This window comes from Dipodomys ordii, unplaced genomic scaffold, assembly GCF_000151885.1.
Source record: "Dipodomys ordii isolate 6190 unplaced genomic scaffold, Dord_2.0 Scaffold49, whole genome shotgun sequence".
In the NCBI taxonomy this organism is placed as follows: Eukaryota; Metazoa; Chordata; class Mammalia; order Rodentia; family Heteromyidae; genus Dipodomys; species Dipodomys ordii.
The window spans coordinates 11,477,212-11,621,390 of NW_012267265.1; the positions used below are offsets into that span (position 1 = coordinate 11,477,212).

General features: G+C 40.7%; 4 protein-coding genes across 9 annotated transcripts in view; 2 read left to right on the plus strand and 2 right to left on the minus strand.

Moving 5' to 3' along the window:
- Positions 1-25,085: 25,085 nt before the first annotated feature.
- Positions 25,086-64,513, minus strand: Helq (helicase, POLQ-like). 3 transcript variants are annotated; one of them, XM_013020228.1, is made up of 18 exons: positions 64,236-64,513; positions 62,484-63,186; positions 57,972-58,150; positions 57,007-57,207; positions 55,310-55,382; positions 54,632-54,729; positions 51,850-51,948; positions 48,770-48,915; positions 46,741-46,980; positions 45,228-45,369; positions 44,732-44,836; positions 40,671-40,893; positions 38,469-38,626; positions 37,249-37,347; positions 32,554-32,727; positions 30,013-30,126; positions 28,518-28,652; positions 25,095-25,297 (listed from the first exon to the last, which is right to left on the minus strand). In XM_013020228.1, the coding sequence occupies exons 1-18, from the start codon at positions 64,434-64,436 to the stop codon at positions 25,193-25,195; spliced, it is 3,195 nt and encodes a 1,064-aa protein (XP_012875682.1). In that variant the 5' UTR covers positions 64,437-64,513; the 3' UTR covers positions 25,095-25,192. The 3 variants fall into 3 exon arrangements, with proteins under 3 accessions (XP_012875683.1, XP_012875685.1, XP_012875682.1); XM_013020229.1 differs by lacking the exon at positions 64,236-64,513 and having other exon boundaries at positions 25,086-25,297; positions 54,619-54,729; positions 62,484-63,189; XM_013020231.1 differs by lacking the exons at positions 54,632-54,729; positions 64,236-64,513 and having other exon boundaries at positions 25,086-25,297; positions 62,484-63,189.
- A 121-nt stretch (positions 64,514-64,634) lies between these two features.
- Mrps18c (mitochondrial ribosomal protein S18C) lies at positions 64,635-69,979 on the plus strand. Of its 2 annotated transcripts, XM_013020232.1 has the most exons (6): positions 64,635-64,866; positions 65,483-65,538; positions 67,700-67,783; positions 68,763-68,820; positions 69,719-69,778; positions 69,863-69,979. In XM_013020232.1, the coding sequence occupies exons 1-6, from the start codon at positions 64,767-64,769 to the stop codon at positions 69,931-69,933; spliced, it is 429 nt and encodes a 142-aa protein (XP_012875686.1). In that variant the 5' UTR covers positions 64,635-64,766; the 3' UTR covers positions 69,934-69,979. The 2 variants fall into 2 exon arrangements, with proteins under 2 accessions (XP_012875686.1, XP_012875687.1); XM_013020233.1 differs by lacking the exon at positions 67,700-67,783.
- Positions 69,980-71,044: 1,065 nt separating this feature from the next.
- Fam175a (family with sequence similarity 175, member A) lies at positions 71,045-95,966 on the minus strand. 2 transcript variants are annotated; one of them, XM_013020252.1, is made up of 9 exons: positions 95,845-95,966; positions 93,911-94,001; positions 89,583-89,619; positions 84,677-84,743; positions 82,093-82,286; positions 78,462-78,581; positions 78,028-78,073; positions 72,777-72,888; positions 71,045-71,686 (listed from the first exon to the last, which is right to left on the minus strand). In XM_013020252.1, exons 1-9 carry the CDS (start codon positions 95,929-95,931, stop codon positions 71,256-71,258), a joined length of 1,185 nt encoding a protein of 394 aa, XP_012875706.1. In that variant the 5' UTR covers positions 95,932-95,966; the 3' UTR covers positions 71,045-71,255. The 2 variants fall into 2 exon arrangements, with proteins under 2 accessions (XP_012875706.1, XP_012875705.1); XM_013020251.1 differs by having other exon boundaries at positions 77,989-78,073.
- Positions 95,967-121,450: 25,484 nt separating this feature from the next.
- Agpat9 (1-acylglycerol-3-phosphate O-acyltransferase 9) overlaps positions 121,451-144,179 on the plus strand; it is a 64,343-nt gene continuing 41,614 nt past the window's right edge. The window contains exons 1-3 of one of the 2 annotated variants that reach the window (XM_013020066.1): positions 121,451-121,526; positions 121,803-122,082; positions 132,399-132,465. In XM_013020066.1, the coding sequence (XP_012875520.1) occupies positions 121,942-122,082; positions 132,399-132,465 (208 nt within the window). In that variant the 5' untranslated portion in view covers positions 121,451-121,526; positions 121,803-121,941. Of the gene's footprint in view, positions 121,527-121,652; positions 122,083-132,398; positions 132,466-144,179 lie in introns of those variants that run through there. The other variant, XM_013020065.1, reaches the window with a different exon arrangement.

The window sequence follows — 144,179 nt, forward strand, 5'->3', positions numbered from 1 at the left end:
CTGATTTCTCATTTTCTTATTTTTTTCCTTAGAAAACATTTCTATTTACAATATAGTTAATATGTAGATAATGTACATATGTATAGATTTCTGGAGTGTTTGTTATTCAATGTATATATACTCCTTCAACTTACATGAAGAAATACTCTGCTGATCTCAAAGTATCTATTGATATCAAAATATCTATTGATATTTTGTTGCTAAGTCAACAGTGAAATTGGAGGCTGTGAAAACTATTGCAAATACTATGTTCATGAAATAAAGATGAAAGGTATCATTAAAAAAAGAAATTCATGCAAAGGGTGTGTGTGTGTGTGTGTGTGTGTTTGTGTGTGTGTGTGTGTGTGTGTGAATGCTTAGTACTAAGGCTGATTTCTAACCTCAATCCTCAGATCCCAAGATCTTGAGTAACTAGGATTGCAGATATGAACCATAGGCACTTGATTCATACAAAGGTTTTGTAAAACAACAGACTGATTCCTGAAAGTTTCCAGAAAAAAATAATCTTTGCTTTTCTTTGTCTAAAAAAGTAAGGTTTTCATAATGTAGAAATTTCTTAAGTGTGGGGGTGGGGAGCTGAACTTTTAGGCATCTATGATTACTGATAGTTTTGTAAATAATTTTACATTTTTTTAGGTTATTGGATTATGATTCACTAAAGTCAACTTAAGTTTTCATTATTTGGTGATTGAACAATACTCTAGAAGCTGAGTGTGGTACTGAAAGCCTGTAATCTCACTTTGGAGACTGAGGCAGGAAGAGCAAGAGTCAGAGGCAATTCTGGGCTACATAATGAAATGCTGTCTTTAAAAATAGAGAAAAAAGCCAAGCACCAATGGCTCACCCCTGTAATCCTAGCTACTCAGGAGACTGAGATCTGAGGATCACAGTTCAAAGCTGGCCCGGTCAGGAACATCCATCAGACTTTTATCTCCCATTAACCACCAGAAAACTGGAAGTGGTGCTGTGGTTCAAGTGGTAGAGTGCTTACCTTGAGCTGAAGAGCTGAGGGACAGCACCCAAGACCAGAGTTTAAGGCCCACGACCAACAACAACAACAAAAATTAGAGAGAGAGAGAGAGAGAGAAGCAAAAAGGAAGAAAAAAGAAAAAGGGACAAAGAAAAAGAAAAACAAGCAAAACTCAGTGCTCTGAAAGAAAGACAAAAGAAAAGAAAAAGAAAAGCTAATATCTACCAAGTGCTGCTCTCAAAAGGTGCTCACAAAATCAAAGTTTTCTTCGGGACGGTGCCAACCCAAGTAACTGGAAGCAGCAAGCAGGAATAGTTCTTGTGCTTTGGAGTTCTACTGGGGAAGTAGAAGGTAGTTTTATGTATTTGATTAAATTATTGAATGACTATTTGGCACTGCTGGAGACTGGTCTCAGAGCCACCTGCTTGCTAGGCCGGTACTCTACTGTTAGGAAAATGGAGGAGATAGGAAGGAAACAGGACGGACTTGATCTTCCACAGGCCAGGACTGTTTATTGAGATAGCACAGCCTTCCCATGGGCTTGGAGACTTTGCAAAGAGGTAGGATGGGAGTTGGGTTTTATGAGATCTGAGCAAGGAGGCAGAAGTTAATGAAAAAGCTTTAGGTCTAGAGAAGTTGGGCTAACAATGAAATATTTACAACCAGGCTTAGGTCCGGCAGGCAGTCTCCATGTATCTGTGGTGGCTTGTCTGATGTCTGTATGCACTTGGGAAAACAGGGTGGGGGTCAATCCTTTTTATTCCCATGGAAAAAATGGACCAAGAGTGGGAGAGGCAAATCCTTCATCTACCACTTGACCCATAGCCCCATCCCTTTTTGTATTAATTTTTCTGGTAGAATTTTGCATTGTATCTGAGGCTTACCTCAAAGTATTATCCTCTTACCCCTGTTTTCCCCAAGCTAGGATTATAGTCATGAACTATCATACCCAGCCTAAAAGGATTTTTTCAAAAACATATTTTTTAAGTTTCTTAGAAAATTTTTCTTTAAAATGTTTAATACTTAATAATGAAAATACTTCAAAAAATTTTTTGAAATGCAGCTGAGCACTGGTGTTTCACACCTATAATCCTACCTGCTCAGGATGCTGTAAACTAAGGATAACGATTAAAAGTCTCCCAGGAAGACAAATGCAAAAGGCTTATCACGGATTAATTATGAAATGCTGGAAGCAGGTATTATTTTTCATACTCCTGTGGAAAAAAGGTGATCTATCCTCCCTCCACATGGATGTTTGTCAGGCTCATAGTGGTTTAATTAAGAGTATAACTAAAATGACATGTGTGACCATGGATGCTAGTCCATAAAGAATTATGCAGCTGTCATCTGATTCTCTGAGACTTGCTTTTCCAAAATTTCTCTCACAATGTCCAATCTGGGAACTTGCAACCATAGATTAGGTCTCTCAAGCTGTCTTGAAGAGTGACATGTATGTATTAACTGTCTGTCTAGCTATCTTCTTGCTTTTTATTTTAAAACAAATATATACTTTGATATATTTTGTATATATCAAAGTATATATATATATATACTTTGATATATATATATACTTTGATATATTTACTGATATATCAGTAAAATAATATTAAAAGTTGTATAATTAGTCATTTTCTTCATTTTATTGCAAAAATTATAAACATATAAAAAAATTAAAAGAACAAATTCTGTAACAGACACCCATATAACCACCACTTATGTTTTATACTATTTTCTGTTTGTTCATTCACTCAAATATCTTTTTATCCATTCATCAATCCATTAATCAATTCATCAGTTCCATCAATCCATATCTTTATATCCATTCATCAAACAGTGGAATTGTTTTTGTGCCAGTCCTGGAGCTGGAACTCAGGGCAAGACTGAGCACCATCCCGACTAGCACTCTCCCATTATAGCCACAGCTCCGTTTCTGGCATTTTGTTAGTTAATTGGAGATAAGAGTCCCACGATTTTCCTGCCCATATTGGCTTCAGCGATCCACAGATCTCAGCTCCTCAGTAGCTAGGATTACAGGCAGGAGCCACCAGCTCCTGCCTCCATTTTTCTAAAGACACAACTCTCTCGCCTTACATTTACCCTTCTAAAATGAAAACACCAACTTTCTTTCTTTCTTTCTCTCTTTCTTTCTTTCCTTCTTTTTCTTTCTTTCTTTTTCTTTCTCTCTCTCTTTCTTTCTTTCTTTTCTCTCTCTCCCTCCCTCCCTCCTTTCTGTCTGTCTGTCTGTCTGTCTTTCTTTTTCATTGGTCATGGAGCTTGAACTCTGGGCCTGGGCACTGTCCCTCAACTCTGGGCCTGGGCACTGTCCCTCAGCTCTTCAGCTCAAGGCTAGCACTCTATCACTTGAGCCACAGTGCCACTTCTGGTTTTCTGGTGGTTAATTGAAGATAAGAGTCTCACGGACTTTCCTGCAGGGGCTGGCTTTGAACCGAGATCCTCAGATATCAGCCTCCTGTGTAGTTAGGATTTCGGGCGTGAGCTACCGGTACCTGGCCTATGTTTCTTCTTGTTTGTTTTAGTTATTCACAAGATGTGCTACCATCACTACTTTCTCAGTCCACATTTTTTCATCACAGCACAAAGAAACCCCAGACTCATTAAACAATCATTCTCCATTGCCATCCACTTCTGCTTATTCTGGATCTTTTACACAAAAGGAATCCTAGACTATGTAGCCTTTGGTGTCAGGTTCTTTAACTCAGCACAAGGGTTTTAAGGTTCATCTGTATTGCAGTATAAATGGCTACTTCAGTAGTCATTATAGCTTCCTAATATGTCCCTTGTATTTGTCCATTAATTAGTTGATGGGTGCTTGTGCTGTTTCTTCTTTGGGGCTATTAAGTATAATGCTCATGTAAATGTTCATAGACATGTTTTTGTATGGAACATATATTCCATTCTTTTGAGCATAGACCTGGAGAGAAACTGGGGAGTTGTGGGAAAACTCTGTGTTTAACACATTGAGGAATTTCCAAAGTGTTTCAAAGAGTGTCTGTACCATATATTAGATTTTCATCAGTAATATGTGAGGGTTCAACTTTCTCCACATCTTTACCAACACTTGTTATCGTGTGACTATTTCAATGTGGCCATTGGAAACGAGGCAGCTTCCTTCTGTTCTTGTAGGTTCTGTGAGCCTACACACACAGACAAAGCTTTGTGGGAGTTTTTCTTCAAAAATAAGGCACTCCTAGAGAAAGCTGTCCCTGAAGGGGTAGGCCTTTTATCCCATTGGTGGGGTATACTTGGAGTTCATAATTATCCAGTGGCCATGGATATGACATTTTTCTGAAATGTATTCCTATGTAACACACAGAGCAGCAGCCTGTTTATCCTTAGAGATATCATGGCACACAACCTGGGTCATTATGGTACGTAGTTGATCTGGACCCTTTGACAAGAGAAGGAAAGGCATGCTCCATACATGTGTGCACATGTGCATGCACACATATGCTTGCATGTACACACACACATATATACACACAAACACACTCCTGAACTCAGGGCCTCATATTTTCCTTAGACTTTTCCCTAAGGCTGGTGCTCTACTACTTTAACCACATTTCTACTTTTGTTTCTTTTGCTGGTTAATTGGAGATGATAGTCTCATGGATGCCCTGATTGGCTTCAAACTACTTCTCTGATCTCAGCCTCCTGACTAGCTGGGATTAGAGCATGAGTCAAAGCACCCAGCAAAGGGAGTGTACTTCTAATGGGTAATAAGTTATGGATTAAAGCCTGAGAATTAATTTCACCACTTGTCCCCATGGTGGTCTCTGGCTGTCTGAGCTGGACCTAAGAATTAAACTACTAGAAGATGGAGCAACAGGGAAAAGCATACATAACATTTTCTTTTATATATGGGAGTCCTCCAGATGAGACATGTACCCAAAGAAGTAATGAGTCCCCAAAGTGTATCTACCTTTTGACACAACCAAGATGGATCAAGTGAAGGGGGCTGAGCTGGGAGCAGCCTTTGGTGATAGAAGGTTCATTTTTTCCTTGCACAAGGACAATATCTTCTTGTGACCTGTTTCTGGGTAGGAAAAAGAGGGCAGGTCCTTATTGCCTCTGTTTCTTCTCAAGTGCCTTAGGATGAAAATACTGTATATGTAAGAGCTGTATTTTTGAGGGTGTCATGTCTTGAACCCCTTTATCTCCTAGTATTGGTAAATGAAAGCTCATTGTGCTTTCAATTTGCATTTTTCTCATGCTCAACATTTTCATAGACCTATCATCTTCTATGAAGAAGTATCTATTTAAATCCTTTGGCCACTAGCTTGATTTTTGAAACATTTCATTATAAACAGTACACGTCAGTATTCTCTACCCTTTAGGACTTCAATATTTATATATTATTATCTGGCATTTGTGATTCATTTTTTGTAGGCAAAATTTATACACAGTGAAATGCACAAATCTTTTTTTATTTATTTCTTATTTTTTTTGGGTCCGGTCGTGGGACTTGAACTCTGGGCCTGGATGCTGTCCCTCAGCTCTTCAGCTCAAGGCTAGCACTCTACCACTTGAGCCACAGTGCCACTTCCGGCTTTTTTCTTTTTGCTTATGTGGGTGGTGCTGAGGAATCAAACTCAGGGCCTTAGGCATGCAAGGCAAGCGCTCTACCACTGAGCCACCTTCCCAGCCCCTGAAATGCACAAATCTTAAATACAACAATACCGAAACCTAAACATCATTCCAGAAATTTCCTTCAAGTATTTTCTTAGTAAATCCCTGACTCCTACCTCTGAGGCAATCATTCCTGAATTTATCATCAAGAATTACTTTATCTGGCTTTAGAACTTAAAGAAAAACAATATATAATGCATACTATACATAATACATACTCTTCAACATAATGTTTTTGAAATTCAGTCAGGATGTGTGTGTGTATTGGAGCTCAATTTTTTTTTCCAAAGTAGTTTCTATTGTATGAACATACACTAGCTTGCAGATCCATTTTCCTATTACTGAGCATTTGACGCTGCTGCCTGTTTGGGCTGTTAGGAAGGAAGTTTCTAAGAACAAGCTTATCTGGGTCTTTTTATAGCCTTATGTTTTTATGGGGCAAATAAATGGTCAGGAGTGGGATTGCTGGATCACGGGGCTGATATGAAACTGGGAACACATTTTTTTAAAGTGGTTGTAGTTGTACCATACATGCGTTTGTGTGTGTGTGTGTGTGTGTGTGTGTGTGTGCATCATGACTTGTGCTTAAACTCAGGGCCTGGGTACTTGGTTTAAACTCAAGACCTTGTGCTTGCTAGGTAGATGCTCTACTGTTTTGAGACATGCTTCCAGTCCTGCTTTTTCTGGTTATATTTGAGATAGGTTCTTGTTTTTTTGCCCAGGGCAGCCTGGACCATGATCCTCCTATTTATGTTTTTACACAGCTGAAATTAAGCCACACACCTGAGTACCAGCTATTGTTGGTCTTGAATCACACACTCCCAATCTCAATCTCCTAAGTATCTTTTTTTCCGTTTCTTTCTTTTTCTTTCTTTCTTATTTTCCTTCTTTCTTTCTTTTTCTTTTTTTCCTTTTTTCCTTTTTTTTTTTTTTGCTTTTCATGGGGATTGAACTCAAGGCCTGGACACTGTCTCTGAGCTCCTGTGGCTCAAAGCTCAAAGTTCTCTACCACTTGAGCCACAGTGCCGCTTCAGGCTTTTTTCTGTGTATGTGGTACTGAGGAATCAAACCCAGGGCTTCCTTCATGCATGCTAGGCAAGCACTCTACCATTGAGCCACATTCCCAGACAAATTATAAGAGTGAGTCACTGGTGACAACCCTCTGTTATTTTTTAATGGGATCTGAGGTAGTCATGCATTATGTCAAATTTAATTCAACAAGAAATCATGTTTATTAAAATGTCAGAACCATTTCCTCTTCACTTAAGAACTCCAAAATATAGGAAACTATGTTATCCGTGAACATGTAATCTATTCTCGAATTCCTTATGCACCACTTTTTTGTAAGTTATAAATAAAAATATGCAAAAACTAAAAATCTACAAAATACACTAAAGTTCAGCTTTATATATATATAATTTATTTTATTTTTATTGATTTTATTTTATTTTATTTTATTTGGTGCTGGTTATAGGGCTCAAACACTGGGCCTGGGCACTGTCTCTTAGCTTTTCTACTCAAGGCACTCTACTACTTTAGCCACAACTCTACTTCCAGCTTTTTGTAGTTAATTGAAAATAAGAGTCTCTGGATTGTCCTATTCAAGTTGGCTTTGAATTGCAATCCTCAGATCTCAGCTTGCTGAATAGCTAGGATTAGAGATGTGAGTCACCTGTACCTTACAAATAATTTATTTTAAACACTGTCCAGGCATGCCTTGGAAATATTGTAGTTCAGTGTCAGATGTACTGATTGCAATAAAAGTCACACATTTTTTTTGTTTTTCCAGTATTTATAAAAGTTATGGTTGGCCAGGTGCTGGTGGCTCACACCTGTAATCCTAGCTTCACTAGGCTGAGATCTGAGGATCAAGGTTTAAAGCCAGCCCAGGCAAGAAAACCTTGTGACTCTGATTTCCAACAAACTACCAAAAAAGAAGCCAGAAGTGGAGCTGTGGCTCAGTGGTAGAATGCTAGCTTTAAGCAAAAAAGCTTGGGGACAGTGCCCAGGCTAGAAGAAAGGCTAATGATCACCTGAACCTTCAGCAAGTCATCATTTTTAAAAATATTTTCCTGTGGGAGGACACTGTCCCTCAGCTCTTCAGCTCAAGGATAGTGCTCTACCACTTGAGCCTCAGTGCCACTTCAGCTTTTTCTGCTTATGTGGTGCTGAGGAATCAAACCCAGGGCCTCATGCATGGGGGGCAAGCACTCTACCACTGAACCACCTTCCCAGCCAGTGAAGGATTTTTATATGCTTATTTGGCCTCTGAAATATGTTTCTTTACAAAATGACTCCAAAGTTTTTTCATTGGATGGTACTTTAACATCTGTAAAGACTGCATGCCCTTAAAGATGGTAAAACAAAATTTTCAAAAGAATGTAGTTTGTCTCATGCTCATGCTAATAATCCTATCTACTAAGGAGGATGTGATCTGAGGATTGAAATTTAATGCTAGGCTGGGCAGACAAAATCTGAGGAACTCTTGTCTCCAACTAACAAGCAAAAAGCAGAAGTGGACAGGTGAGGTATTGCCCAAGTGATGGGTACCAGCCTTGAGTTAAAAAACAGCTAAGCAAGAGGTAAGGCCTCCCCCACCCCTAGCCTTCTGTAAATACAGATACATAAACATCTGAAGAGCAAAGGAATGTAAATGCATTCCTTGCATTTTGGACCAGTCTCCCTTGCATTTTGGACCAGTCTAGTGGGTGTCAGAGTTGTGCAAGATGCTTTGAGAATTAGATCCTGATGGACTCCCACTTAGAGGTGTGGGCACTGGGGACCAGGGTTATATGATGGCTTTTCTGGGCCCAGGGAAATTTTGTCTTTGTGGGGAAAAAAAGTGTCAGAGACTATATCTTACCACTGAATTGATATTCAGATGAATATAACCTAAGCTATATTTGGTATTATGTGCTCATTGTATTAAAATTTTCTTCTGATTATAAAAGAAATTAAAATTAAAACCTATTTATTAGCACTCAAAGGATAAGTCAGCCCTAGAAGTGACACCAAGGTACACCATTAAGAACTATTGTAATTCAGAAGTATTGTAATTAAAGAAGGGAATGCAATCTGGGTCAGGGTTGTGAGGAAAGCTGTCCTCAAGGTCTGAAGTTGGGGACTGATGTTCTGGCTGGAACCTGACACATCTATGAAACAGCCCCAAAGAGTAGGGTGCAAGGTACTCTTTTCCCTGGTGGGCAAAGTCTCCCTACCTCAGAAAAGAATAAATACAGAATAGTTAAAAGAATCATACCTGTATCGGAATGAACTCCAGGAAATGGAACCAGGAGGGGTTTTTTTTCTTTGTTGTTTCTGATTTTGTTTTTTTTCCCATCTTGTTTGTTAATTTATTTGTCTTGGGAGGGTTAGAAGGGGCACAGAAATGGAGAGACAATGGGTGAACAAATGCAGCAGTGGTACTCACTAGACATCATGTTGAAAATGAACTATACAACTTGTGGGTGAAGATGGGAGGGAAAAACTGGAAAAAAGTAAGGGAAGAGGTAACATTGTGCAAAAAGAAATGCACTCTTTACCTGACTTATGTAACTCTACATCACCTTTATAATAACAGTAAAAAACAAAAATTTAAAAAAGCACACCTGTACATAAATATTTTGGAGCTAAAGGAACTGTATATAGTTGATATGAAACCATTATAAAGAATTTGGCCCATAGCACACTATTTTAGCTTTGTAATTTCCAATTATGTGTGTAATTGAGCAATTTATTTCGTTTATAATTTTACATTCAAGTGCTTTAAGTTGTGTTTATTAGATTTTTTTCCTGTGCTGGTACCCGGGGCTTGAACTCAGGGCCTCACACTCTCATTTGGCTTTCTTGCTCATGGCTGGCAGTCTATCGCTTGAACCACACCTTGGCATATTGCTGGTTAACTGGAGATGAATTCTCCCAGACAATTTTGCCCAGATCCTACAGGTCTGATCTCAACCTCCTGAGTAGCCAAGATTACAGGCATGAGCACCAGTAGGTTATTCAAATTACTAAATTACTACTATATTCAAATTACAACTATTACTTTATTTAAATTACTATATAAAGTAATATGTTACTATAGTATATATCATTTTATGTATTAATTGTATTGATTTATTAGATATACTTTATTATTAAAATATATTTTCTTCATTAATATATAATTAATATTATGTAAGTTACTTAAAACACTTAAATTATTTAAATGGCTATAGTTGAAATATATATATATATATATTTTTTTTTTTTGGTCCGGTCGTGGGGCCTGAACTCTGGGCCTGGCCGCTGTCCCTCAGCTCTTCAGCTCAAGGCTAGTGCTCTACCACTTGAGCCACAGCACCACTCCTGACTTTTTTCTTTTTGCTTATGGGGTGCTGAGGAATCGAACCCAGGGCCTCAGGCATGCAAGGCAAGCGCTCTACCACTGAGCCACCTTCCCAGCCCCTACTTGAAATATTTAAAGTAATTTATGGTGAATTAAATTGTAAGTTTTTAAATTGCCTAGAATTACAAGTCAAATTACATGCCTTAAAAAGACTTATGTCTTAAGAAATTATTAGATTTGTTAAAGAATTTGAATGCTTCTTATTACTATTATTTTTTGATATTGACTTGAAGAACCGAAGGCCTCAAGTTTGCTAGCTTGCTCTGTGTGCTTGCTCACAGATGACACTCGACCACTCCAGCCACAACCTCCAGCCCAGCTTTTCACTGGTTAAGTGGAGATAGTCTTGAAGACTTCATCTGTTTTGGCTAGCCTTGAACAGTCATCTGCCAGATCACAGCTCGTGGGTGTGAGCTACTTTTACCTTGTTTCAATGCTAGTTTTTAAAGGCAAGAAAGCACAAAAGCCACCTGTGAAGATGTAGAAAAGCCTTTTTTGCTGACTATGTCGGACAGAGGAAGGCATTTGCCTCAAAAGAGCAGAGAGCACAGGTATGTGAAATAGAAATAGGATCCAAGTAAGAGGAAGAACCGGTTCCTCTTACCAAAACTTCTTATTTGCCTTTTTTTCTTTGATCGCCATTGTAAGTTCAAACATAACTTGAGCTATGACTACGTCTGTGAATTCATATGACACAGAAGCCCTAGATCCTGACACTACCATGTTAAGAGCTTGTACCATCAATTTGCTATTATCATATTCTCTAAGCACACTTTAAAACTCACCACCAGCCCTGGATATCTCAGATATGAATTCCTCCTCTTTGCATTATTCATCTGGCTATTTGTTCTACCCAGATTCTTCTGTGGCCTTCCTGGGTGTAAATCAGAACTTTTGGAAGTAGCCTAGTGATTTTTCCATCATTAGGCCCCTATATACTGTTATTTCCCAGAATGAGAATTCCTTAAGTGGTACCCTGGCAGCTCAAATAAAGGAACACACCTTTCAAAGTGTTCATTTTTTTTGCGGGGGGGAGGTCTGGTCGTGGGGCCTGAACTCTGGTCCTGGGCGCTGTCCTTCAGCTCTTCAGCTCAAGGCTAGCGCTCTACCACTTGAGCCACAGCGCCACTCCTGGCTTTTTTCTTTTTGCTTATGTGGTGCTGAGGAATCAAACCCAGGGTCTCATGCATGCAAGGCAAGCGCTCTACCACTGAGCCACCTTCCCAGCCCCAGGGTGTCATTTCTTAAATGTGAAGTTAATGCTATTTTTCATGTTCCATGAATGTGTTTGCCTACACTGCCTCCAAGAACTATTCCATGACCCATTCAGATTTAGTTCTGTGCAGTCAGTTTGTACTGTATGATGGGCATTGTTTCCTGGCCACCACCAATTGACTGAGAAAGGAAATCTAACTTAAGTTTTGTATTTTAATTTTTTGGTGGTCATGGGGCTTGAACTCAGGGGAGCTTTTGTGCTCAAAGCTAGTGCTCTGCCACTTTGAGCCACAGTTCCACTTCTGCTTTGGGGTGATTAGTTGGAGATAAGAGTCTCATGCACTTTTGTGCCCAGGCTGGCTTCAAATGGCGATCCTCAGATCTCAGCTACCTGAGTAGCTAGGATTTCAGGTATGAGCCACCAGCGCACAGCTTGCTCATTTAAGTTTGATCACTGCTTCTGGGAAATGGGACTTAGCCTGAAGAAGGTTGGTTGCTGGTATAGAAACACCAGGTACTCTTAAGGAGAGTGTGAGGCTGATGGACTGGTGTACTGCAACTGGCTGGTGAACCCTCCAGCCAAGCAGGGAAGGTAGAGTAGCCATGCCCAGCAAAGCAAAGGCAGAAAAGGACTAAGAGGGGGCTGGGAAGGTGGCTCAGTGGTAGAGCGCTTGCCTTGCATGCCAGAGGCCCTGGGTTTGATTCCTCAGCACCACATAAGCAAAAAGAAAAAAAAAGCCAGAAGTGGCACTGTGGCTCAAGTAGTAGAGTGCTAGCCTTGAGTTGAAGAGCTGAGGGACAGTGCCCGGGCCCAGAGTTCAGGCCCCACGACCAGACCCAAAAAAAAAAAAAAAAAGAGAAAAGGGCTAAGAAGCATGGCAGACACAGCAGCTGCTTTCTGGCAGTTCCTGCTTCAGGCTTTGTCCCTGTGACATGGGTATAACTCTGACCTTGGAATCCGATATGTATACTGAGTTTACAAAGAAACCTCTGTTTCATCCAACCACAAGGCCTGTCTCTTGCTTGTAAACCAATCGACTTCGATTCAGTCAAAGCCATTTACAAAATATTACTCATAGAATCTTTCATTAAAAAAAACACCTTTTTAAGATAAAAAATGCAATGGTAATTTTAAATGAATCATATCCAAACAGTTTGACTGGCTTTTACTGTATTAGCTATGTCCAGCTCCATATATATCTGTTGTTTATAATCCTCCAGGCCTACAGCCCTTTGTTATTTATATAATAGCCTGAATGGACTAACACAGTGAATGAACTGTAAGTTGCTTCCCTCTTCTTTCTTTGCTGATGGATGACAGGACCAGTAGGTGAGGACAGGCTATATCCCTTGGAGTCTGAGTTAACAGAAAGTGCTGAATTGAGGAAGATTTACCTGGCCTTTAGGCTGGGCTTTGCCAACACTTACAGAGCTCTCCTATCTTGCTTGCAGAAGCTTGTTTCTAAACAAATGTCTCAGTGTATTTTCATGAGTCTGTAACGGGACATGGGGAAACTCAGAAAGAAGCTCACAGAAGATCACAGAGCAATCAGCCATGGGAAAAGGCTACCACCTCCCAAGTTTTGAAGCAGAGGGAAAATTTTTGTAACATTAATTAAGCAGCTACAAAATTGCTGAGGGCTCTTGAACAGAGGCCTGTAAGCTCAGCCTCTAATGGTTCTCTAGATGTGTGGCCAATTTGTCCCCCAGGGAATCTCCCTGGGGTAATGGACATAAAGACACATGTTCTTAACCTTGATCCAACACCATAAACACCATGATACCTCAGTGGAAATTCCTCTACAGCATCTTCAAAATTTAAAAAAAAAAAAGAAAAAAGAAAACCCCAGTGGATCTAGGGGACATCTCAAGAAAGGTAGTCCTCTTGACCTTCACAACAACCACCACCACCTCAACACTTACAGATACCATGGACCACCTAAAGCCATTCATATCACTTAGTTTATAAAATCCCAGGACTGAAGACATGGCTCAAGTGGCAAGGTGCCTGCCTAGAAAGTGCTAGTCTTTGAGTTCAAATCCCAGCACTGCCGATGATGATGATGATGATGATGATGATGATGATGATGATGATGATAGAAGTGCGGGTATGGCTCAACAGGTAGAGCACAAGCCTTGAGCAAAAAAAAAGTCAAATAAACTGGGCACTGTTGGCTCACACCTGTAATCCTAGCTACTCAGGAGGCTGAGATCTGAGGAGCACAGTTCTAAGCCAGCCCAGACAGGAAAGTCCGTAAGACCCTTATCTCCAAAAGCAACTCAGGAAAAGTTGGAAGGGGTGCTGTGGCTCAAGCGGTAGAGCACTAACCTTGAGCACATAGAGGTTCAGGGACAGCTTCCAGGCCCTGAGTTCAAGCCCCAAGACTGTCAAAAAAAAAGCTAAGTAAGGGCAAAAGCTTCTGAATTCAAGCCCGGTACAGCCCATACACAAACACAAAACATTCCTATCAGATGCTGTCATTATCCCCATGTTATAGGCAAGGAAACTAAAATGAGGAGAGATTTAAGTACAAGGTCTCAAGGGTGAAAAGTAGCATAAGAATCCTTCATCCATCTCCTGAGTATCAAGCCATTGCATGTCTAGAACCCAACTGCAAGGAATTCTGGGAAGCAGTGTGTTTGTTTGTTTGTTTGTTGTGGTAGCTGTGTAGTTGGCTGCTCAGCATCTCCATCCATAACTCGAAGGCCCAGGCTCAACAGGAAAATGATGTCACAGTGCCTCGAGATCAGCCAAAGCATCTAATCTGCTTGTCATCTTCCACCCTAAGATTAGCTCACCACCAAACCCTATCAAAGCAATACAGATGACATTTAGATTAGTAGCTAATACACATTTCTGTTTGAATGAAGTTGAAATCGGTGTTCATTTTATAAATAAAAATGTTACAAACTTGGCATGGAGGCACATACCTATAACTCTATCACTAGAAGGCTGAGGCTAGAAGAGCAAGAGTTCAAGGCCAGCTGGGTACCAGTGGCTCATGCCCGTAATCCTAGATACTCAGGAAGCTAAGCTCTGAGGATCAAACTAGAAAGCCAGCCTGGGCAGGAAAGTCTGTGAGACGCCTATCTCCAGTTAAACAGCCAAATATAATAACAACAACAACAACAAGTGAAACTGTGTTTCAAGTGGTAGAATGCTAGCCTTGAGGAAAAAAAGTGCCCAGACCCTGAGTTCAAGCCCTGAGACTGGCATTAAAAGCAAAAATAAAAAAATTCAAGGGCAGGGCTGGGAAGGTGGCTCAGTGGTAGAGTGCTTGCCTTGCATGCTCGAGGCCCTGGGTTCGATTCTTTAGCACCACATATGCAAAAAGAAAAAAAAAGCCGGAAGTGGCGCTGTGGCTCAAGTGGTAGAGCGCTAGCCTTGAGCTTAAGAGCTGAGGGACAGCGCCCAGGCCCAGAGTTCAGGCCCCACTACCGGACCCCCCCCAAAAAAATTCAAGGGCAGGGCTAGAGACATGGTTCAAATGGTAGAGAGCCTGCCAGAAAGCACTAATTCCTGAGTTCAATCCCTAGTATTACCTATCATTTAAAAGAAGGAGTTAAAGGTGAGCCTTGCCTACAAAGAGACAAGAAGAAAAACAACAATAATAACAAATAGAAAAATAGAAAAAAAAACTGTTCTTGAATAGTAATTACAAATTCAATGGACTCAACTGTCACCTTTGGTGACAAGATTTCCCTGTGGTTTGAATACTTTCATTTATTCATTGCATTCTCTGCTGCGTCTTTTCTATAGCTGCCATACTTGTGGGCTTAACCTAGGAACTCTTCACACACGTAGAGGCTAGAAATCCAAGATGGACCAGTCAGGCGGGATCGTTTCTCCAAGGCCTCTACCTGTGTCCTCATGTGGCCTTTTCTCATCGCTCTTTAAAAACAAAAAAACAAAACACCAGTCATACTGCATTGGCACTCCATCTAATGACTTCATTTTACATTGATTATGCTTTTAAAGACTCTCATCTCCAAATATAATAGGAGGCTTTGGGCTTCCACATACGATATTTTAAAGGCAGGGCACCCAACTAAACAGCTTTTGTTTCATTTTCAACTCTAGTTTAGTTTTTAATTACTCCTACATCATCTTTTAATTGTGCCTTTTTCTCTTCACTTGACATGTGATGATTGACATTGTGACTTACCTGTTGTTTTATGCTTGACTTTTCTACAGGTTGAGCTGTTGGCAGAGAAGCCTGCATCACCTTTGGTTTGTGTTTTCAGGCCTCCTGCAGGTGCTTATAGTGATCATTTGTGATCTGTGCTCTTCCTTGCTTTGGTCTCTCTGAGGGCCACACTCCACTTTTTCTAATATTTAAAATATGTAAAGCAGAATACAGAAAGGTAGATAGGTTTCATGCAAATTTGTTAACATCATATTTGCATCCACCAAATTTAGGATTTAGTTTTTTATTCTTGTTTTTGTATAAGGCAACAGAAACACACTGATGACTTCGACAATCTTAACATGAACTCCAGGAATGTTACCACCAGCATGACCACTGTGACCAAATCCAACCACCATGGTTTGCGTAGCTACATTGAGTAGCTTTCACTGCCTGAACAGATCTTTGTGGTACTTTCATATTTGGCATTGACCCTTACATTTCTCAGCATAAATCAAGAGTGCTCACAAATGCCTCCTCAGGGCTCAGGTTTAAGAGCTATATACAAATGTGTTCCTTGTTTGTACCACCCCAGGACCGTTGGATTCTACAGAGCTTTGTCCTGGCCATGAGACCTTGACTTTGTACATTTTGCCAGCACTGCAGGCCTGAGCTAAAAAGTGAGTCAGGACAGGGCTAAGGTGTTGATAATTATTAAAAATTCTCAAGAGCAACAACAGTTTAGTGTCTAGATGTGATCTTAGTGGGTACAGCAGGTTATAATTTATGACTGCTCAGATTGAAAAATACCCTTTATCGTATGCTAGAGGGTGCTGGAAAGACACTTGAGGATGAAGGGACTTCTAATTCCAGTTCTTCGATTAACCATCCACCCAAGGTGGAGCCAAGCTGTAAGGCTCCTTGAGGTGGCGGTGTGCAGGCCTGGAGCTGCCTGGCCTTTGCTGGTCCTTGTTCTGTTGCTGAGCATTGATTGATGTCATGGCTGCTCCTGTGCTGGAGAATAGCAAGGGACTTGGCTGTGCTTTCTTTTACCTGCCTCTGGTGATCCCACACCTGACTAATGGTGGTGGGACAGAGGCTGGTCCTCCCCTCTGCAGGGGGCAAACACCATTGAAGCTTATGTTCTAGAACAGCTCCCTTGGGTCAGCCTGAGGATAAGCTTCCACTGAGACCCATCCAGTTGCCCTCCCTGCGTCTCTGGAGAGCTGGGCCTAGGCCCCTTTTCCAGCAGGCCAGGGCACAATTCTGCCAGGTTCTGCTCCTGCCTCACCTGATCCCATGGCAGAGCTGAATCGAAGAGGTTCCCCCAAGACAGGAGCATCTCAGAGGAAAGTGGAGAAGACACAGCTGGCAAAGAGGGCTTTGCTTCTTGTCCCAATACCATCAGTCTCAGTTCCCTCCTCTGTGGGGAGGAGCAGAGTTAGATGGAGATAGGCAGAGACATCAGCACCCTCTGTGTCAAAAGGAAAGAGAAGAGGGGGTGGGGAAGAACCTAACCAATGCCATCAAATTAGTTTGCGGAGCATGTCTGCTGCACTGAAAGGATATACCACACTCTGTGGAGTTTAAAACAACAGAAACTTAGTCTCACAATCCCAGAGACTAGAAGTCTGAAATCAGAGAGACCATCTATATTTTGTAGACACATCACCCCAGTGAGGTGCTGGGCAAGGAACCCAGGGCCTCCTGCATGCTAGGCAAGTGGTGCCCAGCCCCATCTCTGACTGTTAAAAGGGTAACTGTGATGCTGGATGTGAGGCCTACTCTCTCCAGTGTCTAGCTTAACTGCCTGTATCTGCAATGATGGATTTCCAGATAGATTGACTAAGGACAAAAAGGTTTAATAAAGACAATTGGGATTTTAGGGGAATAAAAGGGAAACAAAAAAGGTGGAGATGTTTGTGACACAGGTATGACTGTCTTTCTGTCATCTTCCTAGTCATGACTCTCTCTGAAAGGAAATTGATGGAGATCTTCAACTCGTCTTTCTAGTAGACTTTCTCCAAAGAGATATATGGCAACTTCATTTCTTAAGTTTCCACTTTTTATCCAGTAAGAGAAGCTCCCAGAGATGATGCTTTCTGCATATGTAGAATCTCAAAGGGTTTTTATTTAAAATAATCCGTGAGCTGGGAATATGACTTAGTGGTAGAGTACTTGCTTAGCATGCATGAAGCCCTGAGTTCAATTCCTCAGTACTACATAAACAGAAAAAGTGGGAGGTGGTACTGTGGCTCAAGTGGTAGAGTGCTAGCATTGAGTACAGAGAGGCTCAGGGACAGAGTCCAGGCCCTGAGTTCAAGCCCCAAGATTGGCAAATAAACAATCGATATACTGGCTCTTCATCTCCCAGGGTTGGGTGGGGGGAGATCCTCATAGGCTAAACCTGAGTGCCTGGTGGGCAATGGAGTCTGAAAAATGCCAATGTCCAAACTTGGCCATGTAATTTAGAGAAGACAGGAACAGAGAATGGTCCTAAGAATGAGCAGGCAAACAAGCAGCCCATCCCTTTACCTTATTTATTTATTATTTATTGTGTCACTACTGGGGCTTGAACTCAAGGCCTGGACACTGATCCTTAGCTATTTTTTTTATTTTCCCACTCAAGTCTGATGCTCTGTCACTTGAGCCACAACTCCACTTCTGGCTTTTTGGTGGTTAGTTGAAAATAGGTCTTATGGACTTTCAGTGGACTAGCTTTAATTTGTGATCCTCAGATCTCAGCCTCCTGATTACAGATGTGAGCCACTGGTGCCCAACTATTCTCTTTTTTTTCCGTGGTCAACCATGACACATGCTATGTAAGAACATAGCATTCCATTGTAAGGGGAGCAATGCCTACTCCTCAAATGTCAAGTCCAACAGTTCACTCCTGTTTAACTTGCTGACTTAAAGGTATTGTCTAAGTAGCGTGAAGAGCTTTTTATCTGAGACTTCCACCAACAGTCACATATGTGAAACTAGTGATCTAATTGGTCAGTGGAATATGGAGTGGAGCTCATCTCCTTCTCAGCCACTTGAGTTACCTGTGGAACAATTTCATTGCAATTACCTACAGAACAGCCAGGGCCTCAAGGCCCCAACCTTCTGATTCAGGAAAGACCTCCAAGTTCACAATGGAAAAATGGCAATCTAGAATGGGTTTTTGTGGTTTTAACTTTCTCAGTGCTCTGTGTCAGACATTGAATTCCAATCAACCATTATTTATGAATGAAACCACCAGCCATTAAAAATCTGTAAGCTGCCAGTTACATAATGGGAATAAGTAATGGGAAAGACTCTTCCTCATTGTTGAATTGACAAGAAGGGTTAACAGGTTAGAATCTTCTCCTGTCTCAGAGACAGACAACAACAACAGCACATAAGTCTGAGGGGAGCCAGGCTCCCCTGAAGTACAAGCTTCCCACTTAGCAGAAGGGCAGCGGTAGCAGCTGTTGAGCCTGCTTTTTTGCCTGTGGCAGTATTCACTTGGGGATCAGTCTATTTTTCTTTCTGTGTGGACTCGTGCCCTCTTTTCTTGTTTTTCTCAAGGACGTCTGAAAGATCACGTTTCTCTAGCCTAACATCTTGGCAAAGGAGGGCATTTTGGGCAGCAGGACCATTAATGATAGTAGGTGTTAGTATAAATCTTGGCAGCCAGGGCTCAAGGGAAGGCAGTGACCTGATTACTGACAGCTGTTAGAGCCTCGTTTCTCTGTGTTTTAGCTTCCCCAGCAGAATGACACAGACACCATCATTAACATTTAATTTAGATTTAGTATGTCTGCACAGGCCTGGACAACTAAAGCACAGGCTGTTGCCTATGAAAGTTCAACTCCTCTGGAGGTCATTCTGAACAGCACCTGCTCAGGCCCAGGTGAGGGCCCAAGGAAGCTTTTCAAGGTTACTGGAGTTCTAAAGTCGTGCCTCTGCTGCAGGAGCCCAAAAAACATACCTAAGAGCTCTGCCAAGAGCTAGGACAAGTTTTGCAAACTGATCTTCCTACTCAGGTCTCCTGTGATATTGGGGAAAAAATTTAAAAATATGACCCAAAGAAAGTAGATTAACATCCTCTTTTCCAAATATTTTTTCCATGATCATAAAAAGAACTCACGGGCTGGGAAGGTGGCTCGGTGGTAGAGTGCTTGCCTTGCATGCATGAGGCCCTGGGTTTGATTCCTCAGCACCCCATAAGCAGAAAAAGCTGGAAGTGGTGCTGTGGTTCAAGTGGTAGAGTGCTAGCCTTGAGCTGAAGAGCTGAGGGACAGCACCCAGGCCCAGAGTTCAGGCCCCACAACTGCCAAAAAATAAAATAAATAAAAATAAAATAATAAAAAAAGAACTCACAATCACAGTAACCCCAGGAGATGAAGAGGTAGATGAAGAGGCTGTGTGAAGTCCCATATGTTTTCTCACCTTTCCTTGTCAGACTGGTTTCACCTCCAAAGTCAATTTTAAGTAATGTGTTTGACTTTGGCTTGGAGCTAAATAAACCCATGAGTCAACAGAGCTCATTTAAACTTGTGAAGTTAGCCCCTCAGGAGGGAGAAAAGAACAAACTTCTTAGCAGTTCTTTGTACTGTTTCGATTAGGATTAGCTTTATATTGCTGAATTTGTTAGGGTTTTCATTCTGCACTTACATGTATCCAAAAAAAACTATTCATCCTCCCGTCCCCCCTGCCCCCAAATACTAGATAAATGCTCTAAAAATTAGCAGTTGCCTTCATCTTTCTAACATGATCAGAAAAATGACTATGCTGTTCTTCCTGTTTGGGGAGCATTCCAATTTAGAGAATTTATGCATTAAAATATACCAAAATTAAGTTAGCCTAAAGGCCAGGACCTAGATTTATAATGGATTGAAGGAAATAAAATATCAATCTGAATTGGTAAGTCAGCTAAATGGAGCATTTAGAACAAATATTGGAGGATGGCAAAGACTCTCTTCTTGACCGGACAGACTCAGTCTTTGGCCTATAAAAACAAGAAATTTATTGGGTCCTAGTCGTGCACGCCCTGTAATCCTGGTAACTCAGGAGACTGAGATCTGAGAATCATGGTTCAAAGCCAGCTGGGGAGTCTGTGAGACTTTTATTACCAATTAACTACCAGAAAAATCCAGAAGTGGAGCTACGGCTCAAGTGGTAAAGCACTAGTCTTGAGCAAACTAACTCAGGGACAGCACCTAGGCCCTGGGTTTAAGTCCCAGGCCTGGCACAAACCCTTGTCACAAATGATTTTGCTCACTTCCACATAACTCCAGCTAAAAGACTTGAATGACACTAATATGACTCTAAGAACCCAACCCTCAGGATTACTCCAAATTCTCTTTCAGAGTCTTCCTGAGAAAGCTTGGTGCTACTAGATTTCCAGTCAAACTTAGTGACAGGTCTCTGACCTTTCCCCAGCCATAAAAGAGTGCGCAAAAGCCTGCAATTGTAGATCCTTGCTCTTCCCCTTTGAGATGTGGATCTTCTACCACACAGAACTGTCAAAGACCTGAGAGACTTTTGGGATGCAAACAATCACGGAAATGACATCTGTTCTCAGCCTGGACACCTTTCTCTAACTCACCTCCTGTCATTAAGTGCGGGAAGTTTGCATCTCCTCCAGATAAGCACAATTAACAAATTTAGTCTTTCCACTTGTTCCTCATCCAGCTGCCCCAGCAAAAATGGAACCTGAGCTCAGTTTATACCAGACCTCTTCCCTTCACAGGGTTAAGCTGGACGCCGGTGGCTCACGCCTGTAATCCTTGCTACTCAGGAGGCTGAGTTCTGAGGATCATGGTTTAAAGCCAGCCCGGGTAGGAAAGTCCATGAGACTTTTATCTCCAATTAATTATCAGAAAACTGGAAGTGGTGCTGTGGCTCAAGTGGTAGAGCACTTGCCTTGAGCTGAAGAGCTGTGGGACAGTGCCCAGGCCCAGGGTTCAAGCCCCAAGACCAACCCTTCCCCACCCCTCCAAAAAAAAAAAAGCTCAGGGTTTTTACAGAACAAACTATTTTTCATGCTTTACACTGGCATTGAACTTTACCTTGGGCAAAGAAGAGATGCATTTTCTGTTTGTCTCAGCATAAATGGACCACAGAGCGACTGGGGACAAGATTGGGAGCTTAAATTTCATATGACGGTGTCCATGTTACCATCACATCAGTACACCCATGTCACACATGCCTTTCCTTGATCACAGGGGACACCAGATGAGAAAGCAGAGATGGCTCCATGCAAACTGTGCCTTTGTGGCTTCTTGTTGCTCTAAGAATTCCAGTGTACTGTGTCTCATGGTTGCCATTGTATTCTTTGCTGAAAGAGCACCCATGCCCATCTCCTGCAAATGTTTTATCATCCTTAACATGCCTGATTCTCTTGTCCTTCAACATCTACCTCTCACAGTTCCCCTCAGACTCTTCTGCTTCTCTCACATGGTGCCCAGAGCACTCATATTTCATTCTTCATGTCACATTTATCAGTGGCTCATAGTTCCTTTATTTGTACTTTACTGTTCCTACAGGAAATAAGGATATTTCACTTTATTTACCACCAGTACCTGGCATCAGGCTAAAAATATTGAAATGAGTCAGTAAAATGCACCTAAATATTTTCACTGTTTCCAAATAGCTTTGACAAATTTCTACAAAATGATGTTGAACACCTTATTTCTAGGGCAGACAATAACTCCTAGGAATTTATACATAGTCAAGGTAGTGTTATGACATTTGGCACAGAATGAATAGTCAATTGCCTGCGAATTTGTTCCTAATTTTGTCTGATTTTAACATCATATATTACCACAAAAGGAAAGCATTTAGCATATAGCATTATATCTATTTTACACGTAAGTTGCTGTGAGCCTAGTTTCATAACTTTATTGTAAGAATGTATTTGCTGCCATTTTAAAGAGTGAAGGCTTGAGAAAATGTCCAGTTGTTGGTGGTAGTTGCATCTTTCTTCTTGTTTTAATTAATGAGGAACTTCCTGTCATTGACAGGATAGAAGAAAAAACATCTCATTAGATATAAGTTCAATTTAAAATATTGTGAACAAGCAGGGCTTTGGTGGTTTATGCCTATAATCCTAGCTACTTAGGAGAATGAGAACTGAGGATTGGGGTTTGAAGCTAGGAAACTCAGTGTGACTCTTATCTCCAATTAACCATCAAAAAGCCTGAAATGGACCTGTGGCTCAAGTGGTAGAGTGTTAGCTTGAAGCAAAAAAAGTACAGGAATAGCATCCAGGCTCTGAGTTCATGCCCAAGATTGACACATAAACAAAACAAAAATATTGCAAATAGAAATAGTAGGTATGGAAGCCTGGCGCTGGTGGCTCACGCCTGTAATCCTAGCTACTCAGGAGGCTGAGATCTGAGGATCAAGGTTCAAAGCTAGTCTGGGCAGGAAAGTCCATGAAACTCTTATCTCCAATAAGCCACTAGAAAACCAGAAGTGGTGCTATGACTCAAGTGGTAGAACAGTCGCCTTGAGCTGAAGAGCTGAGGGACAGCGCCCTGGCCTAGAGTTCAAGCCCCACGACCAACCAAAAAAAAAAAGAAAGAAAGAAAAAGAAAGAAAGAAATAGTAGGTATGGAGCGATGGAGGAGCTATGGTGGCCTGGCTGTCCCAAGGGCCATGATTGAGAGGCTGCTGCCCATGAACTGGGAGCTGATCCAGCCGTGAGGGGCTGTCCCATGTGGATCAACATCTTGTGCACCGTGCACGGCTGCAGTAAGAACCTGCTCAGCAGTCCTGTGCTCAACAAGCACCTGACCTGGTCAAGAACCACTGTCTGAAGGATGCCAGGGATGCCATAGTCAATTCATAGTCAATTGAATACTGTACCAAAATTCTATTGCTGTCTAGTTGAAGGATGTTCTCATTTTTCTCTTGTACAGTAGCACTTTACAAAGATGCATGCTGAGCAGAAGCGTCAAGTGCAACAAGTGCAGCAAAGCCTATGATACTGAGTGGGAAGACACTGGCAAGACCTTCCTGTGCGACCCCACACCAGCAGAACAGCGCGGCTGTCTCACATCTACCGAGTTGGCCATGAAATCACTGCAGAACACAGGAATCCACCTACTTAAAAAAGGAAACTGGAAAACTATTGGCAAAGTCAGAAATTGAATCATTAAATAACCAGCTTCTCGGCCAGATGCTCAAGAACTCAGGACTTCAGAAGCAAAACTTATCACCTCTTTTGAGGACTCCTGCGGCACTAATGCCAGAAAGCAGAGTATCTCAGCACCTCTGAGAAATCCTTAGAAGTTGCTTTTACCAAAGACAAAGTAGCTGCTACAAATGGAGCATGTGCAGTGGCACCCAAGATTCTACTGAAACATTAGGATGTCATATTTGATGTGTATAAAGACAATCCAGAATGGGGCACAATAATGGCATATAATGCTAGGAAGAAAAGTGAAGTTAGATGACAGGAATACTTAGGAAGGGAAAACGTGGGCACATCATCTATCAAGACAGTAGTATATGAGTAACTGCATGGACTTTAGGCTTGGACTGCATGGATCTGAATCCCTGTTCTTTTCCCACTCTATGGCCTGGGCAAGTTACTCCTGCTGTTTCAGCTTTCTCACCTGTAACTTATTGTGAGGATAATACTAGTACTTGGCTTACTTGGTAGTTGAAGGGATTAAACTAGTTAAGTCACAGAAACTATCCAGACTAGTACCTGGCACATAGAAAGTGCTATAGTTGTTGCTAGTCATGGGGCTGGAACTCTGGCCTGGGCACTGGCCCTGCACTCTTCAGCTCAAGGCGAGCACTCTACCACTTGAGCCACAGCGCTACTTCCGGTTTTCTGGTGGTTAATTGGAGATAAAGAGTCTCACTGAGTTTCTTGCCCGGGCTGGCTCTGAACTGCGATCCTCTGATCTCAGCCTCCTGAGTAGCTAGGATTATAGGCGTGAACCACTGGCATCTGGTGTGTAGATGCCTGTAATATTTAAGTTTAAAATGCTAAGTCACAAAGAACCTTGACTGTGGGCTTACTTGAAAAGTCTATGCTAGAATTATAATTCTGATTGGGACAGGTAATATTAAGTTGCTAATCTGGTAGCATTCATTCTTCACAGAGGTTTCTGTTTGTGGAATGCAGTCTAGTAGATGCTATGTGGCATCAAAGATAATGAACAAAAAGAAGCTGGGGGAAGGGGCAGAGGGGAAGGCATAAATAAAGACCCACAATGAGGGCCGGGAAGATGGCTCAGTGGTAGAACACTAGCCTTGAGCTGAAGAGCTGAGGGACAGTGCCCAGGCCCAGAGTTCAGGCCCCATGACTGGACCAAAAAAAAAAAAAAAGACTCACAATGCTTGAAGAAAGGAAAAAGCACCTGTATTAGGATGAATATAAGATAATTTCATAGACAGTATTCAAACATTTTTACTTGACACTAGAAATGCATGGTTCATTTTCACATTTTCATTTACTGGCAATCACATAAGGCAGTTTTAGGATATGGAAGTCTGGAAATGGCAGGGAAAGTTTGGGGATTTCAAATAGTCCAGTTTGATGAAGGGAATGGGTAAGAGCGGGCTGGGAGTGCAGCTCAGAGGTGGAGTGTGTGCTTAGCCTGCATAGATTAAGAGAATAATGAGAGGTACAGTAACGATGGAGCTATGCTGAGGAAGAATTTTCACAGGGAGATAATGTTGAAGAAGACAGATTATTAGTGAGAAGGTTATGGTAATTACGAGCGAGACAGATTTAAATATAACCACAATACTCAACATATAATTAAGATATATTTGTCATTTATAAATTTTAAGGATTCTTTAATAAAATATGTATATAATAAATAATTTAGATTTGAAAATGTGCATCACAGAACTTCATTCCTCTTCAATAGAAGGGGCCACAACAGGGAAATCAGAGGGCAGCCTCAGTAATTCTTCTACTTCTTCTTGCAAAGCCTCAGCTTTTTCATGCAACAGCATCTGCAATAAAACATCACGTCATGAGGCCCCAAATGTACCACTGTCTACTAGAAACCTGAATCCATATACATCCATAATCTAGATATTAAAACTAAAATAATGAGACTGAATAAAAATGACTATTTAAGAACAAGTGATTAGCATTAATGTGGCTGAGGCATTTAGTTAAAACCATTTCAGCTGATCACTGTATAAGTATACCAAACTTAAAGGAGCTTTAACACATCCAAAGATTTGTTTTACTGAAGACCTGGCCACTTAAAAATTAATTTTTAATCTATAAAATCTCATACAATTTGGCAAAATCTTAATTAGCTCCTAAAAGTGTTATCATTTTATTATCCCTCCAAATTTAGTATGCTTTTAAAACTCATCGGTATTTCAAAGAAAAGTTTTATCAAATTACTAAAGTTAACATGGTTAACCTCTTTCTCATTCCCTTCCATTTTCTTTCTTTTTCTGTTGCTTTAAGACAAAATCTTACTATGTCGGGCAGCTTGGCCTCAAATTTACAACCCTCCTATTTCAGTTTGCTGGAGTTGTAAATATGTGCCACCACACTCAGAAACATAGTTAATTTCAACAGCAATATACAGGAAAATAGTATTTCTAAATATAGCACATAGCTGGCATAAGGGCACATGTTTGTAACCCCAAGACTTGGGAAGCACAGGCATTCTTGAGTTGAGACCCTGTCTAAAAACAAACAACAAAAACAAAATATGGCCCTGAATAAGGATGTTCCCTCTTTTGTTCTAAGTATCAGGAACAAAATGTTGGCATTAGTTGTATATATAAGGGTGAAATAATTGTACTTCTTTTGTTATAAAATTTTGGAGCTGGGAAGGTGGCTCAGTGGTGGAGCACTAACCTTGCATGCATGAGGCCCTGGGTTCAATTCCTCAGCACCACATAAGCAAAAAGAAAAAAGCCGGAAGTGGCGCTGTGGCTCAAGTGGTAGAGTGCTAGCCTTGAGCTAAAGAGCTGAAGGACAGTGCCCAGGTCCAGAGTTCAGGCCCCATGACTGGACCCCCCAAAAAAAACTATGTTTAGCTAGGTGCTGGTGGCTCACACCCATAATCCTAGCTACTCAGGATACTGAGGACTGTGGTTTGAAGGAACTTCCATTCGATTCTTATCTCCAATAAACTACTCATAAACAGCTAGAAATGGCACTGTGACTCAAGTGGTACAGCGCTATCATAGAGCACAGAGAGGCTTAGGGACAGCAGCCAGGCTCTGAGTTCAAGCCCCAGAATTGGCAGAAAATAAATTAATTTATACTTAAAAGTTCAGCAAAATCAGGTGAAACAAAACCACTCTACCAATTAGATAGAGCACATTACAGAGTGTTATATAAGAGAAATTAAAATGTAGTTAAAGAGCTGGGCATGGTAGTTCAGATCTATGATCCCTGCACATGAGAGGTTGAGACAGGAGGATGGGCACATTTGAGGCCTGCCTGGGATACACAGTGAGACTCTATGTCAAAATCAAAAGAAAACAAAACCAAAACAAAAAAGTAATTAGGTAAGCTTTTGAAAATCTGATACAATGGTGACCACGTAAAACAAATCTCCCAATACATCCAATGAAAACCACACAGATCAGCAGTAAGTAAATGAATGACACAAAACCTATGGTCATAGAAAGGCCATAATGCAGCTATTCCAACAGAAAGCCCCATGTAATAGCCCGTTACCAGCTGTCAGCCCGGTGATCGACACTCAGCCACATTCTGCCGCTGGAGAATTACAGTCTCCGGCAACAGTTAGCCGTGATTATATGAAACCCCAAATGAGAGAATCACGTAGCTGAACACTTTTGAATTGTCTAATCAACAACAATACAAGCAAAATAAAATGACTGTTTAAGCCACTAAGTTTTAAAGCAAAATTCTGTTATGCCATCGTATGTACCAGGAAGTATTAGGACTGGAGTCATCAATATGAGTCCACCATAATTTATACATAAGTATAAACAAATATAGTAGGGGAGTTGGAGGAGGGGAAAGAGAAACAGGCTCTTTTGGAGGGGTGGGAACCCATGAGAGGGCGTTGTGATAACAAGGGTAAGAGAATGAATATGGTCAGAATAGATGGTCTCCATCCATGAAAGCAACAATAACATTGCTTGAAATTGTATTAGGAAGGGAAGAGGTGGTAACAGAGTTAATAGGGGATTGCTGGAGTACAGTATATATATGCATGGCACAATGAAATACCCTTTTGTAGCAAATCTATGATGATTTTAAAAAAGCAAATATAAGCCGGGCGTCGGTGGCTCATGCCTGTAATTCTAGCTACTGAGGAGGATGAGATCTGAGGATCGCGGTTCAAAACCAGCCCGGGCAAGGAAAGTCCGTGAGACTCTCAAAACCAGCCCGGGCAAGCAAAGTCCGTGAGACTCTTATCTCTAATAAACCACCAGAAAACTGGAAGTGGCACTGTGGCTCAAGAGGTAGAGCACTCGCCTTGAGCTGAGGGACAGCGCTTAAGCTCAGAGTTCAAGCCCCATGACTGACAGAAAAAAAAAAAACACCCCAAAATCAAATATATAGTTGAGATCAAGATGGCAATAAGCCTAAATTGTCATGTAATGGCTTTACCCACATGGAGCAGAAGGGCAACAAGAACCTGGATTGCCTCTAGCAAAGGGTAAGAGGAGAGTGAGGGAGAAGTCTATCAACTTTATTTAGTATTAGAGAAGCACTTAGAGGCAGTAAGGGCTGTTTACAAACACTGGAATAATTACAATAAAAAAGAGCAGATTGGGCTGCAGAGAGTAGTACTCTGATTCAATGCCGGAAATTTAAGAGAAAAAATTTAGCTTGAACATATTGAGATGAATTCTGTAGGAGGAAAAACATCCAAAAATAGAGGAGCTTGATTTCTGAGGCTATAATTCCCTTGTGAGTGAACATGTTTATGAGTAGGAACAAATAATGAGGATGCTGAGAAAGGACTTCTGTAAAGAGGCTGTGGGGAAGCTGAGCCCAATGGCTTCCAGGGGTCTCTGGATTTCAGTGAACCCTGAAAACCAGCTATATTTTTAAGGTGGTCTTTCTCTTAGCAAGTCTTGCATTATACCCAAAATTCTGAGCACATGTATTTTTGTGTCTGTAACTGTACGCAGCACTCGATACTTTGTTTTGATGCCTAAGGTATATGGAGGTATGCTATAAAGTATTTTAAAGTTAGACAATGATTTACATGCTTACCTTTGCTGATGAAACAATTTGCTTAGCCTGGCGCCTTGATAAGTGATCAATGGTCTTTATTAATACTTCTGGATTTGCATTAGCTAAGTGCATTAGAGTTTTGTAACCTGCATTGTACAGCTGTTTTGCCCGACCCTGAAAAGTGTTACAAAAATCAGCAGAATCAGAAATGAGATAGTGCAAAAAAAAAAATCCACATGCGAGAGACAAGAATAAACTAATAAACTGTGAAGAAATAACTTCTCAGAATCCTGAAGAGGTTTTTAACGTGCATTTGGGTATCTCAAATCTGACTTTGAAGTAGATTTTATGCAGCTAAAACCTGTTGATATGTGCTAAACTCAGGAATGAGAAAGATATTAAGGCACTTAGGTGAATAGCACTGACCTAAGCAAAATGCTCTAGTTCAGCCAAGGGCTGGTGGCTCACATCTATAATCCTAGCTACTCAGGAGGTTGAGATCTGAGGATTGCAGTTTGAAGCCAACCCCGGCAGGAAACTCTGTGAGACTCTTATCTCCAATAAATTACTCAGAAAAGCCCGAAGTGGTGCTGTGGCTCAAGTGGTAGAGTGTTAGCCTTGAGCAAAAGAAGCTAAGGGACAGTATCCAGGCCCTAACTAAGTTCAAGCCCAAGGACTGGCCAAAAAAAAAAAAAAGTTCTAGTCCAATATCTTAAATGTTTCAAGGACCAAGTGTGTGTGTGTGTGTGTGTGTGTGTGTGTGTGTGTGTGTGTAAGGGACAGTATCCAGGCCCTAACTAAGTTCAAGCCCAAGGACTGGCCAAAAAAAAAAAAAAGTTCTAGTCCAATATCTTAAATGTTTCAAGGAGAGAGAGAGAGAGAGAGAGTGTGTGTGTGTGTGTGTGTGTGTGTGTGTGTGCGTGCGTGCATGCATGTGTGTGTACCCAAGCAGAACTAAGAAATGAAGTGGATAAAGTGGATGGTTAACGGAAATCAGTGTGTGTGTGTGCGTGTGTGCGTGCATGCGTGAGTGCGTGCGTGCGTGCGTGCGTGTGTGTGTGTGTGTATCCAAGCAGAACTAAGAAATGAAGTGGATAATGTGGATGGTTAACGGAAATCAGAGAGCGACCAACTGAGAACTCTTTCTTCAGACTGTCTTAAGAGAATGCTTCTACAACAAGACCAAATGGCCAGAAGTAGTTTGTCACTGGAGCAGAGGAGGGAAGAGAAGCTTAGTACAAGTGGCAAGTGATAGCGCATATTCTTGAGGAAACTCTCCTTCTCTTACTGTTATTATTACTATTATTTTCCACAACCGAGTCTTTTCATCAGGTCTGCTTCTCAATTAGCAGAAGATTTCTGGGAGGCCGTGGCAGCAATTTATCTTAAAAATGAAACCAAACCAAACAAAAACTTCCATAACAAATAAGTAATTGCTATTATTTGCTCTATAGTAAGACTTTGAAGAACAGCAAAACTTGTTTTTTTCTGGTAGTCAAAACAACCTCAATTGACAAATGGAGATGCTACTGACCTCTAAGATTCCAGTCACTTCCATAAGAGGGATTAGCTCTGCCTTTACACAATATGTCAGTTTCTTGGTAAGTTCTACCAAAAGGGCTTTATAAACCCAGAACTCTTCAAGTTCCTGCAAAACACAAAAAAATATATAAACTCTAACTTCTGTAAGTTATTTCAGTTTACTTTGTGTGGGAAGGGCATATTTAAATCTTTGTATCTATTTCCTCAACTTGAGTTATGCCAGAAATGAAAGATGATTCTGATCAAAATTAGTATGAGGAAAAATGTTGGAGACTCTTCTGAGAAACTTAATGAAATAATTTTAGATGGAGGGAAAAAAATTAAACATTGGAAAATAAGTCTGGGCACTGGTGGCTCACCCCTGTAATCTTAGCTAGGTTGGGATCTGAGGATCACAGTTCAAAGCAAGCCTGGACAGGGAAGTCTGTGAGACTCTTACATCCAATTAACCACCAAAAAGCCAGGAGTGAAGCTGATGTGCCAGAGTGCTAGTTTTGAGCACAAAAGCTCAGAGTCAGTGCCCAGGCCCCGAGTTCAAGCCACAAGACTGGTAAGTATGTACATACGTGTACACACACACACACACACACACACACACACACACACACACACACACACAGAGGAAATAAGAGCTCTATTCATTTTTATCAAAACCTCAGGCACTACATATAATTTTTTTCCCAAGTAACTAAAACCAGTGCCTATCTCTGGGTATTTATTCAGAAAAAATGTTAAATATGGAAAAATTGGAATGCAACATAATGTTCAATATGGCATTATTTAAATGAATAGAAATACTGGAAATCATGAGTCAATAATTATCAAACATGAGTGAGTATATGCATGGAATCATATAGATTTGTCTTCTTAAATACATGTCTGAAAATTTCTGTTATAGTAGTTTTGTTTTGGGTTTTTTTGGTCGGTCATGAGGTTTGAACTCTGGGCCTGGGCACTGTCCCTGTGCTCTTTAGCTCAAGGCAAGAGCTCTACCACTGAGCCACAAAGCACTTCCGGTTTTCTAGTGGTTTATTTTCTAGTGGTTTATTGGAGATAAGAGTCTCCCGGACTTTCCTGCCTGGGCTGGCTTTGAACTGAGATCCTCAGATCTCAGCTTCCTGAGTAGCTAGGATTACATGCATGAGCCACCAGTGCCCAGCAGTAGTTTTTTTTTTTTAATGTTGTTCTTCACCTTTGGTTATCACTGGAAATACATGATACATGGGACACATCAGCTGGACACACTGCAACCAGTTAGAAGGCAGTTAATGCAGCCGGGTGCTGGTGGCTCACGCCTGTAATCCTAGCTACTCAGGAGGCTGAGATCTGAGCATCATGGTTTAAAGCCAGTCTGGGCAGGAAAGTCCATGAGACTCTTATCTCCAATAAACCATTACAAAAGTGGAAGTGATGCTGTGGCTCAAGCATTAGAGCACTTGCCTTGACCTGAAGAGTGCAGGGACAGCGCCCAAGCCCAGAGTTCAAGCTCCACAACCGACCAAAAAAAAAGAAAAGAAAGCAGTTAATGCAATAAAGTAAATGAAAGAAAAGACCATCTTTGACTGGATTTACCAAACCAATCAACCCTGGAACTGCCTTAGTTCTGGTTTTTCTGTGGAGTTTTTTCTATTATTTGCAGTTAAAATCATTTTCACCAATATAATCAACCTACTATTTTATATCACTTACATACTTTCTTAAAAGAGAAAGTACTTGGGCTGGGAAGGTGGCTCAGTGGTAGAGCGCTTGCCTTGCATGCCTGCAGCCCTGGGTTCAATTCCTCAGCACCACATAAGCAAAAAAGAAAAAAGCCAGAAGTGGCGCTGTGGCTCAAGTGGTAGAGTGCTAGCCTTGAGCTGAAGAGCTGAAGGACGGTGCCCAGGCCCAGAGTTCAGGCCCCATGACTGGACCAAAAAAAAAAAGAAAAAGAAAAAGTACTTTAAAGGAGTAAAAGTGTATCAGCAGTTGTTAGCTGATACTTCTTAGGATCAGCCATCAGAATTAGAGTTATTTTTCTATGTCTACATATAGATTGTTTTCCAAGGCTAATGTCCTCACAATCCTACATCAAACAAAGGAAAAGAAAGAATATCAAGAAGAGAGCGAGAGCGCGAGCGAGCGAGAGAGAGAGGGCAAGAGAGAGAGAGAGCAAGAGAGAGTGAGAGAGAGAGAAAAACATGGTACTGAACCCATTAAGCAACTGTTGGAAATGGTAACTTACCACCCAAACACCAGACATATTTATCACTCATAAGAAAAATACTGACATAGAAATTACCATTATGGAAAAAGGCTGTTTTCAACAGTTCATTCTAGATACCAAAACTGTTAATGGTGACCCTAATGTAGGGAAAACTATACATTTTCTACTAGTTATTACATATTTTAGTTGATTCAGTAATTTTTCCTAAAAACAAGGATGGATTTTGAAATAAATCTTGACTGTTTTGAAATAATGTAAGTTAACTATGAAAAAATACTTACCTACTAACAGTTAAAACAAAAAGGACCAGCATGCATTCATCTGAATTACCTCACAGAAGTGTAACACACAGGAGGAGAAGGAGGCAGCTCCAATAAGCAGGCTTTGTATGTATCCTCTGGGCATATTAAATTTTTCAGACACACTCCAAATGTTAGTGTCCTTGAGCAAGGTATAAAGAACAAACGATAGGTAGAGTCTGTTGACAATATCCTTGTCCACCTTCTAGAAAGACATAATCAAATAAGTAATTTTAGATGGAATGACAGTAAAGTTGTACTACAGGTTAGTGAGGCAAGAATAACCTCATAGAAACAGAACTGATTAAACATATATTTTAGATTACACTGACTCTCAGTTTTTCAACTATAAGAAAGAGACGTGTCAAACTGTTTCCAATTTTTGAATTTAAACCAAACTTCCTTCTACTGGGAATACAGTAGTAGAATTATACTATCCTAAAAACAAAAAAACAAAAAGCAAAAACATTCATGTCCTAAACATGGTACCCACATCTGTGACCTTGCTTGGGTATAGGACCTTTGCAGATACAGTTAATTGAGGATCTCTAAATGAAGTCACCTAGGAAACATGGAAACAGAGGCTCATTCCTCAGAGACTCCTGAAGAAATTAATGCTGCTGGCAAAGTGATTTCAATCTGTGGTCTCTTGAACTAAGTTGTTTGTTTAATGGTGTGTGTGTGTGTGTGTATCTGTGAATGACTGTGATTATGTTAGACAAATGTACGTACATAAATACATTAAAAACCCTTTCTCTATTATAAAATACTGTGCTACAATTTCTACATGGTTTTGAAAAATAATATTTCCGGAGCTGGGAAGGTGGCTCAGTGGTAGAGCGCTTGCCTTGCATGCCTGAGGCCCTGGGTTCGATTCCTCTGCACCACATAAGCAAAAAGAAAAAAGCCGGAAGTGGTGCTGTGGCTCAAGTGGTAGAGCACTAGCCTTGAGCTGAAGAGCTGAGGGACAGTGCCCAGGCCCAGAGTTCAGGCCCCACGACCGGGCCCCCCCCCCAAAAAAAAAAGAAAAAGAAAAATAATATTTCCAAAGGTAAGATAGTAAAAGGGATAGAAAAATACTTCCTGTGGTTGACAGCTTCTGTTCTGGGTACCTACTTTTGCCAGTGGTATATCTAGTGACTATATTTTTGCATAAAGTACCTCATTGCTAGTATCAAGCTAACTTTGAAACTAATTCATGCTTAAAATCAAAAGAAAAAGAGGATGAACTTCAGAGAAAGAAAAGAAAAATGTAGAATTAGCTAGGTGTGGTAGTGGTGCATACCAACAATCACAATGCTTGAGAGGCTGAGGTAGGAGGATTAAAATTTTGAGGCTAGCTTAAGCTGGTCTTCTGGGGAAAAAAAATTACATTCCCCCTCATGACTGAAATGAGAAGTTACTGGACAAGTAACATCTTCATAACCATCATGACCTTGGTCAACTTCACGTACAGTACCTGGCACCCCTTCTCCCCTTACAGTGCCCCCCTCAGCAGGAAGTAGCTCCAGACAAACAAACTCTGCCCATACCCCCTCCCCCGGCCTGGTACCCCGGTTTTTATTAAACAACAGATCGAGGAATGTAAGTATTATGCCCACCTTTGGTCCTCAGCTCCACCCAGACCTGAGCTCCTCCCTTCCTGCCACACAGCTGGCCCCTCCCTCTCTCCACCCAGACCCACCTGAACCCCATCTACTTCACTTCCTATCCCTCAGACCCTGCTGCTACCTAGATAGTGGAGGCTTCAGTGTGCTCCCTCTCCAGGGGAAATATGGCTCCTCTAATAAATCCTGAAATAATCTTTCTCCTATGCTGCCTGCCTCTGTGTGGTCCCCGGGCATGGATGTGAAGGATCCTTTCATTGATCCTTTCAAAAGTAACAGGATGAAAGATTTTGGAATTACAGATTTTACATTCTACATGTTCATTACGGGTATTTTTTTTTAAAGCATTAAGCTAGGTCAGTGCTGGTGGCTCACGCCTGTAAGCCTAGCCACATAGGAGGCTGAGATTTGAGGATGACAGTAAGAAGCCACCCTGAACAGGAAAGTCATGAGACTCTTATCTCCAATTAACCACAAGAAAAGTGGAAGTATAGCTGTGGCTCAAAGTAGTCAAGTAGCTAATCTTGAGCAACAAAGCTCAGAGAAGTGCCCAGGCCCTGAGTTCAAGCCCCATAACCAAAAGATAAAATAAAATGAAAAGCATTAAGCTAAAAAACTATGGTAGTTGAATATCAAGTAGAAAAAGATAGCTTTTTAATTTCTCAATTTTAATGTACCTTTACTAGTAACTATAAATTGAGTTAATGTAGGTTTTGCTTAGAATGTATTTCTGAAGCCAAGAAAAATGATTTAATTACAGAGCAAAATGCTTTATGCTGATTTTAAAGTCGTTTGCAAGAAATATGTAAAAAAGAATATGGAGAAATCAATTAGATTTTATGTATCATGCTCTTTAGAATTTCTAGGGTCTATGGGTTTTGCCCAAATGTAGAGTACTTGCTTAGAATGCTAAACTAGTAACAAATTCACTTTAAATGAGATAAATTCATATTCTTCAAATACTCAATTACTCAACAAGTATTTATTGACTATATTAGATAAAATATAACACAACTGAGCCAGGTGTGGTGGTGCACAGCTGTAATTCAGGTGTGACAAGGATGATTGTGAGTTTAAGGCCAGTGTGAGCTATATAACAGGACCCATCTCAAAAATAAAAAAAAGAGGGGCTGGGAAGGTGGCTCAGTGGTAGAGCACTTGCCTCACATGCTCAAGGCCCTGGGTTCAATTCCTCAACACCACATAAGAAAAAAACCCGGAAGTGGCACTGTGGCTCAAGTGGTAGAGTGCTAGCCTTGAGCTGAAGAGCTGAGGGACAGCACCCAGGCCTAGAGTTCAGGCCCCACGACCAGACCCCCCCACCAAAAAAAGGAAAATAAATAAATAAAGAACAAAAATAAATAATTCTTTTAATTAACAAATTGGAACTGGAGGCATGGCTCAAGTCTTGGAGCACAAGCAAGGAGCAAAAATAAGATCAAGCAAGAAACACAAGGCCCGGAGGTCAGGTTTCAGCATGGGACACACACATATACACACTTGTGGTAGCCAAAGAAACACAGGAGGTAGCCAAATAAATATTTTTAAAAAGTAACAAATTAAATGTAACAAATTAAATTCTGGGTCAAAACTTAAAAAAGATAGTAGTGAATAGAAGTATTACTTGGTAATAGTTCCAAATCATGATTTTAGATTTGAGAGTTTGACATAAAAGGTATATATGTTAAAAAGTATTTTTGTTCAACATTTTGAAAGCTTGTAATCTCAGTACTTGAGAGGCTGAAACAGGAGGATCCCAAGTGTGAAGCCAGCCAGGATTACATAGTGAGACCCTGTCACAAAACAAAACCCAACACAAAATTGAAAATCTAAACAACAAAGCCATTTCTAAGGTAAAAGACTCAATCTAAAAAGTGAAAAAACGAATGCTTAAATATTACATGTTTTTTAATTTTGATATAGCAATGGTTGGAATAGCTGCATTATTCAATGTACATGAAAGTAAATGCCATCTTTTATCTTTGAAAATGAGATCAGCATTGCCTGCATACGTTAACGATCTAAGTAGAAGTTGGGTGGGTGGCTCACGCCTGTAATTCTAGCTATTCAGTAGGCTAAGATCGGAGGATTGCAGTTCAAAGGCAGCCTAGGCAGAAAAGTCTGTGAGACTTTTATCTCCAATTAACCACCAGAAAACCAGAAGTAGAGCTGTGACTCTTAAGTGGTAGAGTGCTAGCCTTGAGGAAAAAAAAAAAAAAGGTCAGGGACAATGCCCAAGTGCTGAGTTCAAGCAAACACGCAAACACACACACACACACACACACACACACAGACACAGACACAGACACACACACAGACACACACACACACACACACACACACACACAAAACCAGGAGTATTAGCTTATAAATGCTAATCTTCTACAATGCTTCCCGTACTGCAAGGACATGCTAAGAGATTCTGAGGACAATAAACAAAAATCCAGATCTTTCCTACTTTGGAATTGCTGATATCAAATATGACATCTATCATGAAGTTTTTGGAAAATATATTTGCTGCTTTAGGGACTGGGAATGTTGCCTAACAGTACAGAGCTTGCCTAACATGCTCAAGGTCATGGTTAAATCCCTTCTTTGGAAAAAATTCATTAATAAATTAAAATTAAGAAAACATTTTAGAATTATATATTTAAAAAATAATTTTATAAATATTTTCTACTTTTTATAAGATAAGCATACAACCTAAGGAGAGATTAATACAGTTGATCACTTTTTATGATAGTATTATATACATATGAAAAAATATTTCAGAGACACAAAGATACAACAATTCCAACAAAAATGCCATCATATCATCCAGAAATATTGTTTTTAAAAAGTCACCCATTTCTGGTGTTTAGATATTATTGAGTTTTTCTATGTAGTCCAAGCTGACATGAATTTGTGATCTTACTGTCTGCCTCAGCCTACTGGATGCTGGGATTACAAGCTTGTACTACAATGTTCAGTATATATTCGTTTCAATAGCAAAATGAGAATAGTGCTAATTAAAAGAAAAAGAATGTGAAGCAAAAAGATCAACATAACAATGGAGATGACATAATATTTTTTTAATGAACTTAAGTTTATCATTTAAGAGGAAAAAAAGACTATAGTACCTTCCTGATGGCTTGACCTGCTGCTTTCTTCCCAATAAAGCTTTCAGAAACCCCAAGAAGAGAAGTTACATTTTGTTCTGCAGGTGTGAGTTGATTAAACTAAAGAGTAAACACATGAAAAAAAAAAGATGTAATAAAAAAAGGTGTCATTTAAGTCAAATCCAGTATTTACACTGAGGTCACATTTTCATTAAAGGATTCATTAAGGGATATACAAATGACATAAATTAACAAATACTGTAAATATTCTACATCAATAGAATTACAGTCATATACAGCAAATTGATGCTTCATGCTTTAGCTAACATTTATTACATATATCATAGTGGTCTCCATAGGACTGTTCACATAATGATGAAATTGCCTAGAAATAAACTTCTTAGAACACATCTCCATCATTAGGTGACGCATGCACTAGTTTCCATGGTCTATGTGATTATGTTTAATATTGCAGATAGCTGGGAAGAGGGAAACATTGTGACAGTATTATACAACACCACTTTAAAGACGTAACAATGACTTTAAACTATGACATTACAAAAGAAGTTACATTTTCTTTGACTAAAAAATGTATGCACCAAAGGTGTAGCAGAGTGGTAGTGCACATGCTTAGCTTGCTACATGGAAAGCCCTGGATTTAATTACCATCACTAAGGGTAGTAGGGATACTGTTTCTCTCTGATACCAATTCAATCAGTCAGTCACAGTAAAGTCATAATACACTGCACTTCACCACTTGGCTCTGCTAATAAGGTAGGGCCAGTTTCCCCTTGCTACTGGCTATAAAATAAATATTGCTTTGCAGATATAATCATTATCAGATTTGATACATCATCATGCTTTGCTCTGATAGAGATTTCACATAATTAAACCCAATCATCAGCAACATTTGCATCATTTGCTTTATGCATTATAAGGCCTTATCAAATCTTAATAAAACTGTCTTTGGGATAATCTCTCTGTCTGTCTCTCTGCAATATTTAACAGAGAAATAATACTTAAGTTCAATAAATAAAAATGTTGTCGTTACTATTTTATATATACATACATGAAAACATCAACATGTAACCTGTTATTTTGTACAATTAACATATACTAATAGAAAAGAAAAAAGGCAATTCTAAATATATTTTAATAGACCAAAAAGAAAATCATTTGACAAAAATCATTTTCATGATTAATAAACTAAGTAGCCTAATGGAAACATCTTATAGTCTCACCTGCCTGAAGTATATCATCCAATTTGGGTCACACTGAGAAACCAGATCATAGGGAGTTGTTAGGTAGATTAGATGAAGAAGGCTTTCAAGCACAAGTCCTTCAAGACCTTTCTTCAAATCTCTGTAGAGAATGTCACAATAAGCCAAATCTATAGTTCCTAAAGATACAAACATTACATTTTTTCATTATTACTAGAGGGGGCAAGAAGTGATTTTAAATAAAGTCTTGTTTATTTAATTTTTGTTTATTTGCAGTATTGAGGTTCAATGCTAGAAAGATGTTCTGTTTCTGAGCTGAATCCTCAATCGTTTATTAAATCTTATCTTTTGTTGTTTGCCAATGTTGGAGATTGGATGCAAGGCCTCATACATGCCACACAAATTTATTACTGAGTTTCCCAGCCCTAAATTAAGTTTTGCTTAAAAGTTATCTAAATATAGTAAAAAGTCCTTAATATCTGGTCCAACTATTTTTAAAAATCTACCCAAGAAAAATGTTTCAGTATTTACCCAAAATACAGAAATCAAGATTTTCATGCATCCTTGTTTATCATCAGAAACAATGAAAACATCCATCAATAGATGGTTGGTTAAATAATCTATGTTATATCCAACTATGGATGTCTAAACTATTAAAGGTAAGATGTGATAATTTTAAAATAGTTGATCTGTTAAAGTGCTCATGACATTTTATAAATAGGAATGTTTGCCAACAAAAAATATACCATTAAGAAACTTATGTGCTGAAAGGACAAAAGATGAACAAATGCAGCAGGGCTAATCACTGAATACTATGTTGAAAATGAACTATATAACTTGTTGGTGGGGAGGGGAGGGAAAAACTGGGAGGGAAGAGGTGACACTGAAAAAGAAATATACTCATTACATGACTTACTTAACTGAAATTCCTCTGTATATTACCTTTATAATAAAAAAAATTAAAGATTTCCAAAAACCTGTATCTATGTATACAAACATATGTACACACAAAGTCATCTCAGCTGATGACTCGAAGGACATTTTGTCCTGTGTTGACATCTACCATGGCTAATGACACCACCATGGGATGATATCTATCTCATGGGACCACCATTGTGCACATGGTTGGCTGTTGACAAGAACATCATTATGCAGTATGTGACTGTATGGGGCAGGCCACACATCCAGCTGTTACCACCCCGTGTAGCTCCTGATAGAGGAAATAGGACAGGAGTTAAAAGAATTCCTAATTTGGCTGGGAATGTGGCATAGTGGTAAAGTGCTTGCCTCACATGCATGAAGCCCTGGGTTCGAATCCTCAATACCACATAAACAGAAAAAGCTGGAAGTGGCACTGTAGCTCAAGTGGTAGAGTGCTAGCCTTGAGCAAAAGACGTTCAGGAACAATGCCCAGGCACAGAGTTCCAGCCCCATAACCAACCAAAAAAGAAAAAAAAAGCTGGAAGTAGAGGTTTGTCCTAACTGGCAGAGTTCCAGCCTTGAAAAAGCTAAGCAAGGGCTGGGAATGTGGCTTAGTGGTAGAGTGCTTGGTTAGCATGCATGAAGCCCTGGGTTGGATTCCTCAGTACCACATAAACAGAAAAAGCTGGAAGTGACACTGTGGCTCAAGCAATAAGAGTGCTAGAGCAAAAGAACCTCAAGGACAGTGATCAGGCCCTGAGTTCAAACCCCAGGACTGGCAAAAAAAAAAAAAAAGAAAGAAAAAAGAAAAAGAGAAAAAGAAGTTCAAAGCTCCAGTACAGGCACAAAAAAGAAAAGAATGTCTTTATTCAAGCACAGAATAATGTTATTATATTAAGCCCAAAAGAAAATTCCAGAATATAAAAGATTATTTGTTTACAAGCAAAAACTTAAAACTGTATATATACATGTATTATGAACTGAAATGAAATGCATGGGAAGGTAGGGAAAGACATTCTACAAACTGTTATATTGGGTAAAATATTAAAATCTGTGTGGTTGCTGGGGAGGTAAATCAAAGGAGGAATAATGAACTTTTGTCTATATATACTTGTACAGTATTTTAATTACTTTATAATTAAAATTAATATTCAATTCATAATTTTCAATTTAAGCTGACATAGCTTATCAGTTTATGATATTAGTGCTATTAATATGGACACAAATACAAAGAGAATATTTAATTTCTATTTTTCCAATGAATTTTCTTAGATTAATAATGAGGCTTAAGGAAACTCTTACCCTTAAAAGAAGCTCTTCCCAATTTTGTAATATGAAAATTACATTGTAACTCTTCTTCAGAATTACAAACAGTCTCTCTTTGTAGAAGTCCTTTCTCTGTTAGGTATCTAAGTGATTCAATAGTTACTTCCCAGAGACTTTTGTCTTTCAATAAAATCTTTTGCTGAACACCAAACAATGTGCCATTCATAAACTGATATATATCACTGAGATTTGTTGCAATCTGAAACAATGGTGGACATCATTAGGACATTTTCCTTAATCCCAGGCATTACTATATTCATTAATCAAAGAAGCCTATTTATTCCTATATATTCCATAGCATTATTCCTGTTTTATAAACAATGAATTGGAGGTAAAGAGAAGCAAACTCCTCATGGTCTCCTTGCAACCACTGCCCAGCCTTCCCATATCCTGTAATTAAATTTATAATTTATTTAAAGCTATTTAAATTAACAATTAGTATAAAATCTATACAACTGTGTAAGTTAACAGGAAAAGCAACTTTAAGGGAAAATGTAGTTCTCATATTCATGCTTTTTATGAAAACATATGTATTTTTTAATTTAAAAACTGTTTTTTTTTTCTTTTTTTGGATTTGTTGTTGGTTGAGAGTCTTGAACTCAGGGCTTGGCCACTGTTCCTGAGCCTTGAACTACAGCACCATTTCCAGTTTTTGAGTGGTTTATTGGAGATAGGAGTCTCTCAGGGACTTTTCTGCCCAGGTTGGCTTCAAACCATGATCCTCAGATCTGTTTTCTGAGTAGCTAGGATTACAGGTGTGAGCCACTGGTGCCCAGCTTAAAACAAAACAAAACAAAAAACTTTTTAACAACTTTTTAGCCAAGTGCCAGTGGTTCACACCTGTAATCCTAGCTACTCAGGAGACTGAGATCTGAGGATCTCGGTTCAAAGCCAGCCCAGGCAGGAAAAGTCCATGAGACTTTTATCTCCAATAAACTACTCAGAAAACTGGAAGTGGCACTGTGGCTCAAGTGGTAGAGCACTAGCCTTGAGCTGAAGGGCTGAGGGACAGTGCCTAGGCCCAGAGTTCAAGCCCTACAACTGACAAAAAAAAAACAAAAAACAAAAACAACCCCTGCCCACAACTTTTTTTTTTTTTTTTGGGTCCAGTCATGGGGCCTGAACTCTGGGCCTGGGCGCTGTCCCTCAGCTCTTCAGCTCAAGGCGAGCGCTCTACCACTTGAGCCACAGCCCCACTTCCGGCTTTTTTCTTTTTGCTTATGTGGTGCTGAGGAATTGAACCCAGGGCCTCATGCATGCAAGGCAAGCGCTCTACCACTGAGCCACCTTCCCAGCCCCCCCCACAACTTTTTAAAATCACATTATTGAAAATTCAACTGAAAGAATTCACCAAAATATGATCTGTCAATACTTGCCAGAAATGTTACCTAAAAATAAATAATACTTATCTTTTTATCTCATTGTCATTCCCTTTTGCTCTCCACCTAATATTCACTATTACAATGTCTATCAGCGATCATAAATAAGTAACACTTACATATTCTGCTTGGTATTAAGGTGTTGAATTAACTATGAATGACAACAATCTTTTATTAGTCAATTTCAATAATATCAGCACGTTGTACTAAAATAAAGTCATCTATCTTGTCAGTCCTGGGGCTTGAACTCAGGGCCTGGGCACTGTCCCTGAGCTTCTTTTGCTCAAGGCTAGCACTCTACCACTTGAGACACAGCTTCTAGCCTTTTTCTATTTATGTGGTACTGAGGAATTGAACCCAGGGCTTCATGTGTGCCAGGCAAGCACTCTACCACTAAGCTACATTCCCAGCCTGGTCAATCAATATTTCTCTTACAATTCTGATGATACTTCCACTGGAAAATTTTAGTGATTATTTCACATTAGACTAATATAAGGGATAAGAAAAATATTATAGGGCAACAAAATTTTCATTTCTCTTTCCTTTTAGTAACAATCATTCTCAATACATTATCAAGCTGAAATAAATATCATATTTAGTCTATGGATTATTAGCATACTTTGTTCTCATCATGCTTCCTACCTGACTGATTACAGTTAACACTATAGGAGCCAGGTAGGCCAGTCCAGGTGAGGACTTTGACTTTTTTCATCTATCTGCCTTCACATTAGCCTTCCCTTCCTCCTTGAGATTTAAACATATTAGTCCAGCATTTGCCTCTTTGGCCTCCACCTTTTCTCAAAACTGAATTCTACCAATGTCCCAAGTTTACCCAGTTTACCCAATGTAGCAAGTTTACCCAGGCACCATTCCAAAATCCTATTATTCATTCAAGTATTTATTGAGTGCTGAATACATGCCAAGCAGTGTGAAACACTGGGATTTAGTCATCAGTGAAAAGAAATGAGGGCCTGTAATTTTTTTCCTTTTTCAATGTTAGGTTGATTTAGAATTCTCTGTGCAGCTATAGTTTCTCTACAAGAGTTTCCTAAATTCTAAATATATGGTACATGACAATTAGAAGTCATGGCAAGAGAACATCATAGCTGGTGAAGCTAGCATAAAAACTACAAGAGAAAACAGTTTATTAATCCAAATACTGGCATCAGGATGGAGTGTGTTAGCTGGGTGCTGGTGGTTCATGCCTGTAATTCTAGCTACTCACACGACTGAGATGCGAGGATCGGGGTTCAAAGCCAGCCCAAGCAAGAAAGTCTGTGAGACTCTTATCTCCAATAAACCACTCAGAAAACTGGAAGTGGTGCTGGGGCTCAAGTGGTAGAGCACTAGCCTTGAGCTGAAGAGCTCAGGAACAGTGCCTAAGCCCAGAGTTCAAGTCCCACAACCGACCAAAAAAAAATCTCTTGAGATTTTTATTCTTGGGATTGTGCTGACTGTACAGATCTATTTGAGAAAAAGGAACATAGACAAAGCTAAATCACTCCAGTTCATGAATATATCTCCATGTACTTATGCCTTGCTGAGTTTTTCTCAGTAGTGTTTTATGGTTTTCATTGTATAGACCTAGCACATATCTTCTGTTTATTCCTATTTCTTGGTGCTTTTGTAAGTGAAAATGTTTTTCTCATTATTTATAGTATCTGGAAATATAGCTGAGTTTTGTACTTTAGATCTCTATAACATTGCTAACTACATTCTAGTTGTTTTTTAGTGTCAGAAAAGCAAATAAGATGGTTTACTTTTTTCTTTCCAATCTACTTTCCTGTGCTGCCTATAACTTGAAACAGTCTGGTGAGGTCAGGCATTTTGCTTTTCCTGATCTCAGGGCTAAAATACTTGATTTTTCAGTTAAGTACAATGTTACCTCAGGTTTTCAAATAAACACTCTTTATTAGGTTGGAAAAGTTATTTCTTAATCCTAAATTTTCTTGTTTTTAATTATGAGTGCATGCTGAATTCTAACAATATGATTAAAGAACTTTTTTCCTCCTGTTTTTGGTTTTTAATGCTAGGGCTTTAACTCAGGGCTGCATGCATGTTGGCAAGAGCTGTACACTGAGCTACATCATAAACCCTTGTGTTTTTGAGTTAGGGTCTTACAGTGTAGCTAAAGTTAGTCTTAAACTCTCTATGTAACCCGTACTGGGCTTGAACAGGGGATTCTCCTGCTTCTGCCTCCTGAATGCTGAGATTATAGGCATGTTGCATGATGCTTGGCTTGAGTTTTTAATGTTGAACCAATTTTACATTACTCAAAAAATCTTGATTATAGCACATTACTCATTTACTGTCTTGGTGGCTTGCTCATACTACAGTATTTTGTATCGATGTACATCAACAATTTTGGTTAGTAGTTTTCTTCTGGGTTTTTTTTGAGGGGGAGGGTCTGGTTTTAGTATCACAGTAATGCTGGTCTCATAAAAAGGGATAAGCAGTATTTCTTCTTCTTCTATATTGTGGAAGAGTATGCGTCCAACTGGTATTATTTCTTGCTTAAATGCATGCTGGAATTCATCAGGGAAGTTGTTTGGGCATAAAGTTTCTTTGCAACAAAGTTCTTAACTAATTGCATAATTTTTAAGCTCTATTAATTTAGATATTAGTAGTAAAGTTTTTTTTTTAAATCTTTAAAAATACCTTCAAACCAATCAAAGAGAGAAACAAACTTTGGATTCCTTTGTTGAATTCTTGAACAAGATGACTATAACAGTTTTCTAATGGCTTGCTTATTAGTTCCAAGACCTATAAAAGTTAAAGCAACATTACATGTTATTATTAAAATAAACAGGTTTTTTATTATTTTAAAATATTTTTAAAAATTTAATTTATTTATTTATTATTAAAATAAACAGGTTTTATACTTTAAATAAATCTTGGGGGGGGTCAAAAAATAAAACTAAAATTTGGACAAAATTGCAATAATTTTAAAACTAAAAACAGACAAGTAGGACAAATATTGTTCTCATTGTCTGAAATATATTCAAATACTCTCTCCAAATCACAATCATATAGGAGGGAACCGTCTTCTCAAGGAACATTAATAATTAGCTCTTAAGAGATACTCTCATATAAATGCCAGATGTAAAACCAAGAAACATAAACAATCAACCAGATGGTAAACAAATCATATTACCTGCTGCTTGTCTTTTTCTTGCATTATAAGGATACTTTCCCCAATAGTATCTATTCCAGCACGACCAGCTCTGCCAATCATCTGTTTATATTGATTCCTCTTTAAAAATTCCTTAGCAACATAGGGAGCTCGTAAAATAACTCTATAGAATTGACAAAATTAATTAAAAGTAATAGTCAATCTATAGTAACAGGACCTTCTTTTAAATTCTTAATTTCATTATATATCTGTAATACTAAGTTTAATGACATGTTAACTGAAAATAGTAAAACCTTCTAGAAATCCAAAAAGGAGAAACTGACAACTACTTACAATGAGAGATTAATATAGTTCTCTCAACTTGGCAAAGCATTAAAAAGTTAAAATAAAAACAGAAAGAACATAATTAACTGCAATCCCATTAAAACATAAATCTTTCATACCCAGAAAAATAAACATCTTTTAAATCACATTATTTAAAATCACTCATTAGAAGAAAAAAAAACTCATACTCATAAATTGTAAAGAGTAGAAATCAATTAAGAATTCAAAGATTCAGGGCTGGGAAGGTGGCTCAGTGGTACAGCGCTTGCCTTGCATACATGAGGCCCTGGGTTTGATTCCTCAGCACCACATAAGCAAAAAGAAAAAAGCCGGAAGTGGCGCTGTGGCTCAAGCTAGCCTTGAGCTGAAGAGCTGAGGGACAGTGCCCAGGCCCAGAGTTCAGGCCCCACAACTGGACCCCCTCCAAAAAAAAAAAAAGAATTCAAAGATTCAGTATCTGCCACAGAAAAATGTTGCAACAGTTAAATGGCTTCATAAATCACAGATCCCTCTCCTTTTATTTCCGGTGTTGGGGATCAAACCCAGGGCACCAGGAATGCTAGGTAAGCACTCTACCAACTACTCTACATCCCCAGCCCAGCTTTATGCATAACTTCTTCAAGATTTCAAAATGTTCTATTTTCATTGGTAACCCTATGTTGAGTCACAAAAACTGTTAAGTTTAGCTCGGTGCCGGTGGCTCATGCCTGTAATCTTAGATACTCAGGAGTCTGAGATCTGAAGATCAAGGTTCAAAGCCAGCCCAGGCAGGAAGGTCTGTGAGACTCTTATCCCCAATTAACCACAAGAAAACTGGGAGTGGTACTGTGGCTCAAGTGATGGCACGCTTGCCTTGAGCTGAAGAACTCAAGGACAGCACCCAGGTCCAGAGTTCAAGATCCATGATAGACAAAAACAAAAAAAACAAACAAAACTGTGTGAACTTTGCCAATTCTTCCTACATAACTGGGATAAAAAATCAGACAAGAAAGAAGAAACAAACAACCTCAAACCAAAAGCAGATAGGGAGAGCAAGAAAGAAGAAATTCGAATACCAGGAAATAGTGTTAGTTTTTAGTAAAATATTAAAGGAAATAAACTGTCAACTTGCAAATACTATGAAAACATTTTATAAATTCTCACCGACTACACAAACAAAAACTTCTCTCAAGCTAGGAGGTGAAATGTTCTGAACCCTACCAACATTTACCTTCGAGCTGGTAGGTTGACTCCTGCTGCCAGAGTGGATGTGCAGGTAAAAAGGCAGAGAACCCCTGTGGAGTAGGCCTCCTCCAAGAGCTTTCTTTCCTCATTTGTTAAGCCACTGTGGTGGTAGGCAACTCCATATGGGATAGTGTGCTTTAAGACTGGACACAGGTTGCCATTGCTGGCATTCCTCAAGTTCTTAATCACATCACATTTTTCTTTCTCCCTGTGTTTCAGATGTGCCCTAAAAAAAAAATCCCTAAAATAAGAACCCTTGATTTTATAGCAACAACGAACATACCATTTTTCATTTTAGTAGGATTCTATTAAAAAATCTCTTCCTGGGGGTTATAGGTGGCTCATGCCTGTTATCCTAACTACTCAAAAGCCTGAGATCTGAGGATCACAGTTCCAAAACAGCCGGGGCAGGAAAGTCCACGAGACTCCTATCTCCAATTAATGTCCAAAAAGCCAGAAATGGTGCTGTGACTCAAAGTGATAGAGCCCTAAACTTGAGGGACTGCACAGCACCCAAGCCCTAGTTTTGCCCCAGACAGGCATCAAAAAAAGAAAAGGAAAAGAGAAAGAAAAAGAAGTCTTCCTTTCATGTGTATAAATATATCAAACGTTCTTGGAATTTGGATCTTGACTTCCTTAACTATTATGCATTCTCTCTCAATGTTTGTATGTATCACAGAACCCTTTAAGACATCATTAATGCTAAGGAGAAATATAAACACATACTTTGCATGCAATTTCATGTTTGTGGGGTTCAGCCCTATACGTTCCATAAATCTACAGATGCCAAGTTTAGATTGTTGGTATAAGATGTACCTTTATAGAACATGGTTTCTTTGATTTTAAGGCATACATTTTTTCTGTGAAGATGGGAATATGTATTAAATCTTACCATCTATATGGTAAAATGTGTCTAAAATAGCACTTTGGAAATCTTAGTAATAGATAATATACAATTATGTAATATTGTGTCTTAATGCCTTAAATTATTCTTAAAAAGTGATTTATAGAGAAAACTTTAATGATAGTTTAAACTTTCTTTAAATTTCTATAATTAATATCATCATTGCAAAGGCAAATAATTACCAAAATGAGCCAATTCCTTCCTTTTGTATTAGTCCATGAATCAAATTCTATTTCAGGTCAATCCCAATTAGAGAATTGGGATAGATGGATGACTAGATTAAAACCCAAGTTAATAATCTCTGACTGTTAACATGGCCCAAGATAAGAAGCAAAAAAAAAAAATCTAGAAAAATAAAAACAAACATAGGACATGTGTAGAAAAACTAGAATTGTGAATACTTAAATTTACTTTATCGTTAGCCCCAGGAGGGACAGAGCTAACATTAGAATATCATTAATGAGGGAAACACTAGAAGAGTGAGGAAAGAAGTGACACTGCCCACAAAGAAATGCACTCTTTGCCTGAATTATATAACTGTAACTCCTTCTCTATATCACCTTTATAATAATAAATATTAAATTAACAATAATTTCTTTAATTCTAAACTTCAAAACCAGTGCATTTCTTAATTACTTTGGAAATTAAATTCAAAGTAAGAAGTTGCCCAGGAAAATGAAGACAATAATATTTAATTAAAGAGAAAGTTAAGCTGAAGATATGATTTGTTTCTACAGTGATTAGTCCTTTGACTTGCTAAGTCAGTAGATCTAGATCTTGGCTGTTTTATAGGGCTCACTCTAGATTCTAATTTGTTTAAGATGCAACCTAGACATGATGATTTTTTAAATCTCTGAAGTGATTAACTGGTCAGCCAAGGTTTCAACTCACTAATCTAAAGTCACGGATTCTATCAGTTATCATTCTAAATGCAACTTAGGATATCTGTTTCATATGTGAATTTTTTCCTTCAAGGACAGTTCCTTCAAAATCTAGAATAATACAATGTTCTTTAAGAAGTAATGAGTGCTCTTTCAACAAACAGAATACACAATCTGTAATCTATGATAGAAATAAAGTATAACCGAATATATTAAAAAGATTAACATACTTGCTTAAAAATTTGCATAACATTTCTGCTACATTTTCACAATTCTTCTTACTGGGACAAAAAACTAAGCAGGAATAATTGGGAATAACTTCTGACACCAATGCTACCAAGTGATCAGGATCCATCTTTTTGAGGGTATCAGAATACTGCAAAACAGCAATAAGTTCCAAGTAGTTAGTATCCTTGAGAGATCATCAACTTACTATGTATGTGATTTGAAAAATAAGTCACACATCCAATCAGACACTGGTGACTCAAGAGATCTGAGGACTGAAGTTTAAAGCCAGGCTGTGCAGACAAATCTGAGAGACTCTTATCTCTAATCATCAGAAAAAAGCCAGAACTGGAGCTCAAGTGGTGAAGTGCTAGCATGAGCTAAAAAGTCAAGTGAGAACTCAAACCCTGAGTTCAAGTCCCAATACTGGTGTGAGCCCAGTACTCCATCTCTTACACACTTACACACACGCACATACATGCACCATCTAAAACTCTCAACTTTTTTTTTTTTTTGCCAGTTCTAGGGCTTGAACTCAGGGCCTGTGCACTATCCCTGAGCTTCTTTTGCTCAAGGCTAGCACTCTACCACTTTCGCCACAGTGCCACTTCTGATTTGTTTATGTGGTGCTGCAGAATTGAACACAGGGCTTCATGCATGCTAGGCAAGCACTCTACCACTAAGCCACATTCCCAGCCTTCAATTTCCTTTATTAATCTGCATATTTAAAAAATTAAACCTGGCAAGGTGCTGGTGACTCATACTATAATCCTAGATATTCAGGAGGCTGAGATCTAAGGATTGTGATTCAAAGCTAGCCCTGGCAGGAAAGTTTGTGAAACTCTTATCTCCAACTAACCAACAGAAAACCAGAAGTGACACTGTGGCGAAAGTGGTTGAGCACTAGACTAGAGCCAAAGAGGTTAGGCCTGGAGTTCAAGCTCAAAACTGACAAAAAAAAAAGGCCTGTACTAACATCAAAATTAAATTGTGTTTTCTGCTTAGGCTATTAGTGAGGGATCTTTAGGTTTATTTAAATGACAGGAATTAAGTAGTAAATTAAAGTAGTGAAAAAAGTTACTGTTATTAGTAACTCTACTACATATCCATTTTCAACAAAGCAGATAAAAAAGTTCACAGAGAAAAACAAATATGTGTCCTAATAATAAATCTTAATATGGAGTGTATAAAGATATATTCTTTACTATTATAAATACCTTCCAAAACCAGATTCACCATATTATAAGATTTACTTTCAGAAAGAAATTAGCATCAAATTATGGTAATTTGAGTAATATACAGGTATGAAAAAATTCAAAAGAAAATGAAAAAAGGTAAGTTATTTAAAATTTCCTTTAGTCACTTTTATTTTACTGAAAATGAATTGAGATATAGACTTAGAACTGGACATATTTGGCTCAAGTCTATTACCCTGGAGTTGAAAGCATAGCTCAGTTGAAAGAGAACCAGACAATAAGTGAAAGTGTGAGGTATTGGATTCGAGTCCAGTCTTAGACATTAAAAATAAAAAGTCTATTATTCTAGCTACTTGGGAGGTAGAGACTGGGGGTCTGGGTTCAAGGCCAGCCCAGGCATACAAGTTCTTGAGCATCCATTTCAAACAATGGGTTAGTGCAGTAGTACATGCCTATCATCCCCTATATAGGAAGCAGGATAGCTGGGAATATAGGGCATGCCTGTCATCCAGCTGACAAAGGGAAGCACAAACTGAAGAATTACTGTTGAGCCTGGCCCAAGCATAATAAAGACCCAGTCTAGAAAATAACCAACAAAAAAGGGGTAGTGCTGCGCTTCCTGTGGTACTTAGCAAGCACCACACCTGTGCTCAAACCCCATTACTGATCCACCAGTCCCTTTCTCCCTTTTAATATTCTCCATGTAAATGGTAAAATATTAACACTGTAGACAGCAACACTTTTATACACCAATATATCAAGTACATGGACTATATATTTTTCTTGTTGCTGCTAAATAATAATCATAGTAGAGGTTTTTAGAGTCCCAAGGCAAAAAATAAGTAGTAGTTTTGTTAATAAGGTATTTAACAAATAATTTAGTAAATATGTATTTCCTTACAATTCAGTAGCCCTTTAAAATAAAAATACTTAATTCTTTTTTTTTTTTTTGTCAGTCATGGGGCTTGAACTGTGGGCCTAGGCGCTGTCCCTGCTCTCTTCAGCTCAAGGCTAGTGCTTTAGCACTTGAGCCACAGCGCCATTTCCAGTTTTCTGGTGGTTATCTGGAGATAAGAGTTTCATGAACTTTCCTGCCCAGGCTGGCTTTGAACTGTGATGCTCAGATCTCAGCCTCCTGAGTAGCTAGGATTAAAGGTGTGAACCACCAGCACCTGGCAAAAAAAACAAAAAATTTAATTCTTAAACCTAGGAGTTCACTAACAGGATGTATGCATGAGTTGGCAGTATCTTTCAAACCTTGAAAGAAGACTGGACACAGCTACTAACAGCCACTTAGTATTTGCATACTGCAATTATAGAAAGCCCAACTTCATAGACACCTGATATGAAAGAAAGAAATACATGTGTTCTGATGTTAAAATTGGAGATAAACGCTGGGATTGTGGCTCACTGTTGAGTGCCAGCTGCATATGAACAAAGACTTGGACTCAATCCCTAGCACTGCAAACAAAACAAAACAAAACAAGCCAAGTACCGATGGCTCACACCAGTAAATCCTAGCTACTCAGGAGGATGAGATCTAACCATCACCCTTCAAAGCCAGCCTAGGCAGGAAAGTCCATGAGACTCTTATCTCCAATAAACCACTAGAAAAACCAGAACTGGCACTGTGGCTCAAGCTGTCGAGCACTTACCTTGAGCTGAAGAGCTGAGGGACAGGGCCCACACAAGAGTTCAAGCCCCATGGACTGACAAAACAAAACAAAACAAAACAAACAAAAAACCCCTGAAAACTAGTTACAATGAATCTGCTGTTTGTATTGTATTGACCAACATACATTAAGCATCAGCCATTTTTCTCAAAGGTTAATACTATCTCCAGTCCCACCAAAGTAAGGAAACTTGGGATTTAAGGCTTTTCAACATACCTTATAATTAAGGAGACGTGAAAAAGTCATAACATTCTCAGCTTTGCTGTCAACCTCATATATTGTATCATTGATTTTCAGATATTCTTTTAATTCAACCTTGAATTAAAAGGAAATAATCAACACAAAGGAATTCTACTTTGCAGGATCTGAAAGTTGGTAAAATATATTTTAACAAAGGACAAAACTATACAAAGATTTTAGCCTAAGAAATCTAAAATAATGCTTCAACTTAGAAGTTCTGGCTTTGTCATTCATTTTCCTCTTTTTGCCTCTAAATCCAAGTAAGAATTAATATCCTTGAAAAATACTTCTGAGTTGAAATAGGCATATATCTGAAAGGAAATAAGAAGTGTGAGTTGTAGTATTCACTTTCATCTTTTGTTAATGATTTGTGTTATTTCTCAAGATCTAAAACTTTCTGTGCTAGTTATCAGTTTCTTATTTTAAACACTAACATGCTATTTTCAATTTAAGGGAACAAAACCACAGATAATTTTGTTTTTAAAAGTTTATTAGCTAAGTGAGGTGACACATACCTATAATCCCATCACTCAGGAAGCTCAAGCAGAATTACAATTTGAGGTTAGCCATGCTACACAAATTTGAAACCCTGTTTCAAAAGAAATTTTTTAAGTGTCTAAAGAGGCACATTAGGTTCGAAAATGTTTCTTAGTATTTCTTAATTTTCTTCATGTTATTGAAAAAAATGTAAAACCATCCAATGTCAAAATAAAAATTGGTAATTCTTAAAAATTATTTTCTGGAACTCTATTTAGAAACAGAACTGCATATTAGTATTGTAGCATACAATAGGTACAAGCTACCTTTGAATAGCTAAATTTTGTTTACTTGCTTCGGGGACTATGTTATTGGGAGTTTAAATTAAATCTATGGAAAGCCTTAACTTACTAAAAAGCTATTATTACTACCAAAGCATAGGTATTTGAAAATATTTTAAAAATAAATTTTTTGTTTGGGGGCTGAGAATGTGGCTTAGTGGTAGAGTGCTTGCCTAGCATGCATGAAGCCCTGGGTTCAATTCTGTAGCACCACATAAACAAAAAGAGCTAGAAGTGGCACTGTGGCTCAAGTGGTAGAGTGCTAGTCTTGAGCAAAAGAACTCAGGGACAGTGCTCAGGCCCTGAGTTCAAGCCGCAGGACTGGCAAAACAAAACCAAAACAAATTTGTTTGGGTTAGTTTGCTGCAGACAAAATTGTTTTGCAGTCCAAGCTGACCTCATACTCGCAATCCTCCTACTTCTGCCTCCTGAGTGATGGAATTACAGGCCTGCAGCTAACAGATTTTTTTAATGAGCCAAACATGTCTCACTAAAATTGAGCCAAATGGAAAATATACTTTAAAAAATAAGAAACAGAAAAAAAAATGGTCTAGAACAATTCATTCAACAGATGTTCACTGAGGGTCCACAAGCCAGTCATTGCTTCAAGTGCTATAAAATCATTCATAAGCCAATATGCTGGTCTCCACAGAACTTACATTCTCTATACACAAATTTAATTATTAGAATGTAGTTATGGTGAGTGAAATTATACCTCTTAACTAATCCATTGAACTTTTTGCGTGGTACTAGGGTTTGAACTCAGATCCTCATGCTAACTTGTTAGGCCATGCCTCCAGCCCTATTTTTCACTAGTTATTTTTTAGATAGTGCTTTGCTTCCTATTTAGGTGCATGATCTGCCTACTTTTGGCTTTCTTTCATTGCTGGGATGACAGGTGTGGACCACTGCAATCAGGTTCTCTCCATGGAGATTTTTTTGTCTAGAACTTTTCTGTCTAGCTAGCCTGGAATACCCATCCTCCCAGTTTCAATCTCCTATACATCTTGAGATGACATGCATGAGCCAACAGACCCTGCTATGGATAGAGAAGGATTTTCATGAACTTTTTGTCCAGAGTTGGCTTCAAACCACAATCTTCCCATTCTCAGGCTCTCAAGGAACTGGATTATAGGCATTAGTCATGGGTACCCAGCTTATTCCCTAGAATTTTTTGTTTGTGCCAGTCATAGGGCTTGAACTCAGGGCCTAAGGGCTGTCCCTGAGCTTTTTGCTCAAGGTGAGCCCTCTACCACTTGAGCTACAGCTCTATTCTGGCTTTTTTGTGTGATTGATTAGAGACAGAAGTCTCATGGACTTTCCTTCCCAGGCTGGCTTTGAACCTCAATCCTCAGATCTCAGCCTCCTGAGAAGCTAGGATTACAGGTTATGAGCACATGGTTTCTATATATATATATATTTTAATTAAAAAATTTTTTTTCTGTCAGTTGTGCAGCCTGAACTCTGGGCCTGGGCACTGTCTCTCAGCTCTTCAGTTCAAGGCTAGCACTCTACCACTTGAGCCACAGGGCCACTTCCAGCTTTTTCTGCTTATGTGGTACAGAGGACTCGAACCCAGGGCCGCATGTATGCAAGGCAAGCACTCTACCACTGAGCCACCTTCCTAGCCTCTTCTATAAGATTTTAAATATACTATGTCCACTATTTTTTGTTTTTTTGCCAGTCATGGGGCCTGAACTCTGGGCCTTGGTGCTGTCCCTCAGCTCTTCAGCTCAAGGCTAGCACTCTACCACTTGAGCCACAGTGCCACTTCCAGCTTTTTTTTTCTGCTTATGTGGTGCTTAGGAATCGAACCCAGGGCCTCCTGCATGCAAAGCAAGCACTCTACCACTGAGCCACCTTCCCAGCCCTATGTCCACTATTTTTATTTCTCAGATAATACATAGCAAATCAGTACAATGCAAACCTTGGGTACATACTGGTCTAAAGTGACTGCTGAAATATTCTGCTTGAAGGAATTTTTTTAAGTCTTCAACGTTGTTTAATGTTGCACTCATACCAATAATCTGAGTTGTTTCTAAAAAAATTCAGAGAATTAAATGTTTCATTTATATTAAAGGTAATTTTAGCAACATTTTATTTTCTAAATTCTTCTCAAGTGATGGGAGAAAGGTACGCAGGAAGAGATTAAAAAAACACCATGGAGATGATATTTACAATAGTACATACACATTTAAAGTGGGATTGTAAAACAGTTCCTTCAAGTGATTACCTAAATATACTATTTCTTTAAGACAGTGGTGATGGTGACAATGGAAACAGTAAGTTACTAGGCATGCCCTCTGGGCATGGCAAAATACTTCACCTTCACACCTGTTCTCTCTCACATACTCTTCAAAGGATCTCATCAGGTTAAACAAGGGGACTAAGCAAACACTGCCAGTAAGTGGGAGGAAGTAATAGAGGGCTCTTTCAAATGCTAATTTAATTTATCCTCAGAGTTCTACTCATTCATTGATTCTGCCAACAAAACAAAAAAATGCACTTACTTTAGAAACTAAAGCAGGAACTCTAAGTCTTTTGCTCTAAGTCACATAATCCAGTGAGAGAAGTCTTTCATGGTTAGATCTCTTAATTATGAATCAGCAAATACTTACTGCTAGTATAGAGGATTTTTGCCAGGGTCATTTCCAGGATGGCACCACGGCTCCCTTCGCCAATCATGTGCAACTTTGAGATTAAAATAAAACAAAGAAAGAAAACCCAATAAGGTAAACAAGTACATCTTCATAAAATGCTCATAAAACAAATAAACAAACAAACATATGTGGGCTGGATAGGTGGCTCAGTGGTTGTTTAGCATGCATGAAGCACTGGGTTCGATTCCTTAGTCCCACATAAACAGAACAAGCCAGAAGCAGTGCTGTGGCTCAAGTGGTATAGTACTAGCCTTGAGCAAAGAAACTCAGGGACAGTGCCTGGGCCCTGAGTTCAAGCACCAGGTATGGAAAAAAAATATTTTTTAAATCAAAACCCCAAAAAGCAGTCGGGCACCGATGGCTCACATCTGTAATCCTAGCTACTCAGGAGGCTGAGATCTGAGGATCACAGTTCAATGCCAGCCGGGCAGGAAAGTCTGTGAAACTCTTATCTCCAGTTAACCACCAGAAAATTGGATGTGGTGCTGTGGCTTAAGCGGTAGAGTGCATGCCTTGAGCTGAAGAGTGCAGGGACAGCGCCCAAGCCCAGAGTTCAAGCCCCATGACTGACAAAAAACAAACAAACATAAAAAAAAAACCAAGAAAAAACAAAAACATTTGTAAGAAATATTTAATACTTGCTTTATCATTCTTTAACATTTTGGGTATAATGACTACAGTAAATACACATTAAAATACCATTTGGTATTTTAAATTAATGAGTTTGGGGGAGGGCAATACACTGACACACCTGGAATTCAAAATAAAATTATAAATTGTCTATAAACATAGTCACACTTCAAGAAACACCTGACACTGGAAATGTCAATTTGTATATGGACAATTTCCAAAAGTGGAATATTTCTGTGGGGACCCCATTCTAATAACAGTGCTCAGAAAGGACATGATATCCTCCTTGTAAGCATTTCCCATCCTCAGGTCAGTGACAAGCAGTACCTGGCTTGCAAAACATCCATCTTGTAAGATTGGCCCCAATTAACAAGCTGTGGGCCGTAAATTCCTGCAAACTTTGGGTTGTAAATCCCTGATTAACAGAGCTCAGAGAACCAAGGTTAGGAGCCAGGTGGATACATCCAATTAGTAACAAGCACATGCAGCTCCCCTTGCCACTGAAGTTACTGACCCCCGCCTTCTGCCCACGGAAACTGTGCGCCAAAACCGACCAGAAGGACTGGCCAGTTTAAACAACTGCCCAGAGACGGGTTACAACCTAGTTGGTCACCTGCCAGTTATCCGACAGGACTATGCAGTTTTGTATGAGTATTACAACCCTATTGGTCACTTGCATGTGTCCACCTTGTCCCTCGTGGTCAATCTGCTATAAAAAATAGGGTCAGACAATAGCCCGGGGGCCGTCTCTGCCCAGGTGACTGGCGAGTCCGTTTCCTGATGCTAGGCGCGAAAATAAAGCTTGCTTCATTTTCGCTTTGTGTCAGTCTCACTCTTTTGATTACCGACCCGATGTTGGGGTGCTGTCTTAATTGGGGTACCCTATTATTTCTACTTGTATTGTCTTCTGTATATTAAAATGAATTATTCTTGATGAGGTACTAAGCAAGTCCACAAAATAATCACAATAATAAATAACACATTAGTATAAGAAAATACTGATAAAAGTAGAAGTGGTAACTGACCTCATCTACAACAACCAGGCCCAAATTACCAATCCTTCCAGTTTCAATCAAGGAGTTCACCAGGCTATGACTTTTCTCAATGGTGGCAATATACAGGGATTTTTTTTCCCTTCTTTTTGTTGGAGGAAATCTTCCTTTGCTTCCAGCATATTCTTCAACAAAGAAACCAAGTTCTATACCAAAACTTGACAAACTTGAAATCTCGAATATTAAAATAAGCAAAATAAAAAATACAAGTAAATAAGCACATCAATTATTAAGTGCTTTCAGCAATTTAAGAAAATAGCTAGCCGGGTGCTAGTGGCTCACACCTGTTACTCTAGTTACTCAGGAGGCTCAGGATCAGGGTTTGAAGCCAGCCCAGGCAAGAAAGGCTGTGAGATTTGTATCTTCAATTAACCATCAGCAAAACAGAAAGTAACATTATGATTCAAAGTGGTAGAGTGCTAGTCTTGAGCAAAACAGCTCAGGATTAGTACCCAAGATCTCAGTTTAAGCCCCATGACCAACAACAAAAAATAGCTAAAGCAGTATCTAAAAGCAATCAATGAGCACAGTTATGAAATTAAATATTTATACCTAAGAAATACAGTGAAAATAAGGTGCTCATCTTTGCAAAATAAATGCAAACTTTAATTCACCTAATAAACATGAAAATAAATTGCCTTCTATGATGTTACAAAAATATCAGAACTCATTCATTTGACAAAACATTTGGTTAGTTTTGCTTTAAAATTCAATAGTAATATTAACTAAATATATTAACAATATATTTAAGAGTTCAACCTACCAATTTAGAGAAAATACAAGTAGTATTTGATGATATATTTGGTAAGTGCCCTAAGCTTCTGTATATACTAAAAATAATTCTTCATCATAAAGATACTTCTGTTTAGCTAGTACACTTACGCTTTTAGATCTTGTCACAATAATGAGTAAAAAAGATTTATATTAGAAAAACATACCTTTTCTTGGACAATTGCCACATATGGAAGGATCATTAAGACATCTTTCCTCCGACAAAGTAGTTCTTGTAGCATTAAAATCTCAGCTACAAGAGTTTTTCCACCACTAGTTGGCAAAGAATATATTAAATTTTTTCTTTCTTGCACAGAACTCAGTGTTAAGCAAGTATGTTGCCATTCTGTGGAATTAAAAAAAAAGACAATGAACATTCTTTTCTCTCTTCATATTCTTGTGTATTGGGGTGTGTGTGCCAGTCCTGAGGTTTAACTTTGGGGCCAGAGTGCTGTCCCTGAGCTTTTTTTGCTCAAGGTTAGTACTCTATCATTTTAGCCATAGCTCCACTCTCAGCTTTCTCATAGTTAATTGGAGATAATAGTCTCTCGGACTTCCTGCTCCTGCTGGCTTCAAACTGTGAACCTCAGATTGCATCTTCCTAAGAGGCTAGGATTACAGACATGAGCCACTAGCACCCAGCTGTCTTCATATTTTAATTTCAAGTGTTTTCCCAGAAGCACAGACATTAAATCCCTCCTGTGAGGCAATCTTCTGAAGGTAAAGATCATTAAAATGAATATTAAGTGCCCCAAATTCAAACTATCCAACATCTACAGCCAGTGAGAGTCTACTAGTCGTTTATCCATGGGGTGAGCAGCTAAGCCCCCCTTATCATCAGTTTAAGACTTAGGCAGGGACAGAGTTGGCTACAGTCTGAGGAACAAGGGACCATCATCCAGGACATGTGAGAACCAAATGAACAATGTTAAGGACCCATGTGAATATTCCAAGGTCTTCCTCTTAAATTCTACAATCCTATGTAAGCTGACCTTCCTCATTCATCCAAAGCTATCTTACAAAGGAATAGAAGGTAGAAGAAATGAAAGTCCATAGGGTTTTGCATAAACTAATACTAACTTCAATTAGCTCTCTTGCAGACCTGAATTTTGAATGGTTGAATACCATTTCAGACTAAGACTAAAGCATAAAAGGAGTATTAACTTATATATGCAGGTTACCACCACTTAGCAAGGTAGTATTGATGAAAATGGGTAATATCTAAGACATGGTGTGGGAATTAGTAGAATACTCTGAGGGAGTGAGCTAAGGGACAACACCCAAGCCCAGAGTTCAAGTCCCATGACTGACAAAAAAAAAGGCTCATAAATGTGTTGAATTATGTGAAGTCACTTATGCCTAAGTATTTGAAAATAATTATGCATCAAAGAGTTGGGCTTGAACATTAAAAAATGAAAATAACTGAATGACATTTATGAATGACTTCACTGTGTTTGTTTTATTTTTGTTGGAAGTGGGGCTTCAACTCTGGGTCTGGGTGTTTGTCCTTCAGCTATTCAGCTCAAGGCTAGTGCTCTAGCACTTGAGACACAGCGCCATTCCGGTTTTCTGGGCTGGCTGTGAACTGCGACCCTCAGATCTCAGCCTCCTGAGTAGTTAGAATTACAGGAGTGAGGGCTGGGAAGGTGACTCAGTGGTAGAGTGCTTGCCTTACATGCCTGAGGCCCTGAGTTCGACTCATCAGCACCACATAAGCAAAAAGAAAAAAGCCGGAAGTGGCACTGTGGCTCAAGTGGTAGAGTGCTTGCCTTGAGCTGAAGAGCTGAGGGACAGCGCCCAGGCCCAGAGTTCAGGCCCCATGACCGGACCCACAAAAAAAAAAAAAATTACAGGAGTGAGCCACCTGTACCCAGCTTATTGTGTTGTTTTTTTTTAAACATGATTCCCAGATATCTATTATATCTACATACTTTTTCTATAAAAATATCTTTAAAATACTTGGCTAGGGGTGTACCCAAGTAAAGTTGTGTTTAACATACACAAGTCCCTGGATTCAATCTCAGCACTGAAAATAAACATCCATTAGTTACCAAACTGCAGATGTTCATGTCTAAACTCATATTCACATTTTACCCAATTCAGATACTTTAAACCTAAAATTACCAAAGTGATTTATAGGAATATGATTTCTTCATTTATTAAAGAATCTAACCATGGGATTATTTAGGATGAGGTGAAGGGGAGAGGAAAAAAGAAGGTAATTTTGAAGTACATTGTTACTATGAATGTAAACAGCATAAAAGAATCTAAATGAAAGTTAAAGGTCAAGTGGGGGTTGAGGTAGGGTAAAGAGAAAACAATAGAGATTATTCTGAGCAAAACATTGTTAGATGTTATGCATACCTAATACCATGGTGAAACCACTTGCTGCAATTAATACACATTAATAAAAAAAGGGCTGGGAAGGTGGCTCAGTGGTAGAGTGCTTGCCTTGCATGCTCTGGGTTCTATAAGTGGTAAAGTGTTCACCCTGAGCTTAAGAGCTGAGGGACAGCACCCAAGCCCAGAATTCTGGCCCAATGATGACGACAACAAAGAAGGAGGAGGACAGGAAAGTAAAACAGGTTCCTGTTCGGAGACAGGTCCAAGCAGGAGGTGGCTAAGCCAACAAGAGGTTGAATGAGTATGAATATACTCAAAGGAGTTTGCTTACATGTATAAAAATAGAACAATGAAACCCACTGATGTTTTAAGAAAGAGGAAGAGGTACAGTACAAGGGGTGAGGTTAAGTGGGAGTGTAAAGATGCATGGAAATGTCACAATAAGCCTCCTTCCTACTAGTACAACTGATATATGTTATTAAAAACAACAACAGCACTGCTTTAGAACAATGATGCTTTAAATTTAAATTCACTTATGCTTTAAATTTTTCATGTTATTAAGACAGATTTATATAAAATAAAAATTTTCAAAGTGCATTTTAGCCAGGCATTGGTGGCTCAAGGTCTCCTAGTTACTTTGGAGACTGAGGTCTGAGGATCACTGTTTGGAACAAGCAGGAGCAGGACGTCCATGAGACTCTTACCTCCCACCAACCACCAGAAAGCTAGAAGCAGAGCTGTGGCTCAAGTGGCAGAGGCCTAGCCTTGAGACAGAAAGCTTAGAGATAGGACCCAGGCCCTGATTTCAAGTCCAGGTGCGCACACACTCATATGTACACACACACACACACACACACACACACACACACACACAAACTGTTCTTCACTGAAATTTTTACGTAGAACCAATGTAATTGACAGTCATTACCACTACTTACTTTGACATTTTAAAGAGTTTAATTTGCAAGATTAATTTGCAAAATTGGCTCTCTCTCTCTCTTTTTGTTTTTATAGATGCATTACTGTTTAAGCAACAAGGCCAGAATTCATAAGGAGGCTGACAGATTCCAACAGTTGAAAAACTACCACAGGTCCAACGCACAGTGCCAGTTACACCTTGTTAGCACCTTATTCTCAGGGAATTCACTTTGGCAAGAAATGAAAATTAAACAAAGAACAAGGTACTAGGAGAAAAATAAAGGTAAAAAAATTACTATTTACTTGAAGTGCAACAGACTGTTACCTCTTAAACCATGAACCTCTGCTTGTAGTCTGGTAGTAGACTTTGTTTCCTAAAGTCCTAGTTCTTCAACCTCTCTTCTCCCTAAGTTGAGAACCAGCTAGTTCATAAGATCTTAAACGGAGTTCCAGAAATACTTATGAAGTAAATGCTTGATGGGCTGATCTCCCAGAAGAGCACTTCTTTAAAGTGACATTGAAATATATGCAAGGATCCAGTTTTGAAAAACGCTTATTTTGGGGCTGGGAAGGTGGCTCAGTGGTAGAGTGCTTGCCTTGCATGCATGCATGGGTTTGATTCCTCAGTACCACATAAGCAAAAAGAAAAAAGCTGGAAGTGGCGCTGTGGCTTAAGTGGTAGACCGCTAGCCTTGAGCTGAAGAGCTGAGGGACAGTGCCCAGACCCAGAGTTCAGGCCCCACAATCGGACCCAAAGGAAAAAAAAAAAAAGAAAGAAAAGAAAAACATTTCTCTGCACTTCAATAGTAACTTCAGCTGTCTTTAGAAATGGTAAAGTTTAATGGTACTGTTGACTTCTTTCACTCAAGACATTCCAACATTCAATGGAGTAAAACTAAATTTTGGCAGAGAAGACAGAGCCAAATGAAAACTGTGAAACAGCTACCTCAGAGGAAAATGAACATAAGCAGGTATGTCAAGATGTGTAATAAAGGTGTGGTCATGGCAGCAGATAAACTACCGAGAAGTCAGGAAAGAAGTAACCTTGGATTTACACACCCTATTTATTACATCTTTGCTTTTTCCTAGTCATTACATTTTAAGAGGGAGCACAGAACTCAGAATTGGGGTGTGCTGAATTATTATTTATGAAAATAAAGAGAGCAAGAGTAACTGGTTTGAGGATGACTAGGAAAGAGGTTCAGTAGTGGCAGAACAGGGAATAGAAGTGTGAGAAGACACCTGCCACTTCGATTTTTCAAGATGAGATATATGACTGGAAACAGCTGCTTCTGTTGATGGAAGATTTTTGTTTGGCAATCCTGGGGTTTAACCTCAGGGCCTTGTGCTTGGTGGTCTACCACGTGAGTCACACCTCCAACCCCCAAGTTTTGTTTTCATTCCAACAAAAGCATTACCATATAATTTTTCAATTCCTCTGAACTGAACATAAAGGTCTCTCACTTTGCTGGGTAATGAATAAAAAGGACCAAGATCATATGATGATGATTCAATTGTTTTCGTAGCAACATTAATTTCTTCAGATAGGAGAGCCTCTTTGAGCTGTTTACTCTTAGAAAATATTGGTGTTTGGACTGTGGCGTTTCCAGTCATGGCACTCTTCAGATGATCTTTAATACTTTTTCTCCTACTCATATCTGAGCTCGTTCTGACCTCTGAAGATAATTCATTGTTTTGCTGGGGTTCCTTTATATGACCAGGGGGCAATTCTTCATTCATAGTATTGTTGGAGGATGAGTTCCTATCCCTTTCTTTAGTAGATGGAGCACCCAAATAATTTGAAGAGTTCCACAAATTTTCAAAGTATAAAATTTGAGAAGAAGGCATATCATATAAAAGATCATTGCTAGGCTCAACAGGGACATCTTCACCTTCACTATGTCTTTCTGTTTTATATTCAGTAAAGTTGCTTTCTGTTGGTATGCTGAGTTTATTTTTGGCACTTTCTGAACAAAGATCTTCAGTGGAAAAGTCTGTAGCATGATTCCTGTTTTCAGGAAACTTCATGTATTTCTGTTCCATATAATCAAGTTGGACTACAAAGGAGTTGTCTACAAAACTATCATTGCCACCAAACATGTCCTCTTCACTGTCGATTGGCTGAGAAGGAAATAAAAATACTTAAGTACAATTCCAGCTTAAGAACAAAGCCTTCAGCCTAGTGCTGAACCAACTATACAATTATATGCAAGTCACTATATTTATAATTTTAGACAAAGATTTTTTTTTTTACACTTCACTTGACCTGAAAAGGTGAAGTGATCATGCTTCAACAATGCTCCTGGAATGTTAAAGTGATATTGTGATTCTATTTTTGGCCTTGTGTATACAGGGGGAGATGAATGTGTGCTTATATCAGGGGTGATGGCAGGGTCTACTATTGAGTTACACTCCTGGCTCCTACATTCTTACTGCTACATCTGTTCTAAGCCCTTGAAAGGTGGACAGCCACTGGGATGTCATCTCATTAAAAGCTTCTGGTAGGTAACTGCAGCAATCTATTTTCAGACTCAAAGAGGACCTATCTGTGTGACAAATTCATGGTTGTACCGCTAGAAACTACAAAAAAAAATTCTCTTTTGAATCTGGAATTGAGATGTTGTGCATACTGGCTTAGGGTGGCCTATATATTAAACAGAAGGGATGCAAACTGCGAAATAGCAATACAGTTAAATGCTAAGAACCGTTTGGAACCAGAACCGTAGTTCCTCAACTGCTCAGGCATGACTACTGTTGTAAAAATCGAGATAACACAGGGTAGTTTAACAGAATGCCCAGCACGTAACTCACTCCACACTAGGAGCAGCGATAATTTCGGATTCTGGGGCTGAGTCAGGTCACTACGCTGCCCTGTGCACGATGTTCATGCCCGAGGTCTAACGTTCACGTTCAATATGAGGAGGGAAATCAAGACACCTGCTAAGTGCCAATCAACGGCGGGAACAAAAACCAGCGATAGCTACTATTTCACTGAAACATCAGCACCTGGGTAAAAACGACTGCAATTCTGCAGCCTCAGCAATTCGTTTCTGCCCCCCCCCCCCGCCACGGCGTGTCATGCCAAGTGGGAGGCCTGGATCTCTCCCGCCACCCGCCCGTGGGGGTCAGGCCAGGGCTCTCCGGGGATTGTGGGGCAGGACGGGCTGTACCTCCACAGCTTGCACACCCAGGGTTTTCCGCCGGCGGTCCCCAACGGTCCCGTCCTCCTCTTCCTCCTCCTCCGCTTCCTCCTCCCCCTCGCGCGGCAGGGCCGGGGGCGCGGCGGGGGCGGCCTCGGTGCCCGATACACTAGTGCGGTTCCTTTTGCGGACAGACACCCGCCGCTGGATGCGGGAGACACCATCATCCATGGCTGGGCCGAGAATCCGGCCCCAAACACATCCCCAAAGACCCAGCCGCCAAACTCCAATTTAGTTCCCTGCGTCCTCGAACCGGAAAAGGGTTTGTAAAAGCGTTAACACAGCCCACTCCTAACCCAATCACAAGCGTTCCGTGACTTCCGGTGCCTTCAGGGTGGGAAACGCATGCGCATTGAGGACTTTGCGTACCTTTCCCGCCGGCGGCGTCCCCCAGCGTTCGACCCCGGAACCTTGGAGTCCCCGGGCCAACTGGGGAAGAGACCGGAAGGGACGTGATGTGGCGATTTGGGAAAAGGAAAGGAAGAGGAAGGGCGACGGACCATGGCGGCTTTAGGAACTGTTTGCTGGGGTCTAGGGCGGAAGAATTTGACAGGCTGGGTGATGGCTGGGGTCTCGCTCCCGGATCGCGGAACTCACGCGGGTAAAGTCTCCCTGGCTTTGGCTCTCACAGTCGGTGAAGTGTTAGAAAGGATGCTGGCTTCTGAACGATTAAGTTCCTGCAGGATAGGTGGCGTGAGACTAGTAATTTACAGCTGAAGGGAGAGTAAACGAGCTGTTCTGTCAACTCACTTAAAATCTGTTTCTGTGTTTCTCTAATAGCTATCATCTAGCGAGTCTTACTTATTCATTTATTTTTACTCATTTTACCTTTAGGATGACATTGACTTTCTCTTGTTTCTCCTGTGTGAAACTGCATTGAAATCTGTAGCCAAGGAATCAAGAGAAATGGACATAAAAGAGATTTTATGGGTAGGAGCATACTGCAAACCACCCATTGTGAATATAAAGACTATATAGTACCTTAATATATGTATATATATATATATAGTTTTGTTATTATTAAGATGCTGTCTGTACACAAGGTTTACCATTTCATAAGTCAGGTAATGAGTACAATTCTTTTTGCCAATGTCACCTCTTAATAGCACTTTGTATTTTGTGTTCCTTGATTCATCTGCCTCTATAAAAACAAAATCTTCCTTGGCCGCTCTGCTAGTTAACAGACTTGGTTTATTGCTATTTCTTTTTAATTACAGTGCTATGGAGAAGAGGTTGTTCACAGTATAAACAGGAGGATAGCAGAAAGGACCTGGTAAGATTTTTTTTCTTTTTCTTTATATTAGTAAGGAACTTGAAAACATAAGGTGAACTTCTTATATTTCAGATATTTGGGATTAAACTATAGGAAAAAAATAAGATATACTCACTAAACATTAAAGTAAGGAGGAGTCTAGCCTCTTTTGTCTTCCTTATTCAACTTTTAAAGAAGCATGCTTCTTTGATACTTTTTCTTCCTAGATGGTATATACAAAGACATATGATGTAGTAATTGTATATGTCATTTGGCTGGATAGAATAATTGTAGATAACTAAGCAAAGGGCTAATTATTTTGTCTTTGTTTTTGGTAATTTGCCTTAATAAATATAGAGATTAAAGTTTTACACCAGGACATTTAATACACCTTCTTACTTATAGGTGTGTTTTAATGGGGGAAAAGTACATGGATTTGGAAAGAATAAAATTTCTAACTACAGGAAAGATAATTGGTTTGACATTAATCATGCCATACAAAGCACTTAGCCAAGTATTGAAAAGAAATATAGTTAGTAATTACATGTGAGCTGAATATAAATTAAATTAAGAAATCTGAAAGAATTGGTGAAAATAAAAGAGGTCTAGGAAGGCCTAGACCTCTTGGTTATCTAATTCACACACTAGAAGAAGTTTACCCTGGTTTGGGAAGGTACTTAGTGGTAGAGTGCTTGCCTTGCATGCATGAGGCCCTGGGTTCAATTCCTCAACAGAAAAAGCTGGAAGTGGCACTGTGGCTGAAGTGGTAGAGTGCTAGTCTTGAGCTGAAGAGTTAAGGGACAACATTCAGCCCCAGAGTTCAAACCCCATGACAAGACAAAAAAAAAAAAAAGTTTACTTCTGCTGGGCACCAGTGGCTATTGTCTGTAATCCTAGCTACTGAGGAGGCTGAGATTTGAGGATCTCTGTTCACAGCAAGCCCAGGCAGGAAAGTCAAATAAACGACTCAAAAAAAGCTGGAAGTGGCACTGTGGCTCAAGTGGTAGAGAAAATAAAGCTCAGGGACAGTGTCTAGGCCCAGAGTTTAAGCCCCAACACAGGCAAAAACAAAAAACAAAAACAAAACGAAAAAACAACAGAAGTTTACTCCTATTTTTGGTCTTAATCTCCCTAAGACACTTAATGAAAACTGAATCCTCTCTAAGAAAAGAGTACTCATGTACATGCATTTGGAATTTTGAATACAATTAGGCAAAATTACACAATTATGGCTTCAAAGCCATAACTAAATTAAACCTCTAACAATTGTGGAGGCACATCCCTGTAATGTGAGGACTCAGAGGCTGAGGCAGAAAGATTGCAAGTTTTAAACTAGCTTAGACTTCATAGTCATGTGCTATCTTATAGAAAGGAAACAAAACAACAACAACAACAAAAACTCTGCTGGAGCCAGCCCTTCTGACAGTAGTAGGAGGGCACTATGACAAAAGCATTAGAAGTTAAGTAAGAGTGAAGGCAGAAAACCAAGAAGGCTGACACAAACTTTGACAGCTGGATAGGTCTAGAAAGTTGAACTCAGAAGGACTTCTTACTACAGTAAACTATGGGACATTTTGTATTTATAAAAGAAGATATGATGAAACACCTGATGAAGAAACAGGATGGCTAAACTTAAAACTTTAGCAATTGTACTAACTTAGAAATGTCATATTACCTATGTTACATGTTTGTCTTAAAGTTAAAATAAATGGAAATAAATTTGAATGGTTTAGTCATCTACAATCTGAACAAAGTACTTGAACCACTTTTTAAAAGTCAGACTTGTATTTTTTCCTCCCTTAAACCCTTTTCTGCAAAGATTATCTTTATCCTAAAATCCTCCATAAATTAACTTCTCCTTAAATTGATACAAAATAAAGTGCTTGTTCAAAATAGGCACACAGTAAGAAAGGTACAGTGTACCTTTGGTTGGATGTCTATTAAGATTTTTTTAATATTTCATTAGCATAATCAGTTTTACAAGAGGATTTTATGTTTAGGTGTCTATTTGTGTATCTAGTGTACCGTGATCAAACTTAACTCCTTAGTCACTTCCTCATTCCTGCTTCCCTCTCTACTAAACTATTTCAAGAAGCTTCATTGTTTTATTTTCACACAGGTACATAATACCTTTTTGACTTCAAAATTAACTGTTTCTTGACACTTTTCTTCTTTATCCTAGCCCATCCCAATGGAAAATCCTTATAAGGAACCTCTTAAGAAATGTGTCTTATGTGGGAAACATGTAGATTATAAGAATGTACAGGTGAGATTTGCTTTTTCTTTTGTATTAAACCTGATTTTAGGATTTTACAACTTTGCTAGCCTTGCTTAAAGAGGATCATGTCAGTTTCATAGCAGCTTTGGATGACTGTTTGAGCAGCTTCATAATTTCAAATTAGGCTTTAATTTTATATGTAAGTATCTTTATTCACTTCTGAGCCCCTTGGCTCATCTTCATGTATCCTATTATCAGCTCATTATATCTGATGTTCCAAAGGTCTGAGAAATGGCTCGCCATAGCAGGAATTTCTAGTTGGAGGGTACAAGTGCTTAGTTGTAAAAACTATGTTTAGTTGATCTTGGTACCTCTACATTCTGGTTCAGATACTATCCCTCATCAAGCTCTCAGCAAGTGAGAAGTTGCGAATTTGTGAGCAGTGAATGATGCCAGTGTTAGGTATATTAGCCTCTGAGGGAGAAAGTCCAGGAAATTATAAAATGCAACACAGGGGAAAGAAGGTCAAGAACTACCCAGCACCAAGATAGTGCTAACGTGTGAAAATCAATAATAAAGTGAGGGGTTGAGTTCAAATCCTAACATCAGCACACAAAAAATAAAAAAAATAGGTAAATTATATCTATATAACAAGTCACCCAATGTATCTATACCTCCTGTGGCCTCACTGTAGTCCTACTCAAACTTCATGACGATGTGGCAACCTGTCCTGACAGATGCTGCATTTTAGTAAGTTTTTAGAAACAGTGGTTTTTAGATATTTGTGGAAATCAAAAAACTAGTTTTAGCACTGAATAAATAAGCTGATTAACCTGTTATTTGGTAGTGTAGATGTTTTTGATATACTGGATGTCAACTTTTGATAATATTTAATAGGATATTTTATCTCATACAAAATTTGTCAGAAACATGTTTTTGTGAATTAAAAGTCTTGTGTAAGGATTTTGTTTTTAAATATATATCTATTCACAGAATAACTGTAATTTTTTTCCTCAAAAATACCCAGCTTTTGTCTCAATTTATTTCTCCATTTACTGGATGCATTTATGGAAGGAATATAACAGGTATTACTTTTTTTTTAATCTTAGTAATTTTAATGTAAACAAGAATTATATCTGTCTACTATCATTGCAATATATCATTCTAGACTATATGCTACAGGAGCTGGATTTTGTACTTAGAGATGTTTCTTTAAAAAGAAACTTATATGATAACCCAAAGAGTTATCATTTTGTATGTCTTTTTATGCTCAGACCTCACTATAGGTTTGCAACGTATAAAAATGTGGAACTGGATATGGTCACTCATGCCTGTAATATTACGTACTCTGGAGCAGATACTGGGAAGAATGTGGTTCAAGTCCAGCTGAGGCAAAAAAATTGAGATGAGACCACAGCTCAACGAATAAGTCAGGCAGCATTGTGGTACATGTGTGTCAACTCAGCTACATAAAAGGCTACAGTTAGGATCATAGTCTAAGGCTAGCCCCTACAACAAACTTCAGTCTTTTGGGAAAAATAACTAAAGCAAAAAAAGTACAAGGTATGTGACTCAAATGGTGTGCACCATTTAGCACCTATTTAGCAAGTGCAGGACCCGAAGTCTAATCCTGTGATTCTAAATACATGGTGTTTAAGATGTACACACATTACAAATGAAGTGTACATTTCACACATAATCATCCTTAGACTAAAACTTGGGTCAGTAAACTGTGGCCCATGAATAGACCATATCCAGCTTATTGCTTGTTACTTGTTCTTCTAATTTGCTTGCATAGTGCCATCTGGTTTCTCTTGAGGTGCAATAGCAAAATGGAGCAGTTGTGACTTGTTTGTATGCCCAAAATAGTTACTATTTTGGCCTTCTCAGAAAAAAAAATTACCAACCTTTAACTTTGGAAATAGTTACAAATTTGAATACTGGTATTTTCTTACAAATAATATTTTTTTCAAAATTTTATAGGTCTTTGTGGGAAGAAACAGAAAGAAATAACCAAAGCAATTAAAAGAGCTCAAATCATGGGTAAGTGTACTTAATTATTAACTGGATTGTACTAGTCAAAATTTTGCCTATTTTCTGTGAAGGACTTTAATTATCTCTTTTCAGGATTTATGCCAGTCACATACAAGGATCCTGCTTATCTCAAGGACCCCAAAATTTGTAACATCCGATATTGAGAATGAATAATGAAATTATTGCCAATAAATTCCTTTATAATAAGCAGTTTTATGTCAGTGTTGATTCAGACTAACTTTTGGGCAGAAGAGTGTTTCAGGATTGAGATTAGAAGTGGTGAAACTTCTCCATACTAATGAATGTTCTCTGAAAATCACTTAATCAAAATACTCATTTTTTTTTTGTCAGCAGTGGGACTTGAATTCAGGACCTAGGTGCTAACCCTGAGCTCTTTTGCTCAAGGCTAGCACTTTACCACTTTGAGCCACAGCTCCACTTCCAGTTTCTGGTGGTTAATTAGAGATGAGTCTTATGGAAGGGCTGGGAAGGTGGCTCAGTGGTAGAGCGCTTGCCTTGCATGCCTGAGGCCCTGAGTTCGATTCCTCAGCACCACATAAGCAGAAAAAAAAAGCCGGAAGTGGCGCTGTGGCTCAAGTGGTAGAGCGCTAGCCTTGAGCTGAAGAGCTGAGGGACAGTGCCCAGGCCCAGAGTTCAGGCCCATGACCGGACCCAAAAACAAACAAACAAAAAAAACACCAGTACTTGGGGGTGGGGGAGGATTGTCTTGCAAAGACAAGTGTTCGTCAGCATTATCTCCAATGAGTGAATAAACAAGGCTTTCTATGTGAGGAAGCCACACAGAAAGTGGGAAAGACATCATTTTTTGTACAGAGTAAATTTCTTTTGATTTTTGTACATTTTTGCAGTGGGGTCTCATGTTGCTTAGGCTGGCCACCTACTCCTGTACTAATGCAACCCTCCAAGCTGTTTCCCACGTAGCTGGGACTACTACACATCACTGTCCCACTTTAATGTGCCATCACTTAAGTAGTAGGAATTTTAAATGACTTAGATAAAAATAAATTCTAATGTAAACTTTCATGTTTCCACAGCTAAAACTTCCAGTTCTAGACATCAGTAACAAGTTTAAAAACTTATGCATGTAATTTTTTTCCTCACTCTTGTAGAAAGATAAAAAGTGTTTTTAAAGGAAAAGTGTCTTGGAATAGAAGCATAGCTTAGTGATAGAACACTTGCCTAGGACCATGAGGTCCTGGTTCAGTCTCTAGCACCAAAATAAATAAAGGAATGAATAAATAGATAAGAGGTATCTTGTATTTTAAAAGTACTTTATAAAAATTGTTGATCGTCTTTAAGAAGTGAACATTGTAAAAATAAAACTTTTTCTATTTACAAGTAGCTTCTTAGTAAAAACAAACAAGCTTTCCATGTATTACTGCAATTTTACTGGCTGCAGTAAAAATAAATATTTAACTTTCTTCATTCAGCCAATCAAAAAAAATGTGATTGTAGATTAACAGGATCAAAATGTGGGAGACTGAGGATATTCCTCATAGCCCTTCATTTTCTCAATGTCTTCATCTGTGTCTGAGCTGCTGGATGTGAATTTTCTTTCCTGGTTCTCATTGTCAGTGTCCGTCTTTGACAGTTTGCTTTCTGTCTCCAACAGCCGTGATCTCTTTTTTAGGTTTCCATCTGTCTCTGCAGCAGCTGTCCGCTTAGTCACCTGTGGTGAGCTAACTGGACTAGCACTAGGGGTGGGAGTGTGTGGAACCATTAAGGTCAGGTTGTCTACCACATGAAGTTGGTGGTCAGTACTACATCTGCTTTTAAAAATCTGCCCATTTGTCAAGGAGATAATACAAGAATGAAGAAGTTCACAATCTGGAAGAAAGGTCCGTAAAGCTTGATAAAGAAAAATGTTCTCCCTCTGGTCTTCTGGGGTTTTCTCTCCTAAACAAAACAAAGTAACAGCTCAACATTCCACAAAGTTTTTATTTTTTTATTTTTTATTTATTTTTTGGGTCCGGTCGTGGGGCCTGAACTCTGGGCCTGGGCACTGTCCCTCAGCTCTTCCTTCAGCTCAAGGCTAGCACTCTATCACTTGAGCCACAGCGCCACTTCAGGCCTTTTTTCTTTTTGCTTATATGGTGCTGAGGAATCGAACCCAGGGCCTCAGTCATGCAAGGCAAGCGCTCTACCACTGAGCCACCTTCCCAGCCCTCCACAAAGTTTTTATAATTAGCTATATGTCATTTAACACAAAAAGATTTCAACAAGCATATCCAGTTATTCAAAGTGAGCATAATGATGGGGCTGGGAAGGTGGCTCAGTGGTAGAGTGCTTGCCTTGCATGCATGAGGCCCTGGGTTTGATTTCCTCAGCACCACATAAGCAAAAAGAAAAAAGCCGGAAGTGGCGCTGTGGCTCAAGTGGTAGAACGCTAGCCTTGAGCTGAAGAGCTGAGGGACAGCGCCCAGGCCCAGAGTTCAGGCCCCACAACCGGCCTCCCCCCCCCCAAAAAAAAGTGAGCATTAATGACATCATCCTGCATTCCTTTTTATATATATGCCACAGGATTCTTTTTTTTTTTTGTTATTGTTCATGGGGCTTGAACTCTGGGCCTGGGCACTGTCCTGAGCTCTTCAGCTCAAGGCAAGTGCTCTATCATTTAAGCCACAGCACCACTTCCAGTTTTCTAGTGGTTTATTGGAGGTAAGAGTCTCACAGACTTTCGTGCCCTTGCTGGCTTTGAACCGTGATCCTCAGATCTCAGCCTCCTTAGTAGCTAGGATTACAAGCGTGAGCCACTGATGCCCAGGCTGCCACATGATTCTAAGAGGAAATTAAAATTTTGTGCTATAATTTGAACAAACGCTGCTTGCTCTACTGAGTGAACGTGAAAAGCACTGACAAAATGATCCTTTTAGTCCCCAGGTGGACAAATATATATATATATACACAGTTGGCTGGTTCACTGAAGATAAGAAAGACAACGAGACATGGAAGGCACCATGGGGTCATGTATTCAGGTTTTACTTACTTGATGCTTGCATCTGTGCTTGCTTTTTTCCAATTTCTTCTTTTAATCTATTTATCTCATTTATGAGTTTATCTACTTGTTTCTCACTTTGTTCCACGTTATTGCATACATACTGCAAGATAAGGGCATAGATAAAATTCTGACATGTTAAGAGTATACACTCACAAATAATATAAAATCCCCAGTAAAATACTATCTGCCTTTCATAATTTTTTTCGGTCACAGGACTTGAACTCTGGGCTAAGGCCCTGTCCCTGAGCTCTTCAGCTCAGTGAGCATTCTACCACTTGAGCCACAGCGTCACTTCCAGTTTTCTGGTGATTAATTGGAGATAAGAGTCTCATGGACTTTCCTGCCCAGGCTGGCTTTGAACAGTGATCTTCAGATCTCAGCCTCCTAAGTAAGTAAGATTATAGGCATGAGCCACCAGCACCTGGCTTTATAAACATTTTGCTGTTTTCTGATTTTTTTTTCCAGTCCCAGGGCTTGAACTCAGGGCCTCTGCAGTGTCCCTGAGCTTCTCTGTGCTCAAGGCTAGCACTCTACCACTTAAGCCACAGTGCTACTTCTGGCTTTTTCCGTTGATGTAGTACTGAGGAATTGAACCTGGGTCTTCATGCATGCTAGGCAAGCCTCTACCACTAAGCCACATTTCCAGCTACTGTTTTCTGAAGGAAAGACCTCAAACTTGTATGCTACTCTCATACTATATTAGATTATAAAATTTTTTCAGAGCTGGGTGCCTGAGGCTCACATCTGTAATCCTAGGTACTGAAAAGGCTAAGATCTGAGGATTGGGGTTCAAAGCCAGCCAGGGCAGGAAAGTCCGTGACTCTTGTCTCCAATTAATCACCAGGAAACTAGAAGTCGAGCTATGGCTCAAGTGGTGAGCTCTAGCCTTGAACAGAAGAGCTCAGGGACAGCATCCAGGCCCAGAGTACAAGTCCCATGATGGACATACATAAAAAACTTTTCAGATATATTATCTTGCCATTTATTTGTGGCTTCATCATATCAATTATTTCCTTGATATCAGAAATGAAATTCACTTCGAATAAATTCTGGACTGGGGATGCTACTCTATGCTACCATAGACTTCCTAGCACAAAAAGGGCTCTGGGTTCAATTACCAGCCCATAATCAATACATACATACGTACGTACATACATATATACATAGAGATGCAAAGATAATACACACATTTTACATCAGGAAACTGAAAAGCATAACAAAAACAGGTGACTATTTTACTTCTATAAAAGGAAACAATGAAGGATTTTCATTCCTGTAAGAGAATGATCAATCAGACAATTGCAGTAATTGAGTGAGACTTCCAGAAAAGTTTACTTAAAGAAGATGTAAAAACTACATACTAAAAATAAGATCCCTGGAATTTTTGTTTTTCCAGATTTAATTCTTTCCTTGTCTTCCTTCCTAAAGTCTTACACCAATGTCCATGTTCCCATTCTCTCTAGCCAGTATTTTTCATAATTTTTAATTTTATTTTACACTTATGGTTGTTTATATGAGGTTGGATGAAAAATAGTGTTATTTATTATTTATTTATTATCGTTTTTGGGCTAGAACCCAGCCTGGGTGCTGTCCCTTAGCTTCTTTTGCTCAAGGCTTGTGCTCTAATTGTGGGTCTTGAACTCTAGGCCTGGGTGCTGTCAAAGCTAGCACTCTACCACTTGAGCCACAGCGCCACTTCTAGTTTTCTGGTGGTTAATTGGAGAGATAAGAGTCTCACAGATGTTCCTGCCTGGGCTGGCTTTAAACTGCAATCCTCAGATTTCTGCCTCCTGAGTAACTAGAATTATAGGCATGAGCCACCGGCGCCTGGCTGGAGATCAGAATCTTATGGGGACTTTTCTATCTGGGCTGGCTTCGAACTGGGCTCCTCAGATCTCAGCCTCCTGAGTAGCTAGGATTTCAGGTGTGAGCCACCAGTGACTGGCATATTTATCTTTTTATAATATTTGTCTGCTAACAAATAGGAAAAAAAGAAGAGAAATTAGTTTGGAAAAACAAACTGGCCCTTAAAGTAATTTGAGTGATGGTGACTTACACTGCTAATCCTGTCCACTAAGAAGGCTGAGCTCTGAGAATTGTGGTTTGAAGCCAGCTAGGCAGGAAAGTCTGTGATACTCTTATTTCCAATTAATTATCAAAAGCCATAGGTAAACCTGTAGCTCAAGTGGTAGAGTGCTAGCCTTAGTGAAAATGCTCAGGTTCAAGAACCCAGGCCCTGAGTTCAGGCCCTAGGATTGCAAAAGTTATGCTTAGTTTCTGTGGATGTTTTTTAGAATATCTTCCCATTCAAAATAGTCATGACAGACGATTGCCATTCAAGGGCGGCTGGGTATCCAAAACAACCATCAAAAAGCTGGGCTGATGCTGGGTACTGTAATCCTAGCTACTCAGAAGGCTGAGATCTGATGATCAGAGTTCAAAGCCAACCTTTGCAGCAAAGTTCATAGATTTATCTACAACTAACCACCAGAAAATTGGCAGTAGCACTGTGGCCCAAAGTGGTAAAGCAGTGAGCAAAAGAGCTCAGGGACAGTATCCAGCTCAACTAAGGAACAAAAAAGCTAGGCCAAGAGGTTGTGGCTCAAGGATGGAGCACCAGCCTAACAAGTACCAGACCCTGAGCTCATACTCCAGGAGAGGAATATTACATTAAAAGCTAGGTAAGTACTGGTGGTTCACACCTGAAATTAGCTACTTAGAATGCTGAGATTGGGGCTGGGAATGTGGCTCAGTTGTAGAGTGCTTGCCTAGCATGCATGAAGCCCTGGGTTTGATTCCTCAGTACCACATAAACAGAAAGAGCTGGAAGTGGCGCTGGACTGGCAAAAAAAAACCAACAAAAGAACTCTGAGATCTGGAAGATTAAAGTTCAAAGCCCAAGCAGAAAGGTCCAAGATACTCTCTATGTCTATAGTTAATCAGTAAAAAGCCAGGATGGATGCATGACTTGTAGAGCACCAAGGTGACACTGAGCAAGAAGTATTATAACCTGCCATGGAATTGTACAACAACTTAATAATTTTTTAAATGGTAGAGCACCAGCTTAGTAAGCAACCTAAGCAAGCATAAGTCTTGAGTTCAAAGTCAAGTACCACTTGTTAAAAAAGCCAAATATATACACACACTCATATATTACATTAATTTAGTATGTGGCAACATAAAAATCCACAATAGTACATCGAATTTTTAAAAATCATGTCACAAATTTATGCTGCCATGACTGTATATCAAAATATGTATACAGAGAGCTGGGAATTTGGCTCAAGTGGTAGAGTGCTTGCCCTGGGTTCGAATCCTCAGTACCATATAAACAGAAAAGGCCGGAAGTGGCGTTGTGGCTCTAGTGATAGAGTGCTAGCTTTGAGCAAAAGAAGCTCAGGGACAGTGCCCAGGCCTGAATTCAAGCCACAGGACTGGCAATAAATAATAAAATCTTTTTTTTTAGGGTAAAATAAAAATAAGGCAAAATGAAAATATTAACATTAAAAAGGTGAGATTCCTACTGGAAAGGCTGAAAACAGGAGAATTGTGGTTTGAGGCCAGCCCTAAGTTCATAAGACCCCTTCTCAACCTATAACCAGGCCCAGTGGTGTGCAATTGTCATCCTAATTTCAGATTAGGATTATCAAGGTACTAGGCCATCTCTAGCAAAAAAAGTCTTCAAGACTGTCTGCATGGAGGCAAAGTGGACAAAGGGGAGCACACCTGGGATCCCAGCAATAATGGGAAGCCTAAAAAGTAGGTTGTTCTTAGCTCAAGTGTGCACCTGGCTGGGTAGCTTAGCTCTATCTAAAAATCCATTGAGAAACAGGGTTTCGGGTGGTATTTTGGACAGCTGCAGAAGTGCAAGGTCATGGGCTGGGAAGATGGCTCAGTGGTAGAGTGCTTGCCTTGCATGCACGTGGCCCTGAGTTTGATTCCTCAGCACCACATAAGCAAAAAAGAAAAAAGCCAGAAGTGGCGCTGTGGCTCAAGTGGTAGAGTGCTAGCCTTGAGCTGAAGAGCTGAGGGAAGCGCCCAGGCCCAGAGTTCAGGTCCCATGACTTGACCCCCTCCCCACCCCCCCCAAAAAAAGTGCAAGGTCGTGAATTTAAGCACCAATAATGGGGGGGGGTGAGGTTCAGTTATTTCTATCTTCTAAAATTTATTATAATAAAATAATAATATTAGTGATGTATGAACTCATTTTTTTTGTTAGCATACTCTAGTGCTAAGTTTGGTGGCTATGAAAATATACTCTAGCTGTCAAACTGGCACTCCCAGCTTTGAACACCACCACTGTGTTTGCTTTTAGACCATGGTCTGTTATTACCAATGACTAAGCACAGAAGGGGCATCAGTGTAAATCCATGTTTGGACAACAACTCTGGGGCAACTCTGTTTGATCAAGGAGCCTAATGAACGTTCTTGGAATGGTACTGAATTCTGAGGCTATTGCTAACCTCTTCTTTCTCAGGGGTTAAACATGCATTCAATCTTCCTGCCTTTTGTTAGTCCCTTTGCTTTGTCCTATAAAGGTCCAATGCAGCTGTTGAACTTCTGGCTCTTGACGTTACTTCTCAAAGGACCTGCGCTGGTACATGAGACTGTAATACTGAAGAAGTTGTGTTCAATGTTTATTTCCTTCATCTTGTAAAAAGATTATGTATCCCTGTTATATGATAGATTCTTGCCAATGAGAGGAAAGGACAGTTCTCAGCTAAAGTTTAAGAATTGCCATCACCTTCCCTTTTCCCCATTTGCCACAAAAACATGTCCTAAGTAAGGACTACTCCTTCAGCCTAGTCCCTGAAATAAAGGTGACAACCTGAAGGATTGTCTGAAGCCAAGAATGAGAACAAGATTAAACTTTTCTTTGGGGTAGAGAACAGTATTGAAGTTTGAACTCAGGCCCTTAACCTTGCTAGGCTGGCACTGCCACTTGAGCCTTACCTCTGGCCCTTCTTTTTTTCTGGTTAGTTTGGAGATAGTTTAGCAAACTTTCTTGCCCAGCTTTAAACCTCAGTCTTCCAAATCTCAGCCTTGTGATTAGCTAGGATAACATTAAAGTTTGGTTGTACATTAAGATTGCAGTCTACTTCAACAGATGAAGTGATACAATACAATTAAATCTGATGTCAGAGTGAACAATTTAATATGAATGCTAAAAGTGGTCTTTAAATACTTGACTTTAACTTACCTTTAATTCTTCTTGTAGTGAATTATACATTTTATTTACCTTATGTACCTCCTTTAAAGATCCATCTTCTTCAAAAAATTCAGAACTGTAAAATAATACAACTTCCTTAAGTATACAGAATTTACAGTGGACAAATACAAGAAGTATAGAGGTGGTAAAAAAAAATAGTATAGTTTGAGTAATGTGTTCATATAGTCAGCTTTCGTAAGCTAGGTGGGCAGGAAGGTCCTTGAGACTCTTTATCTTCAGTTTACCACCAGAAAGCCAGGAGTAAAGCTGGGGCTCAAATGGCAGAGTGCCTGCCAACCTCAAGCAAAATAAGCTCAGGGACAGTGCCTAGGCCCTGAATTCAAGCCCCTGGATGGTACACACACACACACACACACACACACCACACACACACACACACCAACTTTCCTTTTATTTTCATTCTTGTTTGTGTAATAAGGAAATTAATTTCAAAGGAATCTTACCTGTGTGCCTTTACCGCTCTGTGAAAACCAGTGGACATACAGGAACCAGATACAGTTTTATAACCTGTTTGTTCAGACATGCCCAGATTGGCAACCACTAAGGGTATCCTATAAAAAAGTCTGACAACATAAAATTTTTAAATGTAAATTTAAATAGAATAGCATACTATCAGAATACACTACTTTCCCCCTGTATAATTAAACAGAAAAACCCACTCCTTATTATGTACCAAGACAGAATTTCCCAATTTGAGGCAGCTTGAAGCAACTAGTTTTTAAGAGTTGTAAAGTAGTCAGGCACTGGTAACTTGTGCCTGTAATCCTAGCTACTCAGGAGGCTGAGATCTAAGGTTGGGGCAGGAAAGTCTGTAAGACTTATCTCCAATTAACCACCTGAAAACCGGAAGAGGAACTGTGGCTCAAAGTGATAGAGCACTAGCCTTGAGCAAAAAATGCTCAGGGACAGTATTCAGGCCCTGAACTCAAGCCCCATGACTGGAGGGGGGAAGGAAGATGAAAGGGGGTAAGTTGTGAAGTATGTATAGTATAAAAAAAGTGAGCCGGGTGATGGTGGCTCACGCCTGTAATCCTAGCTACTCCAAGGAGGCTGAGATCTGAGGACTGTGGTTCAAAGCTAGCCCAGGCAGGAAAGTCTACAAGACTCATCTCCAATAAATCACCAGAAAACCAGAAGTGGTGCTGTGGCTCAAGTGGTAGAGCACTAGCCTTGAGCTGAAGAGCTGAGGGACAGTGCCCAGGCCCAGAGTTCAGGCCCCACGACCAGACCAAAAAAATAAAAATTAAAAAATAAAGAAATTGGATTGGATGAAGCTCAGTGGTAAAGTGCTTGCTTGCTATGTGCAAACGTCTGGGTTCTACTTTCAGTACTGAGAAAAAAACTCTGAAAGGAAAAAACAAAACCAAACCCAAACTACCTTTTGGTATGCTGGAGTTTGAACTCAGGGCCTTGTGCTTGCTAGGCAAATACTGTAGCTCTTAAACTATACCTCCATAACCTTTTGCTTTTAGTTATTCTTCAGATACAGTCTCATACTTTTTTGCCCAAGGCTGGCCTTGGGTTGTGATTCTTTTATTTATGCTCCTAAGTATCGCTAGAATTATAGGCATGTACCACACCACCACTTTTTTTTTCAGTATCTATCCTCCTTAGCTTTTTTTCACCTGGGTTGGCCTCAACCTGTAATTCTCCTGCATCTGTCTTCCAAGTAGCTGCAATTACAAGCATGGATATCACTTGGGAAAAAAAATCTGAATTTTTTGAGCATCAGTACAAGTAGAAGATTCCTTGGGTGGCCAAGGCAGAAAGATATGAGTTCCAGGAGCAGCCTGGACTATATAGAACAAAGCTGACTGGGAATGTGGCTTAGCAGTAGAGTGCTTGCCTACCAAGTATGAAGCCCTGGGTTCAATTCCTCAGTATCACATAAACAGAAAAAGCTGAAGTGGTGCTGTGGCTCAAGAGGTAGAGTGCTAGCGGTGAGCACAGAGAGGCTCAAAGTCAGTGTCCAGGCCCTGAGTTCAAGCTCCAGACGGGCAAAAAAAAGAAAGTAAAAGAAAAGAAAACTGACTCTTCCTTTTCAGACACAACTACGGCTGGTTACAGTCTCCTTCTACACTACTCATCATCTATGACCTGGGATCCCATGACCCCTACCAAGAATGATAGATAGCAGGTAGTCATGCTGTAGAAATGCAAAAGGAACTTAAGAATGTGAGAGAAGTTGCAAGGTTATCTGAGAAAAAACACTGTAATTAAGTTTTCTATCTCACAGATGACCAGTGTTTATCACCCACCAAGGTGATGGAATCTCACAAGATAGTTTTCGTGGAGTACACCACTCACCTTAAGGAAAAATGGCTTAAATCCAGCCTAAAGTGGGTCAAAATAACAATAGATCTTTAACTTACTCAGACCACAAAGCTATGCCTACAGTCAATTATAATTCAATAAACTTTCCCCAACCTCTGGACAGTGACTACCCCATGGGCTGGTCCTGGGGAGGGAATTAACACGATTAAATCCCTTACATTTCAATAAAAATGCGAAGCCAGGTGCGGATAGTTCACACCTATAATTCTAGCTATTCAGGGAGGCTGAAATCAGAATCCTTGTTTGAAGCCAGCTCAGGTACAGAAACCCAAGAGATTCTTGGTTTTTTGTTTGTTTGTTTTTTGGTCGTGGAGCTTTAACTCTGGGCCTGGGCGCTATCCCTCACTCACCTCTTCAGCTCAAGCAAGCCTCTACCACTTGAGCCACTGCACCACTTCCAGTTTTCTGGTGGTTGGAGATAAGTCTCACAGCCTTTCTTCCCCTGGCTGGCTTTAAACAGTGATCCTCAGATCTCAGCCTCCTGAGTAGCTAGGATTAACAGGCATGAGCCACCGGCGGCTAGCTGTCCCAAGATTTTAAAGTGTATTCTTTTCAAGAAAGTTTTCTATCACTTAAAAAAAAATACACCAAAAAAAAGAGGAAAATTCCCCACTGAGTTAATGTGACACATTGGTCACAACATATGTGCAACATATGGTCACAACATACTTGCACTAGTTGAGATGTTGCACATCTCAACACTAGAAGCTGAATCAGGAAGACCTCAAATTCAAGGGCCGACTGGGTAATGGGGAGACAGTCTCAAAAAACTAACAAAAGGTATACAAACAAAAACATTGTATAAAGTTACTTTCAGATTTACATATATGAAGTACAAAGGAACTTTTTATTTGGACTTGGGCCCCATCCTCAAGATGTCTCATTATGTCTATAAATATTCCAAAATGTGACCACATCTGATCCTGAGCATTTTGGATAAGGAATGTTAAATCTTAAGGTTTTATGGTTGAAATCTGTTTTACCTAGTATGAACAATGAAATTACTCTTTTTATGGGGGGGTAACTTTTTTATTGTAGAGGTGAATGAAATTACTCTTGACTGATGATACTCTTACTTTCTTTTCTCTGTATGTGTGTGTGTGTGTGTGTGTGTGTGTGTGTGTGTATGTGTGACAATCCTAGTGCTTGAAGTCAGGGCCTGGACACTGCCCCCTGAACTTTTTTGCTCAAGGCTAGTGCTCTACTACTTAAGCCATAGCTCTCCTTTCATATTTTTGTGTATGTGTTTAATTAATTGGAAATAAAGAGTTTCAGTCTTTCCTGCCTGGGCTCTCAATCTCAGCCTTTCAAGCAGCTAGGATTACAGGTATGAGCCACAGCACCCAGCTCATTTACATTAATTCTTATATCATTAAAAAAAAGTAGCTAAATGATTTCCCTTCTAGACTTATTTTGGTACACCTCAAAAACTGCCTTGCTTCTTTATTGAGATTATATAGAATATAAAGTTGCTCAATGAAGTTTATAGGCTTAAGTTTTAAAATATATCCTTATCAACAAACAATGAACATTTTTTCTAGTAAACAGTAATCAAAACCAATTTCCCTGGCTGACCTTCATTTTCTGATCTACAGTTAACACATTTTATGACCTACCACAGCATTATTGTGACAACCTAATACAACACTATATAAAAACACATGGTAAGATGCAAAATTTATTAGGTATATATATTTTTTCCTACTAGTTTAAAATTGCCAGTGATCAACCAACATTTACCCTTTTTGAGGTTTATATAAGGCATATTCCAGCTTATGAGTAGAACAGCTTTCTGTTACTGTACTTGAAGTTAACAGCAGAAAAATAAGTTCTTGGCTTGGAAAGTGCTTCTGTAGGCTTTTGTGAAGTAGTCTTTCTCTAAATGTCATGATCTGATCTGAATGGCGACGAAATTTGTACCAACCTACCATATTCTGAAAGAAAATACAGAAAAAATTAGGTATCTCAATTCCAGTGGTTAGTTATTATTATATGTCTTATAACTTAGCAATAAAATTGACAGTCATGAGCCAAGAATGATGCAATATGCTTGTAATTCCAGCACTCAATTTGGAGACTAAAACAAGGCAGCTTAGACTATATAGCAAGACAAAAACAAAAGGTAAAACCTGATGAACTAAAATGGCTTTCTTAAATTGGAAAGGTTTTGGACATGTAGTAAACAAAAACTATACTTAATTTTATACTTACCTTTGTAAAGTTTGCAAACAGACTTATACTTACTTCCTATGCAGTTAAAAGGCTGCCATTTTGATTTATATAGAGAAAAGTTTCAAAAGAAGAAATTCTTGACTTACTCTAGTTCCTTTATGGCATTTGCTGTCATGCACTCTTCATCTTTAGTAAAAATTTACAAGAAAGTAATAGTCATGCCAGTGTTTTGCTTAATAGGCATCACTCCCTGGAGGTTTGTTAAATAAGCTGATTTGGTTTCATAATCATGGGAAAGGGTTTTGTTAAAGGTAATGTGCTAAAAAAAACAACTATTACTAAGCTGTTCTTAAATCAGAAAAATAATTCTCATTACTAAAAACTCAGTAAATCTAACACAGAAAAATACTTTAATTCATAGAAATCTATGATAGATTGAGCAACTAAACTTTGTATTTGTACATTTCAAGTGCTTCTGTACCTGCAACCCCCAGCACTTAAGAAGCTAAATGAGGCAGAACTGTGAGTTTGAGTGCAGCCTGGACTGTATAGTAAGACTGCTTAAAAAACAAAACAGAACAATTATTTCTGTTCTTTTTAAAGCTAAACATTTTTACAGGTGCACTTAAAAAAATATCCAAAGCTGGGTGATGATGGCTCGTCCTTGTAATCCTAGCAACTCAGGAAGCTGACATCTGAGGATAATGGTTCAAAGCCAGCCCAGGCAGGAAAAGCCATGAGACTATCATATCCATTTAACCACCAAAATGGCACAAGTGGAGCTATGGCTCAAGTGATGGAGCAGTAGCTTTGAGCAAAAATGCTCAGGAATAGTGCCCAGGCCATAAGCTCAAGCCTCAGGACAAGCACAGAACTAAAAACAAAAAAATATTCAAATATAATTTTTTAAAAAATCCAACAACCACTTTTTAACAGAAGATTTTTTTAAAAAGAAACTTAAAAAAATGGTACTATGGATTGAACCCAAGTCCTTCTGCATGCTAGGCAAGTACTCAACTATAAAGCCATATCCCAGTAGAATGTGTGTGAGTGTGTGTGTGTGTGTCCATGTATAAAGCCATATCCCAGTACTGTGTGTGTGTGTGTGTGTGTCCATGCACCCCAGTTACTTGGGTTTAAACAGTTCTTGTTTGGCTTTTTCCACTCAATAGGTGCCACTTAGTTGTACCATACCTCCACTTTTGGCTTTTTGCTAATTAATTGTGGAGATGGGAATCTTAAGAATTTGTCTGCCTAGGCTGGCTTCAAACATCAATTCTCAGATCTCATCCTCCTGAGTAGGCAGGATTGCAGGTGTGAACAAGACCCTGTCCTGTTAAATTGCCCAGGCTACCCTCAAACTTGCAGTCCTCCTGTCCTAGCCTCCTGAGTAACTAGGATTACAGATATGTGTCATCATACCCAGTGACTCAAAGAAACATTTTACTGAATTTTATTCTCAAATCAGAGATACAAAAGTTTTTAAAAAGGAAAAAAGTCAAACTGTACAAAATATTTAAATTTCTGGAAAAATCATCCATCATAGTTATTCAAAAACTTTTAGCTAAACATCAAATATTCTGTGGAGGAATTAAAGTATAGAAAACTGTACTGTACAGGAAACTAAACAGTATATATTATAGCTGTATAGAAAACTGTCCCTGCAGTTATAAAAACCAGTAATTTCAAAGCCAGGGTTGGTGATGCACACCTGAAGTCCAAGCTACTTGGAAGGCTTGAAGAAGGAGGAACATTTAAGTCCAGAAGTTCAAGAATAGTTTGGACAATACAAGAGAAAGAGATTGGTGTTAATTAGGTGATCAGGGAGCAAATAAAGTCAAGAACTATGTTTTTTTTTTCTTTAGTCAGTACTGAGGCTTGAACTCAGAAGCTTGCACTCTTGGCTTTCTTGTTCAAGGCTGAAATTACAACTTGAGCCACACCTCTAGTCCAAGATTCATAGTGTTAATGAGTAGATTTGTTTTCAGAGAAACTTTTGTGAATATCTGGGAAGAACAGGCTTTTTCTTATTAGCTTTAATTGTCAACATGAAGACAAATACTGCCTAAAAGTTTTGTCAAAGTAGTATATTTTTAGGGGCCCCAAAATAATGCATACAACACCAACAAGGAAAAGGTAAACTAGGAAATACCTTTTTTGTACTTGAAAATATTTTCTTCAGTGAGTGCTCATTTACTTCACCTACAGAATTGTAGAAGCTACAAAGGTCAAAATTAGAGACATTTCAGATATGCTAGGTATCTGAATAATTTTATTATCATTTTCAGTTTTAGTTAACTCCTAACCCAAACTGCCCAACCAAGATCTGTACCTTATCTGTCAGATGAAGTCCTAAAATAAATAGTAGAGAAAGTTCATAAAATATAAGACTTAAAATGGTAGAAACACAAGATCCATAAACAATGAACAAGAGTGGAGAAACTTCAAGTGAATTTGTGCATCACACTTTCTTTTAACCTAAAACAAAAACAATAAACTACCCATTAAATAAGAGTATTGGAAAGTAATTTAATACAGACAGTTCATAATTTATTCAGCTTATTAAATATTTTTATTTTTATAATATTAACCCTATGAAAGAATGTATAATGGCTACCAAAGGCCAGTAACTAAAAGCTATATTTTAAAAGACTATTTTGGAGGAGGCAGAAGGGAACATATTTTGATTTAGTTTGGGGACCTTTGTTCTGTAGTTGGAATGTCCCAAGGTATAAGAAGAACAAGAAGATAATTGTAAAAGATTCTAAAGCATTTACTTCTAACATCTTTCCCTTCCCATCCCATGACATGAACTGTAAATATTTCCTTCCTTTAGACATAAAGACTAACAGTATTTGTCTATGTTGGTAAAATGTAAGGCAAAATCCTATATAAACAGTAATTATTTTGACAAGAATATGCTGACAATTCTAAACTGTTTACTGAAAGTATATGAAACCAATGACCTATGTTCTAATAGTGAATGCTTTTACTTTTTAACTACAAGGAATTAACAGTAGTTGTTTTCATTAAAAACATAGTGTTTACTGGGAGAGAGCAAGGAAAGGGTTGACATTGTCCAAAAAGAAATGTATTCTTTACCTGACCTATGTAACTGCAGCCTCTCTGTACATCACAAAACTTAAAAAACATAGTGTTTATCTGATCAAACAGATTACCCCCTATTTACCTATTTATAGTTCCTAAATTATAATTCTTAACTATATTCTCTAGCATGGTTTACCTTTTTCTAAAAAAAAAAGGGGGGGGGAACCTGAACTTGGCTTCAAGTCCTACCTTGGCTGTTTTTGCACCTGGCCTAGTATTCTACCATTTAAGCCACACATTCACTTCTGGCATTTTGCTAGTTAATTGGAGGCAAGAGTCTTGTGGGTTTTGTCTTCTAAGGCTGTCTTCCCACTGAGATTCTTTGAGTACCTAGGATTACAGGCATCAGCCTGTAACTACCCTGCTAGGATAACCTACTTCTGGGCTTCTCAAATTGGTGTACAAGAGTATATAAACGCTGGAAAGGTGGCTCAGTGGTAGAATGCTTGCCTCACATGCATGAAGCCCTGGGTTCGATTCCTCAGCATCACATAAGCAGAAAAAGCCAGAAGTGGCACTGTAGCTCAAATGGTAGAGCGCTATAGCCTTGAGCTGAAAAGCTGAGGGACAGAGTCCAGGCCCAGAGTTCAGGCCCCATGACAGACAAAAGAAAAAAAAAAAAGTGTGTAAACCAGATTTTCTGGTGGCCTGGTGAGATCTACATGACAATGGAGTTGGAGACCAGCAACCTAGAGTGGGCTCCTGAGAAGCCCAGGAAACATGACAGTGGCACTGTGGACCTAGAACTGGTCACCCACCATGCTGACGAGAATGATATCCAGAGCTCCAATATTGAAACAGCTATGTGCATCATTTTAAGATAGACTGTTCTGGAAGCAGAAAGCCAAAGAGGAGCAGAAGAAGGAACTGGCAAAGGTCACAATCAAAAAGGAGGAGCTGGAGCTGACAAGAACAGGGATAGAGGTATCTAGAGCAGCAGCAGAGAGCAGCTTTCTGGAACACAGAAGCCACATAGTAGAAGCTCTTCTTGCCCTAACCAATTGATTGGTGCTTCCTCATTTTTTGGGGGGGGAGACGGGGGGGGTACTTGGGGAGGGATTTATTTGTTGCAGTGATTTTTTTGGGGGGGGGAGTCCTGTCGTGGGGCCTGAACTCTGGGCCTGGGCGCTGTTCCTCAGCTCTTCAGCTCAAGGCTAGCCCTCTGCCACTTGAGCCACAGCGCCACTTCCGGCTTTTCTTCTTTTTGCTTATGTGGTGCTGAGGAATCGAACCCAGGGCCTCATGTATGCAAGGCAAGCGCTCTACCACTGAGCCACCTTCCCAGCCCAGTGATTTTTTTTTTCAGTTTTATTTCCTTGGGGAAAAAAGTGTGTAGGGGTCATAGACTAAACTATATCTGTGAGAGTACTGAGAGGGACTAAAGGTAGTGGGATTTTTATATAGAAATAAATAAATAAATAAATAGCCATGCGCCAGTAGTCCATGCTTGTTATCCTAACTACCCAGGAGTCTGAGAGCTGAGGATTATGGTCAAAGCCAGCCTGGAGAGGGAAGTCTGAGGCTCTTACCTAGAATTAACTACCAAAAAGCTGGAAGTGGAACTGTGGCTCAAGTGGTAGAATGCTAGCCTTGAGCAAAAGGCCCCAAGTTCAAGCCCCAGAATTGGCACAAAAATAAATATTTTATATATAAAATATATATAAGCATATACATAAGCATATATATATATATATATATATATATATATATATATATATACGCAAATGGGGTTTGGTGTTGCAACACCGATGATTCCAACACTTGGGAAGCTGAAGCAAGAGAATTATGAGCTTGAAGTGAGCCCAAGCTACATACAGCTAGACCCTGTTCAACTGAACAAACAGCTGAAAACTAGTGGTTTCTACCTGTAATCCTAGCTACTCAGGATGCTAGAATCAAAGTTTGAAGCCAGCTTGAACAGACACATCCTCTCTAGGATGTGTCTTATCTTCAGTTAACCACTCAAAAGCTGAACATGAAGGTTTAGCTCAAGTGGTTAAGTGCCAGTGTTGGGTGAAAAATCCAACTGAGTATAAGGCCCTGAGTTTAAGCCCCATGACTGGCACAAAAACAAACCCAACATTTTAAAAGTCTAGATTAGATGCTTTCTGCGGCTCTAAGACTCTTACTGAATGTATCTAATTACTAATGTACTTGCCCAAAGACACTGACTCACTTCTTACTCTCCCTCTTAGTCCTTTGCTGGTCCCTCAAGGAAGTCCTTTGTATGAGTATCCACTAAGAATTCTTCATTCAGTAGATACTTTTGTGTCAGCTGATATTCAGGGACTATAAGTGTAACTTTGTCTGATACATCAGATTAAGATCATATTAAGTTCTTTTTCCTGCCATACCTTCAACATAAATCTTTTGTATCTTGACCCTGTGCAGCAGCCTTAGACTTATATACACAATGTGACTATAAGATAATGATTTTTGTGTGGTTTAGGTAAATCATAAGGCGTTTCTGTAATATCATGCCATACAATGGGTTTTGCCTTCCTTTCTTAAAATTGATTTGTGTTTTCTCTATATGTATGTTATACCTTAATAAGAAGTTAAAAATAGCCAGGCACTGGTGGCTTATGCCTGTAATCCTAGCTACTTAGGAGGAGATTTGAGGATCATGGCTCGAAGCCAGCCAAGGCAGGAAAGTCTATAAGACTATTATCTCCACTTAACCACCAAAAAACTCAAAGTAGAGGCATGACTTAGTAAAAAATCTCAGGGACAGCACCTAGGCTCTGAGTACAAGCCCTAGGACTGGCACACACAAAAAAGTTAAAAGTACAGTATGTTGAAGCTAACAATTTCAGTACTATCTGTAGGGTTAAATGTGTAAAGAACGGGCTAGAGAATATAGCTAGTCAACAGATAGGCGATAATACTAAAAAGTGTAACTAGGAGCCTGGAGCTGATGGCTCATGCCTGTAATTCTAGCTACTAAAGAGACTGAGATCTGAGGATCACAGTTAGAAGCCAGCTCAGGCAGGAAACCTATGAGACTCTTTATCACCAACTAACTACTATAAAAACCATAAGTAAAAGATGAAAGATTTAAAATTGAGGGAAGGGGTAACAAGGTTGACAAGAAATGTACTCCTTAAGCTGGGCGCTGGTGGCTCACGCCTGTAATCCTAGCTACTCAGGAGGCTGAGATCTGAGGATTGCAGTTCAAAGCCAGCCCGGGCAGGAAAGACTGTGAGACTCCTATCTCCAATAAACCACCAGAAAACCGGAAGTGGCGTTGCAGCTCAAGTGGTAGAGTGCTCGCCTTGAGCTGAGGGACAGCACCCAGGCCCAGAGTTCAAAAAAAAAAAAAAAAAGAAATGTACTCCTTATGTAACTGAAACTCCTCTGTACATTACCTTGACAATAAAAAAAAAAAGAGACAAAGACAGGAAGATCAAGAGTATGAAGTACATCTGGGTAAATTTAGTAAGATTTAGTAAGATCCTATCTCAAAAACAAAATAAAAAGGGTTGTGATTTTTTTTTTAAGCCAGAAGTAGAGCTGTGGCTCAAGTAGTAGAGTGCTAGCCTTGAGCCTAAAAGCTCAGAGAAAATGCTCAGCACCTTAGTTCAAGCCCCAGGGCCAGAACAGTGTAAGTAGGGAATATATGCTAAAAATACAGTGGAATGAAAAGCTAGGAACAAAAGGTCTGCTATTGCTGTATGAAAGCAGGTCACCCACTGGGCTCATAATATGCGCTGATAGCAGCTGAGAAGGAAAAGCAATCTTCAAAATAAGCTGATTCTTGAGAAGGGCCGTAGAGACTAATACAATTCATATACCTAATGGAGACAACTACAGAAATGCACATGTGAATCATCAGTTATTAAAAAATAACCTTCATGTACAATTGGTAACTAAGATATTTTGTTAATTTGAAAACATACTTTATTTTTTACAATGGGTACTTTACTTGCTTGTATGAATACTTTACTCACCTAAAAAGCCGGTTGCATGGAATATATTTCTGAATGTCTAAAAACAAAGGATTTTGTTATGAGTACATTAATAATCATTTGATTAGCAGTGAGCATTTACTTCATGCTAATTAAAATGCTGCCATGAACTATATAATCTTCAAGTAAATTTAGCTATATTTTCATTTACTTCTAAAGAGTTATGATCAACTGTTGAAAGGCTTTTTTAACTTTTTCTAGTAGCTGTTTCATAAAGGTTTTGTCAGTGTTCACTACTGATGGAACGAAACAAGAAAAAACAACAATATCTCCTAAAAGTTGTTTTATTCTCTGCCAAAAGCAGTATTACAGCTGGGCACCTGTAATCCTACTTACTCAAAAGGCTAACGTTCAAAGACAGCCAAAGGAAGACAAATCAGGGAGATTCTTATTTCCAGTTAGCTAGCAAAAACTTGTCTGGAAGCATGACTCAAATGGTAGAGCACCATAAAACTGAGCAAGCGGGCTGGGAAGGTGGCTCAGTGGTAGAGTGCTTGCCTTGCATTCATGAGGCCCTGGGTTCGATTCCTCAGCACCACATAAGCAAAAAGAAAAAGTTGGAAGTGGCGCTGTGGCTCAAGTGGTAGAGCATTAGCCTTGAGCTGAAGAGCTGAGGAACAGCACCCAGGCCCAGAGTTCAGGCCCACGACCAGACCCAAAAACAAAAACAAAAAAAACAACTGAGCAAGCTTCAGGAGGAGGGTAGGGAAAGGGGTTATATTACACTAAAGTAAAATCTGTACATTCCAAACATGTCTAAAAATGATGAAAATCTCATGAGCTAAAGCAAGGGAATGTTTAGTGACATACAATTGAACATTTTTAAACAATATGACCAAATACTATAAAGCTTAGTACTGCTGCCTAATACAATGTATTTCCTCAAGAAATATTTGCTTAAACTGCTCAAAATATATTCTTTGGTGGCAAGTTAATTCTAGCTGCTGGTAAGGAATGCGCCATGTGTCTAAAAGTGAGAAAAAGTAAAATTGCAAACAAAAAGGGTGAGTGGTAGTGTTGTACTTAACACGCATAAGGCCCTAAGTTCAACTCAAAACACCAAAAGAACAAAAGACCACATCAAAAATATATGAGGGTAGAGATGTAGCTCAGTGGTAGAGAACTTGACTAGCAAGTATGAGGCCCTGAATTCAAAACCCATTACTGCCAAAAAAAAATCAACAAAAACTATATGAACCTATGTATAACACATATCCTAAAAGGCCAATTTCCTTAATTTATGCTATTACAAGACACTTAAGACAAAATAGTATAAATACAGAGTATAACAGAAGGCTGGGAATGTGGCTCAAGTGGTAGAGCACTTGCCTGGCATGTTGCAAGGGCCTGAGTTCAATCCCTAGTAATGCCCCTTTCCCCCCGCCCCCAAAAGGCAAAGTAAAACAAGCCAAGCAAAGCTTTTTCAAAGAAAAAGACAGGAAAGAGAAAAGGAAAAAGAAAGAAAAAGCATGAGCAATGCAAGTTAAGGACTAGGAATGTAGTGCAGTATAGGGGTCCTAGGTTCCATCCCAAGCAATACAAACAAAAAAAAAAAAACCCTAAACAATGAGCATGCCTTTTTCCCACTTACCAAGGTAATGTTTTATGTACTGTAGAGGAACCTGAAATGCCTTAACTTTCTTAAACGACTATCAGCTAGGTTACCTCTAGGAATGTGGTTTCAGATACACACTCAAAAACATAAACAGCACCTGGGCCCAGAGCTCAGGCCCCACAACAGACAAAAACAAGCAAAGAATTTCAGACTATCCATACTCTTTCTCTTCTGCACCAAGGAAGTACTTCTGTCTACATAAAAATGTATGCATTTATACCAATTCTTGCTATCAACAGTGGTCGATACTGCCACTAATCAAAGTGAAAATTTTAATTCTCTATTATATATATTTCTATTTTTAATTTTGTAAAGTAGCAAACAAGAAATGACATATTATGTATAAATCGATGCAGTCTTTTCAGAAATCGATATACTGATGTATATAAAAAACCTTAAGAGCCAGGTGCTGGTGGCTGATGCCTGTAATCCTAGCTACTCAAGAGGCTGAGATCTGAGGACCACAGTTCCAAGCTGGCTTAGGCAGAAAAGTCCCCATGAGACTCTTATCTCCAGTTAACCACTCAAAAACCAGAAGTGGTGCTGTGGATCAAAGTGGTAGAGCACTAGCCTTCAGCAAAAGAGCTCGGAACAGTGCCTAGGCCCTGAGTTCAAGCCCCATGACCAACCAAAATAAAAACAAAAACAAAAAAATGTTTACACCCTGGAATGTGGCTTAGTGGTAGAGTCCTTGTCTAGCATGCATGAAGCCCTGGTTTTGATTCCTCAGTAGCACATAAACAAGAGAAGCCGGAAGTGGCATGGTGGCTCTAGTGGTAGAGTGCTAGCCTTGATCAAAAGAAGATCAACGACAGTGCCCAGGCCCTGAATTCAAAGCTGCAAAACTGGCAAAAAAAAAAAAAAAAAGTTCATACCCTACCAGGTGCAGTGATGCATGCCCATAGTCCCAACTGTTTAGGAGGCTGACATAGAGAATTGCTTTAACCTAGTAATTAGAGGCCAGCCTCTAATTACAGAGACCCTCTTGTCTCAATGAAAAAGGAAGATAAAAGAGAAAATACTATGTACAATGATATTCCTGTAGAATAACTTATGATACTGAACTGATTATAATTTAATGGCTTACTGAAATCACAGAAAGGCCAACGTAGAATACACTGCCATTATGAAAAATGGTACTAAGATTATTTAACTTAGGAAAATGAGTCATAATATGTATACCATGATGCCAAACTTTTTATCAACTATATTAACAAGTATATTTGTTTAAAAATTATATATATATGCTTAGATTCACTATTCTTATAGAATCTGACTTGTTGAACTGAAACTCCTTTGTACAACTACCAAAATTTTAAAAAGCAATTTTTAAAGTATGTGCTTAGAACAAACTTCTATGTTAATCAGAAAATTCCCTATGTATTTTAATGCTTCTGAACCTTTTTTCCCTAAAAGAATAGCTGCTGCAGCTGTTTCCTAATTCCACCAACAATCTTAACTGCTATGTCTTACTTATTGTACACAATATATAATTCTAACTGAAAATGAGTACAGTATGTCCTTTTAAATTCTGACTTAAAAATTAGTACATCTAGCTGGGTGCCAGTGGCTCACGCCTATAATCGTAGCTACTCAGGAGGCTGAGATCTGAGGATTGAGGTTCAAAGCCAGCCTGGGCAGGAAAGTCCATTAGACTCTTATTTCCAATCAACCACTCAGAAAACTGGAAGTGGCGCTGTGGCTCAAGTGGTAGAGTGCTTGCCTTGAGCTGAAGAGCTGAGGAACAGCGCCCAGCCCAGAGTTCAAGCCTCATGATGCCAAAAAACAAAAAAATTAGTACATCCATTTTAATCATTTAAAAATAGCAACTTAGCCAGATGCTGGTGGCTCACACCTATAATCCTAGCTACTCAGGAGGTTAAGATCTGAAGATCATAATTGGAAGCCAGTCTGGGCAGGAAAGTCTGTGAGCCTTTTTTTTAATCTCCAATTAATCTCCAAAATGCAAGAAATAGAGCTGGGGTGCCAGTGATAGAGCTCTAGCCTTGAACAAAAAATTTCAGAGAAAGCCCGGCATAAGTGGCTCACATCTGTAATCCTAGCTACTCAGGAGGCTGAGATATGAGGATCACGGTTCAAAACTAGCCCAGGCAGAAAAGTCCAAGTGAGACTTACCTCCAATAACCACCAGAAATCCAGAAGTGGCGCTGTGGCTCCAGTGTAGAGCATTAGGCTTGAGCTGAAGAGCTAAGGGACAGCAAGCTCAAGCCCCACGACTGACCAAAAAGTTCAGAGAAAGTGTCCAGGCATTGAGTTCAACCCCCAGGGCTGGCATGTGCACACGCCCAAGCCAGCATACACAAACACACACATACACACATACACACAAGCAATTTATGCCAGGCACATTTCAGCCAGTAATCCTATGGACTTGGAGATGGAGATGGTAAGATCATAGTTCAAGGACAGACTGGTTTAAAGGAAGGTTCCAAGCTGACCTCTTTTAGCATATCCCTCTCTGTATATCTCTTCTAGCCAAAGTTTGAAAGCACCCTAGGTAGTAAAGTCCATGAGACTCTTATCTCCAATTAACTAGCAAAAAGCTGGAAGTAGAGGTATGGGCCAAGTGGGAGAGCACCAGTTTTGAGCGAAAAAGCCAAGGGGAAGGTATGAGTCCCTGAGTTCAAGCAGCAGTACTGGTGTGCTCATACACAAATATGCAGAAGTGACTTACCAATTGTATATACAACTTCAACATCATCCATTTGGGAATCAGTAATGCTATTCTTGGCTTCACCTTTTATTTCCCCAAGGAGAAAACCTTCCTAGGAGGAAAAAGATAAGCAGCCTAAGGAATACAACACATTGATTGAATTACTGCTCATCCTGTTAACATGTTTTCTGGGTAGTTACAATCTAAGCAGCACAGGTGCTTTCATAAGAAAATAGTTAAAATTAGCATATCATAAATACCACTGTGATATTTGGCAAAGGAAACCGGAGGGGTGAGAATTGACTTTAAAGGGCTGGGCAATCATTATTTAGGCAGAGCTAGAAGCCCTTAGCACAACAGGCCTAAGAGGCCAAGAGAACCTATGAGGAAATAGTAAAGCATCTTGTCTTGGAGCAGAAGACTGCCCTCTAGTAATGAAAGATCCTATATGACTTCCCCGGGGCTTGATTTTAAAAAGTGCTTTTAATAGTCAGGGGATGATGCCAGGCCCTAGTGACTCACACCTGTAATACTACTCAGAAGGCTGAGATCTGAGGATTGTAGTTCAATGCCAGTATGGGCAGGAAAGAGACTCTTTATCTCCAATAAACCACCAGAAAACCAGAAGTGGCACTGTGGCTCAAGTGGTAGAGGGCTAGCCTTGAACTGAAGAGCTGAGGGACGGTGCCCAGGCCCAGAGTTCAAGCCCCTCGACCGACAAAACAAGAGTCAGGGGACGTTTCTAAGCTATAAAATGAAACAATGATTTGTGTTTTCAGATTTAAAATTGTTCATAATGTGCAAATTAACAATTTAGAATTCAATCTCTGAGTCTGCTTTTTTCCTTAATTTTGTTGGTTGTGGGGCTTTTTCCGTAATTTTGTTGGTCAGGGTGCTGTCCCTGAGCTCTTATGCTCAGGATAGCTAGTGCTCTACCACTTTGAGCCACAGTACCACCTCTAGCTTTTGAGTGGTTAATTGGAGATAAGAGATTCACATGCCAGTGTTTTGAGTTTGGGAGTATCAAAATCAGGAGCACTAGAGGGCAGTTCCTGATTCCTTCTCCCCCCCCCCCCATTCTATTAAAGATACTGTGGAAACATTGTTTTGTGCTTTTGGGTACAGAATTAACTAATTTTAAATAAGACACAATCTCATTGCCAGACACCTTTGAGAGAAAATGGAATTCTCTGAAATGCAAATCGACACTGCTTTCTTAAAAGGAGTACTATTCGCCTGGCCTGCATTTTAAATCAATCAGGCGAATACTACCCCTTTTAAGAAAGCAGATTCAAACCTGTAATCCTAGCTACTCCGGAGGCTGAGATCTGAGGATCTCGGTTCAAGGCCTGCCTGGGCAAGAAACTCCGTGAGACTCTCATCTTCAATAAACCACCAGAAAACCGGAAGTGGCGCTGTAGCTCAAGTGGTAGAGCGCTCGCCTTGAGCTGAAGAGCTGAGGGACAGTGCCCAGGCCCAGAGCCCAAAACCAAACCAAACTTATACAAGCGTAGCTAACTGAGGGCAAGTTGGTTACAACGGACCATAGGAAAGGAACCCAATGTGGGCTCAGTACTTTAGAAAGTTGGAACAAGGAGGAGTCAGGTGCACTGATACCCCAGATCAGGCCTAGGGTCCACTAGACCTGGCACCGCGCGGCTGGCCGGCCGGCCCGGGCCCTGCGCGGGAAGGCGCTGGATCCTGCCGCTGTCCCTGCGATCAGACCGGAGGGGAGCCGCGGCGGGGGAAGGGAGGGGAAGGTGGCCGCCACGGGAAAGCGGGAGGGAAGGGGCGGAAGTCCGAGGAAGGGAGCGGGGACGGGGCAGGGACGCAGCGCGGGGGGGGGGGGGCAGGGGGAAGACTCCGGGAACGACGACGATCCTCCCACAGAAGGCAGCCCGGCGGCGTCGGGGCGCCTGGCCAGCCAGGAGGAGGGAGGCCGCGCGCCCGCTCACCGTGTCCGCACGGGTGTTGAGGTGCTGGAAGGCGAGCGCGCCGAACATGAAGCCCGACAGCACGGCGGACGTGCTCTCGCCCTCCATAGCGCCGCGCCGCGCGCCGCGTCCAGCTTCGCACGCTCGGCTCTCAGGGGCGGGGCCAGCCGGCAGGGCAGCGACGGCGCACGCGCAGCCGCGCGCTCCTCGTTGGCGCCCTCTATTGGCCGGGCGGTGGCAAGGCGGCTGCGGTCAGGCCCCTCCCTCGATTCTGCTGACCCCGGGCACCCCCGTGCGGGCCACACCGGGTCGGTGGCCCGGGACCTGGCCCACTCTGGACGTCTATGCAGCCACCAGGATGAACGCTGATAATAGGGTGGTTTTAAAACAACGGTGAAGGGCTGGGAGCGTGGCTTCGTGGTAGAGCGCTTGCCCAGAGTGCAGGAGCCCAGGGTTCGATTCCTCTGTGCCACGTAAACAGGAAAGGTGAGAAGTGGAGCTGTGGCTCAAGTGGTAGAGGGCTGTGCTAGCTTTGAGCAAAAAGAACTTCAAGAACAGTGCCCAGGTCTTGAGTTCAAGCCCCAGGAGTTGCAAGAAGAATGCATATATGAGAGATAAATACCGTTCTTGATATGATGTAAGTTCACATCCTAAAGTAAATTTTCCCTGTTCTTATGACATTCTCACTGAAGGCGCAGCTTTACTGGATGACCTGCAGGGGACACTGTGACAGCTGGGAAAGGAAAGGCCTCTGGAGAAAGACTTCACAGATTGTTAGGTAAAAATGGTTGACAAAAATAGAAAATTTGTGGAGGGGAAGGGGAAAAACAAATCGTTTAAATAGGGATACAGGTGGACTCATTGCAACAATGAGAGGTACAAGTCATTATGTCGAAAAAGAACTTTACAACTTTGGTGGGGGGGGAGGAGGGGATGGGAAAGGGAAACAAAGGAGGAGGCTACAATGCTTGATAAGAAATGTACTCATTATCTTGCCCATGTAATTGTAACCTCTCTGTACAGTATTTTCACAATAAAAAAAGAAAAAAAATAGAAACCTCAAATTGGATGCTAGTGCCTTATGCCTGTAATCCTAGCTACTCAGGAGTCTGAGATCTGAGTAACCAGCTTAGACAGACAAGTTCAAGTGACACATCTCCAAATAAACCAAAAAGCTGTGGCACAAGGTGGTAAAGCACCAGACTTGAGTGAAAAAGCTAAGGGACAGTGCCCAGTCTTGAGTCCCTGAAGTCAAGCCCCAGTAATGATACACACACACACACACACACACACACACACACACATACCAGACACAATCCCTTTAACAGAAATAGAACTTTTCTCCTAAGAAGCGTTCTCTAATTCACAGCACCAGGATGATGCAGCCTTATGGTACTGTTGTACCCCACCTCGAATGTCAGAGTATTATAAAAGCTTATTATAAAAGCTTCTTTATTTATTCTTATTCTTCACTTGACTGCAAGTTTGGAAAACAAGGAGTTTTTCTTATTCAGATTGTGAAATGTTAGGCTCTCCGCTAATGAATGAAATCAAGTATGAGAAAAGCTTTGGCCTCAAACCCATAAAAACCCCAATTACTAAAACAAAATGCAAGTGCTTTTATTTCTTTCTGAGCCCCCTTCAACTGGAGTAGCCTTATTTTTGAAGTTAGAGATTTTTAAGAGTTGATTGCAGTTGATTTGCAGTTCCCACCCTACTGAAATTATAATGGAAGCCACAAAGAAATAAAAGAAAGTAGATCTTTAGAAATGCTTGCCTAGAATTTGACTACTTTATTTAGTTTAATGTGTAAGTAGGTATTGTGTGTGTGTGTGTATGTGTGTGTTGGTGGGCATTGAACCAGAGCCTTGTGCTTCTTAGGTTAAGTGCTCTACTACTAAGCAACTTATACAACAAGCAACTCATATGCTGAGCAACAAATACAATAATATATTTTCACATCAAACTTACAAAATTAGTGCAGAAAAAAAAATTAAAAGTATTTACTTGGCTGGGCACCAGTGGCTCACAATTGTAATCCTAGTTACTCAGAAGGCAGAGCTGAGGATCATGGTTCACTTGTGAATGGGGAAATAGAGGGCAGAGTCAGGTAGGAAAGTCTATGAGAGGGCTGGGGATGTGGCTTAGTACTAGACTACTTACCTAGCATACATGAAGCCCTGGGTTCAATTCCTCAATACCATATAAACAGAAAAAACTGGAAGTGGTGCTGTGGCTCAAGTAGTAGAGCACTAGCCTTGAGCACAGAGAGGCTCAGGGACAGAGCCCAGGCCATGAGTTAAACTACAGTGTAGCATGCACACATGCATACACACACATGCACATAAACACACACACACACACACACACACACACAGAGTACAAGTATCTGGACCCTGACAATTTTTTTGCGAGTCCTGGAGCTTGAACTCAGGGCCTGGGCACTGTCCCTAAGCTTCTTTTTGCCCAAGGCTAGCACTCTACTACCTGAACCACAGTGCCACTTCCAGCTTTTTCTGTGTATGTGGTACTGAGGAATCTAACCTAGGGCTTCATGCATGCTAGGCAAGCACTCTACCACTAAGCCCCAACACTTTTTTTTTAACCTACATGCTCAAACTGTCCTTGTAACTTTCATTACTGGATATCCTTGTATTTACTTAAGTTCACACACACATAAATGTGAAGAAAATGTATTAATACCTGATTCTGCCCTCTATTTTCCCATTTAAAAGTGTTATGAACCAAGCTGGCTCCCCTGCAAAATTCTCCATTGAAATCCTGGGTAACAGTTCCCAGCCAGCATGGGCAGGAAAGTCTGTGAGACCCTTATCTGCAATTAAGCACCAAAAAGTCAGATGTGGAACTGAGGCTCAAGTGATAGAGCACTAGCCTTGAATAAAAACGCTAAGGGATAGTGAGGACCACACACACACATACACACACACACACACACACACACATACACACACACACACACACACACAATTTGTGTTGCTTAAGCCAGCCAGTCTAATACAAAAAATCATATATTTAGGTACTTTGTGACATCTCTAAATGCAATAGTATTTGGAGATAGGATCTTAAATATTCAAGTTGCAATGAGGTTACATGGGAGGGCCTTAATTTGATTTATTGGTGCCTCTCTATGAAGACACCAGAACACACAGATATAGAACACACAAATGTGTACATGGAAGAAAAAGAGTGAGTGAATATAACTGCAGTCCCAGACTAGAGGCCTAGGAGGGTCCAACACTTCAGAGCTGGCTACTTACCGCCATGCCCATTAAAAAGACAAGTGGTAATGAAATGCTGAGGAAGCAGATATTAACCAATGTACTAAAGGTAAGCATTGCAACCCATTGGGGGGATTCTGACATGAGCTTTAGGCTTAAGTAGAGGAAGAACCTAGGCAATAGGTAAGAAGCACATACAATTAAATAGCACTGGGCAAAGTGTGGCCTGCTCCATGATTACTTCAGACCTGGCTCTTCAAGCTTGCAGAGAAGTTGTGTTATCACTTGAGGGGAGTAATCTGATTCCAATGAGATGATTACTTCTGCTCTGGGGTACAGGCTTGTCATTATAGGTGATTATCCTCTTTGTAAGGTGGTATCTTTCTTATAAGGTTCCACTGTTCCCTGGAGGTAGTTTTGGTCCCTTGATATGAAGATATTATGATCAGTCCTGTCACTCCTGGAGTACAAGATGACCACAGAGTGATTGGCAAAGGGTGAGTGGTAAAGGAGAGAGATGCAAAATAGTGGCAAGGGTGTCAAGCTTTTATTCTGCTTTCAGTTACCTGTTGAGCCCAAATGAGGGGTCAGTGATTTTCAACAAAAGTTATTTCTACACAGCTGTTACATGCAGACACGGGGAGAAGATAGTAACCCACAGGTCCAGCAGAGAGGCTTCAGAAGAAAAATAAATATGCAGCCAGAGCTCACGTTGATAATACTACTTACTCAGTAGACTGAGATCTGAGGATAACAGTTCCCAGCCAGCATGGGCAGGAAAGTCTGTGAGACTACAATTAAGCACCAAAAAGTCAGATGTGGAACTGTGGCTCAAGTGGTAGAGCACTAGCCTTGAATAAAAACGCTAAGGGATGGGGCTAGGAAGGTAGCTCAGTGGTAGAGAGCTTGCCTTGCATGCATGAGGCTCTGGGTTCGATTCCTTAGTACCACATAAGCAAAAAGGAAAAAGCTGGAAGTGGTACTGTGGCTCAAGTGGTAGAGTGCTAGCCTTGAGCTGAAGAGCTGAGGGACAGCACCCAGGCCCAGAGTTCAGGCTCCAGGACTGGACCCAAAAAACAAAAAACAACAAAAAAAGTGCTAAGGGATAGTGCCAGGACCTCACACACACACACACACACACACACACACACACACACAATTTGTTTTGCTTAAGCCAGCCAGTCTAATACAAAAAAAAATCATTTTTAGGTACTTTGTGATATCTCTTCTAAATATTGAATGCTTAGAATAACTATTAACAGATCAGAAGGGTTTCCTTTGTTTGGAAATTATATGCATATATATAACGAAACATACATATATATGTATATCACCATCAAAGTATATCTTAAGTTCTGTCTCTAGAGATGTGTGGAGGGAGAGATGATTAGATTTCTCTGGTATATTTATTAACCACATATAACATATCTGTAACTTTCAATGTACAATTAAATAGGCCTCACTTGCCTCCTGCTATTCAAAGAAAAACTATGTTACCAGATGGCATCAGAGGAGGTTCCTGGAAGGCATGAAGCCTTAACTCTTGAACCCTGCGTATTCTCCCATCACAGAAAAGAATTTCAGAACAAGATGCAAATTAAAGTAGGAGACAGACATAATTTATTAGTGAAACAAAGCAAAGAAATCTGGGTGTCAGTGGCTCACACTTGTAATCCTAGCTACTCAGCAGGCTGAAATCTGAGGATTGTAGTTCAAAGCCAGCTCAGGTAGGAAAGTCCATGAGACTCTTATCACCAATTAACCATCAAAAAGCCAGAAGTGGAACTGTGATTCAAGTAGGGTGATAGCAGAAAAGTTCAAGGATGGTGCCCAGGCTCTGAGTTCAAGTCCTAGGAGCAGCACATACAAACAAATAATAATAACAATTTCTACCTAGATATAGGTCCAAGCCTGTGGAAGGAGAAGCCAAATGTTCTAACTTAGCAGTATTTAAACTGGGAAAATAGGGCAAAGGATTTAGCTTAAAATTCCTGCAGGTAAGTTTTTTCCTTGGTTCTGAGCATTTAGTATGTTCCAATAATTCTTGCTCTTTCATTGTTTTTGACATTATCATTTGGCCCCTGAGACATTAAGTCTGGTTGGTTTACTAAATTTAGGTCATCTTGATATGGATAGCTACTCTCCTTGAGCATCCCTTTAAACCAGATTGAATTTTACCAAAATGTTCTATTTAAGAAAGTGTTCTTAGGCTGGGAATGGGCTTAGTGGTAGAGTGCTTGCCTAGCATGCATGAAGCTCTGGGTTCAATTCCTCAATACCATATAAACAGAAAAATCCAGGAGTGGTGCTGTGGCTCAAATGGTAGAGTGCTAGCCTTGAGCAAAAGAAACTCAGGGATAGAGCCCAGGCCTTGGGTTCAAGCCCAAGGACTGGCAAAAATAAAAAGTCTTGGAATGTGGCTTAGTGGTAAAGTGCTTGCCTAGCATGCATGAAACCCTGGGTTCAATTCCTCAGTACCATATAAACAGAAAAAGCCAGAAGTGGCACTGTATCTCAAGTGGTAGAGTGCTAGCTTTAAGTAAAAAGTTCAGGGACAGTGCCAAGGACCTGAGTTCAAGTGATAGGACTGCCAAAAAAAAAAGTGTTCTTAAGACAAATATTTCGCTTTTGCAAGCATTTGTGCTATTAAAAGAGTGATTTACCAAGTATGTTTCCCAAGATAATTGCCTTTCTTAAGATTTGCTTACTTCCATGGACCACAATAGTTACCTGAGGTTGGGAGTGAGATTTCACTGTATGATTCAGTTCAGTGAGGTCATGTGGGACTGAAGAGAAAGGCCTGTATGAAAAAGTTTCTTCACCCACTAGGTAATTTGCACATAGTCAGCTTAGAACACGCCATGATGTAGAATACTTCCTTCTCACCACTGCAGACTTCTGGATGGAGTTCAGTAGGCAAGAGGTGGCACTGGTGTAAGAGAGAGATACCTGCTACCACCTCAAACCCACTTCATCCTCAGCTCTACTTCTGGGTTTTGGATGACTAATCAAAGATAAGAGTTTCATGGACATAGCTGCATGGGCTGGCTTCATCAAGTAAAACAAATAAAACGAAACAAAACAAAGAGGCAGTGCTTAGGCCCTGAGGTCAGGCCTTAGTACCAGCACACACACATACACACACACACACACACACACACACACACACACACACACACACACACACACGAAGGGGACAGAGAAAGAGAGAAAGAGAGATGTGAGTATATAATTTATCACTTGTAGCTATAAAATTCCATGACAAAGAAAATCTGAGGGGCTGGGAAGGTGGCTCAGTGGTAGAACGCTTGCCTTGCATGCATGAGGACCTGGGTTCGATTCCTCAGCACCACATAAAGAAAAAAGCCAATGGCTGGGAAGGTGGCTCAGTGGTAGAGCGCTTGCCTTGCATGCATGAGGCCCTGGGTTCAATTCCTCAGCACCCACATAAGCAAAAAGAAAAAAGACGGATGTGGCGCTGTGGCTCAAGTGATAGAGTGCTATCCTTGAGCTGAAGAGCTGAGGGACAGTGCCCAGGCCCAGAGTTCAGGCTCTATGACTGGACCCCCCCCAAAAAAAAAGAAAAAATGAAAAAAGCCAGAAGTGGCGCTGTGGTTCAATGGGTACAACGCTGGCCTTGAGCTGAAGAGCTGAGGGACAGCACCCAGGCCCAGAGTTCAGGCCCCACGACCAGACCTCCCCCCCCCCAAGAAAAAGAAAAAAGCCAGAAGTGGCGCTGTGGTTCAAGTGGTACAGCGCTGGCCTTGAGCTGAAAACTGAGGGACAGCGCCCATGCCCAGAGTTCAGGCCCCACAACTGGACCCACCCATCCCCCCCCAAAGAAATCTGAGCAAAGCCATGCATGTCTATAATCCCAGCACTTGGGAAACTGAAGCAGGATGACCCTAAATTCAAGGCCAGTCTGGGCTACAGTGTGAGTGAGACTATCTTAACAGCAAACAAACCTCTCCTTCCCCAAAGAAACCGGCAATGTGTTCTAGAAGAGCTATGAGGAAGATGTATCAAGGTGATTCCAGTATATTCCCCAAAGGAATCACCGGAATATAACTAACATGGTCTTACTATTATAACTGTTTAAAAGCCAGGTGGAGTCAGGAAAAAGGGAGACCATAGAATTTGACTTGGGTAGTGTTTCTACAGCTTAGCCAGGAGAAACACTGGATTGTGGCCATTCATTCTTTAGTCACAGCAGTGGTCTTGTTCAAGGTCCCTGGCTCTTCATGGCATCATAAGAGCGCTCTCAACACTTGGTAGGTCTCTTGCACTTGTTTCTTTTGCTCATGTGACCTTACTTTGACCTTCCACTCCTCTCACATGTGAAGTGGAAGGTACTATACTTAAAAATGTTCTGGTTACTAGAAAAATACAGCACCTATAGCATAAATACATTTGCTGTTAGCATCCTGATTCACAGCTCAGTCTCTTCAGAATTTGCTTAATGTGAAATCAAATTCATGATCATGAAGCTAGAAAGCCTGGCTAAATCGAATTCTACAAGAGGAAACTATCGTATCAGGGTAGCTTACCTCTGGATGATCTTGTAGAATCTGCAAGAGATCTTTGTGTTTTCATGTTTTTTGTGTGTTTTTTTTTGTTTTTTTTTTTAAGTGAGGCTGTCACAGTTTTTACCAAGTAGAGGATCCACAGAGAAAATGTACCCCCTCCCCAAGTATTTTTTTTCCCTTGAGAATCTCTCTGTGTTCCTTTTTCCACGTTTTCCAAGTACTTTTTTGTGGGTGGGGGAAGGGGAGGAATGGTCTTTGGGCTTGTACTCAGGGCCTGCGAGCTATTCCTGAGCTTTTTCACTTAAGGCTAGTGATCTAGAGCTTGAACCACAGCTCCATCCCCAGATTTTGTGGTGGTTAATTGGAGATAAGAGTCTCACAGACTTTCTGCCTGGGCTGGCTTTGAACTGCAATCCTCAGATCTCAGCCTCCTGAGTAGCTAGGAATACTGATGTGAGCTGCCAGCACCCTGCTTTTCCCAAGTACTTTTTAAGTCAGGTCAACAGACAAAGCCAAGAGGCTGAGCCTTCAATCAACAATAACCAACCTTGCTGCCTTTGAGCAAAAAAGCTAATCAGAAGGCTCTGAATTCAAGCCCCAATACTGGCATAAAACAAGCAAACAACAACAACAACAAAACCCAGTCAGCAACCTATGTGATCATTCATTCCCTATATCTCTGTAAATGTCATCCTATTTTAAGATCTTTAGTGATAGTCTCATAGACGGTTTCCAAAGAACATTCTTGTACCTTCAAATTCTTCAGCTTCAAAGCCTTATTACCATCCTCCTGAGATACTCAAACTAGACAATGCTGGGATCTCAGGATAGATGACCTGAATTTAAAGAGTATGACTTGTACTTATCATGAGCCACGTTGTAAATACAAGTGTGGCAATGTACCGCTATACACGGTAAACCATACAGCATGTGTTAATTGTAGGCCAGTCTTTTGATGAAATCCAAAATAGAACCGTCTCACAGCTTGGAGGACTTATTGAGCTATGTGTATACATCTGCTTTCTCATGGGAACCCTGTTTTCAGAAGCACAGGGGAGACAATTATCCTCACAGATTATTTACTTATGGTCAAGGATACTCCACCAGTTTAGACTCTTTCTCAAACTGTCATCAAACTTCTTCCTGGAGCAGATCCTGTCTGACGGTTTTATTTTTAAAATAAATGTTCTGACACAGAACATTTTCACTTTAATTATTATTATTATTTTTTTTTGGCCAGTCCTGGGACTTGAACTCAGGGTCTGGGCACTCTCTCTGAGCTTCTTTTTGCTTAAGGCTAGCGCTCTACCACCTGAGCCACAGCGCCACTTCTGGCTTTTTCTGGTATGTGGTACTGAGGAATTGAACCCAGGGCTTGATGCATGCTAAGCAAACACTTTACCACTAAGCCACATTCCCAGACCCACTTTAATTATTTAACGCTTGAATAGCACTCAATTATAAGAGATTTTACAATGCTTTACACGAAAAATGATTTGCCTTTAAACAGATTAGGAAGCAGAATCTGAGTTGGCAGAAGTTTATCTCACTATACTAATGGAGAGTACAACCTGAATAACAGACTCCAAATTCCACCAGTAGCGATAGCACAGGAATAAAAGCCATTTAACCTGAATTTATTAACTTCAGGCAACAATAATTTAAAAGACAGCTAAGGTGTCATATTACAGACATTAACAATTTGACTTTTTGTGTGTGTGTGCCAGTCCTGGGGCTTGACCTCAGAGATGTTCTTGTTTGGATTTTCTACTCAAGGTTGGTGCTCTTTCCATGTAAGCTACACCTTATTTTTGGTGATTGAGGATAAGAGTCTCACAGACTTTCTTGCCTGGGTTGGCTTCAAACTGTGATTCTTAGATCTCACTCCTAGGTAGCTAAGATTTCAGGCATGAGCCACTAGTGCCTAGAAAAACTGCTTCAATAAATTATGAGGAAAACTGACAAGTAGTCACACAGCCAACATACAATACAATCAGCAATCAAATGGGGCCAAGGACCAGTATAAATCATGCATCTTCTTCTATGTAACACACTCACTTTCCCTTCCCAACAAAAGCAGATTAATCCAAGCTAGTTCTATTAGGTGTGTCTATTCGTTCATATTTTGAATGCTTTTAAATGTAATAAGTAAAATTGAAAGGTTTTTTTTGGGGGGGGGAAGGGGGAAGTCCAGTCGTGGGGTTTGAACTCTGGGCCTGGGCGCTGTCCCTCAGCTCTTCAGCTCAAGGCTAGTGCTCTACCACTTGAGCCACAAGCGCCACTTCCGGCTTTTTTTTTCTATGTGGTGCTGAGGAGTCGAACCCAGGGCCTCATGCATACAAGGCAAGCACTCTACCACTGAGCCACCTTCCCAGCCCTAAAACTGAAAGGTTTTGTGAATCATAGGAGCCTAGGAATCCTGCTAAGAAATAAAGACCTTCAACTCCACTATTTGTTTCAAACTTAGCTCAGGAAAATTCTGGGTTGATAGGCAGAGCCTTTTTTCCTTCATGACTGCAGGTAGGTGATACTAGGAGAGGATAATACAGTAATGGTTAGAGCATTAGAAATATTTAGAGCATGTTCTAACAGTCATCATAGTAGCTGGAGAGATTTTAGTTTAAGAGGCCAGAGTACATTGAAGTTATTAATTAATCAGCAACTTGTTTTCTGTTTAATTGTTGCTATCAGCTGATTGCTTTCTGCTCATAGTGCAGAAATGACCTTTAGCACAATATATTACAGGATAGTGACTATAATTCACTTGTTAAAGGAAACTGTCAGGATTAGAACAGTCTTTTTTTTTTAAACAGGCTTTTGCAGAATAAAAGACTCTAAAACTAAATCTGGGACACATTTGACTGGTCTCTTTTAACTATCAACCACTTATTTTTATTCATTTTATTTCTTTATCTTTCATTCATTTATTTAGAAATAGAGTTTTGCCATGTATCCCAGGCATACTTAATCATATTGCCTACAACTCCTGAGGGCTGGAATTACAGAGCTACACTACCATGCCTGGCCTTTTGCTCTGTTTTTGTTACAGATTGCGATACCTCAAAAAAATTTTAAAACACCAGTTTCCAGTTATTACTACTTGTGGAAATCAAGCTGTGTCCTGCTCCAAGTTGATCCATTTTCTGTAAAACAGTAGCTTCCCAGCTGTGCTTTTCTGAGTGACTCCATTTTAGAAAACAGTAATTTGTTCCATTTTGAGTGCAAGTGCTGAGACAGAATGCCTCTGCATTTGTTTGTGTAGGTGAACAACCATCCATTGTCCTGCACAAACTCTGATATGTAGATAAATACATAACTTATTTAGCAAAAGTTAAAAAAAAGTACCACCTATGAAATCATCCAATTAAATCAGGAAGACATAGACACATGGGCACATCAAAACTATCCCTATGGTCTGGGATGTAGCACAGTGGCAAAGTGCTTGCCTAGCAAGTGCAACATTGTGGACTTGATCCCCAGTAACAAAAAAGAAAAGACAAAAAAAATATCCATGGACTGGGACCATGCCTTAGTGGTAGAGTGTTTAGCATTCATGAAGCCCTGGGTTTGATTCCTCAGTACCACAAAAACAGAAAAAGCAGGAAGTAGCACTGTGGCTCAAGTGGTAGACTCCTAGCTCTGAGCAAAAGAAGCTCAGGGACAGGGCCTAGGTCCTGAGTTCAAGCCCCAGGACTGACAAAAAAAAATCCTTATCAGAAAAACCAGGCCTGTAAGTTTATCAAATACCAGACCAATGAAGGATGTAATCTTCTCATCTGAATCATATGAAAAGAGAAATACCTAACACTGAGGAACCCCATGTTTATTATCAGAACAGATAGTTTATAAATCATGGACCTGATGGACTCTAAACTCTTGGCTCAGGGCTTCAACTCTGTGTGATTCACCTGCTTGACATGGTGGACTTGAGCTGTTCTTTGGGCTTACTGGCACCTTAAACCCTGTGCTTTGACCTAATGGTGCACTTTGGCAGACCCTGGGCAAGTTTGTAACTAGGTTCATTAAATTAGTATCTCATCTAACCAACCTAGGTTACCCCCTGTCCTCACTTTCAATAAGGTCCCTTTAAACCCTATGGGTACTTTAATCCTTGGTTAGACATTCTGCGATCTGTATCTAATTATCTGATGTGCTATTCATGATTTGAGTGTGAATACTAATTATGAAGATTGGAATGGGCTGGGTACCAGAGGCTATTTAGGAGTCTAAGATCTGGAGAATCATGGTTTGAGACCAGCCTGAACAGAGAAGTCTGTCTCCAGCTAATCAACAAAAAGTTGGTCTGGAATCAAGGGCAGGTGGCTTAAGCCTATAATCCCAGCTACTCAGGAGACTGAAATATGAGGATCATGGTTCAAAGACAACTAGACAGGAAAGTCCAAAAGACTTTAAACTCCAATTAACCATGGTTCAAGTGGTAGAATTCCAGCCTTGAGCAAAACAAGTTAAGGAGAGTACCCAGGCTCTGAGTTCAAGCCCCAGTACTGGCACAACAAAAAATTGGGCTAGAAGCATGGCTTTAGGACCTGAGTTCAATCAATGTTGATAAAATTATGTGGCTTATGAATTTATTGTTATATTAATATATATATAGTCAAATTCTATCTATGGAAACACACACACGTCTGGCTATCTTACAGACATAGCTTGCTTATATCAACTAGCAAAATACATGATTTGCAGCTGCATTCATTATCTACCTATCTAGCCAGTGCCTAGGTTTGAACACAGGGTCTTGCATTCTCACTTGGCTTGCTCGCTCAAGGCTGGTGCTCCACTTCTTAAACCATGCCTCAAGCTTGACTTTTTTCTTGTTAATTGGAGAGTCTCTTGAATTTTTCGGCCTATAATTCTCTTTGAAGTGCCCTTCAGATTTCAGTCTCCCAAGTAGCTAGGATTATAGGCACAAATCACAGGTGCTTGGAAGTTGCTTAGAAGTTTTTCCTACCATATCTTCCAGTTTGTCACTGTAAATTTCTTCCCACAGACTTATAAATGATTCAGACAATTTCTTTGTCATTTTCTAATATTTTGTAGTCTAAGACCTATTTTCTAAATTTGGTCTTCATTAGGACTTCATTGGAATATCTATAACTGTCCATATTACTGACAATGTTTTGGTCAATGCCACTGAGAGTAATCTTTAAGCAGATACAGCCTTTCCCCACAAACTTCTCTTCTCTAGACCTTCACCAGAATTGCCCTTACTGATACCTTTTTCCTTTCTTTCTTTTTTCTTCCTTCCTTTCTTTCTTCCTTCCTTCCTTCCTTCCTTCCTTCCTTCCTTTCTTTCTTTCTTTCTTTCTTTCTTTCTTTCTTTCTTGCTTGCTTGCTTGCTTGCTTGCTTGCTTGCTTGCTTGCTTGCTTGCTTGCTTGCTTTTGCCAGTCCTGGGGCTTGAACTCAAGGCCCGGTGCTATCCCTGAGCCTCTTTTGGGTTCAAGACTAGTGCTGTACCTCTGGAGCCACAGAGACACTCCTTGCTTTTTCTGAGTGGTTTATTGGGGATAAGAGTTTCAGCAGGGCTGGGAAGGTGGCTCAGTGGTAGAGTGCTTGCCTTGCATGCCTGAGGCCCTGGGTTCAATTCCTCAGCACCATATAAACAAAAAGAAAATAGCCGGAAGTGGCGCTGTGGCTCAAGTAGTAGAGCGCTAGCCTTGAGCTGAAGAGCTGAGGGACAGCGCCCAGGCCCAGAGTTCAGGCCCCACGACCGGACCCCCCCCCAAAAAAAAAGAGTTTTAGGAATGATGATCCTCAGGTCTCAGCATCCTGAATAGCTAGGATTTCAGCCAAGAGCCATCAGCACCTGGCTGCTTAACTCTTTTAACAATTAGGAGCCTGGAAGGTGACCTGCTCGGTGGTTGGGCCCATGATGTGTTGATAGGTTGTGTCTTTTTAACTATTGAGATTTGAAATTTACCTGAAGTTTGGAATATCTGTAGTTTCCATTGAGGTCTGTCCTGCCTTCCTTTTCCTTGCCTATCTGGGACAAGGGGAAGGTGGAATGTTTGGAATGTTTCTAGAGAACGGTCAGTATGTTTCCATCTACTTAGAGCAATCTTTTGGGGAGTCCATTGCCCTGACTGCCTATGCCTGAATATCTGACTAACCTACCTATTCATTACTGCTCTCTGTTCATGGCAAAATTTAATGTTTTCTATTCTGTTGCTCCAAATTATTCAAATTTCTATCCATTACTCAATTTCAAAGCCTCTTTAGCAGTTGTTAGATAGTCCTTACAGTAATAACCTCATTTCTGGCACCAATTTTCTATCTTATACTGATATAATGAGTAGACAGACTTGATAACTTATAACAAATAGAAATTTATATGGCTTGCATTTCTGGGAGCTGGGAAGTCCAAGACTAAGGGACCTAACCTATGTATCTAACATGGTCAACGGAGGAAGAGAAGGAGGCCAAAGTCATACTATTCATCAGGAGCCCATCTCACAATGAGGTATTGGTTTATTTATGAGGGCAGAGAAATCATAACCTCATTACCTCCTAGAAAGCACACTTCACATTGGAGATGAAGTTTCCAAAACATGAACTTGGAGAAATGCATGCAAGCCAAAGCATTCCCAAAGAGAAAGGCAAATTAACAAAAGAAAAACAAGCAATTGTATTATGCTACACAGTGTACAATGTGTGGGAGAAAACTCAGTGAACAATAGCTTAAAATAGTGGCTTAGAGCTCTGGCTTAAAGAGCAAGTTCCACGAAGGAAGAAAAATCAATAAAGTTTTAAAGAAGCACCACCATGACACTGGGAAGCTTCTGGTGTACAGGAAACACAAGGAGGATGAATATATGAGATGTATGGAGGTCAGTTATAGATTTCTTTGGTGCCATATTTGAGCTGGTAAGGGTTATTTTTTTTCTTTTTGATATAGGGAAGTCTTCTTTCTCAAAGGATTTTTTTTCCTGCATAAAGCTTTCTTTTCATTTGGTCCAAGTCTGGGAAGGGCTCCAGGGTGGTTAGTTAGGAGGTTGCCCCTTGGCTGGAGGGAGAGGCTGGGGAGGAAACCCTCAGGTCAAGTGATGCAGAGATGGTCCTCAGAGCTGCTGGACTCTGGAGTCTAGTCATGCTTGAGGGTGAGACATCTGAAGAGATACTAGCCCAACCCGGCCTGAGGGGCCGCAGGTGGTGGTCAGGTGGTCGCCCATCTTCTTGATGAGTTTCACCTCTTCCTCCAGAAAGCCACAGGGATGGGGTCTGTGGGAGCAGAACCCAAGGCATGAACACCCAAAGTGACTTGGCTCAGGTTCTTCTCCTGGGCCAGGGCGGTTTCCATGGCCTCCATGCTGGAAGCAGGAGAAGGGTGAGAAGGTAAGGGTGAGAGGTTGTGAGAGAAGAGGAGACTCAAGGTAGTGATGGTGGAAAGGAGTCAGCATCCCTGCCCCCCTTCCCCACCAGTCTGTTCCATCCAAACACTGGTGAAGCAAGACAAGACCTGCAAGACATTGCACTGATCTCAAAAGAATGTTACTAGCTTGCTAGAAGAAAGAAGGGGGTATGTGTGAGACAACCCTTCCTGCAACTCTCATTTCTCCAGTGCTTTCAGTGTCAATAAGTATGTCAAATTAGTATTTTCTTCAGGTGACAAGTTCTGGTTTACTTGAATAGGTTTGTAACTGAGGTACTGGTTTTAAAGTAGCTAAAACTTCCTAAGGAAGAATTTTAACCAACATTTTTTTTTCTAGTTCTGGGGCTTGAGGGCCTGGGCATTATCCCTGAGCTCTTTTGCTCCAGCTTACCATTAACCACTTTGAGCTACAACACCACTTCTTGTTTCCTGGTGGTTAATTGGAGATGAGTGTCATTGACTTTCCTACCCTAAGAGCTTCCAACTGTGATCCTCATATCTCAGCCTCCTGAGTAGCTAGGATTACAGGTGTGAGCCACCAGAGCCAGGTCCAACATTTTTACTATCATTCAATTTTATTTTGTCAGCATCTCTTCTTTCAATAAATGCCCACACTTAGGGTGAATATTTTGGTCTTAATATTACCCTGAGAATAGAGCTCTTTGCCATAAAACTCCTTCCATAATCTTTTTTTTTAACATAAAGGAGGAGGGGCTGCATATATAGCTCAGTGATAGAGTGCATGTTTAGGAACTGTGAGGAACAGAGTCCAACCCCCAATACAACAAAACCAATGAAACAGAAAGAAAGGGAGAAAGAGACAAAGAAAAGGAACTGTTTTCCTCCTGGAATTCAGTTCTTAGCAGTACTGAAAATCTAAAGCTTTGAAGTGGTGAGATATTGAGGTTCCCAACATAACAGTTCTGTTTTACTGAGCTAGCTAGCTGTAGCTTATCAACATTCACATTCAAATGCTTACTGAAAGGGGCTGGGAAGGTGGCTCAGTGGTAGAGCGCTTGCCTTGCATGCCTGAGGCCCTGGGTTCGATTCCTCAGCACCATATAAGAAAAAAGAAAAAAGCCGGAAGTGGCGCTGTGGCTCAAGTGGTAGAGCGCTAGCCTTGAGCTGCCTGAGGCCCTGGGTTCGATTCCTCAGCACCATATAAGAAAAAAGAAAAAAGCCGGAAGTGGCGCTGTGGCTCAAGTGGTAGAGCGCTAGCCTTGAGCTGAAGAGCTGAGGGACAGTGCCTAGGCCCAGAGTTCAGGCTCCACGACTGGAACCCCCCCCCCCCAAAAAAAGAAATTCAAATGCTTACTGAAAGAGGCTGGACAAGTAATAAAAACAAGAAAGCAGAATGGGGCTAAGGAAAGTTTTGGTGTCCATGTCCTTCTTGGTCTAAGGCTCTTCTACTAGAGACAGTACAGCAATGCCAGAGTGGTGATGCTACTACACCTTGTTACACCTCATGCAGCTCGGTCCCATATATTTATCAGTTGTCCAAATCATTGTATTTGCATGCCCTGAATTCTGTGAAAATCTGCCTGTCAAAAGCAAACAGTGTTGCGAAAGCAAGGTAAAGTTGCTTAGCCTTGATTGAAGTTTGTTGAAAGGTGGCATGTCTTTAGGAGGAATTGAGTGGAATTACACAGAACAAACAAGCACAACAACAACAAAAACTCTGAATCAAGCATCTTTAGTACAGTACTGAACTCTATGTACACTGAACACTTATATTTTTTCTTTATTAATGGTCTCCTTGGAACTATATACCAAGATATACATACCAAGGATATCAAGATGCTGCTTTATATTTTCTTTCTTTTTTCTTTTTTTGCTGCTCTGGGGCTTGAATTCAGGGCCTGGACTCTGTCCCTGAACCTCTCTGTGCTCAAGGCTAGCGCCCTACCATTTGAGCCACAGGGCTATTTCTGGCTTTTTCTGTTTATGTGGTTCTAAGGCTAGGCAAGCACTCTACCACTAAGCCACATTCCTAGCCTGTATATTTTCTTTCAAGGGTCAATATATGCAGCTTATGATCTTCTGAGGACTTCAAAGCCAGCCCAGGCAGTAAAGTCTGTGAGACTCTTATCTCCAAGAAACTACAAACCCCCTTTTCCCCCAAACACAAGAACAATACCCAGGTCCTGAGCTCAAGCCTCAGGACTGGCCCAAACAACAACAACAACAAATAGTTTCTGGTTTGACCTGGTGGCTTGATTCTTGTTGATTATTCTGATAAGACAATCTCACCAAGTAAAGAAAGAGAAAGAGGAAATGCTTTGAGATAAGGCAGGATTTTTGAAATAAAAGGCTTTGTACTGGTTGTTCCAAAATGGGAGCGGAATTAAGACATACCTCAAGTAGCTGAGTAAGTTTAAGATTGTGTGTTGTTAATTTTATTTCGAAGAGTGTGTGTGTGTGTGTGTGTGTTGTGTGTGCTGGTCCTGGGACTTGAAGTCAGAGCCTGGTCTCTGTCCCTGAATTTCTTTTTGCTCAAGGCGAGTGCTCTACCACTTGAGCCACAGCTTCACTTCCCATGTTTTTGTTAGCTTAGTGGACAGAAAACACTGACAGAATTTCCTGACAGGTCTGGCTTCCAGATAATAATTAGATCTCAGCTTCCTGAGTAGCTAGGATTATAGGCATGAGCCACCAGTGCCAGACTTTCAAAGTCTTTTTTTTTTTTTTTTGCCAGTCCTGGAGCTTGAACTCAGGACCTGGGCACTGTCCCTGAGCTTCTTTTGCTCAAGGCTGTCACTCTACCACTTGAGCCACAACACCACTTCTGGCCTTTTCTGTTTATGTGGTACTAAGGAATTGAACCCAGGGCTTCTTCCATGCTAGGCAAGCACTCTACCACTTAGCCACATTTCCAGCTACTTTCAAAGATTTTTTTTAATAGTCAGTTTATAGCTAAGTATATGAAATTGTATATTGGATGCATCCTACCCTCTTCAAACTAGCCAATAGCAGATTGTGAACCTAGGTTTGGCTAATTGGAGCAGAAAGAGTGGGGCCTGCTGTACTAGGGATAAAAAGGGAGCAGTTTGCCTGCTCTGTGTACTTGCTTGTCAGATTTTTGGCTGATAGTGCACCTTTGCTAGTTTTTCTTCCTATGTGACATTCCACATCCTGAGCCATATGTAACAATGGGACCTTGAGTTCAAGACTAGCCCTGGGATGCATAGCAATGCATTGTCTCAGTAGACCAGACAGAAGAACAAACATTTTTTTGTTCTTGTTGTTGTCTTGTGGGGCTTGAACTCTGGGTTCTGGGCGCTGTCCCTCAGCTATTCAGCTAGCACTCAGCACCCAGCATTACAAGGTTCAAAAAATATTTTTAAAAGTTTTGTTGGAAGCCAGGTGCCGGTGGCTCATGCCTGTAATCCTAGCTACTCAGGAGGCTGAGATATAAGGATCACTGTTCAAAGCTATCTGGATCAGGAAAGTCTGTGAGACTCTTATCTCCAATAAACCACTAGAAAACCCAAAGTGGTGCTGTGACTCAAGTGGTAGAATGCTCTCCTTGAGCTGAAGAGCTGAGGGACAGCACTCAGGCCCAGAGTTCAAGCCCCAAGACCGACATAAAACCAAAACCAAAACATGTTTTGTTGGAAGTTAATGTGGAGTCCAAAATATGGAACCCTGACATTATTACATTAGGTATAGGGGATTAAGCACAGCCTTGTGCATACTAAATATGCTCTACCACCCAGCTCCAGCTGTAATTGTTTTAAATTGTATTTACTTAAAAAGATAGTAGATAGTTGAACAAGACACTAAAAGAGGCTTTTATCTGAAGTTTATCTCCCTAAAAACTTGACCTAGAGGAAGAACACAACTGCCTCTGTCCCCTCCAAGTATTTTCATCCATCAAAGAAGATAAACTCATCGGAGAGAAGACATGGAACGCCAGATACCACATACCCAGCCCAGAGGAACTTTGTCCTAGACCAATATTTGTTATTGGAATTCGGTAAATGAAATCCTCCCTATGCCTTTTTTTTTCTTTTTTTTTCCTTTTTGGTGAGGTGGGAGCATCTGAGGTTTTGATCTAAGGGAAAAGTCTGTATTGCTTTGCTCATTCAAGTGCATTAAGATCAGACTGTAGGTTGGGTAAATGGGGAGGGAAAATAAAGTTGTAATATGCATATATGAAATTACAACAGAAGTCCATTGAAGCCTGAGAGAAAAGAAAATGATAGAAGGGGTGAGGTTGATAGGGGCACATTTTATGCATGTATGGAAATGTGACAATGAATGCATTTGTACAACTTACACACACACACACACACACACACACACACACACACACACACACACATGTTGGGAGCCGACAGTAAAGTTTAAAGGTCATCTTGGCCCCAGTGCCCACTTGAAGGTGGTCAGCAGCAGTTTCATCAGGCTGCGAGTTCTCCCTGCCGGCCCTTTTAAGTTATTGTTAGATCTTCCAGGTTTCTTACCCTCCCCACCCCCCTACTTCTAGATCCAGAGAGGGTGGAGGAGGTGGCAGTGAAGGGTAGAAAGGGGGGTCAGTTTAAAGTGTAAGTAAAAACGAAGGAGCTAGAGAGAAACAGATATTGAGGGGGGTTAGCCACTCTCCTCTGGGCTCTGGAATCAGGATGAATCTGAGAGGAGAAACATTCCAATAATTCCAGAATACAAACACAACAAACATTGAGACAAAACACATTTACAGCATGTGCATTGTAGACTGTCAGACAGAAAGTGCCAGACTACAGACGGGCCCAAATGTCCGCACTAGTGGATAGTTTACCCTGATGAGGATCCCAGGGGACGTCTCCCACGGGCAGCTCCAGTCTCTTTGGGGGCTGTAGTCTTGAGCTGCAGACCTCCCAACCCCATCCTTTGTCTTATGTCTTTATTTTTCCACATCCTTGCCCCCTAATTCAGGATTCCCTTTCATTGCCAGTAGGCTCTGGCATATATATATATATATATATATATATATATATATATTCATACATACATATATATATATATGTGTGTGTGTCAATAAAATGATTTTTTTAATCTGTGTTGGGGGGCTGGGAAGATAGCTCAGTGGTAGAGTGCTTGCCTTGCATGCATGAGGCCTTGGGTTTGATTCCTCAGCACCACATAAGCAGAAAAAGCCGGAGGTGGCACTGTGGCTCAAGTGGTAGAGCACTAGCCTTGAGTTGAAGAGCTGAGGAACAGCACCCAGGCCCATAGTTCAAGCCCCACGATGGGCAAAAAAAAAAATCAGTGTTGGGGTCTGGGAAGGTGGCTCAGTGGTAGAGCGCTTGCCTTGCATGCCTGAGGCCCTGGGTTCGATTCCTCAGCACCACATGAGCAAAAAGAAAAAAGACGGAAGTGGTGCTGTGGCTCAAGTGGTAGAGCGCTAGCCTTGAGCTGAAGAGCTGAGAGACAGCACCCAGGCTCAGAGTTCAGGCCCCATGACTGGATCCCCCCCAAAAAAAATCAGTGTTGGAAGTGAAGGTATGGCTCAAGTGGTAGAGCACCAGCCTTGAGCAAAAAGCCAAGTAACAGCACAAGGCCCTCAAACCCTGGACACACACACACACACACACACACTCACACACACACCAGAGTGCCCAAGGGAACACAATTACTTTCCATCCTAATCTTGAATTTCATTGTCTGTCACAGAAAAGAAGAGTCAGGAATAAAACTACACTGGAAAGACTTTCCCTACAGGGCATTTTCTCCTCTTGACTCAATAAAATTCTAAGGGGAATCTTTTTCAGGATCTTTACTTCATTACTTCCCCCTTCCTTCCTCTGTCCCTACAAAAAAGAGGATGTCTAAAGTTTGGAATAATGCTGAGCTAGTGGTAATTACATTTCTAGGACCCTTCTCCCTTCATACCTTCATAAATGTGTATACCTTTCTCTAATCATCATCAGTGTGTGTGTGTGTGTGTGTGTAAGTGTGTGTGTGTGTGTAAGTGTGTGTGTGCAAGTGCATGCGCATGCAGGTATTGGGGTTTGAACTTAGGACCTGGGCACTGTCCTTTAGTTTTTTTGCTCAACACTTTTTTTGCTACCACTTGAGCCACAGTTTCACTTCAGGCTGTTTGGTGGTTAATTAAAGAGAAGAGCCTTTATGGACTTTCCAGTTGGGGCTGGCTTTGAACCTCAGTCCACAGATCTCACCCTTCTGAGTAACTAGGATAATAAGTATGAGTCACCAGTGCCCAGGAATCTTTGTAGGGTGGAGAAATAATGCCTTCACCCTTACAAATGGTTTTCAGGTCTTTTCACTCTCTGTAAAAATCATATTCTCTTCCCCTGTAATTGCCTGCCTCCCTACCTGCTTTTGCCTTTGGAGGAAGATATGTAGATGATGCTCTATGTGCCCTTTTCCCATTAAGATTTTGTCAGTTCATTTCTGATTCAATACCACCCTAACTGAGAGAAGTGAAAGGGCTCTCTTGATCCTCCTTACAAGGGCTTTCAGAGAGCTAACGTCCGTATCTGAAATATAATTTGCAATTTTTTCTGAATCACTGCTGGCTTTGAAGTGAAATTCTGTGCAGTAAGGTAGAATATGGATATGGAGGAACAGATCAATGATTTAGTTCAGTACTGAGGCTTTCACTCACAGCCTCATGCTCTCATTGAGCTTTTTTGCTATGGCTGATGCCCTACCACATGTTTAGTCTTGGCTTTTTGTTAGTTAATTGGAATTAAGAGTCATAGCTTTGTCTGCCTGGATGGCTTTGAACTGAGATCCTCAGATCTCAGCCTCCTAAATAGCTAGAATGAAAGGTTTGAGCCACCAGTGCCTGGCTTCTTTTTCTCTCCTATTTTCCATAAGATGAGCAGTTGCCTCTGCCTTGTGCTTCCATGGTAATGTGAATCTTCACTACAGGCCTAAAAACAATGGGCCAACACCATGGACTAAAAGCTCTGAAGCTATGCACCCGAATAAGCCTTCCTCCTGTTGATTGTCTCACAATGATTTGTCACAGTGACAGAAAGTGGACTATCACACCAACTCCTTAAATCATTATCTGTCACTTAGCTCCAGTTATGACATCTTATTTGTCATAAACATCTATTCCTGAAACTATAGGCAATTGTTCAAAGCTGGTTAGTCTGAACTCTTTTCACACTGGCACTGGTCACAGCTATTATAGGAGCTTGAAGAAGATGGAAATAATATAATGAGGTCTCAGGTAAGGACCAGCTCTTGTGGATCAATTCTTTTGGCTTTGGGTTCTCAGAAACATAGATGGGTTCCTAGTACCTTTGCTACTGGTTAAAACGGACTCAGTGTGATCTATAGAACAACATCAGCATCACCAGGGCTCCTGTTAGCATCTCAAGCTCACCCCATCCCTTCTGACTTAGAATCTGCATTACAACAAATACTGAGGGAGTCTTACATATTGTAGCCCCTCTCTTTCATTCTTTTTCCACTTCCTTTGGTCTTAGGTGTTGACAGTGTGTCTAAATCTATACCTCGTTGGTTAAAGGCAGAGCAATGACAAATTTCACAGCGGTTTTGTCAAAGAACTTGGTATTTTAGTACTAGAAGATATTAGAAATTGAAATACAAAGCCAGGTGCTGGTGGCTCAAGCCTATAATAATAGCTACGCTGGAGGCTGAGATCTGAGGATCACAGTTTGAAGCCAGCATAGCCAGGAAAGGCCATCAGATTCTTATCTCTAATTAACTGCTGAAAAACCAGAAATGGAGCTGTGGCTCAAAGTGGTAGAGCACAAATCTTGAGCAAAAGAGCTCAGGGACAGCACCCAGGCTCTGAGTTCAAGCCACAGTACTGACAAAAAAAAAAAAATGAAAGAAAGAAAGGAATTGAAACACAAGCATCAGGGGAGCTTATGTTACAGTAATTGGTGAAAAAAAAAAAAACAGGGTCTTACACAAATTCCCAGGTAAGTTCTCAGCCACACACACCCCAGTTGGACATTCCTTAGTAAGCATTTATTATCAGCTAACTTTTAAGCACATAAGCTTCATTCCCAATAAGTGTTATTACCCCACTTTTTCAGAATTGGGTGGTATAATGGGTTGAATTTCACCCATCCAAAAGAGAAGCCCAAACCCTAGCTTCTATAATTTGTGAATTATTTGGGAAAAAAATGAGCCTTTACTGATTAATTGTAATTAAGTGAAGATCTTGAGATGATGACATCCTTTAGTAGGTTGAGCCTTAAAACTAAAAACTGGAAAAAGGCAAAAACAAAACAAAAACAAAAACAAAAAACAAAAACTTAGAGCATTTGGAGGAAATCTGGCCTTGCAGATAGACAGCTTGTATGTGCCCCTATACACGGATTCTAAGGCTTAAACTCAGGGCCTAGGCCTGGTTGCTGAGCTTTTTCTTTTTTTTGCTCAAGACTAGTAGTGCTCTACCACTTGACTTCCAGAAATTTTGGTTTGATTAATTGGATAAGAGTTTCATAGACTTTCCAGGGCTTGGCTTTGAACTGAGATCCTCAGATCTCAGCCTCTAGAGTAGCTAGGATTACAGGTGTGAGCTGTAAGCACCCAGCACGAATAGATACCCAGGAACAAACACTACTAGTTGTTTATGCTTCACATTAAAGGTAAAAGAGCCTAGGGGCAGGGCAAGTCTGTAATCTCTTCCTTATTATTACCTGTGCTTCAGATTTTGACCCACTGATGTTTTAGATTAGAAGGACTTTAGTGTGAGCAGCTAACCTCCCAACTCTGCCTACAGCTTTGTTGTTTGTACAGCTGCTTCAAAACAGAACTTGGGACCTCTGCTGTTGGCTCATGCCTGTAATTCTTGCTATTCGAAGGCTAAGTTATGAGGTTGGTTGTTCAAAGCCTGCCCAGGTAGGGAAGTCCAAGAGACTCTTATCTCTAATTAAGCACCAGAAAATGTGAAGTAGAGCTGTAGTTCAAAGTGGTAGAGCACTAGGCTTGAGCAGAATAGCTCAGGGACAGTGCCCAAGCCTTGAGTTCAAGCCCCATGATTGACAAGAAACACGAAAAACTCAAAACAATACAAAAAAATAACCCTCACACCAAAGCCAGTTCCTGGACTTTAGTTATGAGCAATGAAAATTACTGGAGAGTGTGTGCATTCAGTGTCAGAGTGTGGTTAAGCAGAAAACCAAAGTCACTTGTCTGGTCTCCTTTGCTGGGTGGACTTTAGTACATTCAGTGTTCCTTAGTCATTTTGGCTTGAGAGAATAAAGAAAGGTAAGCATTTCACATGAGTGTTACATGAGTCAATATAATCTATGAGGCTTTGCATTCAGCAGGAACATTGGTAGCTTTCAGCAATTTTTTTTTATTTCAATGGATACATAGACCTTTCAGTTGGAGAAAACAAACTCCAGAAACGTTTTCATTCATAACTTGCTTACTTCCCCTTCCTAGGGGAGGAGCTTGTGACAGGTACCAGGCAGGAAGTGCAGATTGCAAGCTCTCACATTCTTTGCATAGGAGCTTCTCTTTTCCCAGTCACCTTCCCCACCCCCTACTTCCTCCACACCCTTGGCAAGGGAGAGTTTTCGCTACATCTGCTGTGAACACTTTCAGCTTGACACCTGTTACCTGTAAATGCTTCTAATCCAACTAAGCGATGGCTGATTCAGTGTGATCTGGACACAGGAAAGCCAGATTTCCTAATTTACTAGGGTTCTTAAAATTTCTGCAGGGCAGTGGAGTAAATACGAGTTCAGAGTTTCGCCCTACACTGTTCCAGTTGCACCTTAGCAGCACAAATGTGGAACCCTGGGAGGCTCAGGTCAGAGGCTGGCTCCTGGCTGCCATTCCCTGCAGATTTGAGCTTTGACGGAATCAGGGAAGATTTCTCCTTCTCCCTCCTCTCCTATCTCTCCCTTCATCTTCCTTCTTTTAAAATTTGAGAGAAGATTTCCTCTGGTAGCTCAAACTGACCTGGAACTCCCTGTGTAGCCCTGGCTGACCTCGAACTTGCCAATCCAGCTGACTCAGACTTCAGAGTGCTGGGATTACAGGCAAGAGCCACTAGTGGCTTCTGCCTTTCTTCTGTGCCCGAAGGCACGGTGTCAGGGCAGTTTAGGCCGTTCGGAGCCAGAGCTTTCCACTCCTGATAAGCAAGCTTTATCCTGGCAGCTTAGCTGCGGGCTAGAAAAGCTGGATCTGGTGTGGGAGGGCCAGAAGAGGCGTGTGGCAGCAGCACAATGCTGGGCATTTTCCGCTCCTGGAAAGCCCTTCCCGGGAGGTCGATTTTATACGCGCCCAGGCCAGACCCTCCCAGGCCAGACCTTCGCCGGCGTCCGAGCCGCGCAGTTGTACTCTCTGCGAGGCGTAGGAACCGCTCAGCATCTACAGATTGGAACTCTGGCTGAAACGCTAGGCGGGAGCGCGGCGGGAGGTTGGGGGGGGGGCGCGGGGTCACTGCAGCACCCGGGGGACTGGAACCTCCCGGGCTGGGTGGCCAAGGAGGTGGGGCCAAGGCAGCGCTCAGAAAAAGGACGCCGGGAACCCAGGAACTACCAGTCACCAGCCTAGCCTCGGGCCCCAGAGCTCACTGGCCGGGATCGTGCTGCAGGAAGGCTTCGGTGAGTCACTGTGGGTTGTCGCAATCGGCGCTCAGAGGAAACCAGGCACGGGGCGGGGCGCGTTCCTGGCTGCGCCCCTGCGCTCTGAGCGCACGGTCCGTGACCCTGCGCTCGCCCCCACTTCGGTCCTCACGCCCGCAGTCTGCGATCGCTCCAGTGGCTTCGGCTCTTCGCCTGGGCCTCTAGTGGAGGCCAACAGGAGCCCAAGGAGGAAGGAAGGATCTTGCCATCATTCTGAAAGTTTTTCCCCCTCTTCCTCTCTTCTTTGCTCCGCAGTGGTGAGAGCCGGGAGGGGGCGACGTTGGTGGCACCGGAGCCGCGACTGGACTGCCTGCCTGCCTGCCTGGGGACAGGGACTGCGGTCGCCCACAGCTCTTCTCCGCGGACCTCTCGTCCCGAGTGGGTGCGCGGAGCCATGGAGGGCGCGGACCTGGCGGGGAAGATCTTGTCCACCTGGCTGACTCTGGTGCTCAGCCTCATCCTGTTGCCTTCGGCCTTCGGAGTATCTCTGGGCATCTCTGAACTTTACATGAAGATCCTGGTGAAAACTTTAGAGGTGAGGGACAGAAAGATGAGGCGCCCCCCGCTGATCTGGAGGGTGGATTTGGGGAGAGGGGATCGCGGGACATAGTGGACCCGAGGTGTATAGAGTTCGGTTTCTGCGAAGACATCTCTGCTTCTCCCGCCTAGATGGAGTGATCTAGGTTGAGACCACTGGATCACCTTAGTGAAATCACTGGGCTCTGGTTCTGTCATCACGGATTTTACTTGTGTATCAGTGGATTTGCATCCATACTTATGAGGCTCTGCCAGCTTCATTCTCCCGAGTTTTTACAGCCCTAGGTTTCATAGGTCCTTTTGTGTACTAAGGCATCCTGTCCAGCCAGGCACAGATTCTAGTTTATGTCCAAGATAAGAAATCAATTGCTCGGTGGCTGAAAAAGAATTGGGATGTTATTTTATTAGAGTCATGGAAATATTATCTAACCAATGAATGGCATTCGAAATGCCATGGCAAAGGTTATTCTTTGACCTCAGCCCTGCTTAGGTTTTGTTGCTAGATTCTGCAAAGGTATTAGGTGTAAGTGAGTGTAGTTGGGAGTAACTGCATCATTCTCTTAGACTAAACTACGGAAGGCATTGGCAGGTAGAGAGGACAAATAAGGAAACTAAGATTCAGACTTCAGTAGTTTGTTTGAATTGAGGATGGGAAAACAGAAGTTTAACTCAGGAGAGCCTCTGAAGACTGAAAGGTTTGCTTTGGTTTGATACCAGAATCCCAGTTGTTTTTCAATATATGACCTTAAGTAAGGTCATCTACTTCTTAACTTCATTTAACTCATCTAAAAAATAATAGCTATTTCCATACTGTTCTCCCCCCCCCCCCAACTTCCTTCCCCAGTGCTGAGCTTGAAATTAGGGTCTTGTTCATGGGTGATACTCTACCTCTTGAGCCACACTTCCAGATCCATACAGTTGTTATAATAAATAAAAACATGTCAAGCTTTTAGAAAGGAGCTGTGTATGTTAGGTGCTACATATGTTTGTTACTATGATTACTACTATTTTTCTAAAAGATTTTAACATCTTTGTTTCTCTGGCTTTTCCAATGCCTTCTACTATAGGTTGTCATTTTTCTGCCTTTACTTTCTGGCTGCCAATAGAACTTTGCTTTCTCTGCCCTTCTTTCCCAGTAATGGGGTAGCTCACAGATAGACATCTTTAACCCATGAGCTGGCTGCTGGTTTCTACCTGTGATGTCTTATGTTATCCTAGATCCTTGTTGAGCCTTTTCATAGTTATTCCTTTGCCAAGTCCTTGAAATATATCCTTTTTTTAAAAAAAAAATATATCCTATTTGATTCTTTATTTTCAATTCTCATGCTTTCATTTTATTTTTCATTTTTTACTGGTCTTGGGGCTTGAACTCTGGGCCTGGGCGCTGTCACTGAGCCTCTTTTGCTCAAATTGAGTGCTCTACCACTTGAGCCACAGTGCCACTTCTGGCTTTTTTGAGTAGTTTATTGGAGATAAGAGTCTCATGGAGGAGCTGGGAAGGTGGCTCAGTGGTAGAGCGCTTGCCTTGCATGCATGAGGACCTGGGTTCGATTCCTCAGCACCACATAAGCAAAAAGAAAAAAAGCCGGAAGTGGCGCTGTGGCTCAAGTGGTAGAGCGCTAGCCTTGAGCTGAAGAGCTGAGGGACAGCGCCCAGGCCCAGAGTTCAGGCCCCACAACCGGACCCAAAAAACAAAACAAAAAACAGACAAACAAAAAAAAGAGTCTCATGGACTTTTCTGATCAGGCTGGCTTTGAACCATGATCCTCAGATCTCAGCCTTACTGAGTAGCTAGGATTATAGTCATGAGCCACCAGCACCTGGCTCTCTCATGCTTTTAAAGTTCTGCTGTTTCTCCTTGGTAGATGACCTTAGTGTTGGGCCTTTCTTATAGTTTTTATATTCTGATTGTGGTCACACTGTACAGTGAGTTTTTAGCAGCTTCCTACTCTTAGAGCCATAGCAGTTGATCCTCTTCTGGGCTCCCTCCTTGTTTGAATTCTATAGTGACTGAACTATTTTCCCAAACAACAATGGCTTTTGGAGAATTGACTGAAGGTAAATCAAAATACCCTGACTCACACTGGTGCTCATACCTGTCTAGCATTAGTATTTCAAGTGTTCAGAAGAGGTGTCAAGGTAGAGATACTAGCTAATTGTTCCTAATCTACCAAATTATCATCATTGATGGGGTTATCTCCAATCTACAGCCAGACCTTTAGTTTGTCTGGGCTCCAATTTCTTTCTTTTTTTTTTTTTTTTGGTCATGGGGCTTGAACTCTGAGTCTGGGTGCTGTCCCTCAGCTCTTCAGCTCAAGGCTAGTATACTACCACTTGAGCCACAATATCACTTCCAGTTTTCTGGAGGTTTATTGGAGGTAAGTCTCATGGCTTTTCCTGTCTGGGCTGGCTTTGAACTGCAGTCCTCAGATCTCAGCCTCTTGAGTAGCTTGGATTACAGGCATGAGCCACTTGTGCCCGGCTTTCTGGGCTCCAATTTTTTTTGGGGGGGGGTCCGGTCGTGGGGCCTGAACTCTGGGCCTGGGCGCTGTCCCTCAGCTCTTCAGCTCAAAGCTACCGCTCTACCACTTGAGCCACAGTGCCACTTCTGGCTTTTTTCTTTTTTCTTATGTGGTGCTGAGGAATTGAACCCAGGGCCTCAGGCATGCAAGGCAAGCGCTCTACCACTGAGCCACCTTCCCAGCTCCAGGGCTCCAATGTTTTGGAAAAGACTTTCCAAAATGAACTTAAAAATCAAGACACAGTTTTCTGCCTTTTTTTTTTTTTTGTGGGTCGTGGGGCTTGAACTCTGGGCCTGGGCGCTATCCCTGCACTCTTCAGCTCAAGGCAAGCGCTCTACCACTTGAGCCACAGCGCCACTTCCTTCAAGACACAGTTTTCTTAAGATTACTAATTTTATAATTAGTGCGGGAGGTAACACCTTTGGCTTGAAAACCAGTTTAGGTTGTAATGTAATGTAATGTAGAATAACTCAAGTAAGTTATTCTGTCAGAGAGATGCTTGGCATGTATAGAATTCGAATAGGGTTTCATTTTGTGAGTCAGCTGATCAGTTGATCATGACCATTTGGAGCTCCTGTGTTTGAGAGTAGCAGAAATCATAGGGATCTCCAGATTTTTCCATCTTTTGACAGTAACCATATTATAAAGACATTCTATTCATCTGGGGTGTGTACAGTGGATTGCTTTCCCAACTATAGGGATAATTCTAAAAAGTGTGCCAGTTGTTTAGTTTTAGGACATCTTCTGTTCTGGAAAAATGCTGTGCCATTTGCTAGCTTCTGTTTAATACCCAGCCTTTTATTACTCATTGTTCCTTAGTAAGTTTTCAACTGATTTAGCTCCCCCCCCCTTTTAGTCCAGTCCTAAGAATATTCTTTGGGTTTCTTGAGAGATATGGATATTTCTCAGGTTTCTTTGGTTATAATTTGTGCCATTTAAAATAATCATTTGTTGTGGGTACTGGTGACTCACACCTATGGTCCTACCTACCCAGGAAGCTGAGATTTGAGGATCACTGCTAGAAGCCAGTCCAGTCAGTAAAGTTGAAGAGACCTTATCTCCAATTAATCAGCAAAAAGCCAGAAGTGGAGGTATGGTTCAAGTGCTAGAGTGGTGGCTGTGAGTGAAAATCCAAATGAGAGCATGAGTCCCTGAGTTCAAGCCCCAGTACCAGCACAAACATACAAAAAGGTCATTTGTTTTTGTCCATAATGTATTTACTTTTTACAGATTTTATGATCCATAAGTGGCTTTTTTATGACTACAAACTCAAATTCTAGTTGTATGTGTATGTAGTTACCTTCTGAATAGCTAGCTGACTGGTAATTGTGACTTGTCAAGTGACTCACTATATATGCTTTTCCTTGGCCTTACTTTATCACTTCATGTGATAATTACTGATTAGTATCCACTAAATACCTTCTGCATTTCCAGATGTATGTGCAAATCCCTACGTATGGCTAGCTACAGCTTGAGCTGTAGGAGCTATGAGGAAAAGACTTTAGTCATTTTATAAACAGTGAATTTTGAAGGGGCATATGTAATATGTTAGACATTACACATATCAGTGTGATAACAATAGTGGAGAAATTGTTTTAAGTATCCAGATTATGAAAAAAAGAAAGGGGGTGGGAATAAACAGAAAAAGCCAGAAGTGGTGCTGTGACTCAAGTGGTAGAGTGGTAGTAGCTTTGAGCAAAAGAAGCCCAGGGACAATGCCCAGGCCCTGAGTTCAAGCCCCAGGACAGAACAAAAAAAAATAAAGGAAAAAAGAAAGGAACAAGGAAGGAAAACAACGAAAAGAAAAAGCCGGGCACCAGTGGCTCATGGCTGTAATCCTAGCTATTCAGGAGGCTGAGGTCTGAGGATCTTGGTTCAAAGCCAGCCCATTTCCTAATGAGATTCTTATCTCCAATAAACAATAGAAAACCGGAAGTGGCGGAAGTGGCGTTGTGGCTCAAACAGTAGAGCGAGAGCCTTGAGTCTTGAGTTGAAGAGCGCAGGGACAGCATCCAAGCCCAGAGTTCAAGCCCCACAACCCGGGAAAAAGAAAAGAAAAGAAAAAGGGAAGGGAAGAAAAATTTCTGGCTGGGCAGAGCTTGAGGGAAAACCACTCTGATGCTAGGAAGTTTGTGTCCGAATCTCTGGGAGGGGAGGGTGTGTGTGAGGTTATTATGTTTAGCCAACAGAAACATTGGATTAAACATTGAAAGGTACAGCTCAAGCCTGGAAGTTAACCGTGAGGGTTAATGTTTAGGGTGAGAGTAAGGAAGGATTGGTACTCATAACCTAGGGCTCATGAGTAGAAACAAATATGACAGACAGGAAGAAAGTAATGATATATAATGCAAATTAATTTAATATAACCAGATGAATGGATAAAGAAGATGTGACACACACATAACACCCACACACATATACACACCATGGTATAGTACATAACCATAAAGAAAAATGACGTCATTTGCAGGAAAATGGATGCATCATATTAGAGGACATCATATTGAGTGAGACAAGCTATGCTAAAAAAGCCTAGAATATTGTATGTTTTCACTCATGTGGAAGCTAGACCTAAAAGACATACATATTCATGGATTTGAGGATATATACATGTCCATATACATAATTATTTGCATGTTAAACAGAACATAAATCAAGAAAGAGGAGAGTGAATAATACATTGTAAATCTATAAGGAGACAGTGCAACTTGTTGGTCAGATGGGGGCGGGGTGAGAGAGATAAATAAACTGTATGTGGGAACTACCTGTAGGGGATTGGGTTGTGGTAGAGGTTTAAGAAGGTTAAAAAAGAGAAACTGATTAAAACAATAAAGCCTCGTGCCTGTGGCTGATCCTGTATATCTAGCTATTTAGGAGGTGGAGGTCTAAAGACCTTGGTTCAGAGCCAGCCCAGGCAGGAATGTCTCTGAAACTTGTATCCTCAATTCACTAGCAAAAAGCTGGAAGGAGACTTGTGGTTCAAGTGGTAGAGAGTCAGTGTTGAGCAAAAAAAAACAAGCACATGTATGAGGGCCTTGGGGTGGGAATGTGACTTAGTGGTAGAGTGCCTTGCCTATCATGTATAAAGCCCTGGGTTCAATTCCTCAGTACCACATAAACAGAAAAAGCCAGAAGTGACACTGTGGCTCAAGTGGTAGAGTGCTAGCCTTGAACAAAAGAAGCTCAAGGGACAGTGCCTAGGCCCTGAATTCAAGCCCTAATACTGGCAAAAAAAGAAAAGAAAAGAAAAAAAATATTATGAGGGCCTTGAGTTCAAACCCTAGTACTGGCGCGTGTGTGTGTGCGTGCGTGTGTGCGCGCGCACACACACACACACACAATCAGAAATCATTGTCTGGGTGAGTGTCTCATGTTTGCAAGCTTTCTGCCTATTCTTTTTTCTGCTCCTGGGGCTTGAACTCTGGGCCTGGGCTCTGTATCTGAGCTTTCATGCTTTAGGCTAACACTATACTATTTGAGCCACAGCTCCACTTCTGGCTTTTGGGTGCTTAATTGGAGATAAGAGACTCATAGACTTTCCTGCCCTGGCTGGCTTTGAACTGTGGTCCTCAGATCTCAGCTTCTTGAGTAGCTAGGATTACAGGCATGAGCTACCAGTACCCAGAGTCCCAACTACTCTTTAAAATCAGACTTGAAGCTACTTCCTATTAGTGAATTTTGAACAGCTACTGTTTTCACTAAGTGTTTGGAAATCAAGTGTTCTGAAAGCCTGACTTGACTTTCCTTGGGGCATAGAGAATGCGGTGGAAAGTAGGGTTATTAGAAGATGCTTCTGAGTTTAGGACCCTCGTGTCTGCAGAGCTACCTACTGGAGCTGAGGCAGATGTGTTCCAAGCTAGTGAAGAAGACACTCAAAATCTCTGCTGGATACATGATCTCTCTCTGTATGTGGACTTAACCCCATTGTGGGAAATAACTATCCATCAGGAGGGACCCTCAGAGTTCGGGAAGGAACTGGTCATTTCTGGTACCTAGATCAGGTGTGTAGGGTGTGGGGAGAGAGGAGCAAGCCATCATTCTATTTGTGTCCTGCTGTGTGGTGAGTACCTCATGGGCTGGGTCCTTCCATCTTTACAGTACCCCTGGCGTTGTTCCTGCTTTATCATGATGACATAGATGCCCTGGAGGTTCAGTCTCTTGACTGAGATGGCTATAGCCAGGAAATGGTAGGATTGAGGTTCTGAGGTACAGCCAGCCAGCTGCAAAGTCCAGGCTTGTTTCCCACCTTCTTTTGTGAGGCAAACCTATAAAGAATGGTTGTCTGTTACAAGTTTCCTTTGGCACACATATATTTTCTCATGGTCAGGGAGGCTGCATGTTCAAGAGCAAAGTGCCAAAAAGACTTTATTTTCACTCAGTCATTTTTTCACCTGGATGATGGTGGCTCCATGTCTATAATCCTAACCACTCAAGAGGCTGAGATCTGAGGATTATGATTTGAGGCCAGCTAGAGCAGAAAAGTCCTTAAAACTCTTATCTCCAAGTAACTAGCAAAAAGCTGGAAGGAGATCAGTGGCTCAAATGGTATAGTAATAGCCTTGAACATAAAAGCTAAGTGAGATTTCAACCCTAAGTATTGGTGCACGAGCACGCGCGCACGCGCGCGCACACACACACACACACACGAAAACCCTATTTCCAATTATAATCACATTTGGAAACACTTGAGGTTGAACTTCAACAACTGAATTTGGGCAGGGGGAAGGAGTACTTAGCTCTTAGCTGCAACTGCAATAAAATACCAAAATTCTCTATCCTATGAGGATGACATCATTGTTCTAGTCTGAAGTAATTAATTAATTAATTATTGTCAGTCCTAGGACTTGAACTCAGGGCCTGGGTACTGTCCCTGAGCTTCTTTTGCTCAAGGCCACTAGCACTCTTCCACTTGAGCCACAGTACCACTTCTGTTTTTTTTTTTTTTTTAATGTGGGACTGAGGAATCAAACCCAGGGCTTCCTGCATGCTAGGTGAGAACTCTGCCACTAAGCCAAAGTAACTATATTTATGTAAAATGTCGAATCATCTGCCCACACTAAAAACAAAAAGTAAGTTAAGTGCCATGATTGTTGACAAATTCTATTTTTTTCATATCTCTGATTTACTTACAAATAATAGTAGGTGTCCAACCTTTCTTTGAAAAATGATGGAAATTGTCATTACTTAGGTGAGAAAAGATAGAGCTTAGAGTTTTGAGAACCCCTGAACCAAATCGACAAGAATATAAGCAGGATGTGGCCAGATTAAGGCCAAGTCTTATCAGGATTAGTGATTTGACACTTGAGGCTAGAAGCACAGGTGTCTATTTATAGGAGCTCTCTAAGTGTAATTGAAATGTTCCTACTTGACTCTGGTGCAGGGCAGAGTCCTGACTGAGTCTGGTCATGGCACACTCCTTGACTTTTATGTATATTTTTTATGGTATTTAATTTCTCTCTTTTTTTCCCCTTCCATTGTAGGGCCTGAACTCTGGGCCTGGGTGCTGTCCCTCAGCTCTTCAGCTCAAGGCTAGCACTCTACCACTTGAGCCACAGTGCCACTTCTGGCTTTTTCTGTATATGTCATATTGAGGAATCAAACCCATGGCTTCATGCATGCTAGGCAAGCACTCTCCCTCTAAGCCACATTCTATCCACATTTTATCCTTTTCTTTTTAAAATTACCTTTAGTTATATAAAGTAGTTTCAATTCAGCACCTCAGCTTATAATGCATCCTGTACTTTTTAAACTCTGATGTTAAATAGTAAATCATTTTAGAAATGCATAAGAAATAATTAAAAATTTAAAAAATCTCATCTTGGTATATTTCTTTGCACACATTCAAAGCAGAATGAGAGTTCTTTTTCTATTTCCTAAATTTTCTCAAGCCTGTAGACCTCAAACTTAATAGGTAAGTAGCCAGGTGGGCAGATGGCACCGTAAGTGGTGATTTCATGGAGTCTTTCAAGCTCTTGCATGCCTGTGCTGCTGTTTACTAAAAGCTTCATTCTGAAGCCTCTTTACTGTGTAAAATACTCAAGTGGCTGATTGGCTGGGAGAATAATCACTGTGCTTTGGTCTTTACACATGGTTTGTTAGTTTGTTATTTAATCCTGACAGCAAGCTGGGGATAGGGAGAATATTATTTATTATTGTAAGCATTATGCCCACCTTTGGTCCTCAGCTCCACCTAGACCTGAGCTCCTCCCTGCCCTGGATTTCCCGCCAAACAGCTGGCCCCTCCCTCTCTCTGCCCAGACCCACCTAAGATCCCATCTACCTCACTTCCTACCCTCAGACCCTGCTGCTACCTAGATAGTGTAGAGGTCATCAGGTGCTCTCTCCAGGAGAAATATGGCTCTTCTAATAAACCTTGTAACAATCTTTCTCCTGTGCTTGCCTGCCTCTGCATGGTCCCCTGGGATGGATGTGATGGATCCTTTCAGTTATTATTATTATTATTACTACTACTACTACTGCTATTACTACTACTTTTTGCCCAGGGCTTGAACTCAGGGCTTGAGCACTAGAGCTTTTGCTCAAGGCTAGCATTTTACCACTTGAGCCATAATGCCACTTCTGGCTTTTTCTGTGTATGTGGTACTGAGGAATTGAACCCAGGGCTTCATGCACACCAGGCAAGCACTCTACCACTAAGTCACATTCCCAGCCCATTACTTTTATTTATAATGCAGAAGGATTAAGTTATTTCAGACTCAGATTGCTTTCTTTTGGCTATACTAGGACTTGAATCTGGAGCCTCACACATGATTGGCAAGCATTTTGCCATAAAGCTACATACATAGCCCCAGCTTCAACTGCATGCAGCTTTTTTTTCTCCCCCTACTGGGGTTTGAACTCAGGATTTCTCACTTGCTAGGCATGTGGTTCCACAACTTGAGCCATACTCTAGCCTTATATGCATTTAGTTTTTCCTTAGTTGAATCTTAGATTTTTACCTTTGTTGACCTATCCCAGTGTAACTGGGATTACAGACATGTACCATCATGCTTTGGCTTTTATTGGTTGAGATAGGGGTCTTGCAAAATTTTTACCTAGGCTCACCTCAAACCTCTGTCTTCCCCATATTTATTTTCCAAGTAGCTGGAATTACAGGTATGAATTGCCATACCAGCTAAATCCAGGCATTCTTTATGCCATAATCTGTTCTTTTTTTTTTAAATTGAACTTTGGGCCTAGTCCCTGAGCCAAGGCTAGTGCTCTACCACTTGAGCCACAGCACCACTTCCCATTTTCTTGTGGTTAACTGGAGATAGGAGTCTCACAGATTTTTATGCCTGGGCTGGCTTTTGAACGGTGATCCTCAAATCTCAGCCTCCTGTGTAGCTAGGATTATAGGCATGAACCACCAGTACCTGGCCATAATCTGTTTTTGGTCATATACTTCACAGTGTTCTGAGACAAGCATTTAATACGCTGTGAAGTCTGGCTTTGAATTTTGTATTCTCCTACTTTAAGCTCTTAAATACTGGAATTACAGGCATGTGCCACCATACCTGGCCTTCATAGCCTTTTCAGAGAGTTTTTATTAGGGCACAGATTTATATAAGGCAGTTTAGGTAAGGTGGTTATTGTCATTACTCATTTATTAGGACTTTCTGACTAATATAAGAGCATATCACCTAGGACTTTTAATTCTGCTTCATCAGAGATTCTTTTTAATTCAAAAAGTGCCCTTAGTGATTAATTTCACTTTTCTGTGATCATGGTGTATTTTTCGTCATGTCTATGGAAGACTTAATTTAAATGACTACCTCTTATTTTTGAACAGTGGGCCACAATACGAATTGAAAAAGGAACCCCAAAAGAATCGGTGCTTAAAAATTCAGCTTCTGTTGGTGAGTTTTCCTTTTCTTTTTGATTGTTAAAATTTTTAAGTTGTATAAATTTATATCTACTTAGTTTGTACCTGAAGTATTGAAAGCAATGCCTTCCATAGGTTTCTGTCCTTAATGCCAAATAGTGGTTGCTGAGTTTGGCTTTTTCTTCTTCTTCTTTTTTTTTTATTAATAAGTTCTTTTTAATTGTGAAAATACAATGGGTCCACCTGTATCTCTATTTAAACAATTTGTGTTTTCCCTTCCCCTCCCCAAATTATACCAAGGAATTCTATGCCTCCATCAGAAAGAATGACATTGCCCCATTTGTTAGGAAATGGAAAGACTTGGGAAACAATTAATATTATAAGTGAAGTAAGCCAGGCCCAAAGAAACATAGGTCCCATGATTTCCCTTATTTGCAATAACTAGTATACGTCTGAGACAAGCAGAGAAGGTCAGAACCTCAAGATGTTTTTTCTTTCTTGTGATTGTTTCTAACATATTTATAAGGTGATTTTTTTTTAGTTGCTTTGTATGTCCTTCCCCCATGGTATAATCCCTTCTTTTTTTTTTTTTTTTTTTGGTGGTGGGGCATGAACTCAGGGCCTTGGAGCTATCCTTGAGCTCTTTTGCTCAAGGCTAGTACTCTATTGAGCTACAGTTCCACTTGTGATTTTCTGGTGGTTAATTGGAGATGAGTCTCACTGGGACTGAGTTTGGCTCAGTTTGGGTTTTTAATCACAAAGTTACCAATATTTCTTAGTTCTTCCGTGTGTTCTTTTAGGTGTTTTATGTTTTAAGGGCATGCATTGAAGATGGTGGCCCATTTTTTTTAGTTTTTATTTTTTGTTCTTTTTCTGGCCCTAGGGCTTGAACTCAGGGCCTGGGTGTTATCCCTGAGGCTCTTTGTGCTCAAGGCTAGCACTCTACTACTTGAGCCACAGAGCCACTTTTGACTTTTTCTGAGTAATTTATTGGAGGTAAGAATGCCACAGACTTTCTGACCGTAATCCTCATATTTCAGCCTCCTGAGTAGCAGGATTACAGGCATGAGCCACGAACATCCCACTGGCCCATGGAGATGTAATTAATAGTTTAAGAAGTGGGGAAGAGCCGAAATGCTTGTGGCTCCAGCCTACCATCCTAGGCACTCAGGAGGCTGAGATATGAGGACTGCTATTTGAAGCATTCCAGGAAGACAAACCAGAGAGACTCTTTTCAGTTAATTAACCAGAAAATGGCTCAAATGGTAGTGCGATATAGCCTTGAGTAAAAAAGCTAAAAGAGAGAGAGTGTGGGCCCCTGAGTTCAAACCCCAAGAGTGGCATCACAAAAAGAAAAAGAGTAGAAGAGGCCAGCGTTAGGTTTTTGTCACTATAACAAAATACCTGGGGGCAGGCTGCTCACGAGCAGCCCGCATACCTGGTGACTTCAGGGCCTGACACTGCTGTGTCAGTTCATCTCTGATGAAGAACTCAGGGTGGATGGTGGATCTTGAGGAGGTAGGAGGATCGCATGGCAACACTGGAAGTCTATAGCATGACTCGGGGGTCATCTTTGGAACATTCTAGTTTAGTCATAACTGCAAGAGCTAGGAGCTGGGAAGATGGCTTAGTGGTAGAGTGCTTGCTTAGCATGCATGAAGCCCTGGTTCCATTCCTTAGTATCACATACACAGAAAAAGCCAGAAATAGTGCTGTGGCTTAAGTGGTAGAGTGCTAGCCTTGAGCAAAAGAAGCTCAGGGACAGTGCCCAGACCCTGAGTTCAAGCCCCAGCACTGTCAGAATACAAAAAACCCAAACTCATTTAAAAAACAACTGCAAGGGCTAATTGTGGGGTTGAGCGGAATTGCAGCCCTTAATGACCCAGGACCTCCTCCAATGCCCCACTCAGCACTGCAACACCACCACGCTAAGGACTAAGCCTCCTGAAGTGTGAGCTTTTGGGGACTCACAATACCTAAACCATACCAAGGGATACTAACCAGCTAACCCAGGTTTTTGAAATTAGTATCATATTCTAACTGTTAAACTGGGGACTCTCAAAGTATGATCCTCAAACTATGCTTTACTAGTGAAGGCTAGTTGATTTAAAAATATGATGGTAGTTCAGTGGAAGAAAGAGTGCTTAGGATATATATGTGAAGTCCAGGGTTCCATCCAAGCAATGACAATAACAAACTCTTCTTCGTCACACACTGTTCCTTCCTTTTGGAAAGTGTTATCACTATTTTTGTTTGTTTTGTTTTGTTTTTGGTTCTGGTCCTGGGGATTGAACTCAGGGCTTGGGAATTGTCCCTGAGCACGTTTGCTCAAGGCTAGCACTCTGCCACTTTAGCCACAACTCGATTTCCTGCTTTTTGGTTAATAGGAGATAAACATTACAGACTTTTCTTGCCCTGGTAGGGATTGAACCTTGATCCTCAGATCCCAGCCTCCTAAGTAGTTAGTATTACAGGTGTGAGCCACAGGTGCCAGGCCTGGAGAGCACTATTACATAATGGCAAAGGCCTCAAAGAGTCCCATAATAAAGAAGCAAGTTTAATGTTATTTAATGTCGTGTTTCCTAAACTTGTTTGACCATGATATCCTGGTATCCATTTCATACTTGGTACTAAATCAGCTGACCAAAGTAGCCAATCCCTGTCTCTCCTTTGCCTAAAGAAACTCTTTTGCTTGGGGATAGTATTTTTTGGAATTTGTAGGGAAGTAGTATTATATAGGAATAATGACTAAGTAATAAGAAAGAATACGTTGCTGAATTTAATTAAAAGGCTAAACCTAATTTATGCGTTTCCCCAAAATAACGAGAAAAATGCCCATCTGACATAAGATTTAAAAACCGATACATTCTTCAGTAGAAGAAATTTATTTTCTGGAGCTATGTCTAAAAGGAATTGTAGAAAGTGTATACTTTTACGTGTTGCAAATAACAAAGCAATTGGCTGAAAATATCTGAGTATTTTTGTGTCATTGGATTATTATTATTCTTAAATGACTGTAGAGCTTTGAGGTGTACATTTAAACCCCAAAGTATTATTACCAATAACATTTTTCCCAACATGGATATTTCGAACTGTGTGATCCTCTTTTAATTGACAGAACCTTCTTTCAGATAAATTTACTAATGTTTTCTTTCTCCAAGCACTTTTTTTGTTCCAGTCTTGGCTTCAACTTAGCCTGGGCATTGTCCCTGAGAGGTTTTTTGTTTTGGTTGGTTGTGGGGCCTGAACTTTGGGCCTGGGCGCTGTCCCTCAGCTCTCCAGCTCAAGGCTAGCACTCTACCACTTAAGCCACAGCGTCACTTCCAGCTTTTTCTGCTTATGTGGTGCTGAGGAGTTGAACCCAGAGCCTCATGCAAGCAAGGCAAGCACTCTACCACTGAGCCACCTTCCCAGCCCTGTCTCTGAGCATGTTTTTCTCAAGGATAGAACTCTACCAGTAGCGTGAGCCATGGGCACCCAGATTCTGAGTACATTTTTAAAATGGGTGTTCCTATGACTTATGAGTTAATAAACTCATTAGTGGTTTCCTGTTGTAGTTGGTAAGACTTTGGGCTAGTATTGATCATGATGATCTCTGATCACTTTTTTTTGGGGGGGGGTCAGTCATGGGGCTTGAACTCTGGGCCTGGGAGCTGTGTCTGAGCTCTTCAGCTCAAGGCAAGCACTCTAGTATTTGAGCCACAGCGCCACTTCTGGTTTTTTGTTGGTTAATTGGAGATAAGAGTCTCATGGACGTTCCTGCCTGGGCTGGCTTTGAACTGAGATCCTCAGATCTCAGCCTCTTGAGTAGCTAGGATTATAGGTGTGAGCCATTGGCACCTGGCATGGATCATGTTTTATTCAGAGTGGCAGCCCTTTTTAACCTGTCAAGTAGGGAAGTGAACCTCTGTGACATGGGGAGTGTATAGAAGGTTCAAAGATGATATAGAGTTGGGAGCTGGTGGCTCTTCCCTTGTAATCCTAGCTACACAGGAGGCTGAGATCTGAGGATCATGGTTCGAAGCCAGCCAGGGCAGGAAAGTCCATGAGACTCTTATCGCCGATGGAAATAAACTACTCAGAAAAAGTTGGATGTGGAGCTGTGGCTCAAGTGGTAGAGTGCTAGCTAGCCTTGAGCCAAAGAGCTCAGGAACAGGACCCACCTCCTCCTCCCCCCCCCAAAAAAAAAGATGGTGGTTGTCAAAAGACAAGCATCCAGCAGGCAACTGTAACAAATGCAGAGGACAATGGAGGATTTGTACTGGACTTTGTGTGGCTATTGATTCCAGAGCTAAGCCCTATGCTCCTTTTCAGATTCTGTGGGAAGCCAGGATGAATGGGTGTGTGCTTTGTTGATACATCTCATGTTGGGGAATCATCTGAGAAGTAATGTCACAATTCTGGGCAGGTGACAGAGGGTGATGAAACACACTGAGCAACATTTGAGTATTTGGCTGGTGCAATCTTCCATCTCAGGAGGATTATGTTTCTGTCCTGAAGCCAATGATAGCACAAGTCAGTGTTGAGCCAGTCAGTTTAGGCAAGGGTCATGGCAAGCCGGGGCACCAGGAACACAAGTGTAATTCTGTGATGTCTCTGAGTGACATTGCCCTGATCCTGGACTTGGGTGAGCTGAGAGGCAGAGATAGGCTGGACAGAGAAAATAGTTATGTTTATTTATTTTTTTCACACTCAAATTTCCTTCTGTTTTTTTTAAAATATAATAAAATACTTATTTAAAAACACTTTTCAAGTCTCTCTCCTCAGTTAATCCCTCTTGCATTATACTTATCCTATATTCTTATTTAAGAAGACATTTGAAAGCTGAATGTAAGAAAATGTCTTTCTTGTTAATTCTTGTGTTCTTAACCATATTCTGTTATGTCCGTTTAATTTTAAACAATTATTTTTGGTAGTTGTACAAAGGAGTTTCAATCTAACATGTCAGTTTTTTTTTAGTACAATGCATATTGATCAATATTACTCTTCCCATCATTCTCCCTCATCTTTTGTTTTTTTTTTTTTTTGGGTCCGGTTGTGGGGCCTGAAATCTGGGCCTGGGCACCGTCCCTCAGCTCTTCAGCTCAAGGCTAGCACTCTACCACTTGAGCCACAGCACCACTTCTAGCTTTTTTCTTTTTTGCTTATGTGGTGCTGGGGAATCGAACCCAGGGCCTCAGGCATGCAAGGCAAGCGCTCTACCACTGAGCCACCTTCCCAGCCCCTCCCCCATCTTTCTTAACATCATCCATACATTCAACTTACATGGTTCCATTTTCACTTACATATATTGAATATAATGGCTATATTTGTCTACCCTTGCTTTCCTATTCTAATCTTCCTCTTTTTTCTTTTCTTTTCTTTCTTTTTTTTTTGGTGCTGATCCTGGGGCTTAAACTCGGGGCCTAGGCACTATATCTGAGCGTTTTTGCTCAAGGCTAGCCATAGCTCCACATCTGGCTTTTTTTGGTGTTTAATTGAAGATGAGTCTCACAGGGTCTTTTCTGTCCCAGCTAGCTTCAAGCATCAATCATCAGATCTCAGCCTTCTGAGTAGCTAGGATTATAGGCGTGAGACACCAGTGCCTGACCCTATCTCCCTCTTGATTTCCCTACTTGAAAAATGTTACAGCGTTCTGGTATTCATTTTGTTAAACTGCTAGTAATGCAGAAGAATTATGCCATTTGAATCTTCCCTACATAAGACATACTTTAGTCAGTTTGTTTGCATATATATGCATATGGCCCTGTATATGTTTCATTTATATTTTTACTTTAGATCTAACTTTCACATATAAGAGAAAATAAATGTTTTCTCTCTGTGTTTGATTTACTTCACTTAACATAATTTTTCCCAGGTTTATTTATTTCCTTACAAATGACCCAAACCTACTCTTTCTGATAGATGGATAAAATTCCATTGTACATATATACCATGTTTACTTGTTCCATTGTACATATGTACTACATTTTATTGATCTACTTATCCAACATAGAGCATCTAGGCTATGTCCCATAACTTATCCTATGCTACTGAAAACTGTCTTATTTAGTGGGCTTACTAATATATATATAATTTGCTGGTCCTGGGGCTTGAACTCAAGGCCTGGGCTCTGTCCATGAGCGTCTGTGCTCAAGACTAGTGCTTTACCACTTGAGCCACAGCACCACTTCCAGCTTTTTCTGTTTATGTGTACTGAGGAATCAAACCCAGGGCTTCATGCATGTTAGCCAAGCACTCCACCACTAAGCCACATTGCCAGGCTTTAGGATACACTTATGAGTAAGCTCTGTTGTGGTCTTTCTTCAGTGTTGAAGGACTTTTCCTAATGGTTAATATAAAGATGAAGGTAATTCCCTCTTCTCGCCTTCAAGTAACAACTAGACTGAGTCTTAAGTTTCAGTGGAAATGAATTCCCTGCTACCCTTCTTCCCTCTTAGTATATAAAGCCTGTGAAACCATTTGCTATGCACATATGCTTCTCATTGGTTTCCCACAGTTCTTTGACTTGATTATTTTGTATGGCCCTAAAATGATGACATAAATACCCAAATGGCCCTTGGCAGGTAAAAGTTTCCACTTTGTGCCACAGTACTGATGGATAAGACAGGGAAAGAATGGTCATAGCTTCTTTTCTCACTGGGCTAAAACATAGGCCAGGTGCATCTCCTTGAACCCTGAGACCACATCCCACCGAGAGATTTTAGCAACTGTACTGAGGCTTAAACTCATGGTCTGGGCCCTGTCCCTTAGTTTTTTGCTCAAGGCTGGTACAGTACCACTTCATTTTGACCTTTTGCTGGTTAATAGGAGATAAAAGCCCCACAGACTTACCTGCCCGGGCTAGCTTTGAATAGCAATCCTTAGATCTCAGCCTCCTAAGTAACTAAAATTAAAAGCATGAGCTACCGGTTCGTGGCAGCAATTTTAATAGCAGTTGGTTTTAAAAAAGTGCAAGAGACCATTTGCCTTTTAAGAGCTACCAGCTTCATTGTTTGGTTATCTGACTGATTTCCAGAATACTGTTAGGCTTGACTCAGTAATTGTGAGTTGGTTGAATTAATGATGTAATTTTAGTGACTCCAGATGAATTCCACTCTAATTGCATTACATACTAGGACATTGGAATAATTACCAGCCAATGTCAACAAGCATTGAAGTAAGGTCCGCCTTGACCTGAAGCATGAGTCATTATACAATGTTGTGCACAGAGCTGTGGCTCAGGCATTCTGGTCTGGCTCCCTGGAGTGTGTTTCTGGCTTGACTTGGCACAATTGGCAATGGTAAATGCACTCAGTCTCTTCCAGCTGGCACTGCAGGTGAAGGTTTTGGGTCTTGTGGCTTACAGTTAAAGTTAGCTTAGCCCTGTGCTAAATTCTGTTCTGCCTGTATGTACTTTGTGTCTCTTTCATCCATCCAAACACTCCAAAAGAATAAAACATAAGGAAAATTTCTTGGACCTGTTCAGGGAGAGATCAGCTTGCCTAAAATTTCCCTTTGATTTAAAAATTTTTTTTTGCATGGGCTGTGGGGCTTGAACTCAGTACCTAGGTGGTCTCCCTGAGCTCTTTTTGCTTTGTTTATTTTATTTTTTTTTATTTTGGGTCCGGTCGTGGGCCTGAACTCTGAGCCTGGGCACTGCCCCTCAGCTCTTCAGCTCAAGGCTAGCACTCTACCACTTGAGCCACAGAGCCACTTCTGGCTTTTTTTTTCTTATGGGTGCTGAGGAATCGAACCCAGGGCCTCAAGCATGCAAGGCAAGCGCTTTACCACTGAGCCACCTTCCCAGCCCACCTGAGCTAAGGCTAGCACTCTACCACTTTGAGCCCCAGCACCACTTCTGATTTTCTGGTGGTTTATTGGAAGTAAGTGTCTCATGGACTTTGAGCATGAGCTGGCTTCCAACTGGTATCCTCCTGAGTAGCTAGGATTATAGACTTGAGCCAACAATGCCTGGTATGGAATTTATTTATTTACATGTTTATGTATGTATGTATGTATTTTTATGCTGGTCCTGAATCTTAAACTCAGGATGGTGGGGGCACTATTCCTGCACTGCTCCTTATTTTTTTAAACATTTTTTTACTGTTAATTTTTTTATTGTTATTTTAAAGGTGATTTACAAAGGAATTACAATGATATGAGTCAGGTAATGAGTACATTTCTTTTCTACAGTGTCTTCCCTTCTCTCAGTCTTTTCTATTCTTTAGCTTCTTTTTCCTCAAGGTTAGCACTCTACCACTTGGGCCACTGCTCCATTTCCAGCTCACAGATTTTCTATGTGGGCTGGCTTTGAACCATGATCCTCAGATCTCAGCCTCCTGAGTAGCTAGAATTATAGGCGTGAGCAACTGGCACCTAAAACATGGAAAGTTCTACAGAGGCAGGGTTATAATTTGTGTTTTTAGAACAAAAATTAGTTAAATAAGTGATCCTAAGAAAATGAAGTAGGCTATATACTTTTCTAAAATGTTTTGTGACAGTACTAGGGCCTTTCACTCTTGCTCTGCTTTTTTGCTCACACTGGGTACACTCCCATGGAACCACATGTCTACTTCTGACTTCCTGCTGATTAATTGGAGATGAGTCTCTGAATCACTTTGAGAGTCATTTGAGAATATCAAGTAAGCTGAAGACTTGAAAACTACACTACAACCTACAATGCAACGTGAAGCTTTCAGCTTGGATGTATTAGGTGGCATAATACCCATGAAAATACAGACACAGGGCTGGGAATGTGGCATATGGTAGAGTGCTTGTCTTGTATGCATGAAGCCCTGGGTTTGATTCCTCAGTACCATATAAACAGAAAAAAGCTGGAAGTAGTGTTGTGCTCAAGTGGTAGAGTGATAGCCTTGAGCAAAAGAAGCTCAGGGACAGTGATCAGGCCCTGAGTTAAAGCCCCAGGACTGGCAAAAAAATAAAAAAATAAAAAAAGAAAATACACAAATGAATTTTGTACATCAGGAAGGAAATTAATATGTAAGATGTTTTAAGGGCTGGGAATATGGCTTAGTGGTAAAGCACTATGCATAGCATGCATGAAGCCCTGGGTTTGATTCCTCAGTACCACATACACATATGGCTCAAGTGGTAGAGTGCTAGCCTTGAGCAAAAGAAGCTCAGGGACAGTGCCTAGGTCCTGAATTCAAGCCTCAGGACTGGCAAAAAAAAAGATAGTTTAAAAATATTATACAACAGTCGAAATTAATTGATTGGGTTTACAGACTAGAAAACAGACTAGATAAACTTCAATGTTAAAAAGAAAATGTTTAAATTTACCACCACAGAAGTTGAGTATATCTCAATAGTAGAACGTTTTCCCAGCATGTGCAAGGCCCTGGGTTCTATCCTGGCAAAACACACATAGACACACAAACACACACACACATACACATGCACACAAACACACATACATACACATACACACACAGAGTTAAAATTTACCACCACAAATGGATACTCAATTCTTTTTTTTTTTTTGGTCCGGTCGTGGGGCTTGAACTCTGGGCCTGGGTGCTATCCCTCAGCTCTTCAGCTCAAGGCTAGCACTCTGCCACTTGAGCCACAGCGCCACTTCCGGCTTTTTTCTTTTTTGCTTATGTGGTACTGAGGAATCAAACCCAGGACCTCATGCATGCAAGGCAAGCGCTCTACCACTGAGCAACCTTCCCAGCCCCTGGATACTCATTTCTTATGGAAATGATATATAGCATAGTTCAGTGGTTACCTAGAAGGGCAGGGAAGGGAAGAAGTGGTATGGTAGGGATTTAACTATATCTAATACCTTAAAATTACAATGTCTGAAAGCAGCTAGGCATGTAGACTCATGCCTGGAATCCCAGCTATTTGGAGAGTCAGAGGTCAGGAGGCATGCAGTTTGAGGCCACTGAGGGCATCAAATGCTAGTGACACCTTATCTTAACCAACAAGCTGGTCATGGTGGTATGCATCTATAATCTCAGTTACATAAGTGGCACAGGCAGAAAGATCACAATCTGAGGCCCACCCTGGACAAAAACAGGTGATTGTATCCAAAACAATAAAGCAGAATAAGAGCTGGTGTGTGGCTCACATTTGTAGAGTATTTACCTAGCAAGCTCCCAGCTGAGTTCAAGCTATAGTACACCACCCCACCCCCACACACAGAAGGAAATATGACAGGGACTATCTTTTCTTGTTGTTAAACTCATTCTTTTTGTTTTTGTTTCAGTCATGGAACTTGAACTTTGGGCCTTGGCGCTGTCCCTGAGCTCTTCAGCTCAAGGCTAGTGCCACTTTTGGTTTTCTGGTGGTTAATTGGAGATAAGAGTCTCATGGACATTCCTACCTGGGCTGCCTTTGAACTGTGATCCTCAGATCTCAGCCTTTTGAGTAGCTAGGATTACGGGCGTGAGCCACCAGTACCCAGCTAAACTCATTTTTTTTTTTTGTTAAACATCTATTTCATAAAAATTGAAAACCCAGGGCTGGGAAGGTGGCTCAGTGGTAGAGTGCTTGCCTTGCATGCATGAGGCCCTGGGTTCGATTCCTCAGCACCACATAAGCAAAAAAGAAAAAAGAAAAAAGCCGGAAGTGGCTCTGTGGCTCAAGTGGTAGAGTGCTAGCCTTGAGCTGAGGAGCTGAGGGACAGCACCCAGGCCCAGAGTTCAGGCCCCATGACCGACACCCCACCCAAAAAAAAAATTGAAAATCCAATCAGATGAAATATAAGTAACCATTCAGACAATCAGTTGTCTGTTGGTCAACTCATCAGTTGTGGGAGGACTTGAACTCAGGGCCTGGGTGCTGTCCCTGAGCTCTTTTGTTCAAGGCTAGCGCTTTACCACAGTGCCACTTCTGGTTTTCTGGTAGTTAATTGGAGATAAGAGTCTCATGGACTTTCCTGCCTGGGATGGCTTTGAACTATGATCCTCAGATCTTAGCCTCCTGAGTAGCTAGGATTACAGGCATGAGCCATCAGTGTCTGGCTCAGATGGAATCTTTAATCTGACAAATGGAGCCATTTTATATGAGTGAAAAATAAGCACCTGTCTGCAAGTGGAGCTGATCTGGTCTGTGCCTTCTGCAAAGTGCGCCTTTAATCAGCCTGTGCAGTCCTGGGAATTTAAACCCAAGGAACAACGGAGTTTTTCATTTTGGTTTCCTGCTTGCCTGCCTGCCTGTCTATTTGCCTGCCTCTCTCTCCCATTTCTTCCTCTCCCTCCATCCTTCCCTTATTTCCTTTCTTCCTTTTTGAGACAGGTCTCACTGTGTATCCTTCGCTAGCCTTGAACTTAGGGTTGGTTTCAGCTTAGGTTAGTGTTGTAGGCTTGTGCTACCGCACATGGCCAAAGAGTTGATAGAAATAGATTGCCTCTGGGAGCTGGGTTTTGCACCTCCTTACTGCAGACATTTTAGGCTAGGTAGCTCTTGGTTGTAGGGAAAAGTTTTCTACTTTGTAAAGTGTTTATCATCATCCCTGCTCCCTCCCCACTAGATGATAGGTCATAGGCCAACACCCCTGTTGTAACAGCTAACTTGGTGTGTAAATATTGCCAGTGTTCTCTGGGGGCAACATCTACTTCTGACCTTCCTCTATCCACCTTTCACCTACTTGTAAACTACTGCTCCTGGTGGTTACCAATTGATGAATCCCTTATTCATTGGCATGACTGAATTTTGTTTTTAGTAGAACTTAATTTCTTTTATTTGTGTGCGTGTGCATGTGCATGTGTGCGTGCACACATGTATGTGCCTTTGTGTGCA

Coding starts and splice junctions, on each gene's coding strand:
- Helq (XM_013020228.1), bottom strand. CDS start 64,436: ATGGATGATGGTGTCTCCCGCATCCAGCGGCGGGTGTCTGTCCGCAAA. Junction 48,916..51,849: donor CACGTCTCCTTAATTATAAG/GTATGTTGAAAA, acceptor GCTGTTTTGCAG/TATTCTGATACCCTCAAAAA. Junction 44,837..45,227: donor AAGAAAAAGACAAGCAGCAG/GTAATATGATTT, acceptor TAACTTTTATAG/GTCTTGGAACTAATAAGCAA.
- Mrps18c (XM_013020232.1), top strand. CDS start 64,767: ATGGCGGCTTTAGGAACTGTTTGCTGGGGTCTAGGGCGGAAGAATTTG. Junction 67,784..68,762: donor TAGATTATAAGAATGTACAG/GTGAGATTTGCT, acceptor AAAAATACCCAG/CTTTTGTCTCAATTTATTTC. Junction 69,779..69,862: donor TAAAAGAGCTCAAATCATGG/GTAAGTGTACTT, acceptor ATCTCTTTTCAG/GATTTATGCCAGTCACATAC.
- Fam175a (XM_013020251.1), bottom strand. CDS start 95,931: ATGGAGGGCGAGAGCACGTCCGCCGTGCTGTCGGGCTTCATGTTCGGC. Junction 82,287..84,676: donor TATTTTCAAGTACAAAAAAG/GTATTTCCTAGT, acceptor ATTTTCTTTCAG/AATATGGTAGGTTGGTACAA. Junction 72,889..77,988: donor CACTACAAGAAGAATTAAAG/GTAAGTTAAAGT, acceptor CTTATCTTGCAG/TATGTATGCAATAACGTGGA.